The sequence below is a fragment of the Anastrepha ludens genome, chromosome 3 (assembly GCF_028408465.1).
Source record: "Anastrepha ludens isolate Willacy chromosome 3, idAnaLude1.1, whole genome shotgun sequence".
In the NCBI taxonomy this organism is placed as follows: Eukaryota; Metazoa; Arthropoda; class Insecta; order Diptera; family Tephritidae; genus Anastrepha; species Anastrepha ludens.
In genome coordinates, this window is record NC_071499.1 from 105,628,290 (window position 1) to 105,737,616 (window position 109,327).

At 36.9% G+C, this 109,327-nt stretch overlaps 1 protein-coding gene, 1 long non-coding RNA gene and 2 other non-coding genes across 5 annotated transcripts; 3 read left to right on the forward strand and 1 right to left on the reverse strand.

Moving 5' to 3' along the window:
* Window positions 1-10,651: 10,651 nt before the first annotated feature.
* On the reverse strand, window positions 10,652-55,827 carry LOC128858687 (scoloptoxin SSD14). Its single transcript, XM_054095154.1, has 7 exons — window positions 55,593-55,827; window positions 26,471-26,623; window positions 26,174-26,388; window positions 18,910-19,303; window positions 18,387-18,824; window positions 16,123-16,363; window positions 10,652-13,617 (listed from the first exon to the last, which is right to left on the reverse strand). Exons 1-7 carry the CDS (start codon window positions 55,595-55,597, stop codon window positions 13,327-13,329), a joined length of 1,737 nt encoding a protein of 578 aa, XP_053951129.1. The 5' UTR covers window positions 55,598-55,827; the 3' UTR covers window positions 10,652-13,326.
* Window positions 55,828-65,940: 10,113 nt separating this feature from the next.
* On the forward strand, window positions 65,941-103,752 carry LOC128858688 (uncharacterized). 2 transcript variants are annotated; one of them, XR_008454049.1, is made up of 4 exons: window positions 65,941-67,073; window positions 70,795-71,810; window positions 102,107-102,383; window positions 102,615-103,752. It is a non-coding gene; the product is annotated as an uncharacterized LOC128858688 (long non-coding RNA). The 2 variants fall into 2 exon arrangements; XR_008454048.1 differs by having other exon boundaries at window positions 65,941-66,809.
* Window positions 79,889-79,962, forward strand: Trnai-aau (transfer RNA isoleucine (anticodon AAU)). Its single transcript has one exon. It is a non-coding gene; the product is annotated as a tRNA-Ile (tRNA).
* Trnai-aau (transfer RNA isoleucine (anticodon AAU)) lies at window positions 101,712-101,785 on the forward strand. The gene has a single exon. It is a non-coding gene; the product is annotated as a tRNA-Ile (tRNA).
* Window positions 103,753-109,327: the final 5,575 nt, after the last annotated feature.

A 109,327-nucleotide genomic window follows, 5' to 3' on the forward strand; every position in this document is an offset into this window, starting at 1 on the left:
GTAGTCGCGTATGCAGATGACGTCGTGATCCTACCAACAGTTTTTTTTACTTCTACTACATATTAGCGAAATACTAGAAAAAGCTTTGGCGAAACTAAGTAGATGGGGAAACTAACTGCGGGTTATCAGTTTGCTTGGTCTCTCCGGCGGTGTGTGGTGGGGCACCATCTTGATGAAAACAATTCTGTCTACCAAGGGAAGGATGATCTCCCATTATGGGCACAAAATAGTCGTTCTCCATGCACCGATAAAGGGAAATCACTTGTGCCAATAGTAAACTAACGCCAGTTTCAAAACAATATTTGCCAAATTGAAAACAACAATCAATCGCAGCTTTTTGCTTGGAACTCATTTTCTAGCCTCAGTGCAAAACCTACTAACAAAAATGACCACAATAACTGAAGCTATTTACACCCAAATGTTATACTTATTTCACAGTACAGCAATACTCGCCTTAGTAGTGGGTATATCAAAAATATGATGATGGCAAAATAAGTTTATTTTCATACGAGGTGTGTTCAAAAAGTATCGCGAATTTCGTGTTTTTTCAAAAATTATTTATTTATTCATTCCCCACCTTCAAAGTAATCCCACTTTTGCCAACGTTTTTTCCACTCTTCGAAGCACTTCAAAAAATCATTTTTTTTTATCTTGTTCAGCTTCTCCTTCGATGCCGTCTTTATCTCGTCAATCGTAGCGTAGTGTCGTCCTTTCATGGGCCTCTTCAGTTTCGGGAACAAGAAAAAGTCGCAGGGGGCCATATTTGGGGAATACGGAGGCTGTAGCATCATTAGAGTATTGTTTTTGGCAAAAATGTCGCGCACAAGCAACGATATGTGAGCAGGGGCATTATCGTGATGCAAGAGCCCATTTTTGTTCTTCCACAAATCCGGGCGATTCTGGCGGATTGCTTCGCGCAAATTACGCATACCAGTAACTTGTAGGTAATATTCCTTATTGACCGTTTTACCCTGTAGCAAGAACTCTTGATGCACAACGCTCCTGCAATCGAAGAAAACGGTAAGCAAAACTTTTACATTCGACCGAACTTGGCGCGCTTTTTCGATCTTGGTTTGTGCGGCAGCTTCCATTGAGATGATTGAGCTTTTGTTTCTACGTCATAACCATAAACCCACGATTTGTCACCAGTTACGACCCTCTGGAGCAAATTTATGTCGTCCCGGATAGAGTCCAACATCTCATTAGCAATGTTCATGCGATACTGCTTTTGGTCGAAATTGAGCAGTCTTGGTACGAATTTTGCGGCGACCCGTCTCATGCCCAAATCATTGAAAAAATTCGAATGGCACAAGCCAATCGATATGTCTAGGTTCTCAGCAACTTCTCTAACGGTCATTCCAGGATTTGCCAATACCATTTTCTTCACTTCATCAATTTTTTCGTCTGTTGTTGAAGTGCTCGGGCATCCGGCACGCTCTTCGTCGTTCACATCTTCTCGGCCTTCTGAGAACATTTTGTACCACCGATAAACGTTGCTTTGGTCCAAAGTAGCTTCTTCGTATGACACAGTCAACATTCGGCATGCATCCGCGCACTTAATTTCGTTTTTCATACAAAATTTGATACAGGTTCTCTGATCCATCTTTTTGAATAGGTAAAAATCGAAGGCGAGCCGAAACCCGTGCAAGCAAAGCAGCTGTCAACAATTAACTGAACATTCAAAATGGCCGAACTCGTCGGCATGAGTGAGAGACATGAGTACCAACATATCGCCACAAAAAAATCGAAATTCGAATATACGTAACCTGCGAAAATTCGCGTTACTTTTTGAACACATCTCGTATATGTATGTATGTATGTATAAGAAGTTCCTTTCTTTGGAATAGAGGGTGTATGTACGTTACATATACTAAGTATATAGTGTGCATGTGTGTGTATATATGTAAGTAGATTTGTTTCACTGAAATACATACTTTCATTCAGAACCCAACCGTTCAACCCTTAAATAACGTATATTGTGGGTTTTGTTGTTTTTGTTATTGTTGCTGTTATTCTTGGTGATTAAACCATGAGAGACGGGTTAAGCACAATTGCGATAACCTTATGATCACAGCTGGTTGTCATTGAGCATAAATAATAATGTTCTCACTTTCCATTTAAGAGTGTCCGTTGTTAAGCATTATGGGAATTGAGTTTTAGCTTTTACCGTTTGTGTGTATATACATACACATGGTAGAAAAAGTCTGCGTTCACCCACTGTTATAAAGTATTAAAATAATTTAACGTGTTTATCTTAAAACTCTCAGTTATTTCCTTTCACTTATTTCAAAGAAAATTATTCGTAGAGGGTATGAACAAAATTTTTTGGAGTTTGAGCTGCGTCGTGTTCAGATAACGGGATTGTAGTACAGTTTCTTAAATAGGCTGAGCAGAAAAAGTGTGCGTTCATTTCGAATAGTGACGATTATTTGCATGGCAATTACGTTAAATTTAATTTTAAATCATTCATGTAGTTGACGCGGTTAAGAACAAATCTAAAGAGGGAAAAATTGATATTAGAAATACATTTTTTGCTACTGTGGACCAAAGGCGAAAAGAAATAGATATTGGTGAAAGGAAAATCATTGTAAGTTTGTGGCAAAATAGTAAGAGCTATCGGGAAATCACGAAAATTGTTGGGAGGCAATACTCCTCGGTCCAAAGAGTGATAAACAACTTCAAGCAAACGAATTGTTTGGAGTCTAAGCCTCGTTCTGGGCGTCCAAAAAAACTGACGGAAAGAGAAGAACGCAACATAACTATTCTTGTGAAGTCTAATCCACGACTAACAGCAAGCCAAATTTCAAAAGACATAGAAGTAAAATACCAAAAGAAAGTACATCCAGATACAGTAAGAAAAATTCTAAAAAGAATCGGATTTCACGGCAGAGTGGCCCGAAAAAAACCCTTCATATCGCGAGTAAATCGACTTAAGCGGATGGCTTTCGCCAAGGAATACGTAAACAAGCCACCAGAGTGTTGGAATAGTGTGATTTTTTCAGATGAGAGCAAGTTTTGCATTTTTGGGATAAAAGGTCGTAAAATTATTTGGAGGAAAAACGGAACGGCACTTGGAAAGCAAAATCTGGTACCTACGGTAAAGCATGGGGAGGAGGTGCCATGATATGGGGGTGTATGGCTAGTTCGGGCGTTGGAAATATACAGTTTATTGAGTCGATAATGAACAGATATGATTATCTCGATATTTTAAAAACGAATTTGAAAGAAAGTGCAATCAAACTGGGACTCGGTGAAAGATTTGTTTTCCAACAGGACAACGACCCGAAACACACAGCAGAGATTGTTGGGTTGTGGTTGTTGTATAATGTTCCAAAACAACTTCGCACACCCCCACAATCACCTGACCTTAACCCCATTGAGCACTTATGGGACGTTCTAGAAAAAAAAAACGAGAGCGTATAATAACTAGCAAGGAAATGCTTAAGAACGCGCTTAAAGAGGAATGGGAAGCCATAAGTCCAGAAATAACAGCCAAACTAGTTGGATCAATGAAAAGACGCCTTCTAGAAGTCATAAAAAGGCGTGAATATCCAACTAGCTATTAATTTTAAAACATTCCTATGATCTTAAGCCTTTTATTTTATTATTATTGAAGTGAACGCAAACTTTTTCCGTTTAGTTTGAATGGCCTTTTTAATTTTATGTGATCTCATTTTAAATTTGATTTTGTTATTGGTAGCGAAATATGTGTGATAGTTACGTTTAAGTGAACTAAATAAAACTCATTAAAAAAAATGTCTGAAATATTTATTGTTTTGAACTTTTTCTAATGCAAAGAATATTTGCATAGGTGAACGCAGACGTTTTCTACTAATATATGTGTACATATAAGTATACATACTTATGTACAGTCCTCCGTGTAACGAGAGAACGAAACTTTTTTATATGAAAGAGAAATTATAAAAAATTAACGGGAGTGTTTACCAGCTTCAAACTTGCACTTTACAAGTATTGCACTAAAATTGTATAAGCGGTTGGACTGTTTACTAGGAAATGCTTCCTTGAAGTTTTAATTAAAATAATACAATAATAGTAGATTCAACAAAGAGAAATTTTAAAATTGGATTTATGTATGTGGTGTGAGCTATAATTTTATAAAAACAAAACCAATGAACATTCAAAGAAGAAAAAGGTTGTATGTACGAAGTTGTTCAATTGCCTACATGTTTTTTTTTCGTTATGTTGTTACACTCTTCATATGATCGCACGTGAAGTTTCATTTCAATCTGTCAATTCATTCTTTGCTTGCAACCCCTTTATGCATCATAGTATCGCTGTGTCACAGTATTTTCTACACGCACTATGGTCTGAAATAAATTTTTTGGCATAAATTAGAAGGAGTGGTACTAGGCCATTGAAATTTCGCATACAGGTTATATGTATATGACTTAGTTAAGAAAAATTCCAAGAATGGATGAAATCGGTCATTCCCCAGGGGTACCTCCCTTGGACCTATAGTAAACATTTTTGAATTTCAGCTCCAAAAATTGCGGTATCTTAACGAAAATTGGTAAATAAGTTGTTCTCGTAATACGCATCGACGATACCAAAAATAGTTGTCCCTAGGAGTACCTGCCTTGGACCTATAGTAAAAATTTGGTTTCATAAAATGAAAAATTTGCATATGATAGGCAAAAGTGGTCAAATAATTTTATTATCCAAATATTTATACATATGTTTTTACTGAAACAATTATTTTTATAATAACATTAACTGTACATCTGAAATGAGAGAGAAGTTACAGAATTATTAAATTCACTTGAATATAATATAAAAAGTTATATGTACAAAACAAATCATTCGAAATCACAGTCTTTCGTATCTAAATCTAAAGCGTTCTCCACAACGTCCGCTTCCGATATATCGGAATCAGAATTTTCCGAATCGTATTCAGATCCCCCTGGCAAGTGGTTGAAAATTTGAAGCTCACTTGAAGGTGCAAGCAATTGTATTACTTCATCTGGTAGCTTCTCTCTTTTCCGATATTTTTCTCTACCGGATAAAGACAAGCTGGAAAGAAGGGGTCTGAAGAATCCATTGCTCTATTGAAAACATCAGTCATATTATTTTTTCTTGTATTTTTTCTTGCATGTGCGATGCGATTTCTCTTCTATAATTTATTTCGAGCTTCTGACGCATTTTCACCAAAACAACCAAAAGGAATTACGCAATTTTTTATAATCTGTGAGCCGTGAACTAATATTTTATGAACTGTTGCTGACATTGGAAACCATAAATATTTTTCCATGTGGGTAAGGCTTTCTCAAGTGGGCATCAAAATTACCAAAGTGAATATTTTGCGATGAAATTCAGCCAGGACTGAGTTCTACCATCCAGAAGCACACTCAGAAAATTTTGTTGTAAAATTTTAAATAGTTTTGCTTTTATTAACTATCGAAGTTTTTTGCAGCGCTTGAATAATTATCACATTTCTCGTAAAGTAAGTATCCGATTACAACGATTTTTCAACTGCAGACTGATAAAGGATGATATTTTCCAAAAACGTTATTTTTGTTCCGAAACTTGATGTTTTGTTTTTGTAAATAATTTTTTTTAATAAACAATTAAAAATTTAACTAATTTCTGCGCCTCTGGGATGAAAATTTTTTAAGGATATTAACGTAATAAACATCTGTGCATTTATGTATGGAAAAAAATGCGTGCAATTCGAAAAGGATTAATTACAATACATTTTTTTGTGCCAGAATGCGCGCTTCGACTTACGCGGACGCGCACGAACACAGAAACGGCGACTCGCGGGCGGCTTGCGAAAAACCGTGTTTCGGACACGTCTCAACGCGATATGCTTCCGTAAGATCAGTTTTGCCGACATTGTCATTAGTTGTGTCTAGTCTCCTTCCGACTGCTGTGGTGATGTGTTTCGGTGATAATAAAAACTGTGATATTATATAAATCGCGTACGTTAATGTGTACAAAACTAAGTATAGACTAATATAATGCCACATGCAAATCGTTGTTGTAATCCTTTCGGAAAACAAAACCATAATCGTGTTTACACAAATCTAATCCGAATAAGTGACCAAAATGCGAAATTTAGTGTCGTGTTCAAAATTCTGTGCAATCAGAATACTGGAACACAACGCAGGCAACAATACATCCTTACGTTGTGCATTACAAAGAAAACTGCGTAGAACAGCATAAGAATTTTGTGATAATTTCTGAAGTATTGGAACATGACAGTTCCGCAATCAATTTGTTCAATTCTAAATTGATTCAATATTTGATTAAACAGTTTGGTAAACGAAATGTGAAAAAAATCTAATATTTTTCCGACGGGGCGGCCTCACAGTACAAAAACAAGTACAATTTTATAAATTTACTATTTCACAAAAAGGATTTTGGCATCGATGCCGAGTGGCACTTTTTTGCCTCTGCACGTGGGAAAAGTAATATACCTGCGATGGTATTGGTGGTGCTATAAAGAGAGATGCTTACCATGAAAGCTTGCGAGATAAAATCCCGGTGAAAATTACGGGACCGAAACAGTTGTATGATTGGGCAAAAGTCAATTCTCAGAAAATAAATTTTGATTACTGTAATAAACAAGAACATGAAAATCACTCTAGTAAGTTGAAAAAGCGCTATTCCAAAGCGCAAACTTTGAAAAATACGAGGCAGTTCCATTCTTTTATTCCAAAAGATAAAAATTCCATCGAATGCAAAATATTTTCAGCCCACGATCAATCTAAAAGTATACCCATTATGTAAAAACAAACTACATGAAAAGTGTAAAAAGCGTGAATGATTTTCATTTTTTCTCGAAATAACAAATGAATATGCGATATCTGTATAACTTTCTATATATCTGTTTCACTTTTTGTGTCCGTCCGTGAATTGTTGTTGTTTTTCAGCGAGACATTTTAAGGGCATTTGCTGACTGAACTTACAATGTATAGATCTGATATGTAAACATAAACGTTAGTAATAAAGAAGTATATATGAAACCTTGCATGACAGCTTATACATTCCTTTGAATAAATTTGATTTAATTATCATTAAGCATTTCCGCGACAGTCAAAGCAGAAATTCTGTTATACGTAAATTATTTATATGGCCAATCTTTAAAAACAAGTAAACACCAGTAATGGAAAAGTCGGCAAAACTGATCTTACGGAAGCATATCGCGTTGAGACGTGTCCGAAACACGGTTTTTCGCAAGCCGCCCGCGAGTCGCCGTTTCTGTGTTCGTGCGCGTCCGCGTAAGTCGAAGCGCGCATTCTGGCACAAAAAAATTTATTGTAATTAATCCTTTTCGAATTGCACGCATTTTTTTCCATACATAAATGCACAGATGTTTATTACGTTAATATCCTTAAAAAATTTTCCTCCCCGAGGCGCAGAAATTAGTTAAATTTTTAATTGTTTATTAAAAAAAATTATTTACAAAAACAAAACATCAAGTTTCGGAACAAAAATAACGTTTTTGGAAAATATCATCCTTTATCAGTCTGCAGTTGAAAAATCGTTGTAATCGGATACTTACTTTACGAGAAATGTGATAATTATTCAAGCGCTGCAAAAAACTTCGATAGTTAATAAAAGCAAAACTATTTAGAATTTTACAACAAAATTTTCTGAGTGTGCTTCTGGATGATAGAACTCAGTCCTGGCTGAATTTCATCGCAAAATATTCACTTTGGTAATTTTGATGCCCACTTGGGAAAGCCTTACCCATGTACAAGAAGGCAGTTATTTTGCAAAAATCTTCTAACTTTGTGGTATCTATAGGATACTCGCAGGAAATAGCTACTAACATAACTCTAAAGTTATTCAAAATTTCTATATCAATATTTGTAATTAAAGAAAAGAGTTCCAAATTTTTAAATGCTTTCCTGGCAGTATTGCCGTCATTTGATGTTCCACTACCATTTGTTTTAGACTTATCTGCATGAAGGCCCATTTCTTCCCAAAACCTCTTTTGTACTTCTTGTTTTCGAAGTTGGAATGCTTTTTTAACTGAAGCTTCCCTTATTTGCCACTCTTTTAATTCGATTCTATAAGCAATGTGTACAACGAATTTAAATACTCGAATCCATGTATGTAGTGGGCTAATACCATATCTAAGGGATGTAAGTTTGGGTTTAAAAACATCCGAATTAAAATTTTTTAGTTGTTACGAATTGTTTTGGTGTAGCACCACATATTGGGTATTTTTGATTAGAATTGGTGTTTGTTATAACATTTAGTACTTTTCCATCAATCAAAGTCATATGCAAATCATAATTGACAATAATTTTTTCTCCGTTATCAAGGTAATATTCAAATGGATTTAAATAAGATATTTGCATATCTAGCTGACTATTTTCTGATAGAATTAGAGCTGTAGATTCTTTTGCTAATTGCATTTTTAATGGCCTGCAAAACCGCACTGATTGCGTAGAGCGAAAAGGTCTACCAAAGCGATGCCAGGGCGGATGCCTCTGCACATCCGGAGGTGCTGGAGGAAGAAGCGCCCACAGTTGAGGAAGCTCCTTGGTGGTCTCGTTCAAAGCTTATTTAAATCAATTAAATTATATTTCTGACCTAACAATGGAAAAATTAGCGATAATGGTTGACAACTGTTTTATTATTTTTCAACATATTCTTCATGAAGATCATTACACTTTTGCATTCATTTGAACCAATTTTCGAAGCACTGATTCGCGCTTCGAAGGTGGTTATAATTTGAGTAGGAACGCGAACTCTCACTTTTATACCGCAATGTGATCATACGAAATCTTTTTGATGGTCGTCATGCATGACAATCTTTCACAATCGATATCTAAGGTCGGTTATCCTATAATCGTCCAAATGGAAATCTATGGCCAAGAAATCTGTGTCAGAGAATGCCTTCGAGGAAGCACAAATTTGAAGGATGTATGCATTTTGGCAGACAGCGTTATGTGCACTGCAGTCTCAGAAATGCTTAACTGTCCTTAATACTCAGTTAACAAAGAGCTTTTTTTTGTTGGGCTGGGTACCAGTAGATATCAGCACATTATGATGATAACAAATGGGCTGCGCTACTTGAAAACTCCTTCTACAAAACCTTATGCGAGCTCACCAATCAAAGACTGGGAATGGCAGATTCGGATGTGAAACAAAAGGTCTGCAGAGGTACTCAAATTCATCAGAAGCCTCCATTTATGAGCTTACTGTCAACTATAATGTTAGACCACTGTTTCTGTTACTCAGTTGGAGCGTAGGAGAAACATTCAATATGCAGATCAATAATTGCTTTTTTAAAAATGCGTCCTTGCCCCTTATAAACTGTCACTGCAAACCGCAAACTAATTAGAAATTGAAGTCATTTGAGTTTCAAAAGGTTACTTATTAGGGCAATTATAATTTGGGGAATTAAAACAGATTCTCCTTTGGTGAAACCAGTCAAAATCTGTAGTTGCCTCTACATGAAATATTCTTTTATAATTTTTTAGCTCGTAAACCTATGGGAGCTCCAGTTTTTAAAATGATTTGGTGTGCTGATAGTCCTGAAGCGTTCAGGCGATTTAAAAATTTCGACTGGAAGAACAGTTTATCCGCTCTATTCAACATCTCTTTAAGTATACGTCACTTCATCTACCTTTATTGATTTATTTTTATTTTTGGAATCATAAATTATTATAAAGGGTCCGCCATATAACTTTACGGAATTAAAAATGCTATAAAAAAGCAACTACTCAATATTTTTCCAAACTCTTTTTTTTTTATTTTGAAGTACAATCCTTCCGGTTAATGATGGAACACAACTTCATTCATATGGCTGCCTCGGCTAGCCATGCACCATCCCATGCACGATCGGTCCAATTTTTCAACACATTTTCGATTGTATGCGTCGTCTCAATGATGTCTCCGAAATGTCCAATTGTTGAGAACGACGGTGAACTGATGTTCCTGGGGATTCACGAACACTCTCGGCCACAGCAGCAATATTTTCGGATGTACGCACGGTTTTTGGTCGGTCACGCGTTGGTTTGTCAATAAGCAACCCAGTTTCTCTTACTTTTTTCGCAAAGTAATGCACATATGTACGTTTCATTCGGTGCTTTTCTTCTTCCCATTGCCGTACGTAATTTTCGTACACATTCTGCAACATTACCATAATTTTCAAAGTAATGTCGCAATATTTCCCAGCGTTCTTTGAGCGTATACACAACCATTTTCGTTCAGCGGAAGAATAAAACTAATTTTCTGTCAAATCAGATGACAGCTAAGTGTTACCATTCTTCAAATAATACCTAGTTCAAATCCGTAACGATAGATGGCGGGCCCTGTAGTAGTGAGTTAATTTTTCTATGTATCTTTGTTGGTCGCACGCAAAGACCTGAGCTCCTTTCTCTAAAAAGGTTTTCTTCTAATGATGCTTCAAGAAAGTAGGCTTCAAATGTGTATACTTCTTATTATTATACAATTCCAATATGCTGTGAATTAAAAATTAATTGGCAACGCCATTCAATAAACTCTTTTTAATAACACGTTCTCACAATTTGCGTACTCTCAATAATTTAAATACATTTTTTTATTGAATTAAAACTTTTCTTTAAAGTTAGATGGCAACACCATTTAAAATTATTATTGGATTAAAATCATATCTTTATTTACATTGATATAAGTATACATATATTCTTACAATTAATGTATTTTTGTAATAAGTTGCTCAATTTCCAAAACAAAAAACAAGGGGCAACACCAACCAAAAATAATTTCTTTATAAAGCTTATTTAAAAACTTTTTATTCCCATATATACATATTGAAGTAAAATGTATGCTAAGTGGATAGATTTCTAATAAAATACTAATGCAAACAATTTTTTTTAAAAGATTTTTTTTTTAATATTTGCCATTTGCAAAAAAATAGTGGCAACACTATACTTTTTTTCACCCTGTGTTCTCAAAAATGCTAACCTCGATACCCATGTTTTAATATTTATGCCATATCTATGTACATATTGAAGTTAAGTTTATGCTAAATGGATATTTTTCTAAAAAATTCAGGTAACATCAGTATCAAAAAAAAATTTGTTGGAAGAATTTTGTTTTTACTATTTGACATTTTAAACATGTATTTTAATTTTCAAGTGAAATTTATAATAATTAACTTTTTACAAGAAAAAATTAGGTGGCAACGCTATAAAAAATTTGTTTTCAATAAATTTTTTTAAAAATGCTTACCCTGATGTCCATGTTTTAGTATTTATGCCTATTTCTTAATATAAAACATTTTTAATGCAAACAGATGGCAACATCTTGCTAAAATGAATTGTATCATACACACAAGCCATCTACAATCCATAGGCTTTCCAACGGTGTTAAAAATCGTTTTTAGTTGTTTTTGAATGATAGTCATCCAAAAATATTTTTATGTTCATATTCATATAATTGCACTAGGGTGCCTAGCCAAAAACGCTAGCGGAAATATTTTAGCAGAAGTCTTGAAATTTGATCAATTTTATAATAATTCCGATAGAAAAGCAATACCAATTTTTTGAAGTGAAACTTCTTTAGGCGCGTCGGGGGCCCCAAGGCAGATTGAAAATAGGCGAGTGAAACGGTAAGTTCGGAGCGTTACCGAAATCCGTCAAATGGGCGGGGCCAAGGAGCAGCTGCTCCTTCCCACTCTCGCCTATTCGCTCTCTCTGTCGCTCTCTCGCATCGCAAGCGCTGAACGGTGCCTATGATTCCATTGTAATTATAACTATATTTTATCAATGTATAATAAAAAACAGAGTACACAGGGTCAAACTGAGCGTACATTAATTTGTATATGCATGTTATGTTCCGCAATTATCTCTTTTATATACAAGTAAATAGCGTGTGGAGACTATAATAGAGGATTTTCGCTTTAAAAATTAGTTTGACACTGGTATTTGAACAAATTTCTATCGAAGAATACTTAGTTACACAACGAAATACTTCGTCTGGCCTTCTTCTTCTTCTAGAAGATAAACCAGTGCAAAAATGCAAACGTCTCTAGCACACCCTGTAGCGAATAATTTCGAAATAATATGAACTGAAATGTATATAGCACACAAGTAAGCATTGAAGTAGACTGGCGACATGCAGGCAACCGACAATCGACAACCGACAACGGGTATTATAGATAGCCATAGCCCGTGCAAATGAGTGCTGTGTGTGAGTATCAGATAAAGCGCCGATTGAATGTGTGTAAGCGGGAAAGCAATAAGAAACTGCTGTGAAGTAAATAGATGGTAGGTATGGAGGAGACGAAGCGATACAATGAGTGCGTTTGCCAAACGAGTGACGATAGTTGAAGTAGAAGGTTGTAAAATGACATTTAAACCGTTTCGGTGATCAAAGCAAATTGATTAACGCGCCAAAAGTAAGCAAAAACTACCATTGGAAGTGCAAAGAAATGTTAGCGTCAAGTGAAACACTGCACCCAAGTATCAAATTTGAAGCTAATAAGGACAAAAATAAATAGCACAAATTTATGTTGAGTGATATAGAAAAAAAAATATGAAAACTTGAATTTAACACGAGAGAGGGGATAGAGATCTAAACCGGGGCTCCCATGCATGGAACAACCAACTTAGAAGTTTCACTTCTACCGTGCGTGAGTCTGACAGACCCTAGTTTTTTTTTTTTTGTGGAGAGTTAGACACCCTAATCTACATAAATACATATATGTACAGATTAAGCGATAAAAATTTCTTGAACAAATAAATAGAAGGGGCCATATATTTTTTCTTTCAATGTGCGCATTGTGCAAATTTTTATAATAAAATTTGGTAAATAAATTCGGTTTTACTCGTAGTTAAAATCAAGCTCAACGAAAGTTGCAAGCCTGAAATGATTTATCGAAAATACTTAAATATTGGGTATTTCATTTTCTTTTTTTTCATTTCGAGTTTTATTAAAAACAATGTCTTAAACCTATTAAACCTATAAAAACAATATGTACAGTAATTAGCGAAATCACCAAAATCTAGAAAAAATCAATAATTACCGCAAAAAATGCAGGGGAGATACGACCTAGGCACCTGCCAAGGATGTAAATATATGTCAAACTAGTTTTTCTTACTTTTAAAAACCTACTGGCATAATTCAATTATTAAAGGTTTGCTCACTTGTGACATTTCCTTGAGTTCTAGCTTACATGCGTTTCAAATAATCGTTATTCTGCATCGCCAAATCTATTATCACAAATAAATACTTAAGTTACGATAGCAACCTTAATGAGTTTGGAAGAATTCTTACAGAATAATAGCAAAGTCTCGTGACTCTTCTCTATGCTCTATACTCTAAAATTTAATGTATATATGTAAGTATAAGTAGGTCATTAAATTAATGAATCATTTTATTTCGAAGAGTTAATGTAGAAACACTTCCTACACGTCGTCGATCAAAAAATGGCTCTGGAACACCGTCGCGCATACCGATTGCAGTGACAGCGGCAAATCCAGTACCTTCCTCTAACTCATTTAGTATATGACCCACTTTACTGAGATACTCTCGTATTGATGTTGAGACTGCGGATTCAAAGTCTACTTGCATTGGAGCCAACTGATGGTGTAGCCTTCCACCGTTAATAGATTCACTTAGAGACTCATTGAGAACAAGGTATTTGATGATCGCCTGGAAATTAAAAAAATAGTCATTGTTATTTATTTCAATCACTGAGTTATAATATCTAATATTCTATGTCTAAGCATTTCTCTTCTCTTTTTATTCAATTTTTCTTCTCTACAACCGACTGACGGCTTGGATATGGTCGCATGCCGAATAATATGTATTGAATTCTTCAGATGACCCCACTATTTTTCATGATATTTGGCATAAGAAACTTTCACTCGTAATAACAAAATAGGTCGCTCTAAAACTATCAGTTATGGGCCTACAAATATCCAAGACTTGATTCAAAATTATCAAATTTAAAGAATGCGAAGTGCGAAGCTTTTAAAAATATTAAATCAAAAAAGTTGGAAAATGATCACTGATATTTGCTCAAGTTAAGAAAACAATTCACTCTTCCCCCTTTTATCAAAGTCGTACTTGTTTTCTGCTGAAACAAGCCTTAAATCGAATCACTAAAGATTTAGTCATTATGGAAAGCTACTGGTTTTCCAATCAGCTTAGAATATGAGGGAAATATTTCTGAAATACCTGGGCAGGCAAGCTTCTCATAAAAAGCCATCTGCCGCTCAATGGCAAAGGCCATTTGGGAAAAACATCAAAGCGCACACACAAATAAGAATAGGATCTCGGTCAAATACCCAAATTTCTGAAACCATTGAAAACTCACGCGAGTTGTTGGTAAGTTTTTTTTCAAAAGCTGTATAAAGAATACTATACTAAATCATTTCTTAATCTCTCACTTTTTCTTCCTTATTGATGCAGTAACCATCTAAGCGGCCAAGTTTCATTCACAAGCTAATCGAAGCCAATTAAAAATTCCGAGTGAAGCCAGTGCAGTGGAGGAGTTTCTTTTCCTCTGCTACCAGCTTCAAACATCGTTAAATCTGGCGCGTTTGTATCCATTCGGACGACAGGGCCATGTCCATGTACAGCTCATCCTTCACTACTGCCAGTAAAAACCATAACTTCCATCCACATTTGTGTAAAAAATGAGATGCAAGCAATGTCGAAACTAAAGATCAATTCCAAAACAGAATAATGGGGGATTTTCTTCACAATTTACTTAAAATCTGTGTTGAAATCATTGTTCACACTTTATCTTCGCTGTTCAAGAAATATTTAGATCCCATTGTTTTTAACGATTCATGGAAACCGTGCATGATTGAACATCTGTTTAAATAAGGGGAACGCAACGATGCCTGTAACTATCTATTTATGTACCTACATATATATATTCCTATAATTCCGTTAAAGAGCAAAGAGCCGTCCGATAACTAAAAACCTATAATTTTTTCATCAGATCAATCAGATTTTCAAATTAGTATTTTGTAGTAGTTGCGGACATTCGTTCCCTGAAAATCGATCTGCTCTAACGTCATCTTAGTCACCAACCAAATAATTAATGCCTTCAATAATTACGCTCAACTGGATGTAATTTACGCAGATTTATCGAAAGCCTTTCGATAAAGTCGATTTTTTAATACTTTAGCTTCAGTCGTTGCATTATGGGATAGATGGAAAAACTCTCGTTGTTCTTTGCTAGTTTCCTGGTAAAATTACAGCTATTTGTAAAAATAGCAATCACTGAGCTCCATTGCTTTTCACTATTTTCGTTACTGATTTACCGATCCATTTTAGGTTTGCCAATTGTCCGAGGTCGAAACCTACATACAGCCTATTCTGCATGCATTTGAGCAATGCTGGTCTATGAACCATCTATGTAAATAACGTGAAAATAAGTTCTTTTATGACTTTTACTAGAAAGCCAAATTTCTTTCTCTAAGGATTTTAATGACTCTCAGATTTTGAAGTCTCCCTATCTGATCGCGGTCTTACTATAATGGTTATATACCTATAATTAGGGCGCACACCCTTTGTTGTAATTTTGGCCGAGACCCTCATCTTATTTGCGGTGTGCGTCTTGATGTTTTTCAACAAATGGAGTGACGTTTACAGTTTTGCACCGCCACCGAACGGCAGATGGTTTTTTATGAGGAGCTTCTTTTCATGGCAGAAATACACTTGGAGGTTTGCCATTGCCTGCCAGCAAACAACTGTTTCTATCATTTGGCGTCTCTTGTCTTGAAACTCAGCGTGCGAAAAAAAAATTGGCCGGCGCAAATTACTTGGACTGTAATCCCTGTCCGATAGTAGAATTCATTCCTCAATAATCTTTGTACTCACTCAATATTCTTTGTATCACTGGAAATAACAACTGTAATGAGCTATCTGGCCTGTTTCAGAATCATTTTTCTCCCCATAATCTAGGAAGTCACCGCTTGGTTGCTTAATCGAACCTTACAAAAAATATTGTACATCTAATGCATCTCTGGTGCGATTGCTCAATTATGCAATAACTACTAAACTTTTCTCGATTCTAGTGTTAATATTGTATTAATTCGTGAATTAGTCTGTACATCGGTAAGAAACCACCCTTAAACTGAAGAAATTAATATATACATAAATAAATAAAATGATTAATAAATAAATAAATTGAATACATACCACTGCAACCGCTGTGGTGATCTTGCTACCGCCAGCAGCGCCCACAAGCATTTTCACGTTGCCATCATGATCGATTACGATGGTGGGGCACATGGACGACATGGGTCTTTTTCCGGGTTGTATGTAATTAGCCGGTGAGGCGGGTATGCCGAAGCCATTCACAATACCTGGAGTCGAAAAGTCGTCCATTTCGTCGTTGAGAATAATACCAGTGCGCCGTGATCGAACTTTAGAACCAAAACTGTGAAAAAAAAAAATTATAATAATTTACAACACTCAAACATCATTTCACAGATATTGATGGGAACGGAGCACTTTTAAAAGTATCGGGTGCTTTATTTTAAATGAGCTGATCTTCAACCATTTTATTTAAATCGGTTCACTTGCTGACTTACGTGGACGACATAGGCATTATTACTTTCTCGTTACCTATTTTGAAAGAAGCTTTTCAAAGTATAGAATAGAAAGAGCAGTAAAAAATATGGGCATAGAAATAAATGAAGCCATAACTAAAGCGCACTTCATCGAACTCTGTCAGACCCAATGTGGGTAAAATACTCAAAAACGGTGAGTAGTGGAAAAACTAGGAGTGGCCATTAATGATGACAACAAACTTTCTGCAGCACTCAACTGGTCACATAACCCTTATGGCGAACCACTGCTATTTCTCATTGTGCAATCACCTAAAGAGCCGCCTTCTAGACAAGAGAACGAAGATTTCGCTGCATCTCTCAATTATTATATATATATAATATAATATAGGCCGGGTCGATTTGTGGGGAGGCAAAAAAATCGCCCATTGCTCTGTGAAAATCATATTCTAGGGATCAAAATAAAAAAGTTTGCCAAAGGAACCATTCCTCTAAAACGAATTCTGATGTCCCCCAATTTGCGTCGAACTTTTTAGTTTCTTTTCTCATGTAAAGGCCAAAAATGGTGATATTTTGAAATGATTGTATGGGGAACCCCCCAGGGGAGTTCCAGGGGGTGTGCCACTGGCATGGGTGGATCGGCCGTCCAAAGTTAGTGGGTGTCGGTCATACATTTGGACTCGATTGGAGCACTCTAAATGGGTCAAAGTGGGATTTTTCGTTCGACCCAAATTGGAGGACATCAGAATTCGTTTTAGAGGTATGGTTCCTTCGGCAAAGTTTCTTATTTTGATCCCTAGAATTCGATTTTCACAGAGCAATGAGCGATTTTTAAATCGACAAGCCCTAATATATATATATATTTAATTTGCGCGTACACCCTCTTTGGGTGTTTGGCCGAGCTCCTCCTCCTATTTGTGGTGTGCGTCTTGATGTTGTTCCACAAATAGTCCTTCCATTCACATCCACAGTTTCAAGCCGACTCCGAATGGCAGATATTTTTTATGAGAAGCTTTTTCATGGCAGAAATACACTCGGAGGTTTGCCATTGCCTGCCGAGGGGCGACCGCTATTAGAAAATACTTTTTCTTAATTTTTTTATATTTCACCGAGATTCTCAATTATTATACCCACATTTAATATGCGGTAGTGAAATTTGATCACTTAGATATGCGGATAAACAGAAGCTGCTGATCTTTTGGGAGCTCTGCGAAAAATCTATGGTGCTTTATGTGATAAAGGCGAATGGCGGAAGCGCTACAATCATGAACTCGAAAAAGTGTACGTGCACCAGTCAGTAATAAACAACATAATAATCAAGAGACTGAGATGGGCAGGTCACATATTACCTAATCTCGATTACCCACCTCATCAATTACTTTGTGGAAAATGTCCCAGGCAGAGAAGAAGGAGCCGCCCACCGTGCAGTTGTATTGACGGTGTAGATTAATACGCGGATTTTTTGGGATTTCGGGAATGGAAGATAATGGGAGGCATATGTTGCAGCGGGCGAACACCCGACTAGAGCTAGCCAGCCAACATTGATGATGAGCATCTTGAGGCCCTCAGTTTGCAAAGAAAACAGCTCGAAGAGCAATCAATTGAATATTACTGAGTACCAGAGTAAATATTCTCATCTCGCTTTAATATTCATGTACTTATAGTACTGACTTCTTTCTTCTGAGCACTGTAATTCAACACTGAGGACAAGTATATATAATGCTTATACAGAGCGTGACAGTGAATTCATACTGAGTACAATTTCAAATTTCAAATTGAAGTCTAGTACTGCGTACATTTGAGTACTTGTTAGTACCCAATATCGATACATCGGCAAGCTGCCGAAATTTTATGAAAATTAAGCACAACTTGCCTACATTTGATTAAACTTACTAATTGTTTATTGTACTGGTAACAGTCACAGCATCACCATTCGCTGCCAATACCGCCATGTTGGCTGTTCCGTGATCCTCAACAGTTGTGAAGTTGGCTCCATAGTAATCATAATTACTAAAAGTCCTATTGTCATAGATTAATGTGCGCACGCGATCAGCAAATTCTTGGCTTATTAAGTTGTTTAAAGTTGCTGCTATAGACTCTTTGAGATCAGGCTCCATTTCCATATCGCCGAGGTTAGTGCGTTGCCCATAGGCGTGCTTGAATGTTTCAATTACCCGTTGCCAGTATGTCTCCGTGCTGTTGGTATATAGATCGGTCAAAACGTTAAACATAAAGGCCAGTACAGCTCCACTGGATGGTAGAGGAGTTGTGTAGAGCGTGTAGCCACCAGTTATATTCGCTGCAATGTGACTATTGTTCTCCCAGCGAACCCTGCGTAGAAAAAAGGATATACATTTTTTTTAAGCGTTAATTTTTTCATTATTTTGTAACAGCATATTTTAATGTATTTACGTACGTGTAATTTTTCAAATCTTCTTCAGTAATAATCCCACCCAAGTCTTTAATATCTTCTACAAACATTTTGCCGATTTCTCCGCCATCATACAACTCTCCAGCGCCATTTTCCGCAATTTTTTCTAGTGTAATCGCCAATTGGGGACGTTTCAGGTAGTCACCTTCAACATAGATTGTACCATCTTCTTTCACAAATATCTCTGCCATTGTTGGCTCGCTACGGACTGCTTCCTCTTTGGATTTGAGCGCCGCAGCAAGATATTTAGAAACCCAATGGCCTTCTTTGCATAATTTTATGGTTGGCTGAAAGAGATATTTCCAAGGAAGGCGTCCATATTTTTGATGCATTTCCCAATAACCAAGTATTTCTCCAGGTACAGCTCCGGATCGGGCGCCTTTGAACAGAAAAATAAATGAGTTTCGTTTGATAGAACAATAAGCTTCAATAAAAGTCATATATGTTAAGCTAAAATTCAAGCCTGCAATATTTCTTCTCTTGTGGTACTTTTTTATATACTTAGTCATGCCATAAACCCTGTGACAAATTTTACAATGCATACGGCGGAAACAAGGTAGGTAGGTAGGTAGGTTTGGCAGCCGCATCGCACATAGAGACAACGATGCCACTTAGACCACGGAATGGGTCCGTTGTGAGCCGCGGGGGCTGCGCTACATTTCCCTCTCCATATTGAACCATCCTGAGCTTGATACCTAAAGTGTATAGATTATCTATATTCGTTAAGAGGTAGGATTTTAAAAACCGTCCGTGTAGATCTTAACGGGTGTGTTGGGTGTTGGATCTTTTTCAAGGCATTCCAGTCTAGAAGGGATTTTCATTAGGAAATTCCTTTCGAAGCAAAGAATGGGAGGGTTATAATCACAGTCACTGGGTATATCCGTGTAGGAGTGTAAAATGGTTGAATGTCCATGTGTGACAGTTCTCCATTGTGAGCTCGCTTTGAGCCTTAAAGCGGAGCAGGCCGCTGAGTATTTGCAGAAGACGGAAACAAATTCGCAGAAAAAAGTTTCGCTATTTTTGCTTTTGTTCGTTTGGATTGTCTACTTATAAATTATACTCAGTTTCGTGCAAATTTCGCTTGTTAACAATGAAGTGCGGAGCTAAGGAAAATCGCATTGCTGTGATTGGATTACAAAAGTGTGGCAAAAGTGCAAGTGAGATTTACAAAATGCTGAAAAAATTTAATATTTCGAGAGTGTTTTCTTATCGCACGATCAATCGTTTTCCCCAAACGTCTGAAGTTACACAGGGAAAAGAGTGGCAACGCGCTTGAAAAATATTGGATAGTCGAAAAAGTCTTTTCGTATTTTGTCAATAGATGTCGTTGGAGTCATCTCTCTTCAGTGGTACCAATCACATTGTGTCGTATCATATGGTGTTAGAAAGGTGACATTTTAAGCTTCATTTAAGCAAAAAAAAATTAAATTCGCTATATTTTGAAAATTTTGTATAAAAGAGAAGAATGCCACGCAGACCACCAATGAAATTTGTGAAGTTTACGGAGACAATGCTGCATCAGTTCGTGTAGCACAACAATGGTTCGCTCGCTTCTGTTCTAGAAATTTCGATGTGAAAGATGCACCTCGCTCCGGTCGACCTATCGTTGAAAAAGTAGATGAAATTATGGAAAAGATTAACCAGGATCGTCACATAAGCTGCCTTGACATCGCCAAGGCACTAAACATTCACCATCAAACGGCTGGTTACAAAAGAAGTTCGATGTTTGGGTACCATATGAATTGTATGTGAAAAATTTAATGGACCTAATTAACATCTGCGATTCTGCGTTTCAGCAACGAAATGAAATCGAACCATTTCTGAAGCGAATGGTAACAGAAAACGAAAAGTGGATCAAATACGACAATAATGCGCGAAAATGATCATGGTGCAAGGGTGGTGAAGCTCAACAAATGGTCGCAAAGCCAGGATTGACGTCTCGAAAGGTTATGCTGTGTGTTTGGTGGGATTGGAAAGGAATCATCCACTATGAGCTGCCCCAGCCTGCTCGAACGATTGATTCTACATTTTACTGTCAACAACTGATGAGATTGAAGCAAGAAATCGAAAAAAAACGGTCAGAACTGATCAGCAGAAAGGGCGTCGCCTTCCATCAGGACAACGCTAGGCCACACACATCTTTGATGACTCGGCGAAAACTGGGAGAGCTTGGCTGGGAAGCTTTGACGCATCCACCATATAGCCCTGACCTTGCACCATCGGACTACTATTTGTTTCGGTCAATGCAGAACTCCCTTAATGGAGTAAAGTTGGCTTCAAGAGAAGCCTGTGAAAATTACTTGTCGCAGTTTTTCGTCGAGAAACCACAAAAGTTTTACACTGATGGAATAATGTCTCTAGAAGAAAATGGCAAAAGGTGGTCGACCAAAATGGTACATATTTGGTTTAATAAAGTTCATTATAAATATAAAAAACAATGAGTTGAAGTTTGATTAGAAATACGAAAAGACTTTTTCGACTACCCAATGTTAAGCTCGATAGATGCAAGCAGCCATGAAAATATTATGTTCACTGTTGTAGAAGTTTTTGATAAGCAAAATGACGAAAACTCCTCACAGAAACTTGGAGAGTCTCAAACAATCTTTGGTTCGAGCAGCCACGTCAATCTCCATGGAAACCGTGAGTGTTGCAACAGCTGAATGACCTAATCATTTGAGGGTTTGGTGGCCATTTCGAATGAAAATATATTTTTTTTTAATATTTACATGATTAAATAAAACTAATTTCATTCAAAAAATTATTATAATTTCATATCTATAGCAGATTTAACTTTTAACAGAACTTATAGCAGGACAAAGTAGTATTAATTTTATTCCGAAGGAGAGGAAAATAATTGCAAACGAATACCAAAGAAAAGTTGTTTAAGCTAAAATTTGTTTGTATCCTTCGTGTAAACTGGGGGTCTTCAAACTAAGCATACATTACGGTTTTATAAGGCGGTTATACGACCAATTTTGTCGTATGGTTCGGTAGTTTAGGGGAAAGCTCTAGGGAGAGATTATTATACCAAATTACTCGGCAGAATACAATGATCCGCCTGTGCAATAACGGTCGGTGCAATCATGCCCTAGTGAGGCTTTCGAATGCACTGACACACCTTATTCCAATAGACCTACACATTAAGACGACAACCATGAGTGCATTTAGGTTAAATGAAGGAGGTCGCTGGAAAGAAAAAAACTTATGAGCATGCCAGTCTATTACGAGTATTGTGACAAACTCAGTTAATCTCGGTGAGGGCAACTACATCGTCCCGTCGGTAACATTCAATAGGAATTTTACCACTCTCTTTCCATCTAAGGAGGAATGGAATACGGGGCTCTCACTAAACAACTTCGACACTACAGTCTATACAGATGGCAGTAAAATGGATTGTGGTGTTGCAGCTGGTATATATTCTCATAGACTTAAAATTTAAAAATATGTGCGTCTCCCCAATGCCTTCAGTGTATTCCAGGCGGAAGTACTGGCGAAGCTTGTAGGCTACTAATCGCAGATTTCTCTTTTAAAGGCAAAGTGGTGGAACAAAGTAGGAATAACCTTTCCACCTTGAGTGCGAACCATAATGGTACCTTAAAACTCACAACTGAATAGAACACACAGAAACAGCGAGAAAAAATTGTTTTAGTGTGATATGTCACCTTGACAATGAGCATAAACTTTAAATTATCTGGTCGATACTTTAAGAGATATCGATCTCTACAGTTATCTATCAAGAAAATAATGTATTTCTTTTTCCCCGAACTAAAATTATCTACAACTAACAAAATTGTTGCAAAAATTGTAACCAAAAAGATAAAATCAGCTAAAAATTCCAATTTAAATTAAGTGTAAACTACAGGGTGAACGATATGAAGTGTTACCTATTCAAAACACCATAACTTTTTTGAGTGAAATTAGTTTTTATTGATTCAAAGACAACACTGCAGCTCGATATGACCACCTTTTGCCTTGACTATAGCCCTCAAACGGTAAAAAAATTAGTTGCATGCTGCACAAATGTGATCTTGAGGTATTTTGGCCCATTCTTGTATAATCGCTTTTTTCAGCGCACCCATACTGGCATATTTTTTAGTCCTCACCTTGCTCTACAAAATGGACCAGATGAAATAGTCCATCGGATTTGCGTCTGACGAATTCGAAAGTCATTGTGTAGACGAAATGAAGTGTGGAACATGATTTTTTAACCATTCTTGGTTCACACGAGCTTTATGAGACAGTGCCTAGTCCTGTTGGAACGTCCATGGTCTACGACCGATATGTTTGCATGTTCACGGCTCTAAAGCAGCTTCTAAAACATTTTCCCGATAATAAGTCGCATTCACTTTGACACCAGGCTCGATAAAAACGATTGGAGAGCGTCCATCAGCGGTCACTGCGGCCCAAACCATTACTTGCGATCGGAAATTGTTTCGAGTGGCCATACGTAGGCTCAAATTCTCGTATGAGCGTTCGGTCAAGTAATAACGATCGGTTTGAGTGTTTATGAACTGCTCAATTGGAAAATTTTTTTCATCAGAAATCACAATGTTAGGAAATTCGCCACGTTCGTGCAAGCGCAACAACTCCATTGTTCTTTCGCTCCGAACTTTTTTTTGCTGGGGTGAAAGATCGTGTGCTTTTTGGAACTTGTAAGCCTTGACCTTGAGCTCATTTTTCAATATCCGTCGAATGCTGTCTTGCGATATTTTCAGTTTTTTGGTCATTTTTCTTCCACTTCGACGTGGATTTCGTTAAAGTCGAGCCTTCACTTTCCGAATCATTTCTGGCGTTGTTGCGGTTTTTTTTGGTCCATAGCGTTTTGCAAAGCTACCAGTATCATTGTAACGTTTTATAGTGCGATACACAAATATTTTATTCACTTTGAGGTGACTGAGCTCACGAACAATGACTGGTTGTGATTTTCCGGCCAAATACAGGTGGCGCAAAAGTAACCTTCGATGTTTTTTGGCTGTAATTAAAAAAAAAAAGAAAAACTTTGATTCTTCCAGTGGATTATTTTTATTTGGTCTTTTAATTTTTTTTACATCAAGTCGAGAATATGATGTCATGTAAATGACCGCCGCCACAGTTGATTGCCATTTGAGCCCTTTTTATGGCATTTTCCATCACTTTGGCCAAAACTTCCGGCGATAGGTCCTCACATTCTTGACGGATATTGTCTTTAAGAGCTGCAACAGTCTGAGGCTTGTTGACATAAACCCGCGACTTCAAAAAGCCCCACAAAAAGAAGTCTGGAGCGGTCAAATCAGGCGATCTTACTGGCCAGTGCAAATCGCCAAAACGGGAGATTAGGCGCCCGGGGAATGCATCCTTCAGCATATCGGTTGTGGCACGTGCAGTGTGTGCCGTTGCACCGTCCTATTGGAACCACATGTTTTCCAATCCCAATTCATTAAGTTGCGGCAAAAAGAACTCGTTGATCATTGCTCTGTAGCGCTCACCATTCACAGTAACCGTTTGGCCAGCGACGTCTTCGAAGAAAAAAGGTCCGATGACTCCTCCAGCGAAAACAGCACACCATACAGTGACTTTGAGCGGGTGTAATGTCTCTTCGTGGGTTACACGCGGATTTTCAGTGCACTAGAAGCGTAAATTTTGCTTCTTTACGTACCCGCTAAGATGGAAATGGGCCTCATCACTCATGATTATTTTTGATGAAAAATCATCTTCCTCTTGGTGGTGATTAAGGATGGCTTGAGCGTATGTTAGACGCGATTGGCGATCAGCAGCTAACAGCTGACGTCGTCTGGTCGATGTCGACGGCGCTTCCATGACATCCTCGGCTACAGCAGCAATATTCTCTGCTAAACGGCTACTCCGGGGTCTGCCACGCCTAGCAGCATCTCGTGTTGTGCCAGTCTCTTCGAGGCGAGCGGCTAAACGTCGCAGTGTTTCACCAGTAGGCGTTGGACGGCGAGGAAATCGGCGACGAAATTCACGTTGTGAGTAGTCAGCAATATTCCTCGTTCTGGAGCAGTGTAGCGTAACATTGTTTATTAATGTGTATTTCGCATGTGTTTACTACAAAAATGTCAAAACAGAACTGACATTAGGGGCCAATCGCAAAATTTGAAGCATTTTCTGATAGGAGGATTACTTTACCGCCACCTGTTATAACGCAATCACTCTATTACCTTTGAATTCCATCACAGAAAAAAAAAAATTCAACAAAACTGAGACGCAAATGCTTTTGATGGCTTATAAACAATGTATTGAACTGTCATTAGAACAATTTTGACGTTGATGTCATGAGCTGTTTTACAGATACAAGCAGTGTGAAGTTGGTAACACTTCATATTGTTCACCCTGTACTTTTTCAATAATTCTAACAACAACTGTCGTCTGAAATTTATTATTTTCTTCTACTTTTGTATTTACTAATTAAAAATATTTATTTACAAAAAATGCACAGCTCTTTTAGTCCAGTAAACTTTACATTCAAAGCTGGTTTAAATTAGGTTTAAGTTCACTGTGACTTGTTTTATTAAAAACAAATAAAATTGCACCTGATAGGAAATGCAAAGTTCGCTGCTCTTCCAACTTTCAGGCCTATGAACATTGTAAATAAGCCGATGTTTATATTTGGAGTTAAAATAGGTGTAGAATCAAATTTTTCTTAAATAAAAAAATGTTATTCCAATAGTTATAACGCACAAGTGTTCGACATTCATACCCAGTACACCTGTGTTCACAAATAACAGCAGCGCGGCATATTGCAAATTTGTTACTATGTTTGCTGATCTTTCCGCTTTCTTCTTTTATTGATTCTCAAGAACTTAAAAAGTCATTATACCATTTAATTAGTTGTGGAAGTCATTAAGACCAGATCAACTCATGAATGGACTTTTCCATAAATACTTTGGCGGCTTATCGATTTATGGCTATAATAACGATAATAATCATTAAAATATACACAGATAAGCGAACAGTACTGGCAGCTATAAACCAAAGTAAAATATGTGTATTAAGAGCGATTTAGATAAGGAAATAATTTAGGTATTTAATCATTTGCGAAATTTTCGTCAAAACGTGAAACGCAATTCATCCACTAGAGATATCTCGTACGTGTGTCCATATGCGTATAAAAGTTAATGAGTGTGCATAAAGAGCCGGCAAATGTTTTATCTTTTGCAAGTCTATAAATATTTCCAATGTAGCTTTTTCAACGTCGAACACCGCACGCAATCCACAGCAATAAAATAGAAAAAAGTGTTGTTGTACTAACCTGAAACATTTGATTCACCCACAAACATGTTCTTGTGCGCTGCGGCCGGTGCCGTTTCACGTGCTACCAAAGTCTCAACTTTACGCGTAGATTTGGTATAAATGGTTGCAAAAAAGCCTCCGCCAAGTCCCATACTTTGTGGTAGAAGGACACCTTCACAAAGCAGTGTGGCAATGGCAGCATCCACCGCTGAGCCGCCGTCATCCAACATTTGACTGCAATGAATTTATTGCAATATTATTAAATCCCAGGGGTTCATTGTAAGAATAATAGCAATGTAAACGCAGTGTAACATACCTGCCTATATCGGCACAACCGATTCCATTGGATACCACGGCGGCAGTGATGCGTGACTCGCTCTTCAAGCCAAATACTAATCCAAGGGTGATGGCTATTACCACCAATGCAGCTATCACAGCCCATATTAATACTTTTTTGTTTAAAACTATTCTGCAATGTTGGAAGAAACAAATTTTTTATTTGTAATGTGTATTTATAGAGATTATAACACGGTTTCAATGTTCAATTCAATACAATTTATACAGTCTATGACATTAGAATCTTACAGAGTAAAAGAATTTTTGCGTAGAAAGTGTGCGAAGATAAGCACTTAACAAACAAATATGTACGATTGAAAGGGAAGAGATAAAATATTGGGTAGTCGAAAAAGTCTTTTCGTATTTTGTCAATTGATGTCGTTGGAGTCATCTATCTCTAGTGCTACCAATCACATTGTGTCATATCACATGGTGTTAGAAAGGTGACATTTTAAGCTTCATTTAACCAAAAAAAATTAAATTCGGAGAAATTGAAAAAAAGTTATAGCTGTTCAAAAATGTGTGAAAATAATGAAGAAATTCGCTATATTTTGAAATTTTTGTATAAAAAAGGGTAGAATGCCACGCAAGCCTCCAATGAAACTTGTGAAGTTTCCGGAGACGATGCTCTATCAGTTCGTGTAGCACAACAATGGTTCGCTCGCTTCCGTTCTGGAAATTTCGATGTGAAAGATGCACCTCGCTCCGGTCGACCTATCCTTGAAAATGTCGATGAAATTATGGAAAAGATTGACCAGAACCGTCACATAAGCTGCCATGACATCGCCAAGGCACTAAACATTCATCATCAAACGTTTTCGAACCATTTAAAAAAGGCTGGTTACAAAAAGAAGCTCGATGTTTGGGTACCACATGAATTGTCTGTGAAAATTTTAATGGACCGAATTAACATCTGCGATTTTTTGCTGAAACGAAATGAAATCGAACCATTTCTAAAGCGAATGGTAACAGGAGACGAAAAGTGGATCAAATACGACAATAATGCGCGAAAATGATCATGGTGCAAGGGTGGTGAAGCTCAACAAATGGTCGCAAAGCCAGGATTGACGTCTCGAAAGGTTATCCTGCGTGTTTGGTGGGATTGGAAAGGAATCATCCACTATGAGCTGCTCCAGCCTGCTTGAACGATTGATTCTACACTTCACTGTCAACAACTGATGAGATTGACGCAAGCAATCGAAATAAAACGGTCAGAACTGATCAGCAGAAAGGGTGTCGTCTTCCATCAGGACAACGCTAGGCCACACACATCTTTGATGACTCGGCAAAAACTGGGAGAGCTTGGCTGGGAAGTTTTGATGCATCCACCATATAGCCCTGACCTTGCACCATCGGACGACCATTTGGTTCGGTCAATGCAGAACTCCCTTAATGTAGTAAAGTTGTCGCAGTTTTTCGTCGAAAAACCACAAAAGTTTCACACTGATGGAATAATGTCTCTAGAAGAAAAATGGCAAAAGGTGGTCGACCAAAATGGTACATATTTGGTTTAATAAAGTTCATTATAAATAAAAAAAAAATGAGTTGAAGTTTGATTAGAAATACGAAAAGACTTTTTCGACTACCCAATACTATGAAAAGTAACGTTCCAGTAACGTCCGTCTATGTCTAATCCCATTAAAATGGTATTAAGGGGGGAGCCTGGTTTATAAGGTCAAAACAATCAATTTTTTTTTTTTTTTTTTTCGTTTTAAGCGATTCCTAATATATTTCAGAATATTCACACAAAGTTACAAAGCCTAATTCTCAATATTTCCGTAGATACAAAGCCAAAGGTAGGCGAGCGTTAGGTAGTTACGCTGTGACTGGACAGCTATAGTACAAACTTTATCTTCTTTTCTCGACTTTTCATTTATATGATTTCTTTGAACTGGCGTACAAGAATGAAAAAAAACTAATGAACCTCTTGAAATGAATCATAGCTTGTTCCCTTCAGTACTAAATTCTCTTCTATTTGAACTAACAAAATAGATAAAAAAAAATTTTTCAAGATTTTTATACCAAGTTGAAGTGAATTTTTTTTTATAGAAAGGCATTTTTTTTTTTAAAACCTCCAAAAAGTTGAAATTTTGGAAATTCTCTCAGTTTTCTTAGTTCATTTAGAATAAAAAATCATGATAATTAGAAATCCATTTGAATTTTTTGCTTTAGATAATAATTACGAGCTGTATCTTGTACGCCAGTTGGAAATTCCAGCGTTGCAGCGCTATACTAATTTCTATGTTAAACATTTTTTTCAACTTATTTTAACCAGTACAAAAATTTTGTATGCTTTTTAAATGTTCATTAAAAGATAGAAAAAACTTTGCAGTGCTAAATTAATTTTTTCCTTAAAAAAAAAAAAATCGCAAAGAGATGCAATTTTTAGACCTCATAAACCAGGCTCCCCCCTTAAATTCAACTAATGCGCGAGAAACTCGAACATTTTCCAAAAGCATCAAAATATTACGCACGTCCTATAGCGTCTCCGATACTGTTCTTCAGAAGATTGATGAAATTAAAGGCCTAGGTATTATATTTGATTCATATTTTTCGCTATATAATAATCACATCAACCTTTTCGAATCTCAAGCGTACGCGACTATAGGTTTTCTGCGCCGAAATAGTTTCCAAAACTACTTATCAGATCCTTATATCGGGTGTTTTTTAGCTGCACGAGAACTGCCAATATCAATAACTGTAGTTTGACAGCTGATAATGGTTAACTGTGCTGACATTTCCAATCAGTAAGGTTTGGCAAGTCATCATGAATCATTTAATGCCAGCACAACGCTTCCAAATTGTGGAAATTTACTTTGAAAAAAGTAAATCTGTTCGTGAGGTTAATAGAGCGAAGTATTAAAGAAGACGCCGCAATGTCAGTTCGTGGTCATTCTTAACTTGTTTGCCTTTGTGCCTCGACTACATGGCCAATTTTACGTAGGGATCTTGGCTTACGAGCCTATAAAATACAATTCGTGCAAGAATTAAGCCAAATGACCATCGTTTGTGACGCATTTTTGCTCATTGAGCTCATTTAGATTTATTGGAAAAAGTAGTCAACAATTGAAATGCCCGTGTAACTCGTAGCCACAGCGGGCAAATACCGCATATCATATTCAAAAAATAAATGCCAAGAATCATCTATCAGATTATAATGAAACAAAACTCATTACAATATTTGTATACTCAAGCTCTTTAAAAATCACCCGATATGTACTTTGAAGCCACCGCAGACAACTGCTAACCTCATCACAAATTTGCCATTAATAGAATCGAGAGCATTCGAATCGGAACCTAAAGTTCCGTGAAAACAGAAGGTCTATCCTCTTGCTGTCTTTTATATTTGGCGTATTAAATGGTGATACAATTGCCCCTCACTGCTGCGGTCTATTCAGTTCCTTATTCCAACCAGAACTCTTCGTTCGTATTATTCCTTTTATACCAAGAGCTGTACAAGCTTTTTAGTACGAATTGTGCAATGTTTACCCAGTAGCGCGCTCACTTCGAGAACTAAGAGAGATTTCGAATTCTATTGCGCTTGCTTTTTCTTTGTCGTGTTTTTCAATAGAGCCCCTCACACTCGACGCTTCGTTATCTGGCAGTTTTCCATTTTTTTACCTTTTTTTGCAAATCTAACGAAAGCGCCGCGGTGGCAAACTTGACAATTTGCTCGGTATTTGGCGAAATAGCTGTCTACTGTTTGACAATTGGCATTTGTCGGTCAATTTAAGTTTAAAATATCAAAAAGTGAAGGAATGAAAGGTTCCATCAATGCATGAAATGGAGATAATTCAGTTCCAAATAGCCGAAATAAGTGAAAGAGGTCAATCACAACAACAGAAAACACATCTGCCGAATTCCTAATTAACAAACCGCTAAAATACCGAAATTGTTGTGAGCACTCCTAATATTATTTTAGTATTTCCGTCTAAATGATTTATTCCACATAACTTTTTAGTCCATAAGAACTTTTGTAATTTATTTACGTTTCCAATAAAAATAAAAAAGCAAACAAAAAATCTGGTAAGAGGCACCTAAAAGGTTAATATACCATAAACCCTAAGCTTAAGAATGTTTGGACAATCAACCCAGAGACAAAGTGATGAACGGACATAAGCAATTGGACAGATCTTCAATTTTGAAGAGATTGTAGGCTTATAAGTTTACACGGAGAATAGTAGGATAGGTATCGAATCAGAAAAATTAAGTGATTTAAGAGCGAAACGATATGCTTTTGCACTCTCCCAAATCTATCAGCATGATTATTTCTCTACTATATTCTAAATAACAGAGCTCTGCTCTAAATTTAAGTGCTTTTAAGGCTTTTGAAATCTTTCGCAAATCGACATAAGATGTCTAAGTACTATACGCCATTGGAAGCACATAATCGACAGGTCAGCAAAGTACTTTAAAAGCAGCTGGTTACCCGACTAGAGTTACAGTGAGGCATGCCGAAGAATCAGTTAGGCTCGCATTAGGCAGGCCTTACTGAGGCACGCCTCACTATTACTTTACCAGGCCCACGTTAGTCAAGGCAAAGATTGGCATGCCAGAACAAAACCAAATTTGGTTGTGGTCACGAAAATTTGTGGCAGTGTCTCACTTAGGCATAAATTGGAATCCCTAACTGATTTGTAGAAGGACATCCGGAGTATTACCGAAGTTCCGTTTTTCGAACCTGCGCCTAATGAGGCAGATGTGTGGCGATACCTTTCGGGACTTGGGCCTAGTTTGGCGGCCTTATGAGGCGCAAATTTGGAATACGGTCTGCCTTTTTACCGCCTTACCAAAATTTCTAGTCGGGTATTTAAAATATTAGAACTCGATACAAAGGCGTTTTCAGATTTCTGACTGGGCTGGTTCTCCGATAAAAATATGAAAGAGCGAATCTTACAACGAAATGAAAAAATCAATTAACTGTTAATTTTCCAAATAGCGTAATTAGATATCAAGTTTTTTTATCTGAACATAGAATTGTGTATAAAAAAACAATCGCTTATTTTGTGCCTCCGATAAGTAAATGCTTTAGTTTCCTGTTTACAACTCGTAACTCATTTCGAGTATGAAATGAAAGTAAGCAACCCAAAATTAATAGTTTCGACTGCCATTTCTTAAGGGGTGGGACATTTTGACTAGTGGCACTCCAAAATGGGAAAATCAGTTTTAATTTAATATCTGTCAAAAATGTAAACTGCCATACTAAAGGGTGGGTTCAACATTTCTAGGACAACATAAATATTTCTCCTCCAAAAGTAAAGAGAGAAAAGTATTGATTAAATATTTATTTTTTATGTGCTTATTTTTATATTATGTACTACAGTAAGCATTAACGCAAAGTTTGAAGCTTTTTAGAAAATTAAAAAAAATTTCCAAATTTTGAGTAAAAAAATTTAGAATAACTCTGAGTTCACAGTTTTGTGGCTCATACAATTTTGGAATAATATTATGGAGTTTAAAGTTGATTGGTTTGATTTTTCATAGTTCTTTTCATAGGCGGTGTTATACATTTTTATCCATGGGTGGCTGTAAAGGGTGGCCAAATTGGAGGTACTTTTTCCAAAAAGGTTTTTCTGACAGATCGCGGGTGACTGCTGTCCAATTAAATAAAGGGTTTTTCAATTGGCGCGGGTCGATTTTGGCGCCCTGTGGCAGCCATTTTGTTTTGGTGAAATCTGTCAAATCTTCTGTTTATTATTCAGTTGTTTATGCCAAATCATCATGGCAAGTTACACAATTGAACAGCACGTTCAAATGATAAAACTTTATTATCAAAATGAGTGTTCATTAACGCAAACGTTGCGCGCATTGCGCCCATTTTTCGGTAGACGTAGTGGTCCTTCAAAGTCGACTCTTCAACATTTGGTGGCCAAATTTGAGACGACCGGGTCAGTAAACAATCAGCCAACACCCGTACGTTCAAGGAACGCAAGATCAGCCGAGAACATTGCCGCGGTCCGTGAAAGTGTACAGCAGAACCCGAGGAAGTTTATTCCTCGCCGTGCACAACAACTTGGCCTTTCGCAGACTTCAACTTGGCGAATTTTGCATCGGGACTTGGGCCTACACCCGTACAAGATCCAACTGACCCAGACAACGCCGTTTGTTCGCTGGGTGGGCTTTGGGCGAAAAATCATCTTTAGTGACGAGGCGCATTTTTGGATGAATGGCTGTGTTAACAAACAAAATTGCCGTATATGGGACGACACCAATCCACACGAGGTTCACCAGGGGATAATGCATCCTCAAAAAGTTACCGTTTGGTGTGGATTTTGGGCCGGCGGCGTCATTGGTCCGTACTTTTTTGAAAACGACGTTGGTGAGGCGGTCACCGTCAACAGCGAGCGCTACACAACGATGATAGCCAATTTCTTATGGCCCATATTGAACCATATGGACCTAGACGACATGTGGTTCCAGCAGGACGGCGCTACGTGCCACACAGCAAACGCCACGATTGACATTCTGCACATCTACCTGCCCTTATTGAAAAACCCTTTACATCATTTTTTCAGTATTCATTGACATTTCCTCAACAACGTTTACAAATCGTACAATAGTTTTGCGAAAATCGACGCTCTGTGAAAAGTGTTCAGGATTGGCCAGCAAGATCGTGTGATAGCTTTGGACTTTTATTAGTGGGGGTATGTAAAGGCATTGGAAGCCAATTTTACTAAAGTTATTCACGAGCTACCGCCCGAAGTTCTCCAGCGAGTCATTCAAACTTGTTGTTTACGGATGGCCGAATTATGGTGCGGTTACGGCTGCGGCCAACATTTGAAAGGGATTATCTTTAAAAAATAAACGTCAAAAATCGTTCTACACAAAAATAATGAAGATTGCTCAATCAGTTTGAATTTGCTTTGTTTTATTTTAATTTAAAATCCAATATCTCTAAATTGAACATCCTTTACAGCGAATGCTCAAAATTTTTCAACAGGCGCTAGCTTTTCTTTATATGTACAACTGGCAACCTGTGGACGTAAAATATTACCAATTACTTATTTCCTTCTCTAATCGCATCTGGCTTTTTGATTTGCAAGCTGCGCAATTGAACCTTCACTTTGTAGTAAATCTGATTCATTGCATTCGAATTCTGCCCGAGTAACAGCCACGACATTGGTGAGACAATGACACTGCCACCAAACCATCAGCTATAGCTTCGTTCTTGTCAGTTTTTAACAGAATTTCCCTAGTAAGAATTCCAGTACTCGTTTCTTTGCCAAATTAGAGGACAATTTTGAGAGTAGCTGAGATTCTCTCTTTGTCAGATGTTTCAAGACTTTGCCGAAACAATTTTTGCTGCAAAACATGATAAAGTGTCACACCAGCAGCTATTCTGTGCTGTCGAAGCCAATTGAAAGCTTAATAAGCAAAAACAAAACGGCAAGTGCATTTTCATATTGATAAAAAAGTAATTATGGAAGCAAAATGTATGATAATTAAGATACTCATATAACAGGTTTCGTAAGTACTTCGGTTTATTTGCGTTTGCATATATTTGTTTATACATTTTTTCATTTATTTCAAGTCTCGTAATTACTGTTTTCACAGACCACTTAGAGCTAATATAAGCTTAAATTACTACAGATAATTATTAAATAATAAAAAAAAAGTTTAGATATCTATAAAATTCATTCTTTGAAACCGAAAAGTCAAGCAGAATAGAACTCGAGATCTCATTGAATTCACTTAGAGCGCGGGCAATGGGATCATTACGCGCATAATTCGTGTTAAGGGGGGAGCCTGGTTTATAAGGTCAAAAAAATCAATTTTTTTTTTCGTTTTAAGCGATTCCTAATATATTTCAGAATATTCACACAAAGTTACAGAGCCTATTTCTCAATATTTCCGTAGATACAAAGCCAAAGGTAGGCGAGCGTTAGGTAGTTTGCTGTGACCGGACAGCTATGGTACAAACTTTATCTTCTTTTCTCGACTTTTCATTTTTATGATTTCTTTGAATTGGCGCACATGAATGAAAAAAAACTAATGAACCTTTTGAAATGAATCATAGCTTGTTCCCTTCAGTGTTAAATTCTCTTCTATTTGAACTAACAAAATAGATAAAACAAAATTTTTCAAGATTTTTATACCAAGTTGAAGTGCATTTTTTTTTTTATAGAAAGGCATTTTTTTCTTTAAAACCTCCAAAAAGTTGAAATTTTTGAGTTTCTCTCAGTTTTCTTAGTTCATTTAGAATAAAAAATCATGATAATAGAAATCCATTTGAATTTTCGGCTTTAGATAAGAATTACGAGCTGTATCTTGTACGCCAGTTGGAAACTCCAGCGTTGCAGCGCTCTGCTAATTTCTATGTTAAACATTTTTTTTAACTTATTTTAACCAGTACAAAATTTTTTTATACTTTTTAAATGTTCATTAAGAGATAGAAAAAACTTTGCAGTGCTAAATTAATTTTTTCCTTAAAAAAAAATCGCAAAGAGATGCAATTTTTAGACCTCATAAACCAGGCTCCCCCCTTAAGAAATTTAATAAAAGGTGGATGAGTATTGCGAAGAGGTCTAGTAGGGATATGAAAATGGATACTATGTAATAGGGATGAACAATCAACCAACAATTTCTCCTTTAATTAAACTGAAAACAACAGGAAGTGAGAGTATAGATTCTTCTACTTTCCAAAGACTTTAAGTTAATTAAAATCAAACGGGAATTATAGGAAGGCAGAGGACTTGAGCATTATCACGACCTGAGAGCATATTTATGGTATACCTTCTGTACACGTTCAATTCTGTCATTTGCAAATTGCTGGTAGAGCCTCCAGAAAAAAGTTGCTTATTCTAATTTAGAGCGAACAACCGAAGTAAAAAGTAATTTGCGAGTGTAGGGGTCCGAGAACATCGTGCTAATACGCCGTATAAAACCTAATATTCAGTAAGAAGTGGATACAATAAAGTAAATGTGACCGTTGAATGAAAACTGGAAGTTAAAAATGACACCTGGATTTTTAAATTCATGAACAAATTGAAGTTATGTATAGCAAAACTATGTTCCGACTAGAAAAGACACCAAATTGTAACGTTAAACACAAATTGTAACTTAAACACTTTTTCTAATTGTAGAAAATATTTTCAAATCAACAGCATACAAAAGAAAGTTGGCAAATGAAAAGCAAGTACTAATATCTCTAATAAATAGAACGAAGAGAGGAGGTCCTAAAATACTCCCTTGTGGCACCCCTGCAGATGCAATGAAAGATTCCGTAAATTCACCCTCAATCGTTACCACACATCGCCTATCGCATAAATAAGGCGTCTGCCATTGAAAGAAAACATAATGGAAACCTCATTAACGTAATAGAATACGTAACTGAATTGAGAAACTCTATCAAATGCTTTACAAAGGTCCGTGTAAACACAAACGACTTAAAAGCCTTCAGCAAAAGTTGAAAAGCAATATTCACGAAAAGCAGTCTGCTTAGAAATTGAAGACCTACCCAAGATAAATCCATGTTGATTTGGCGAGATTAAGCTCTTAGTCGCAAAGTACAGCTTTTCTTTTACGATTCCTCCAAAAAGTTTAGATATAGTAGAAAGCTTCGTAATCGACCTATGCCATATCATTCTTTTTCCCACTTTTGAAAATATGGGTGATAGCTGTGATTATCAAATCATTGCTAAAAACTCCAGAAGATGGATATTTATTAAAAATCAGTTTGAATAACAAAAGTCGGGTAGTATTTGATAAAAATTACGGACATCCCATCCTTATCAGTCTGCGAAGAAGTTTTTAAACCCAAAATCCCATTCTCAATACCCAAATAAACAAGATTTAAATAGCCAAAATTCAAAGAAGAAAACGATTGTGCATCATCACTAGTGAAATTAGATTTGGAAAAATCGGCAAACAAATTGGCTACGTCCGCAGAAGTACGAGGGGTGCCTTTTATATTTCGGGATTTGGCAACCCTGGTGTTGCAATCTGGCAACTGACAGCTGTATCGCAAAGTTTGACATTTTTTGGCTTTTACGTACTCAGAACGTTTTGAAATACCAGCGCTATTTGTGTTGTTTACAGTAGCTTAAAAGATCCATCTCGGTCCAAAAATGGAATTAAATCGTGAACATTTTCGTGCGATTATTTTTTACAACTTTCGACGTGCATTAACTCAGCAACATTGCACGAATGGACTTAATTCATTTTTTGGCGATGAAGCTCCATCAAGGACCAGTGTTTATCGATGGTATGGTGAATTCAATCATGGTCGTAGTTCACTCCAAGACGAATTTCGTGAAGGTCGTCCAAAATCAGTTGTTTTTCCGAAAACCATTGATGCTGTGCGCGAACTGATATTGCAAGATCGTCATGTAACCTATAGTGAGATTGAGACAATCTTAGGCATTAGTGGGACCAGCATACATTCAATATTGCATAAACATTTGATTGTCAAAAAAATTTGTTCGCGTTGGATCCCAAACAATTTGTCAATCGCTCAAAAAAAGGCTCGTGTCGATTGGTCGAAGGAAATGCTCAAAAAATACGATCGCGGGGCTTCGAAACACGTCTATGACATCGTAACAGGTGATGAATCATGGATTTACGCGTATGAGCCCGAAAGTAAACAGCAGTCGACTGTATGGGTGTTTCAAGATGAGCCAAATCCAACAAAAGTTGTTCGCGCACGAAGCAATTCCAAGCAAATGGTCGCCTGTTCTTTCGGAAAAACTGGACATGTAGGAAACGTACCACTGGAACAACGCAGAACAGTGAATTCTGAGTGGTACACAAACATTTTTTTGCCAGTTGTCTTCCAAGAAATTAGGAAAACCAATCGCCAAAGACGGATCACTCTTCACCATTACAATGCGAGCTCTCACACATCGGCTCAAACAACCTTCGTTTTGAGCACCCAAAACATACAATTAATGGGTCATCCGCCGTATAGTCCTGACTTGGCACCGAATGACTTCTTTTTATTCCCGTACGTAAAAAACAAACTGAGAGGTCAACGTTTCTCTTCAGGTGTCGAGAGAAGCGGTTGCGGCATTCAGAATGCATGTTTTGGAGGTACCTCATTCAGAGTGGCAAAAGTGCTTCGACAATTGGTTCAAACGCATGCAAAAGTGTATAGATCTTCATGGAGAATATTTTGAAAAACAATTAAGTGATTTTCGATGACTAAAATTTGTTTTTGTTTTCTAATCCCAACATATAAAAGGCACCCCTCGTAGTAGCAGATTTGTGATTAAAACGAACCGCAGAAGGGGCTTCAGCGCTTGACTTTTTAGATTGAACTAATCGCCTAAAAGGCCTAAAGATGTGACTTAATTTTCTCTTCAATCCAAAAATGTACTAAAATTTTATAATCAATTGAATTTTTTCAAGCATTGCTGGTAATTTATAAATGTAGATACCTTCTTAGATTCTAAAAATTATTTGTGAAGCTCATTCCGCGTATTTGTAAGTTATTTTAAGTTAATAAGTGTGCCATGGAAGCTTAAGAGAGACTTAAGCAGCTCCACCAGCATTTTCAAATTTTCCATTTTTTTGCTTTAAAAATTCATTTACAATCTAAAGAATATCTTTTCAATGTTTCAAGCTTAATAGAAAGTCTAAAAAGTCCCTATAAAGTCAGTGTTTCAGATGAGTTTTTGTTTCCTTGTTCACTCACTTTGGGAGCCTAGGTCTCGACAAGACTCAGTCTTGCGTTGGTTTCTGTAGTCTGTTTTTTTTTTTTGTGTTTTTTCAGATGAGTAAAAGTCTCGAAATCACGTACACCGTCCGGGTTCGATTTTTCGAGGGGGTCATCTTCAGCGGCATTTTGATAATAAGAAATATTGTTTTTAAAATAAATAAATAAAAAAAATTGTATGCTCAATAGATATAGTAATAAACACGAAAAGTTGAAATATCGTTTTTTTTTTAATTTTTAATGCCAAAAAAATCGTGAAAATAGGTGAAATTTTCGTGCTCTATTTCGTAAAACTTTCGAGCAACTGAGCTTTAAAGGTAGAATAACACATTCACATGTAGTCTAACGTAAGTGCAGTAGCCTGCCATCCCATCGAATCCCACGTAAAGCACGGACCTGCACTTTTCCAAATTTACCTGCCTCTGAAAACAAAGAAAAAAATATAACTCATTCCTCAAACCCAAAACTTTATCCTTCCTATCCTTACTCCCGCACCAATAGTCAAGTCAACGCATTATTTGCATTGAGCCTGCTAAAATAAGCAAAAACAAACAGTTACACATTGCATCAGTGACGCCAGCAAGAGGAAGCAGGCGACCGCGGTAATAGCGCAGACACACCAAATTTAGCGAAGTGCTCAACCATCTGTGCGATCCTTCTGCCAGAAAAAGGTGAAACACATATGGCGCTCCAAGCAGTAAGAAGGTGTTGTTCCTAAGCAACGACAGGTGGGCATTTCTACCACTTAGGACTGGTAGTGGCAGGCTAATCACCTACGCTGTCAGAAATCAAATAGATTAACGAAACCAATGCAAGACAAGTATTGTTCCGAGAGGAGTAAACAAGGAAAAAAACACATTTACATTTACTTATATATAGTATATTTTAATTTTTTTTTTTAATAAAAATATAAAGTAACGTATTCTAATTGGTTTTATCTGATTGTCATTTGCTTGTTCCGGTTAAGCTTTCGACAATTCGACCAGCTTTTGCAGGAAACTTTCTGCATAAAGTTTACGCCATTATCAATTTTCTATAATCTTGAGCAGACAGCATGGAATCTTGAGTTCTGTTGCAATAAATAAATAAATTATATGGTATTCACATGACCCCTTTTCCCATGTATCCGCTAGTTTACAGCAGCTGTCAACTGAGCTATTGACTATCTTTCTTTCGCTGAGCCATTTCTGATTGCATGAGGCTTCATATCAGCTTTTACCTTGAAGTGGAAAGCTAATAAAAAGTAATAATGTGGTTACATTTCAAGTAGACTCCTAATCACTGTAGGAATGTAACTACTGTCTTCCACCCTAGTCCGAATTCCCGCTGAATCATTAATAACTGCAATACGAACAATGCTATAGATAATGATAACTTGTACTTAGAATATGTATGTAGGTATGTATGTATTAATAGTATACGCATGTTATACATTCATAACGGTTATTTATCGTATCTGATTAGCAAAGGTCCAATCAACTAATCGCGATCAAATGCACGTTTTTATATAAGCCACATGAAATACGAGTACCTGCCTTCACTTGTACGAGTACTATAAGTGGCGATGAATTAAATTTGTCGTGTGAAACCTCTGTAAGGTGTTAATAGCAGTTCGCAATCTTTATAATCTTTAATATACAATTAAAAAAAATTTAAACTCATTGCTGACGCAAACAATTTTTTATCACGCTTTCAATATAAAAATCATAAAACTCTCGTTCGCTGTTGGTCTACAGTCTGTAGACGTTGTTATAGGAGTATCTTAATTGTTACCGGTTTTTTGTACATCAACAGTTAATTACATACATACGTACATTGTAAATATTTAGTTAGCAATTTATCAGACACTCGAACAAAAGTGGGTGTAAGTAATAATGACGATTACTTAACATCGTTCTGTTTATAGATATCTGCCTTTTTATTATCAGCGTATTTTGAGATACGTGAATTGCAAATTTGGACTTCCGTGAACGAACAAAAATGGCTGATTTGCATGGAGTGAAATTAACCGCCAAATGGCACTTCCTCGAATCATTCCAGAAAAGCATTTTGTGTTTAATTATTAAGGAAGAAGCCAGTGAAGGGAGGGGCAGGGGGTAATTATATTCCTGAGTTAGAGCGCACTTTATTTTTAGGTGTATCAGAAATGGAAATTTCATTTAATTTGACAGTTCTCGTAGCGGCTTTGTGACAGCTTTTCCACACTCTAACTTTGGTTAACTCTAAGCGAAAAATCCGACTCCAACTCGACTATGACTAAGATAAAACACACTTTTAACTAACCCTGCGTTGAGCACCCGAGTCTGGCTACACCTTCTTCGACTTCGAACGTGAATTTAACATATTTCTATTATAGTTACCAATTGAACTTCCTAAAACTTAATTTTCTAACAATTTTTGGAAATAACCTCTTAAAAAGGATCCTCGAACCGGACGCAATAAAATATTAGGTTGTGAAATAAGTTCGTGGCGTTTTTACCCAAGACTTTTATTTAGACAAATACAATAATTATATCAATAAGTTAATGAATTATATATTCGCCGTTGCTGTTTACAACCTCTTTCCACATCTGAACCAATTTTTTGATGCTATTCTACTCAAGATCGCTTGGTCTCGTGTCTAAGATGTTGTTGAGCGAGTTTTTGTTATCGAAGACAACGCCCTTCACATGGCTTGACAGGGAGCTTACAAGATGGCAATCGGTCGGTACAAGGAGCGAAGAATACGGCGGATGCTGAAGGAGCTCCCATTCGAACTCTGTGAATGCCGATTACACGACTTGTGCAACGTGGGGCCGGGCGTTGTCGTGAAGGAATATAGTTTGACCATGTTGACCAGGTCTTTTCAGTCGAATAGCCACATTCGCGCGATGTTTAGCTTGGAGTGTAGAACTCCTTGTTAACTGTGGCATTCTTTTCCAGCATTTCCTAGTGCACCAGGCGCTCCCAGTCCAACACAATTCATAATCTTCTTTGGATGAAAATCCGGACTGGGAGGACAGTCCCACCGAACACATATCATGAACTTCTTTGGATGAAGATCCGTCAGAACAGTCAGAATTTCAAGAATAGTTTTTAATACGCAGTTTTAAAGCCTATTCAATTTTTTGTATAAAAAAGTGCAACTTGCAAGTGGCTACAAAATATCGTAAAATATCGACAATCTCATGCATTTTCTTCCATACAAGGTTGTTATTATTGGTGTTGTTGAGTATTTCTACAGAATTAGCGACTAGCGCCGTTTTGCTACCACTGTTCTTGTGTGATGTGTTGTTTTTATTTTGAGTCGAATCCATTTCGGGAGATCCAACTACTATAACAGCAAATTTTGTATCTCTATGACTGAGATTTCATGAATTTGCTGTAAGAATGGCTTACCGAAAAAACGAAATCTTGCTCTAGCTAGTCCTGGACATTCGCAGAAATAGTGGAAAAGACTTTCTTTCACCCCATCTGCCTGGCAGCTTCTGCAGATGGGAGTGAAAGGGAGGTTAAGGCTGGCTGCATGATGCCCTACTCTCGAGGGACCTGTAAGGGTTGCAGTGTTACGTGAGATGCTTGGGCGAGAGCATCCTAACAGGTAATTCGTCCTCTGGATATTATACGACGATTATGTTTTTCTTGTTGTAGTGCATGTAGTTAATTGTTTCCATCTTCTCTCGGCTAAAGAATGGATGTTTTTATTGTGTTGAATGGGGTAGCATCTACCAGCGCCTCTATTTTTCATTACCCTCTATATTGCTATGACCGGAAACCCATATCAGAGTAATTTCAAGCCAATCACCAAGCAATTCTGGTTCCTCTCGACACTGTAAAACTAGTTTCAGTGAAATGGAATTGTAATCTAAGGCTTCGATAGCTGCTTGTCTGGAATTGGCGCTACTCTTGCAGCAATTTCTTTATAGTTTTTTAGTGATTTGCATGCTTCTCTGATTGCTAATAGTTCGCCCTGGAGCATGCTGGCATAGCCAACAAGTCTAATTGATTTTGATAAGAATTGATCACAGTTCACCGTCAATGTCGAATCTACCTATCACCTTGCATTTCCTACATTCGGCTCTCGGTGGAAAACGTACCGTGAAGTCTTTCTTGTTGTTAAGGTCGCGAATTGTAAAATCTTATTTGTTTTTAAGCAGTCAGGGTCACTGTAGGAGGATTTTGCTGTGACCTTATTATCCAGCTTCCTATGTCTATGAGTCTCAGCGCGCTGCATTTTTCTATACAAGGTACGCAGGGCAATTTTTGTATATGGAAAAAAATGGCTAGCACCGGGTTCGAAATCCTGCGCATGAAACACCAAATGATAGAAAAAGTTCTTGCTAATAGCGGTCGCCTCTGGGCAAGCAAAGCAAAGCAAAATTCCGAGTGTAATTCTGCCATGAAAAAAATCTCCTCATAAAAAAACCTCCACCGTTCGGTACACCACAAATGAGAAGAGGAGCTCAGCCAAACACCTAACAGAAGTACAGTATACAGTATACGTGCCAATTATTTATTTTTATATACAGTGCACTCGCGGTAACTCGAATAGCCGCTAAGTCGAACGACGTGCTAACTCGAACACATTTTTTTCCCTATTGACTACTTTGTAACTCGAACAATATTAAAAAGCGCTATAACTCGAACAAAAAAACAAATTTATTTGTACACACATTCTTTTCAAACATGTAATATACATTTTGTACATACATACATATGTAATAGTATGTGTATATAAATTATATGTATACTAGTGTATTGTCCATATGAATATTTCGGCGTTAATATCCCGTTAGTTTTCTGGGAACAACATCTTGCATTGACAAAATTGCTTTAAATTTGTCATTTGTAGTGTATCAGTGCACGTGAGTAATGGATCGTAAAAGGTTGAAGTGTTTAACATTAAAAGAGAGGGCTGAAATCCTTAACAAAATTAAACGTGGACGTAGTGTTACTTCTCTAGCGAAGGAATATGGGGTAGCCAAGTCCACCATAAGTCTTATAAAAAAGAAAGATAAGGCAATTTTAAAAGCAGTAAACAACACGTTTTTGGGTCCTGGGAAGAGGAGAACTTTAAAAGCTTCTGAGTTTCCTAAAATGGAAGCCGCTTTATACAAATGGTTTCTGTCCCAAAGAAAAAAGAATTACCCAATAAGTGGACTCATCTTGAAAGAAAAAGCGAAAGCTTTTCATACCCAGTTGTGTGGGGAAAATTCTACATTTTTTGCCAGTGACGGGTGGCTTCAAAACTTTAAGAAACGTTATGGAGTACGTTTGTTAAAAATTTCTGGAGAAAAACTGTCATCACAGCCAGAGCTGGTAGACCCTTTCAAAATGGCTATACAAGAAAAAATAAAGGAAATGGAGATATGTTCCGACCAAATATATAACGCCGACGAGTCCGAATTGTACTGGAAACTTCTTCCTGAGAAAACTTATGTTTCGTTGTCGGAAAAACAAGCACCGGGAAGAAAGTCTGAAAAGCAGCGTTTTACATTTATGGCATGCACTAACGCTACCGGCAACCATAAGCTTAAACTTCTCGTTATTGGCAAAGCAAGAAATCCTCGTGTTTTCAAAAAATTTAACTGTCCGGTGGAGTACAAAAATTCCAAATCAGCCTTGATGACTTCGGCGATTTTCAAAGACTGGTTTCATAATTCGTTCGTGCCGCAGGTAAAATCCAGAGTCATTAAAACAATTTTTTTAACCAAGTTAAATGACTTTAATATTTAGGTAAGAAAATATTTGAAAGATGGGGGACTACCTGGGAAGGCTCTTCATCTAATTGATAATGCCCCATCACATCCCAACGAAATCGAATTAAAGTCCGAGGATGGTTTAATTTTAACTATGTTTATGCCGCCGAATGTGACACCATTGATCCAGCCAATGGACCAAAATGTAATTCGTATAACGAAACTATACTACAGAAATTTTCTACTGGCTTCCATTTTCAACAATAATTGCGATATAACCGAATCTATGAAAAAAATTAATTTAAGAGACTCAGTAACTTTCTTAGATGCAGCTTGGAGTCGGTTAGAAAAGGAAACTGTATCCAAATGTTGGAAAAACATTTTGAGTTTTGCCAACTTAGGCCACTCTGATGAAGATAATATTCCATTGAGCGTTTAAAAAAAACAAGACTCTCTTCTTAATAAGTTTAACAATTTAGCCCCACAGGTATTCTGACTGGAATATATGTTTTAAAACTTTGACTTCTTTATGAAAAACATAATTTACAGGTCGAATTTACGCTTCATGATGTTAACAAATGGAATGATGGTGCCGAATTTACCGACACAGAAGTAATAATTGAAACTAGTGATTCTGAGTCTGAGTTTAACAACACAACTGAGACATGTGAGCGGATATCATCTGAGGAGGCAGTTAGCTCTATCAATAAGGTAATTCAGTGGGCCACAACTGAACAAGTAAGCCCCACAAAGGTTAACACTCTTCAATTGCTGCGTGAAAAAGCCATATTCAACATTGCTGCAGGCAAGAAATGACAAACACCCATTACAACTTTCTTTTCGGCCTAACTTTTCTGTTAAAGCTAACTTTTTTGTGTAACTGACACAAAGACTGCCAAATATTTGATGAAAAATATTGAAACAAATTAATTATTTTAAACATATTCATGTTCATATCCATATGAAAATAAATAAATAAATTTAATTGAAAAAAATCGATATCGATGACTGTTTTTTTAACATAGCACACTCAATTGATAAGTCGAACAAATTCGATAAATCGAACAGCGCCTGTTTTAATTAGTTCGAGTTATCGCGAGTGCACTGTATAAGCAAGCGTAAATAGTCAAAACAGGTCAAATCACGACGCACCTGTTTTATTGTGCATGAGTGCATTTATCGAACACACACCATTCGTAATTGCTATTTATTTAATTATTCAATCTAAGTCACAATTCGAAATTGAAATGAAAAAATTCAAATTACGAGCTGTAGGCGGTTAGTCCTTGACATTTCAGTCGCAGCTCGAAAGAGAGAAATTTCGAAATCACTTCTAACTTATTGAATGAAAAAGAATTCAAGAAGAAGAAGAAATTGCACAAACAGCGCACGAATAAATTCCATAAATGTGACGTTGAACACGTAGCGATGCTGCCAAATTCGCGCCACCTTATTATGTTCTTCATGGTGCCTTGGCCTTATTTCCTAAATATCTGAAATTGTGTTTCCCCTACTTGGTTTTAAAATAAAAATATACTGACATCAAAAATAAGGGGCACCCCATTAACTTCCCTTTAACGTCAGCGGTAACCATTGCGGGCGGGAAGCATTTAATTTTAGCAAAAGGGCGGTTGGGCAATGGCAATGGAGTGCATTTCTGTTATGAAAAAGCTTTTCATTAAGGCCATCTGCCGTTCGGAGGCCGCACTAAACCGTAATCATTTGTTGTCGGACGGTTTATATAAAGACTCTCTGCATAAATTGGAGCAGAAGCTCCACCAAGCGTCTAATAAAGAATGCACGCGCCATTTACGTTTTCATCCACTTACTTTTGCGACTAACGATTTTAATTATAAAAATTTTACGATTTCGTTTTTAGTTGCTCTTATTTTCGCAACTTTTTATTATCGATGTGCACCCATTTTTTCGTATTTTGTTTCTGACAAAGTAAACCAACAACAAAGCTGCTTCGGAGAGAGTTGTTTGTGTTTTCAATGGTTCCATTTCAAAAATACTCATGCACATTTTAATTACTTGCACACATACAAACATACATACATATATGGTATGTATGCATGTTTGAGCTATAAACTTATGGGATTGTAAAAAATTAACCACACTTAAATTATAAAGAATTTCAAGACACATTTTTCGCTAATTTCGCTAGCAAGGAAACATTTACATTGCATATCGGCTATCAAAAATAACTAAGTGAAGCACTTTTTGGGACCAACCAAATCGCAAAATGCAAGTTGCCTACAGTAAAACTTGAGGTATGGCCAATAAATATATATTTAGAATATGAATAAAAAAAAGATCTGGATTTTATAATTTGCTTGTTTAATATTAATATTGTGATTTATGGTACTTTACAATCCACTGACTCAAACGCAGCCGGTTTGAAACTGCAAATGAAGTACAGTGCGCGCTCGCTTATATGAACTCATTCTAAGAGGGAAATGTTCATATGTATATACGATACAAATAAAAACATTATTATTTTTTATTTAATCAATTTGTTTGCAGGCTATCTCTGACATGATAACTTGAAAAAATTGTGTTTTAAATAGGAAAAAATAATTTTTTATCGAAAACTGCATCGTAAAAGTATACAACCAAAAAGTCTTTGCTTGACAGTTGTAAATTTAAAAATTGTACAATTTTTAGTGAACGTTAAAGAATTGTGTTAATTGAGGGATATTTCAAACAACGCGCCAAAATGTTGTTTTAAAATACGATGGGTGCCTTTTATATTTCAGGATTTGGCAACCCTGGGTTTGCAATCTGGCAACTGACAGCTGTATCGCAAAGTTCGACATTTTTTGGCTTTTACGTACTCAGAGCGTTGTGAAATACCAGCGATATTTGTGTTGTTTACAGTAACTGAAAAGATTCATCTCGGTCCAAAAATGGAATTAAATCGTGAACATTTTCGTGCGATTATTTTTTACAACTTTCGACGTGGATTAACTCAGCAACATTGCATGGATGAACTTAATTCATTTTTTGGCGATGAAGCTCCATCAAGGACCAGTATTTATCGATGGTATGGTGAATTCAATCGTGGTGGTAGTTCACTCCAAGACGAATTTCGTGAAGGTCGTCCAAAATCAGTTGTTGTTCCGAAAAACATTGATGCTGTGCGCGAACTGATATTGCAAGATCGTCATGTGACCTATCGTGAGATTGAGACAATCTTCGGCATTAGTGGGACCAGCATGCATTCAATATTGCATAAACATTTGATTGTCAAAAAAATTTGTTCGCGTTGGATCCCACACAATTTGGCAATCGCTCAAAAAAAGGCTCGTGTCGATTGGTCGAAGGAAATGCTCAAAAAATACGATCGCGGGGCTTCGAAACACGTCTATGACATCATGACAGGTGAAGAATCATGGATTTACGCGTATGAGGCCGAAAGTAAACAGCAGTCGACTGTATGGGTGTTTCAAGATGAGCCAAATCCAACAAAAGTTGTTCGCGCACGAAGCACTTCCAAGCAAATGGTCGCCTGTTTTTTCGGAAAAACTGGATATGTCGCAACCGAACCACTAGCACAACGCAGAACAGTAAATTCTGAGTGGTACACAAACATTTGTTTGCCAGTTGTTTTCCAAGAAATTAGGAAAACCAATCGCCAAAGACGGTTCACTCTTCACCAGGACAATGCGAGCTCTCACACATCGGCTCAAACAACTGCATTTTGAGCACCCAAAACATCGAATTAATGGGTCATCCGCCGTATAGTCCTGACTTGGCACCGAATGACTTCTTTTTATTCCCGTACGTAAAAAACAAACTGAGAGGTCAACGTTTCTCTTCAGGTGTCGAGAGAAGCGGTTGCGGCATTCAGAATGCATGTTTTGGAAGTACCTCATTCAGAGTGGGAAAAGTGCTTCGACAATTGGTTCAAACGCATGCAAAAGTGTATAGATCTTCATGGAGAATATTTTGAAAAACAATAGTAAAATATGTTAAAAATTAGATTCTTTGCGGTTTCGCTATTGTCAACTACAGTTGGCAGTCCTAGCAAGAAATGACGCCCGAGCGAGGTAGAGAACGCGAGCTAAGGGAAAGAACAATCGGTTGTTCATTGCCATCGGTAGCGCCAATGCGAGCAAGTCGCGTGTCTAGAATTCGGAGTTTAATACTGTTTCTCTTTAATATTGGGTTGGCGAACAAGTTCATAGCGTTTTTATATTTTCTGTTCCTTTACAACGTTACCACGTTTGGCAAAAGGTAAGTATACATTCGATAGAACTCTTTCTACTCTACAAAACTATGTCACTTATATTTTTGAGTTATTAATTTTTTCAAAGTTTTGAGGCTTAGAAACGAAATACCCAAGAGGCAAAAATCAATACTTTCGACACCTGCTCTTCTTTGCTGTTCATCAAGGTCAAAAATCTGCCGAAGCAGTCCAAGACATTTGCGACGTGCATGGGGAAGGTGTCAAGGGAGAGTCTACAACACTGAAATTGTGAAATATTGTGCAAAGTTCAAAAATGGAGACTTTTGCGTCGATGACACGTCCCGCAGCGGAAGGCCTTCTGAATTCGATGAAGAACGTCTCAAATCACTTTTGAAGGAGACTGGTCCCAAACCAGTCGTGAATTGGCAGAAAAAATGAACTGCGATCATAAAGCGATTCTCAATCACCTTCATTGAATGGGATTTACGGAAAAACTGGAAGCCCGGGTGCCTCACGAGCTCAACGAAAAACAACAAAGAAAGTCGACTCAACATCTCGCCCGCCATCGAGAAACACGCGGTCACAAACAAGGCTTTTTGTAAAGAATCGTCACGGAAGTTGAGAAATGGTGCCTATGCATCAATGTGAAGCAAAGACAGGAGTGGGGGGCTCCAAGAGATATGCCAAAACCGAGAGTCAAGCCAGATTTTCATCCAAAGAAGATCATGAATTGTGTTTGGTGGGACTGGGAGCGCATGGTGCACTGGGAAATGCTCGAAAAGAATGGCACGCTCAACTATGAGCTCTACATTGCCCAGCTACACCGCGTGCATGAGGCTATTCGACTGAAAAGACCTGATCGACATGATCAAACCATACTCCTTCATGACAACGATAGGCCCCATGTTGCACAAGTCATGTAATCGGCATTCACAGAGTTCGAATGGGAGGTCTTTCAGCATCTGCCGTATTCTCCGGACCATGCACCGACCGATTACATCTTTTCCGCTCTCTGTCAAACCATATGAAAGGTGTTACCTTCGATAACAAAGAGGTCCTTAAAAACTGGCTCAACAACTGCTCTGATACCAGACCAGACGATTTTTGGCGGAACGACATCCGCAAATTGGTCGAGAGGTAGGAAGAGGTTGTAAACAGAAACGGCGAATATATAATTGATTAGCTTATTGATATAATTATTGTTTTTTGTTTAAATAGAAGTCTTCGGTAAAAACACTACGAACTTATTCCCCAACCTTGTACAATTTTCCACAACGCATACGATAATTTTATGAAATGAACCAATAATAATAGTTTCCACCAATAATTTGCTCTTCAAGAAATACGCAACTCAAAATTTGTCATTTTAAGATGTTTATTGAGAGAAAAAACAAATCTTTAAAAATATTTTTTATTGTTTTTAAAACTTGCATATGAATCGCATAGAAGCATTCGAGATACTAAGAAGACCACTTAAAATTCCATGGACCGACCGTATCGCCCATTCTTAAGTACTTCGAAAAGAAAATAGCGATAGAGAGCTTCTGTGGTGTATTAAACGCAGAAAAGCAACCTTCCGGGGTCATCTATGCCGAAGTTATAAGAATAATCTCGTGGAAGTTATACTGCCATAAAAGATTGAAGGAAAACGAAGCATCAGAAGAAAAAAATTATCCTGGTTGCGAAATATACGTCAGTGGAACGGAGTCCAAAATATCGGGCATCTCTTGGAGCTGGCCCTAAACAGAGACATTTTTTAAGTATTTTAAATAATTTTATAATTTATGAATGTGTATTTATGCGTTTTTTGTAAGCAAATTTTTTATTATTACTGTATACTTTTATTTTTATGCACTGAATTTTATTCATTATATTTCATGCATGAACGCTTACATTCGGTAATTGATTTTTTGAATTTTGATGAGTTGACTCGGTTTGACTGTGTTTATGACCTGTTGTACAATGGAAATTCAAGTTGAAGGTATGTAAAACATGTTGAACGTTTTCTTATCTTTTTTAATTATTATTTGATGGGTTTTCAGACCGTACGAAATACGTACTTTAAAATTTCCCCTTTTTTTTTTTATAAGAAGTTTGTAAAGTTTTAACTAAGTTCGCACGAATTCGCACAAATGAAACATACATTAAAATATTCTTACATATGTCCTCTTTAAGGAAAAATAGTTTCCAGCTGCGATGACCTGCGACTGCGCTTGATATAGGGTCTAATCTGTACCTATGTGACTCATCTACGAGTAAATGTTATATTTGTGGTGCGACACCTAAAGAAATGAATGACGTAGAAAAGTGTAGAAACAAACAAGTAAACTCCAGTAGATTTGAATTTGGTTTATCACCCCTGCATTCTTGGATTAGATTTTTTGAATACTTTATTCATGTTTCTTATAGAATCGAATTTAAAAGGTGGCAAGCACGTTCATCTGAGGAAAAAGCACTTTTAGCTAAGAGAAAGGAATTCGTTCAGAGGGAGTTTAGAGAACAATTAGGCTTGATAGTTGACAAACCGCGAAGTGGAGGAAGTGGCACCTCTAATGATGGAAATACAGCACGAAAATGTTTCCTTCATTCAACCATATCATCCGAAATCACAGGAATAGACAAACACGTTATAGACAGATGTAGTTATCTCCTACAATGTCTTTCATCTGGTTTTAAAATTAATTCGAATAAATTCAAAATATACGCACTAGACACTGCTAAAATTCTAGTTAGTAAATATTCATGGTATAATTTACCTGCATCAGTTCATAAAGTGCTCATTCATGGGTCGGAGGTAATCGATCATTGTTTATTATCAATTGGAGAATTATCAGAGGAGGCAGCTGAATCATGTAATAAATTAGTGAAACAATTCAGACGTGACAATACCAGAAAGCACTCAAGAACTGTAACTAACACGGATCTTTTACACAGGCTTCTTCTTAATTCCGATCCATTTATATCTAGTCTACGAAAATTACCATGTAAAAAGAAATCTATGATGTCAAGAGAAGTGTTAGATTTACTGAGTTAAAAGTTTTGTATTTCTAAGTGCATTAACTTTTTGGAAAGTGAATATTTTATTATTTTCATAAATAAGAATAAGTTAACTCATCCTTTCGGAATTTAATGTTTTTTTCTATTACTGTTTATAATTTAAGATTTATGCAAAACCTTAAACGGAACAAAAAAATTTTATGTAAAAAATGTGTGTACCTAATTTTCCTTTGACTTTTTATATTAATTATATATTACTTTATTATATATTATTATTATTATATCTTATATATATTCTTATTATATATATATTACTTTTTATATGTCTTAATGTTTTTTTAACAAATAAAAACATTTATCAACTTAAAAACGTACTAAAAAGTCATTTATCACGCCAAAAGTTCCTATGACCGCTCTTCCTACGCAGCGGGACCACTGTGCAGTGGATTGAATTGAATTGAATTTAGTCATTGTAGTAAATATTTCCGCAAATTTTGTACTCCATTCTGTAAGATTGTAATACCATAGGCTGAAAATGCTGAATAAATTGGAAATTAAGAGTTGAAAGTGTTTTAACTTCAGCTCATATCGCTGCATTTTTCGCATATCCTCGGATGTGCTCGAAAAGACAACACGTAAAATACCAAATTGTACCTTTAGTAAGTGCTTACACACACGGACAAAATTATTCATACAACCATTAGTTTTTTTTTTCATACAACCATTAAATCGGTCAAACGCTGAATCGAAGTCGTTTTACTATCTATAGCATAATAAAGCGTTTTAAAGGGGAAACAAATCTTAAGAGCACACCTCATAACGGAAGACCTCCCAAATTGACCCCAAGTGATGAACGCCATATATTAAGAAAAATAAAAAAGAATCCAAAAATTACATCAACGCAAGTAGTAGCAGAAGTGCGAGAAGAGATCAATAAAGAAGTCCATCCGAAAGCAGTTCGCAAGGCCTTGAAACGTGCCGGGCTGTGGGCAAGAAGTAAGTTGAATTTATGTGTCAAACTTCGCGGGATTAAAATTTCGCTCTAGTTATTTTTTCATGAGTTGGCAGCACTGTTAATAACATCTGGGCAAACTTTCATGTGAATGTCATTATCAGTAATATATTTACGCTTGTGTTTACCAAACGACCAAGAGTGCATTTTTCGATTTTTACAATGTCTGATTTGATTGAGCAGAGAAGTGCCATCAAATTTTGTTTGCGGAATGAAATTTCGGCTGCGGAAACGTTTAGCATGTTGCAGAAGGCATTTGGTGATTCGACCATGTCGCAGGAAAATGTTTATAAGTGCTACAAAGACTGCAAAGAGGGTCGAGAACGTGTTGTTGACTTGGAGCGCTCCGGACGACCATCGACGTCAATAGATGACCAACACGTCAATAAAGTGAAGGAGTTAGTGCTCAAAAATCGTCGGTTGACTGTTAAAGACCTTACTGATATGATCGGAATATCAGAAGGATCTGTGAAAACCATTTTGAAAGGCCATTTGGGCCTACGAAATGTCAAATCTCGTTTGGTACCGAAAACTCTCAATTTCTTGGAAAAAAGTCGTCGCGTTGATGTGTGTGAAACAATGCTTTCAGACTATCAGGACAAGCTCAAATGCATTATTACGGGAGATGAAACTTGGATTTATGCTTACGACCCTGAAACAACCGACCAATCAAGCGAATATCGTGCTAAAGGCGAGGCCAGACCGAAAAGAGCACGTCAAAGTCGTTCAAAAATAAAGGTCATGATGACAGTTTTTTTCGATTTTCGTGGTGTGGTGCACTATGTCTTCCTTCCACCTGGCCAAACTGTTAATAAGGAATATTATTTGAGCGTTATGCGTCATTTACGTGAAGCAATTCGTCTAAAAAGACCAGAATTATGGGCCAACAACTCTTGGTTTTTGCATCACGATAATGCACAGTCTCACATTGCACTCGTTCTTCGTGACCATTTCGCCAAAAATTCCACGCATATCGTTCCGCAACCACCGTATTCGCCTGATTTGGCTCCGTGTGACTTCTGGCTATTCCCAAAACTCAAGAGACCACTCCGGGGAACGCGTTTCGAGTCGATTGAGGAGATAAAAGCTGAATCGAAGAAGGTGCTGATGGCTATACCGGAAATGAATTATTTGGCATGTTTCGGGGATTGGAAAAATCGTTGGCATAAGTGTATTTGATCGAGAGGGGATTATTTTGAAGGGGATGAAATTGATTTATAAGAATAAATAAAGATTTTTCGTTTTACAATCAAATTCACCTTACTTTTTGCCCACAGTATAGTTCGCGAATGGCTCGAAATAAACCACTCATCAACAAAGTTAATAAAAAATAAGATGATAACGTTCGCAAAGAAGTATAAGAATACGTCACTTGACAGTTAGAGCAACGCTTTTTTAGCGACGAGAGTTCAACATTGGTCAATCAGCTGGAAGGATTCGAGTCTGGAGAAACCCCAATACCGAATTCTATAGAAGCACTGTCGCACCTCCTGACACCATTACACCTCCGCGATTACTTTTCGATTCTTATTTGTGCCATGATAATGCCATGAATCCTATGCAAATTTGATTTCAAATGACTTTTGTTTTCAAGCTAGCGCAAATTTGAAGAAAATATACCGAAACTAATTATTTTGCTTGATTTAGAGCAAAGACTGCGGGTAGAGGAAAGGTAAGGTAACGATTTTTAGTAAATTTAATCCAATTTTAAAAATGATTGATTATTTGTAGGAGTTTATTGATAGTGCTGAGAAACTCATTTCGCGATGGACAAAATCTACCAACGATGCGGTTTCTTTGGTGGACTTTTAGGGGCCTCAAGTTCATATTAGTTACCCCACAAATATTTCAAGTCGTGATATTGTGAAAGAAAAGTGAAAAATACAACTTTTGCATTTAGTGGAAGCTGTTTTTACCAATGAAATTCAATAACAAAACTTTTTCATATGCATTATAACATATTTCATTTTTTTTTCATTCCTTTTTAACAAAAACGTTAGGTCACAAGCTAGATTTTTTTTTTAACTTTTGTTTAAAGGTAATTCCAATGTATCAAAATGTTTAAGCTGGAAATAAAAATACTGCAAATAAGCATCTTTTTTTGGTAAGAAATATTAATCATTAATATTAATTATACATTGATGCATACGAGTACAGTGGATCCCAGACAAGGTGTTCCTGTGTTCGCTTTTTCAATATTTACTAATATACATTTTTCATTTACTATTGTTTTTCGTTAATTGACACGCCCTTAAAAAGCTACCAACAACATGCGCATACACTCACAAACAACTTTGCTCACGTTAAAGCTGCAATATAACCCGAAAAACTGTACAGAAAAAACTTGTAACTATAAAAATAAGAAAAATTGTTTTTGGAAATATCCTAAAAGCTGTGACAGTTTTTTAAATAAAGTCAGAAAAATAATTTTAACTCAATATGCGTAATGCACAAAAAGTTAGAATAAAATGTGAATTAAATTAGAAAATTGAAAATTGAAAAAAGTGAGTTAAATTTAACAACTTCAAAATCAAGTCGCAAACACAAGAAGATCAAGGATTCGACTTGACATTGACTTTTATAAAAGTAGAGTTCAGCAATAACCATATAAATCCAAATTCAAAACTTTGTGCAAATTAAAATTCATCAAATTCTTCAATTTTTTAAACAAAATTTTTAGAAACTTTTCGGGTATATAGAGTTTTGAGGCCACGCAATTGTACGCGCACTTGCACGCTTGCCACGAACCTTCTCCAATTTTTCACACACAAATTGTCAGTAGAAAGAAAATTTTCATATGCAAGTATTTTGATGGAACGAAAGTGTAATTAAAGCGGAAAAAGAACTTTTAATTTTACGTTTACACAGAACGTGAATCGAACCACTACACGCTTTTCTACTATTTTCGATACAAATTACTTAAAAACAAATGCTAAGAGACTTGAAAATAAAAGCAAAAAAAATTACCAAGCCAATTATTCTTCATTCCCACGACAGTCGGTTTTACGTAACCGGAACGACCCAAATTTTTATCCGCCCAAGGACTGTCACTTCAGCATTGCCCGTATATGCATGGGAAATGTTTATGCTGCTATAATAACAACAACAACAAATGTTAAAACCTCGCGTACAAGAAATATTCGACTTTTTTATTCACTCCATTGAATGTCCATAAAATCGAGCGTCTATGTAAAAGAGCGGGTACTGTATTTCACTACTGCGTTTACCTTGAATTCCATTTGTTTTTGTTTGACTGGTTTGTTACTCTTATTACAAATGCATCATACATAAAAAGCATACAATACATACATACATCCATGCATACTATGTACATTCCCCTCTGCATATTTTTACATTCCCCTCTCAATGTTTTCTATTGTGGAAACAATAACAATAATAGTGTGTGCAGAGATGTATGAATGTATGTGCATAAGTATGTAATTATAATTTTAACAGCTGTTCGTCTTGATATTGGCCCACAAGCAGAGATTTTTTTTACGCTATTCCACATAAATTCGTTTAGCGCGGCCGCGGTTTGTGGTTACAAAAGCCGAAGTTCTATTGACTCACCTCATTGTAATCGGTTGCTGTTTATTAAAGCACTGTAAATACTTTTTGTTAACTTTGTCAAGTGTTAAATTGACAATATATTTTTCGAAATTACTTTGACTAATTGTTTTTTTTTTATTTATTTTTATTTACTGAGAGCCATTTAACCGCTTGCCTGTCACGTTAACAAACAGCTGCGCATTTATATGGCTTGAGAGCTCCTACGCGATCGAAACTCTACTGAATACTGAATAAGTTTAACGAATGTCGGCAGAAGTTAATTGAAAGTATTCGTGATCATAAAACTACACCTGATGTGATAGCATTTACACATTTTAACTGAGTAATATATATTAGCTACCAAAGCAAATGCATACAAAGTGATAGCAGCGGAACTGCTGAGTTGTATTTTTTTGTTTTGTTTTCTTTGATTTATAATAATTTTGCGCACATATCGGTTGTATGTGACAGCATAAATGTATTGAGATAGATAAGACATATGTACATATAGATGTATCAAAAACACCTTACAATATTGAGAGGAGTCGATCTAGACGTGTCTCTCCGTCCACGCGTCCGTGCGCAGGCACGATGCCCCGATCAAAAATTTACGTTGTTCATTGAAATTTTATTACCCTTTATCGAAGTTAAGTTTTTGTTTAAAATGCAAAATCGGTCAATGACCACCTTCCATATAACGGTAATTATGAAGATAGAAAAAGTTAAGTGAACTCGAAAACTCCGACGTAACTAACATTTTGTATAATAAACGGGGGAGGGGCACCTTTTGGGATTTTTGATATGTGTGCCTCGACAACTCGCCCCAACTTGGCATACAGATTGCTACCCACCCACTTAAGTACTATAGAGATGGGTTAAAAACCACGCCCACTTTATATATTAAGACTAAATTTTCATTCTTTCCGCTGATATAAGTATGTACATACATATATCGGGTGTTTTTAAGAGCTTGAGAACTGAAAATAATAATAAAAAAAGAAGTATTGCTGGAATGGATTTTTTTTTGTAATCTGGTATTTAATTTCATCAACTGTAGAATATTCCGGTCGAATATCATCAGCAACAATGCGCTGTGGAGATTAACGAATGAGGAGCCTATGGCAAATCAAACGCAGAAAGTGGCGATGGATAGGTCACCGCTTGAAACACAGATGCAGGCATTCCAAGAGCAAAGTGCAGGTTTGCCCCGCTGGATTCCACGTAGACCCCAGAGCCGGAGCCATGCTCGGTCCTGGAGCCATCCGTAAAAATGCGAAAACAGTGTTTGCCGGGCTCATTTTCTGAGTCTTCCCACAACTGAGTCTCTGGTAGCACTACACTGTAGTCACATGCTTAGAAAACCACGAGATAGCATCACGACAATGGCACTAGACTGGAACGCGCAAGGGAGCAGAGCTCACGGTCGGCCGAAGACCACTTAGCGAAGGTCGAAGTTGCGCGAACTAGCAGATGCCGACATATGTAACATGGGACGGGGCAAAAGCAACAGCCCAGAATTGTGTACCATGGAAGAGTCTTGGTGAGGCCCTATGCTCCCGAGCGGAGTGAACAAAAAAAAAATAAATAATTGGCGCGTACACTTCTGTTAGGTGTTTGGCCGAGCTCCTCCTCCTATTTGTGGTGTGCGTCTTTATGTTGTTCCACAAATGGAGGGGCCTACAGTTTCAAGCCGTCTACGAAGGGCAGATATTTTCATGAGGAGCGTTTTCATGGCAGAAATACACTCGGAGGTTTGCCATTGCCTGCCGAGGGGCGACCGCTATTAGAAAAATGTTTTTAAAAATTTTGCTTTCACCGAGATTCGAGCCAACGACCTCTCTGTGAATTCCGAATGGTAATCACGCACCAACCCATTCGGCTACGGCGGCCGCGGAGTGAACAAGGATATACAAAAATATATAACTTCATGGCACTAAATTTTTTGAATATGATAACCGGCATATGTCTGTCACGGCTACGAGTTAGATAGTTCTTTCGATCAATCCAGTTTTTGAATACTTTTTCCAATAAATTTGGTCGTCTTGCGTCAATAGTGGCTTGCAATAAATCGCTCTTTAAGCGCGCTGTATGGCAAGTTGCACCGTCTTGTGGGAACCAAAAGTCGCCGATTCATTTTCAAAACCAAAAATTCAGTCAGCATGGCTCCATAGCGCTCGCAATTTACCGTAACGGCAGCTCATTTATCATTCCGAAACAAATAAGAACCGATGATGCCGTCAGTGCTCTATAAACTTCGCGAACAGGTTTTTTTTTTCAAAGTAAATTTCCACAAATTGGGGGAGTTTTTCTGACGTTAATCGATTCATGATGACTTACCAAACTTTACTGAACAGAAATACACAGAAATTCACCGTTATCGATGTCGATAGTTTTCAAGCAGCTAAAATACAACCGATGTAACGGGATAACTCTCATTTATTTGATTCCAAAAATTTGCTTTGTAAAGTTCATTCCATATCAAATATGGCATTTTCTTATTTGTTTTATTGTTGTTTGTTTACATTCTGTAAAGTAAATATAAGTTTTGTTTTTGTACTACTGCTATCCCCTTGTACTACTGCTATAAATTCGCCTTGACATCTATTGAATTCAACTCTCTGTGAGGTTATACGAGCACTGCATGTTAAATTGTCAAAGAAAAACAAAGAGAGTGATACGGAGACAGAGCGCAGCGTTAGTTTACATTTACTGCCTAACCGTAAATGGATCTAAAAAAATAGTTAGGAATTCCCCTCTGTGAGACATTTTTGTGCCATATGCACATTTCAAGCTGAATTAGTTCCTTTTCTTCTAGTATATCTGTTAGTGCAAAGCAAACACATACACATGCATCCACGTACATCCAAATTATAAAATTACTGACTTTAACCCTTAAATGCATTTCTTTTTAATTTTTTTATTAAGTTTTCATTGCCATTAGTTACTGGAGTTTGTACAAAACAAATTAATATTGCGTTACTCTACTTAAATATTATGAAAATAAATAAACGAGTTTGTTTTTTAATTGACCAGGTCTTGTGGCTTTTTGCGCTTGAGCCTTCTCCATTTATTTGTGTCAACAAGAATGGATGCCTCTGTGTTTATGTTTTTATTCAGTGTATATTTATGAGAATTGGCTATCTTCTTTATTGCATAATTTTATTTTATATTTAAATAAAAAATAGTTTAAAAAAACTAAAAAACACTCTTTTATTGCTAAACGAATAAAATAAATTTTAATGACAAAGGGACCTATAATGAAGTAATAGCAAATCGAACGATCAGTCATAGTCAACTACCTCAGAACAGAATTATAACAAAAACTGACATACAAATAGAATAATTCAAATTAGAGTTAAAAGCGTGGGATGCTTGATATAGTAAATATTAAATCATTCTATTGGCAACTACCTATGTATAGAGGGTTATGAAAGTGAAGCAAAATGCAATTTTTAATTTCAGAAAATGAAGACAAAACTAAAAAGATCTCTTTTTTTAGATTTACTTCGAAATGAAATTTTTCAAAGCTGTTGCTTGTCTTATTTATTAAAGTGTAGCGATACTGGACACATTTTACTCCAGCATACATCCAGGCATTTTGCAACTTCCGTGGGAGCCAATATCCAGCACTATCTGTTCGCATTTCCTTTGGCGGAATATACTGTGTTGGTCTTCGGCGCTTCTTTTCTTGAAGCTCGCTCCCTCTCAATGCTATTTTCAATACTAAGTAGGACTTCCACGAATACTGAACATTTCAAAGGCTTAGCCGACATAGTCAAGAACTTCTAGTCCATATAAAATGAACTTAAGTTACTTATACCATGCACCACTAGGTCGTTTGTCGGAAAAAAAAAACAAAATCTTACATTTTACATATGTTACTATGGTACCATGTATTGAATTCGTTTAAAATTAATTTTATATATTCTATAGCACCAGTGATGAACTTAAGGGGGGGTAACGTTAATTCATGGAAAAAAGGCACATTTTTATGATTTTTTTTTTGATGACACAGTTAAAATTTAGTCGTCAAATCTTTTACTACATAAAATTATAGCATTTGAAGTATATTTTGTGAAATTTTCATCCAAAAATATTTAAAAATACGGCAAAGGCAGAAATTATTCGGATGCATCTCAAAAAAAAGTAGTTTTGCGGTGCCCCTCATAACTCGGTGTTAAATCATCTGAAATCAAAAAACCAAAGTTATTTCGTTAGATAATCGTTTTCTCCGGGCAACGCCGAGGATTTTTTGAAATTAAAAATTTTTTTGATTTTTGGGAACACGTTAAAGTCAAAAACACGATTTTCGCGTAAAAAATCGGTGAATTAGTTACCGTAAAAACAAAAGTATCAACAAATTCGAAAAACATCTACAGTGCATCGGTGCAGTAGTTTCAAAGTTATGAGGGGCACCGACTTTGAAAACGTAAGTTGTGGGAAAAACGCTTTAAAGTTTTAAATACAAAAAAAATCAGAGTAGGTAGCAACACTTACATGGCTGTATCTTTGTAAGTTTTGCTCCGATTCATCTAAAATTTTCACAGAATATTCTTGAAGGGTTCTTCATTTAAAAAATCAAATAAAAAAAATGCAAAAAAAAAATTTTAAAACGTAAGAAATGTGCACCAAGTTGCATTTATGCTATTTTTCGCTAGAACATTTCAATTTTCTTTATGTTGCTTGAAACTGAGTTTTAATGTTAGCTTTACACCCAAGTAATTATATTCTTTCGTTATTGGTATAACTTCGCCGTGAAAAAACCACTTTTCTTTTTCTGCTATTCTACCGCCTCTCCGAAAAATCATTATAGCTGACTTGGATAAGTTAACTTGCATATTCCACTTTTCGCAGTATTTTTCTAAGTTGCTTATCATTTTTTGAAGAGCACTAACCTCATCTGCCAATATGACGATATCGTCAGCATATAATAGCAAACGGATATTTACGGCTCATCTATAAAGAGTCCCCCCTCCAAGCAGCCATTCAAGTAAAGAGCAAAGAGCAAAGGTGAAAGCAGGCACGCTTGCTTTACTCCTGACGATATTTTCAATTTTTCACTCATTTCATCTCCTACTTTTACTATCGAACATGTAACAAATTTCAATAAAGTTTGCCATTTTGGTAGATATTCCTATTTCACGAAGCTTGCATAGCAATAGTTGTCTAGGGACAGTATCAAAAGCGGCTTTAAAGTCCACAAAAAACGCGTACACTTTTTTCTTCTCCCTAAACTTAATAAGGGCAATTCCTGCTAGGTTATATATGTTATCTACGATTGAATGTCGCTTTCTGAAACCTGCTTGAAATTCTGTTACAATATTTTTATTTTCTACTCAGCTTGTGAGTCGCTCATTTAAAATACCCATCATTATCTTTGCAACACAATTCATGAATGAGATACCTCTATAATTGGAGGGAGATTTCCCATCGCCTTTTTTAAAGAGCGGATATATCAGACAAGTCACTAGCCACTAGCCATTTTCTGCTTCTCATACTAAGGCGATATCTACCAATGAAACTGTCCACAATAGCCACTCTACCCAATATGTAATGTGTTGTAACGCACGATAATTTCAAATGTTTGGCCGATCTCATCCTCCTGTTTGTGCTGCGCGGCTTGATGTTTTTTCCACAAATAAAGGGGCCAAGGGACCTGTTGTTTTACTATATGCCACCTGCGAATGGCAGATAATTTTTTAATTCTAATGCGAAACTTTTTCAATGCAAAAATAGGTACACTTGGATATTTGCCATTGCCTGCCGTGGGGCGGCCAATATTAGAAACAACTTTTCCCTATCATTTGGTTTCGAACCCGCGTACTACCGAATGGTAATCACACACCATCCCATTCGCCTACAGCAGCATGTAATGTCATTTATTTATTTCATAATTTATTAGCACAATAATAAAAATATCAAAATGTAATATAACATACATGAAAACCCATAAAACTAGAAGATATTACTACATACTAGACTAGGATAACAAATCTTATAGTGCAATATCTCGTAAGAGTGAACGCAAGTAAGAACACAGAACATTGTTGAAGTTGCTCTCACCTAAGTTGCGGATCGCACTGGCGAAAATCAGTTTTGCAGATAGTTAGATAGTTGTACAAGTATTTAGGCACAGTCGAGATCATTCAAGCGAACCAATTTTGTCAATTTTTTTTCATAAAGATAGTTGGGCGTATCCAATATATAAGAAAATTAGTCAGAATAGAAAAATACAGTTCCTCGCTTTGATGTATTCAAATATTTCACGTGCAGGTAACCACGATTTATCAGCTGGAGATCTGCTCGTATTTCGCTAGCCATACACTTAGCTAGTAATCCTTTTGAGTACTACTTATTGTGGGCATATTGAGCATCCAATCGACTGTAGAATAGTTCGAAATAACAGATTATTTGCCAGTGACTGAATAGCTGCCGTCAAAGTAGCAAAAGTCATAAAATTACTGCTTAACTGCACAGCAGCCATTCTCTTAAGTCGAATACGAACTTCTGCTTCTGACAAGAATGATAGGTTTGCCAGCTTTGCTCTTTAATTGTAGTGAAAAAGAAAATTGTAAGGGGAACTTCGGCTGCCACGTCATTGGGGAGATTCAGCCAAATTATGCACGATCATTTCACATGCATTCACACACTCGTCCAATCAGCCATTGTTCAATAGTAACGAAGCAATATGAGTGGAGATTGTGTTGATTTTTTCTGTATATCACTAACACAATTCCACAATCATTTCACACATATTCACACACTTGTCCAATCAGTCGATGTGCAGACAGCAACGAAGTGTCATCGGTTGATTTTTTTCGTATATCAACAACACAATTTAATTTTTTTTTTTTGTAAACACATCCCAAGTGGCGTCAACCCACGAATTGATTCTGCCAAATTCGTTTAGAATCGAATAACGGTCTGCTAAAGAGCACACATATTTCACCATGTGCTTGTGAGAATTTGTCAGTTGCAGTCGCAGAAAAAGCAAACAACGAGTGCTGAAAGAATGGGAATTACTTCGGCAGTCTCAACCTTCGACAGTTTTTATCAGCTTTTAGAAACGTCCACTATTTTTTTCTGCTTTTCTACTGCAAGTAGGCAAAACAAAAGCACAGAAAATATAAATGCCGAATAGAAAGTAAAAGAAGTTACCACAAAACCATCAACAACAGCTGCACTGATATAAATATATATAAATATATATAAATATTTTTTTGCTCGCAGCTTTAAAAGCTGTGCTAATTTTTAAAACTAAGCTTGTTGCCATATGGCAACAAATTTCTCGTAAGGTGTTAACTTGCATTAGATTGTAGAAGTTTATTTGCGATTGAAACCAATACAAAACATTTGTTGCCATATGGCAACTTTAAAAAAAAGCACTTAACATAAAAAATAAAAAAAAAAAATTATTTTTATTGTTATTGATCCTAAAATAAATACTCAGACAAAAATTTGGTATTTTTGGGATGGCGCATTAAAAAGATGTAGCGAAAGGGTTAAACGGAAAACTATTAAAGCGGCTGACTGCCGAAGTACTTTGCAGTCTTTCAGCGATGGTTTTTGCCTGGTTTTGCTAAATGATGGTAAGGTTCCGCAATCTCTTCATCATCGCAATCTTCCACGAGACTTTAATTATGATCTTCTTTCTGAAAAACAAAGTGTCAATCACCCAAAGAATCGGTTTTTTAGTCTTTGAAATAAAAAAAACAAAAAAACTACTGATTCTTGTGAATGTAAGATGAACTTTATTAAAAGAATTATGGTTTCGTGTGAATACTTTAACCTTTTTTTTATGTGAAATTTATTAAGTGTTTAGCCCTTTACATTTTTAATGAGCATATTTCTGTATTCGGTGCCATTTTTAATAAATTCCTTGAGTTTTGCTTCGTAAATGAACCTTTCCATTATAAAATGCATATTTGGGCTAAAATGTTGATATCTTTTGTCTTATGTTTCGACCTTCGCAAAAAAAGAACAAAAACGCAAGCCCGCTTGGTTTCAATTAGTTGACATTATCGGGCATTCACTGTAAGTCAATTAGCAAATGCCAATGCATCAAAAAAGTGCTGCCAAATTATAAAATGCATCATGCAACTTGTGATTTACTTGCAACTTCAGGCATTGACACAATTTTCTTATTGTCACATTAATTTTAAGGTTATGCTGCACTTTTGCAACAGAGAGAATTTAACTCGAATCCCATGTCGATGGGCGTTCGTGTCCGACCCGTTTTCATGACACCACTGCACGGTGCATGTTTCATACCATTTTTTTATAATAAAATATTATTAAAATAAAAAAAATGTAAAAAATCTCTTCGGATATAATTAGTTAAACCATAGAAGAACCTTATGCATTTTTTCTAATTTTCGGTTGGCGTTATATGGTAGAAATAAGCGCCGACCCATCGACATGGGATTAGGGTTAAGGGTTAGCAAATATAATATAATTTTTTAATATTGCGCCTAATGGTATGCAAAATGTTTACCTAACTCTATGCAAAAAGGTTAAAGCAGCACAGACATAGAGTCACATGCCATTTGCCATTACGGATCTGTAACGGGCTTGAATATGAAAACAAATCAGCTGTTTGCTAAATCGTCTAAATTTCATTCTCATTAAATCATTCATAAACAAAATGGTGCGGAAGCGCTAGAGATTCTGGATGAATCACCACTCTAACCAAAGCATTCATAAGTGCCATCTGTTTGCCTTATTACACAAATTTAAAACCTTATCATGGTCAGGTGAATTAAAACTATGTCAAAATTTCTTAATGTATAAAAAAGTTCTGAGCACGATAAACGCGACGGCCCACTTACCGCGACAGTTCCATTTTAAGCATTGCGGGTTCCGTAAGCGAGAAGACTTCAGTGACAGTCAGGCTGCATTGAAGGTCCTGGAGAACGTGAAGCAAACCTCAAAGATTGTTCAAGAATGTAAGAAGAAGCTCAATTCTGTCGCAAGACAAAACACGCTTGTACTTATATGGGTTCCGGGACACTCCGGTGTTCAAGGAAACGAAATTGCCGACGAATTGGCCAACCGTGGATAAGCGATGCCCCACAGGGGCCAGAGCCAATAATCGGAATCAGTTCCGCAGGAATCAAGAATTGGATCAGCGATTATGTAGGCAATCTACATAAAGAGCGATGGTCCGGTCTAGAACGCTGCAGAACTGCAAAGTGTTTTGTGACAAGTCCGAACAGAAAACTGTCAAACTTTCTACTAAAACTTAGAAGGAAAGACATTCGGTTGATGGTCGGCATTATTACACGACACAACCCATGGGGTCAGCATATGACCACCATTGGAATCATCGAGGACCCGGTATGCCTGTCATGCTTGGAGGAGGCGGATAGCACTGAGCACTTTCTCTGTGAGTGTCCTGCCTTTGCTAAACACGGCTACGAGTTTTGGGTTCCGATGTCATGAGAATGAGTAATATTCGTTTTCTAAAACTCGAGGATATTTACAGATTTGCCAAAGAATCTGGAAAATTCTCACAGGACCACCTATCTCTATCTCTGTCTCTATTCTTTCCTATCTCTTTCTCTGATACTTTTCTCCTTCCCTCCTTGACTATCTTCCCACTTTCCAGGGCTTTAAATACAATGGGCTCTTTAGCCTGAGTGTTTTAGGATCCACCAAATCTCCTGGTGCTCCTTGGCTCGACCTTTTCAAATTTCAATTTCAAGCGAGAAGAAATCGTGTTATCGCGACTCCTTAATTTTCCCCATTTAACGATACTGAATCAGTAGTCGGTCCAGATTACAACTTCACTGACCTAGAAATCACAAATTAGATTCAAGACGATGCCATGCCTACCATTACAGGAAACCATGACGAACCTATTGAATTATCTGCAACAAAACCACTTTTGGTGAATGAATGGTCATTTGAAAAATTAAATTAACAAAAATAAATTAAAGTAATATAATTAAAGTACGTAAATGCTGCAAACACATCACATAACTTAACATTTGTATCCAATGGGCCTTGCAAATGGCAATCATACAGCAGCAAGTTAAAATTTCAAATTATTTTCCATTTAATTCAATTAAAAAGTTTCTGGTTTGCAAATAATTATTACTCTATTATTGTTCACTACACTTTGATTCAATTTTGTACTCCATTACCGCGAAAATTTTCACCAGCTTGTGTTTTTAATTAATCGCGAAAATTAAGCTTATTTGCCACGAATAGTTCTAATGCTGCATTAACACCAACGACTTTTGATTTGTTTAAAATATGGCCTACTTTTAGGCTCACTATATAAAATACTAGACAACATTTGTTAAAGCAGCTGTTTTATTGTAAAAATTAAAACAACAAATATTTGATTAGTATGAAATTATGTCCATATGTAGGTATGCATGCATGTATGTAGACATGTATGTGTGTATGCATACAATAATAATAATAACCATCAGCTGTTTTCTCTTATTCAACTAACAGCAGCGATTATTTATTGGTTGAAGTGGTAGACAACGAATACGACGCTACTAAAGTATTTTGAAAACGAACTTTCGAAGCTTACGGTTGTCAAGGCAGTTTGTATGTCGGCATCTACTCATCTAGCGTCATTTGGCATACTGATTAAAGAACTACATATGTATGTATGTACATATGTATTTTTTTATGTTTCTCTTTCAACTTTTTTCAAGTTTTGTTTAACTAATATAAATAATTCATAAGCCAATAATAGAAAATACAGTTATTCCGTTTAAAAATAACACAGAAGTTAAAAGCAAAAATAATATATACATATGTATATGTACATATGTCAAGGCGAATTAAGTACTATAGGTTACAAAACAGTTACTGTATTTTTCGCGATTTTGACAAGTCTGACGATAGGTCCCTTACCAATTCAGAACAAACAAGAGGAAGAGCAATTAAATGTTTCTGAAAATTCATGGAATGGCTTCTTAATATTGTGATTTATGAGATTCAAACTAAACAAGCTAATGAAACTGAAGTGCCGAGTGTTAAAAGTGTTGTAAAAGCTCAAAGTGAATATAAAGCCTCCAAATACAGTTTTATGCGAATGATGACGTGGCAAGAAAGTGTGTGTGTGTCGGTATAATTGCTTGTGAGTTTGGTTGCGTCCGTTGCTTTCGCCTACTCTTCCTCTTCACAAACAAGTAATTCTCCTTCCTTTCCGAAGGCTCAAACTGGTATTTTATTATCCTTGTTTGTATGTACACTTCAAACACAGCTGTCAAGAAGGTCTTTTTACATTTGCAGTTAATAGCTTTAAGTTATAAAAGTTTTAAAAAATTAAACGTGGATCAGTACTTCTGCTAGGTATCTGAATATAATTCGGAAATTCATCGAAATTCCACAATGAAACTTTCAGATATTACTGGGCGTGGTAGGGGAGATCGGGGATGGTTGACTAACTTTTGACTTAAGCTCATGTATCTCTGATGTTTAATTTAATATATTTACATAACAAAAACAACAATTGCTACCGATAAAAGAACTATTCAGGTACCTAAAATACTATAATATGACCTATATATTCACTATTATAATACTTATTTTGCTGATGTTATAAACCCCTGACGCTTGGTCAACCTACCCCATGTCCAGAGCAGGTTGACTATATGCATGGGGTAGGTTGACTTAGGCAGTAATTACTATAAATTAAGAGGATTTGTATAAAATAAAACACAAAAATTGAGTAAATGATAGAAACTTTTTAATTAAAATGGCAAACTTAAATTCAAGAACCTTTTTCAGGTCACAAAGAACTTTGATAAATCTAACAAACAATCTTTAATTCTCTCACTTTAAATCTTAAAAAAGAACTTAAAAATAACCATAAGTAAGATTAATTCTTTCTACTTTCTTTTCAACTTTAATTGTAATTTTAATTATTGTAATAAATCGCTAATCAAAAATCACATTGCCCTTATATTAATATTATTCAACAAACCTAATCTAACCTTAAAAAATATTAACATTCTTGTAATATAGACTATCATAAACAATTTTAATCTTTTATCAAAACAGAAAAAATATTTTCTAAATCAAAACTTATCTTTGAGTAAACAAGTCTCATAATATCTGCTCATAGTAAAAACCTATTTAAGTTCAGTCCCTCATATCAGTCTTCTAAATCAGAATCACAGTTCTTAAATTGGTAAAATATCAAATGACCTTTTGCACATTAAGAATGAACCCATAACTTGCACGTAATGCACTGAATCCACTGTTCACCAGGTATACTGGCTGAATAGGATTCGGTGCATTCCAAACAAAGTGCATCATAGTCGTCGCTTAAATCTGAATAATCATCGTCTTTCGTAGTTTTCTTGCATTTCCCTTTTCCTTTACCTTTGCCCTTGCCTATTGCCTTATTTTTTCCTTTTGGTTTTAGAGTAATTTTTTCTTTTTTCATATTTTTTGAAGTATTCTTTCGTAATTTCTTCATTTTGTTTTCTAAAAGATTTTCTTTCTCAGGACTGTCTGTGTATAGGTATAGTGCTTTTACGTTTTCGTATGTTAATTCTACTTACTAATCGTGGTGCTGCTTTCGGAAAAGGCCTTATCTCTTCAGGTGAAAAAAAATATTGGTTGGATCCAGATGAAGGTGGTGTTACACTTGGATATGGTTCACTTTGTTGAGATATGTCTTGATTTAATCCAGGTAGACGTGGAATTTCAAATGAATGTGCAACAATACCTGACTGATACATGTTTTCTATTTCTGGTTCTCCTTGTACGTGTTCTTTATCAAGGATAGAAGGTAAAGTAACCGATGAATTTGTTTTGGAGGTTGATGGAATAGCAATCGTACTATCAATGTTTTCATTATTTTGCGAATTTGATGGACCTGTGACCGCACTAACAATGGTTGAGGATCTAGCATCATCTTGCGCCTCTGGTAATGGCCTATCAGTCACAAAGGCTCCACTAAATTCAGACTCAGAAAATATGTTTACATTAAGCGGCGAAATTCCGGTGACCCTGAATCCAGACTGTATATTATCGATTGTGGCCGCCATTGGAAGAGAAGTTTTTAACAATTCCGAAATATCATATATTGTGATCGTTTTTCCGGGGTGACTGGCCAGCCAGTTGTCGTTGGCTTTATTGAAATATTTCTTGAGAGGGCCGTAAACGCTTCTGTCAAGTGGTTGTAGCTTATGGCTACAGTGAGGGGGAATGACAAAACAGTAACCCCATTGTCTTTAAAAAAATCAAATACTGGGCGTGGTACAGGCTTTAGTAGGCGTAGAGAGTAGATGGTGGCGTTTTTTCAAAAATAACCGAAAAATAAATATGTTTAAAAAATAATATGGTTGTTTTGTTTGTTTCCCAAAATTAAAAAAAAACAAAAAATTTTTACGACAAAATCTTCTTAAAAAGAATATTTTTGTCCTAAAAAATTAATTTTTATTAAGACAAAATATTACAAAATTAAAATTCTGGGTATTCGAATTCTGCATGTAAATTTATTTTGGACCACAGTTCTGTATTTTTTGAAGTAATGTAAATACAAAAATACAAGAATGATAGAGAGAAGATTGCGCCCATCAGAGAGTACATGACGTCACGTTTTTCCAAGTTGTGCAGTATTGCCAACTATTTGCTCTTCGCAATAAATTTAGTACTTTTTTGTACCGAAAATGCGAAAATTTCGAAGTTTCGTGTTTGTTTCGTTTTTTATTCTCAGATTTTCCTATGATCAGCAAAGGTAGTCTATGTGTGCCCGTATTGTTTCCACATACTATGGCTGCGGGGGATTTGCTTGCTTTGAATCCAGGCGCTGCCGTTTCTTTTTTAGAGACAAGGGATTTGGTCGGCACTATCTTCCAGTATAACCCAGTTGTATTTGCATTATAGACGCTACTGTCCTTATAACACTGCTACAAGCAAACCCTTAAAACTTTCTTTGAAGTTTTCAGCAGCTTCAATGTCAACTGACAGCTTTTCCCCTTGAATATCTAGCTCTCTAATTCCGTCCCTAGACTTGAATCTTTTGAGCCAACCAGTAGATGCTTTAAAATCATTGTTACTCCCATCCTTTCTGTGCATTTCTAATGCCTTTTCGCAAATCAAAGGACCATTTATTGGTTGACCTTGAGCACGTATCTGCATGAACTATGAGTAAACTGCAGTGTATAGGTTTTGATTTTCTGCCATTTTCTTTGTTTTTCTATGCAAGCTTCCATCTTCACTGTCCAGCACGCAAGCAAACTTTGTGATAGATTCACTGTTTTTTTTTTATGAATTCCCAACACCAAACTCTCGAGCTAAACTTGATCCACTTGCATCTTTTTTTAATCGTTCCAAAATTTTAAGTTTGTCAGAAAGACTAAGCACAACTCGTTTACGTTTCGGCATTGCTAGAAGTCACACAGCACAAAAAAAAAAACAGCCCGGACCGTTAAAGCAACTCTAAAGTCAGTCAACGTCAATAGAGAAACAAACTGAATAGACGGATCCGTACTTCTGCCGGCCGCTCGTGTTTTAATGAGAGATTGCCCAAACAAAACTGTCGGCGTCGGATGCGCGTTCGATGCGCGTTCGTTTAGCGGCACAATAACACCACCGACGCTGTTATATTTAGGAACTGCGATACTAACTTAAATTCATAAAGCGCGTGACAGAAAGTAGGTATGTACATATGCACAACGCTGTCAATACCTATGAATGCTCTAAATATAACATGCTATCGATGAAGACACGGAAAATGCCAAAATCCTGATGTTCCCTTGCGCCGCTCTCTGAGTTATTTCTATTAAACGTTTCTATTTCATTTTTATATTCGGGCGCCATGTTTCCTTTCGGTTAACCGACGTTTCGGATGACCGGCTTTCGGATAATCGACGCTCTACTGTAGTTGGTTTATTATGGCCAATATATTCATAAAACCAAAGCAATAACAAAAATGTGTTACACTTCGTTTTTTGCCAGTTTTCTGCTCTGCTGCCTCATTGTGATCTTTCGCTCTGGGGAAAAAAAGTTAACCAAGCACTTAGTTTTCCAGTTTTCCTACCAATTCAAACTTTCTCCATTTCCATGTTCTACAAAATTAGCTCTTTCATAACTATTTTATTATTAGCTCTTTTATAAATAACATTAAAAGTAATATTATCGCACTTGTGTACACACATATACATACATACGTACATAATCAAGTCAAATATTTACTTCATTCAGTCTACAAAATATACGCGATCCTATTTTTATACTCAAACAGACTCTTTGGCGTGCAATCAATTGAATTGAATTGAACAGCTTAAATTGTCGGTATTTTTGACTTTGACAACTTTGCCGGCGTAATTGGCATATCAACATATCGGCGGGCGGGCATCTTTATGAAATTGCCATGACGTGCTCGGTGGCGGCCGTGGCGGCATTTAACAAATTTGTGCAGAGCTAATTAATCAAACTCAATCACAATCACTGCGCGTCCCAACACACGCACAACACACACACACACACCGAAAAAGATGCCACTTAAACAACAGCTACCATGAGAACAACAACACCAAACACAATTTCAAACTATGACGGATAGGTTTCAAAGCAGACGAACGAAAACACACACTTAGGGAGCAGCAGAAATGAAGTTAGCACACCATAAGCGATTGTATTAGGTCACAAATCATGCAACATAATCATTTGACATTACAACTGCCGCAACAGCCAACACATAGGTACACACACTTGCATACAGCCAGACATAATCAGTCACTCACCTACTGGCGGACGCAATATGAAGCGCTGGCTACCTTAATATGCAACGAATGCATTCCAACTCATAATGTGACGTCCATCATCCACATTGAAGCATTCAACAGCCGACAAAACGGGAACGCTTTCAATCTGTGCGACCGTCTGCTGGCCTGCTTGTTTGTATGTCCCTGTGTACGTGTGTCTCACTGTTCATCCAACTGTATGATTATATGCTGCGCCATGCATGCATGTCCGTCCCTTTGCAGTGCGCTTGCGTTCGCGCTCTTGCTTGATGCGCCAATGTTTATTCAGTTGAAATTAACTTGACTCACCTCATCACCAGCGTACTCAGCAGCTACACAATTACACATATATGCACATATACACAAACTAGCATAAAAACACACGCCGTCATTTTAGCGTCCCAAATGAGCCGTTTTTCAACGGTCTTTGGTGGCCAAGCACGTCTGCTCGCCCATCCATCCGCCCGCCACCGGATCAACTATTTAACTCTACCAGTCTCCATCCCACACTCAGGTAAGTACTGTCATGCAGTAGGTCTGCGTTTTTTGTTGTTGTTTTTTTGGTTTTGTTTTTCAAACTAACAAATAGGTGCACTGCATATTCCAGCGTAGACGTACATGAGCGTGTGTATGTGTGCTCTTCCCTATCCAATCCATCTATCCATCCATTCGTCCGTTCTGAGTGTTGGCTGTGTGCGGTGTGGCTGTCTGTCGTTATACACAAACGTTTATCAATGTGAGCGACGAGCTTCAAACATTTGTTCGCTACATTGATTCGCCTCCCTGCTGCATGTTCAATGTTGCAAGCGCACATATCGCTGATGGCACGTATACGTGTATGCCCTTATTGTAAGGCTCACCGCTTTGGCTGACAACATTCTACTGTTCTACTCGTACGGTAAGTCCCCAAGAACAGTAGACGATGAAAAAAAATGTTGGACTTCCTTTTGTTCTCCTCTTCATCGCTTTGCAGCCATTTGGCCAGAAAGTATGTACTGGAGTATAATGAAGTGTTCGAAGAGATGCACACATACATGTATAATTATTCATTTGAACGGTGTGCATTTATTCAGCACCTCAGCAAGCAATATTTTGCTCCCTTTTTTACGAACTCTTTTTCTCTTAATTAATTAACTTTTTCGGTTTATTGAAAAAATGGTGACAAGCGAAATAATTGAAATATTGAATTGCAAAAAGTGTTAAAGGCCATGATTATACGATTATTTACAGGGTGGTGATTTGTTATGTACATACAGGGTACCCGATCTGGATCAATATAAATTTGTGATGTGTCAGAAAATTAGTTTACGATTAGACATTTACAAACAAAAGTCGCTTTTACTGCCATCCGATGCATTTACGCTTCGCCCGATGGACTAACGAATGCTTTGTTGAAGATGAGCATCTTTAGCGAGAAATAATTTTTTGAGCTGAAGCGCATTTTCACCTCGGCGGCTGTGTTAAGAATCAAATTTTTCACATGTGGGTGTCGGAAAGTCCACACATCGCCTTGAGCGAGGCGAGCCATCCACAAGGAATGTCTATTGCTGTGAACTTAAGTCTGACTTTAGCAATACACATTTTTAACGAAAATGTACAGTCAGCCGTTATAGTCATTAGCGAAAACACTATTATTTCGGATTCGAAGGCCTTTTGGCAATTCATCAAATCAAAAAAGTCTTGCTCAATGGTGCCAAACAATGTTTTTTATAATGGTAAATATGCAAATTCTGCCATAGAATCTGCCAATTTATTTGCTGACTTTTTCTGTTCTAATATTGAACCCGACTCCGATTCTAGTTTAACCTCTAATAGTTTTTCACCTCTCAATTTTGGGACTTTGTGCCTATCTGTTACTGATGTCGTCAAGGGTATTATGAAGCTTAAGTCTACAACGAAAACTTACTCGGATGGCCTTTCGGCCATTTTGCTGAAGAATAGCTTGTGTCTCGCTGAGCCTCTCACAATTATATTCAATAAATCGTTGTCCTCTGGTATCTTTGTTGACGACTGGAAATTTACTTCCGTTACGCCTATATTTAAGAGTGGAAATAAAAACGATGTTAGCAACTACAGACCGATTTCGAAGCTTTCGTCTGTCTCAAAACTTTTTGAGATAACAGTGAATGAAAAGTTATATTTTGCTGTCAAAGGCCTAATATCTACCAACCAGCACGGTTTCGTTGCAAGTCGCTCCACTGTCACTAACTTGTCTATTTTCAATGATTACTGTATTTCAGCCTTCCGGAACAGATCTCAAGTTGATGCAATTTATACAGACTTCTCTAAAGCGTTTGACAAAGTATCGCTCTCTTGTCGAAGCTTGCATCATTCGGTATACACTCCACGTTTTTGTCGTGGATCAAATCATATTTGTCCAACAGGCACTGCGTTGTAGCCGTTGATAATACGACATCCCGTGCATTTATTGCATCCTCTGGTGTCCCACAGGGAAGTATTCTTTATACTTTTTATTAACAATATTGGCTCTTGCTTTTCGTTTGCAGACCACTTGTTGTATGCTGATGATCTTAAAATATTTGCTGTGATTAACAGTGTTAGGGACTCTGAATAGTTGCAAACCGACTTGCACAACGTCCGGAACTGGTGCTATTTAAACCATTTGTCACTAAATATAATATTAGCAAATGCTTTCACGTAAAATATGCTAAATCAAACAATACTTTGCATACTTCGTATAGTATTACTGGCTTACCTTTGCAATCCGTTGAGGAAATTAAAGACTTAGGCGTTATTTTTGACTCTAAGCTGAATTTCACCAGCCATGTTAACCACGTCATAAGACGATCATATGCGATGCTAGCATTCGTACGCCGAAATTGTTCTGCATTTACCAACCCACACACTCTCAAAACATTGTATTGTGCTTTTGTTAGATGAAGATTAGAGTATGCCGCTGTTATTTGGAGACCGTACCAAATAGGTCTGTCTAATCGGATTGAGAGAGTTCAGAAAGCCTTTCTTCGTTTTGCGCTCCGATCTTTAAACTTTTCTGAACCTGTACCATCGTACCGCTCTCGATGTTTATTAATTGACTTAAAACCACTTGATAGCAGACGATCTATTCTATCGTGCTCATTTATTATTCGTATCATTTCTGGATCTATTGATTGTCCTTCCCTTTTAAGTAAAATTTAATTTAATATACCCAATATGAGGATCCGACAGTATGAAACCTTTAAAATTGGCTTCTCGAGAACCAACTATGGGGTGAATGCTCCGATTCCTAGGGCTTGTGCAGATTTAAATATGTTTTTCAATTCTTCTGGTGCTGATTTTACATGGCCGTATGGCATCTTAGTCAATCATCTTAAATCGTTCTTTTCTTAGTAACTACTAAACTATTGTACAATACATTAGCTTAATATAGTCTGTAAGAATGTATCCATTCAAAGACAATAAATAAATAAATCAAAAATAAAATAAATATGATATGTTAAACGGGTTTTCATTTAATCAAATTGAAGAGGAAAAAAATTAAGGAAAATATTTTCATAGTTACATATGAATATATGTATATTGGGTGTTTTTTAACTGCATGAGAACTATCGATATCGATAACTACGGTTTGACAGCTGTTTAGCAAATTTTGGCATGTCATCATGAATCGTTTAACGCCAGAACAACGCTTCCAACTTGTGAAAATTACTTTGGAAAAATAAATCTGTTCGCGAAGTTCATACAGCATTTCATCCATTTATGAGCGTTCTGCACGCTGGCGCGATTATCGGTCCTTCTTTATTTCGAAATGAGGCAGGAGCTGCCGTTACGGTGAATGGCGAACGCTATCGGGCCATCCTGACTGATTTTGTGTTTGCAAAAATCAATTACAGGGTGAACGATATGAAGTGTTACCTATTCAAAACACCATAACTTTTTTGTGTGAAATTAGTTTTTATGGGTTTCAAAGACAAAATTGTTCAAAAATGATTACAATTCTAACAAATGTATATTCACTTTAGCTCGATATGACCACCTTTTGTCTTGACTATAGCCTAAAAACGGTCAAAAAATGAGTTGCATGCTGCACGAATGTGATCTTGACGTATTTTGGCCCATTCTCGTATAATCGCTTTTTTCAGCGCATCCATACTGGCATATTTTTTAGTCCTCACTTTGCTCTCCAAAATGGACCAGATGGAATAGTCCATCGGATTTGCGTCTGGCGAATTCGAAAGCCATTGTGTGGACGAAATGAAGTGTGGAACATGATTTTTTAACCATTCTTGGTTACACGAGCTTTATGAGACGGTGCCGAGTCCTGTTGGAATGTCCATGGTCTCCGACCGAAATGTTTGCGTGCACACGGCTCTAAAGCAGCTTCTAAAACAATTTCCCGATAATAAGTCGCCTTCACTGTGCTACCAGGCTCGATAAAAACAATTGGAGAGCGTCCATCAGCGGTCACTGCGGCCCAAACCATTACTTGCGATGGGAAATTGCCTCGAGTAGCCATACGTAGGCTCAAATTCTCGTATGAGCGTTGAGTCAAGTAAACACGATCGTTTTTAGTGTTTATGAACTGCTCAATTGGGAAATTTTTTTCATCAGAAAACACAATGTTAGGAAATTCGCCACGTTCGCCCAAGCGCAACAACTCCTTTGCTCTTTCGCACCAACATTTTTTTTTGCTGGGGTGAAAGATCGTGTGCTTTTTGGAACTTGTAAGCCTTGACCTTGAGCTCATTTTTCAATATGCGTCGAAGACTTTCTTGCGATATTTCCAGTTCTTTGCCCATTTTTCTTCCACTTCGACGTGGATTTCGTTCAAGTCGAGCCTTCACTTTCCGAACCATTTCTTTTTTTGGTCCACCTCCATAGCGTTTTGCAATGCTACCAGTATCATTGTAACGCTTTATAGTCTGACACACAACCATTTTATTCACTTTGAGGTGACTGAGCTCACGAACAATGGCTGGTTGTGATTTTCCAGCCAAATATAACGTAATCACACTATTACGTTTGAAATCCATTACAGAAAAAAAAAATCAACAAAACTGAGACGCAAATGCTTTTGATGGCTTATAAACAATATACTGAACTGTCATTAGAACAATTTTGACGTTGATGTCATGAGCTGTTTTACAGATACGAGCAGTGTGAAGTTGGTAACAGCTTATATCGTTCACCCTGTAGATAAATAACAACGGCATTTGGTTCCAACAACACGGCGCAACTTGCCATAGCAATCGATATATTACAAAATCAATGCGGCGGCCACTTTCTTTCCAGAAGTGATCCCATTCACTGGTCACCTTTTTGCGAAGTCTTCACAGACTTTACTTTTCATGGGGTATTGTTAAGTCATTGGTTTATGTCGAGAAACCAGCAACCCTTGAATTATTGGAAACCTAGATTGCGGTCGAGTTTATTGGAAAAAGTAGTAAAAAATTGGGCTGATCGAATAGACCATCTAACTCGTAGCCACGGTAGACATATGCTGACCTGATTATATGAAACAAAAGTTCACTCCAACAATGTTTCTGTTTCGTATTATCATTTTAAGCACCCTTACTTACTTACTTAGGTGGCCATAATAACCAGTTACCGAGTTACGGCCGACCTCACTAGCTCTCTCCAGGCGCCTCTGCTCCGCGCGCGCATTGTCCAATTCTGTACACCAAGCGAGCATAGGGTTTCCTCCACCTGGTCTTTCCACCGGAGCAATAGTCTTCCTCTGCGTCGGCTCCTTTGGACTTCGCCCTCGAGCACCTTCTTTGCTGGAGCTTCTTCATCCATACGGAGGACATGCCCTAGCCAACGCACAGCTCGTGGTTCATTCTTGAACGGTAGTCTTCGCCCACGCGCACAGGGCCGAAGATCTTACAAAGAACTTTTCTCTCGAACATGTATGGGATTTAGCAATACAAGGCAACGGCCTTGACTGGGTTTAACATGGCAAACTCCAGGGCTCTATCCTTGTCACTTGCTTTATCCAAGTTGACACACAGCCCCCTGGATTTGATCCTGTCTTTTCCTTGGCCATCCTGGATAGCTGCTGAGCACCCGCCGGGCAGTGAACGAATGTCCCCCAGGACACTAAATTTGGGTTGTGCGCTGGGTTTGGGACCCGCCACGGAAAACAAAAAACAACCAGTGAAGACCGCAATAGCCTCGGATTTTAAGCACCCAAGCTCTCAAAAAACACCCGATATAATTGGTGGGTATCTCCTTTCTTAAGTGTTTGACCGAGCTCTACCTTCAGCTTCTCGTGTACGTCTTGATGTTGCTCCACAAATGGATAGACCTGCAGTTTTGCGCTGTCTCAGAGCGGAAGATGGCTTTTTATGAGGAGCTTCTTCAGATGACCACTGACAACCGCACTTACTGTCGAACGAACGCTGTGAATTCTGGTGAGCTCTTAACTTAGGTTTACGTACTCATTTTATATATTCTAGACTAGTTTCCGCTTGCAAAATTTCTTGCACATGACGGATAGTGACTTACAAATTGAGAATGTGTTTAATTTCTGCAGGGCTATTTGATTTACGGTGCCCACACTCACAGACGTTACGTGTACCTGTCTGTTGCCCGTGAGATACACAAAATTTAGCAAGATTTGTGTCCGTAAAGAACAGCTGCTTTCGTTTGGTTACATATTTACACAATACATGTGGGGGTTTGTGTTTGGTTGTATCAACACAATGTTGCCATTCATATTTTTGCATAAATACTTTTACACTCATCCACGTTATCAGTTACAGTTTTTCATTGTATAATAAACCATAGATAATAAGAGAGAGAGCGCGCCCATGAGGACGTTTCAAAACTTGGCAGCATTCACATATTATGGGATTTTGAACAGCTGAAAGGCGAAATATCGGGCTGCCAGCGAAAACGCGCCAAAAATAACTAACGAAAGCAGTTCGTTTTTGCTTAATAGAGAAATTACGCGATTGAAACGTTTATAATTATTTCTCTTAAATTTAATTCAGTTGAAACGTAATAATTTAAATTGAAGTGAGTTTTAGAATTTTTCAAAGCCTCTTATATCCTTTTCAACTTCTACTTTAATTAGTCTTATGTACATATCCATATGAATACATTTTACTCGTACATACATGTACTTTTATTGAAATCTGTATGTTGGTTTATGTCTGTAAATTTGTACCTATATACGTAAATATTCTATGATTGAAAAGCGTAGGTAAGGGAATTTTATTTGAGTTTGAGATATTTTACAAAGATTAAAAGTAATCTGCTTTAACTTATTCTGTTCTTTGTTTAAGCATTTTTTGTTTTTTTTTTTGGTGCCCACTTGTTTTGTTATATTAAAAAATCGCAATATGTTATGCATTTATCTATAACTTACGTTTTTCGTGTTCATTACTTTGTTATTATTAAATTTTTTTTCTATTTCAGTTTTAAATAATCTGATTTATATATCGATTTCTTAATTGTTGGCTTATTTATGCACATATTTCATACGGATTGTGCTTATTTGTAGTATATGTAGGTGTATATGAGTGATGTAAGGCTATTGGGCAACTGCACACTAAATACTAACCTCAATGGTGGTGTGGAAACTAAACATTCCCAACTTTTGTTTAAAAAATACCCAATTCATGTTTCTACCGGTGTGGCAATATTGGTAAATGTTATAAAAAAATGCACATTTTCAGCGCTCTCACGAGAAAAAAGAGTTTCCCATCTAGTCATCTATGATAATAAACCAAAGCCAAAAAGCAACTAATGCAAATAGATCATTTATCATGGCGCTCTCATACGTTTGATCGTGTCAGCTGGCACGGAACGTACGCTTGCGTCGGTGAGCGTGGGCACCATTATTTATAGCTAAACGTTTGATTTCCCGAACATTTCTAGCGCATGAGCTGTTCTCTCGCATTGTCTCTCTCTCTCCATGCTAAAATTTGTCTCTGCTCCAATTCTTTTTTTTTTCTAGTATGGTTTTGATAGATATCTTCATATTTATCTTGGTCTTATAATTTTTTCATGCGGTGTTTGTATAAATGTATTTGATCGGGTGCATACAAATTTGCATCCAGTATACGGAACGGAATGAAATAAATCACTTGCCGGTCGCCATACAAAAAAAAATTTGTAAAAGTCCACACCTGTACTGAAAGCTTACAAGTAATTGCGAGGATTTCGGCACCACCACCTTTTTTTAACCTTTGCTTTTTTATATTTTTTTTCCTAGTTATTTGGTATCCAATTTTCAAAAACAATATGTCATAGTTTTAGTCTAAAGGAGCTCTATACAAATATTTATTTCCTACTACTACAATACAACTATCAACCGTTAATTTTTCAATTGGTCACTAGTCACTGGTCGCTGGTTTCTAGTCACTCTTGAACTAATATGACTTGTTTCCACAACAACAGTTTTCTTGACCGCAGTTTTGCTGACCAAATGGCTTTTCACTGCAGCGTACATAACTTTCTACATTCTACGCTTTATGTGTATGTATGTATGTATGAGGTATGCATACTGATTAGTTGTTTCTTATCTCACTCAGTAAGCGCTGAAACACAACTTTTATTCTCCTAATTTTTTTTCTTGTTTTTAGCTGCCCATTGGATTGGCTTTTCGACCAATTGGCGACACACGGCCCATTAGCTCAGTTGGTTAGAGCGTCGTGCTAATAACGCGAAGGTCGCGGGTTCGATCCCCTCATGGGCCAACAAATTTTTAAATTTTATTTATTTTTATTTTTGTGGAACAACATCAAAACGCACACCACAAATATTAGGAGGAGCTCGACCAAACACCCAAAAAGGGTCTATACACATATATATATATATATATATATATATTTATTTTTATTTTTACTCAAACAACGATTTTTTAAATTTAAGCAAAGCACATTGAACAGGTAGTAGCAGTGGATATTAACAGGAGAAGCTGATTTAGATTCCAGTGATCAAAAGCAAAACAAAATACACTGCTTTTGTTGTTTTTGCTCTACGGCTACTACTTGTTCAATGCGCATTGAGTTTATAAAATAAAATAAAAAACAGTATATTTGTTAGAAAAATTTCTCACAATTTATAAACAAAGTATGTATGCTCTTTTTACACAGTAGAAATTTCAAAAATTCTGGCAAAAGTTGATGAACAATGTTTGTTTTGCCATTTATGACATTTTGCGCAGCAATCTAGGTTAATGGATGAGTATCAAGAATGATAGAAAGAAGATTGCGCCCATCAGAGATTACGTGACGTCACGTTTTTCCAAGCTGTGCAGTATTGCCAACTATTTGCTCTTCGCAATAAATTTAGTGCTTTTTTATACCGAAAATGCAAAAATTTTGAAGTTTCGTGTTTGTTTCTTTTTTTTAATTTAAAGCTACCGAAACTTTAAGTTAAAAAACAAAGTATATTATTAAACAAAAAAAGGTTAAAAAAGGTCACTCTGAGAAGATTTTAGTGCTAATGAAAATTAGTTGGTTCTTATAAAATTTGATATTTTGAAAGTGTGAATTTCATTTTTTGCTCCTTTTAAGGTTATGCAAGAATATTAAATGTCCCTTTCTCAACTCTTCTTAAGATTGAAGACCTTTTTACACATTTTAAAAGGCGTTTGATTTTACTGAATGCGAATTAAAACCATAGAGATGTAATCGTTTCTTCCGGCCATCAATCCTTAGTGGGACATAGGGCATCAATAGATGTATTCATTGTAAAAATAAGCCACAAAATACCAGAAAATACTAAAGAAACCATACTGACATTTTTACAAAAAGAGTACATAACCTCAAATATAGCAAATAAGTCATTCCGCTTAACGAAAAAAACTCATAAATTAAATTGTACATAAGCATAACACATTTATTTAAAAAAAAATACGCACATTCTAAAGACAATTTGTCACGCATACAAAGTTCTTTAAGTGATTCAGTAAAAATGTGTTGGGTTATTTTCTTTGAATGGGCATTTTAGTGCGTTTTTATATCCAAAGCTAGGCAACACTGCAGTAGCGAGAGAGGGATTTGACTGCCGAAAGCAGAAGAACACCAACAACACCTGCAATCGCGGGTAATGCCACCAGATGTTAAAAAAAAATAAAGCTAAATAAAACTGAGTGAATTATTTAAATAATTATTAAAAAATGTATATTTTACAAAATTATAAAAATTACATTTTAATTAGAACAGACTAGAAAAATGTAATCAAGAAAGAACTAAAACTCCAACACTAAATAACAAAAAAATAACTAAATCAAGTTACGAAAATGGTATTCTGGCCATACTGGAGCTAAAATCATGTAACTCATTGTCCAATTCGCTGAGAGCAAAGTAACGGGACCACGATAGGCGCCATCTTATTATTCTTTCCATCATGGACGAGTATCATATCCTTCCAAATATAGGCTAAAAATGTATGCAGGGTGCCCATGGTATTTGAGAACAAGTTAAGAGTAAAACTAGTTTACTTTTATTTTGAACAAAATTTAATGAAACTTCATGAACTTTTTACGCAGCATTAACTTATTATAAATCTATAAAATCATTTCTCGTTGCAGTCGTTTCTTGGTCAACATTTTTCGTCAGACATAACATCTCAGGCGATTCAGGGTGTTTCATTTTGTTTAGAAGGATTTATGTGGCAGATCTTCATTGACAAGTCGACAGTTAAGACCCTCAAGAGCATTAATCTCCCTCGCAAGGGCACTCGGCAATGATCGTTTGCACCTGTTGGACAGTGTCAGAACATTCCTCGTGTTTTTTGCGTTTTGCAACAGATTCTGCATCATCGCCTGATGCTTCCAATTCACTGCGAACCTTATGAATGAATGAACGGGCGCACTTAAGAAAATTAGAGATTTCTAAATCGGTGCGATTTTCACATATAGTATAGCGACGACAACTGCATATCTCTTCATTTCTTGGAGAAGTTGTAGTCTTCCATGTCTTATCTGGAAAAGAACAAAAACCAAATTTAATCGTTTCGAAAAGTTAAAGCCACATATACGCATGTCCTCAACTACCAGGCCTGTAGCAAGATTTGCTACATCATGAATATTTGTGTTGTATATTCTTGCATCCACAAGCACCTTTAATTCTTGCGTACAATGTACAACCCAATTAGTATTGTCAAGTTATCTACGTACATATGAACCTCAACCTCCACACACTTTAGAATGCGACTTAAAATTGGATTACCAGCAGTCTCCAGGCTGTCATAACAAATTATTCACTGATTCGTTCTTTTAAAGAGAGAAAATAGAAGGCGTGGCCAACATCACACCGTTAATCGGCTCTCAGGGAATAGGAAGAAATCAGCTGATTTGCTGACGTAACAGGAGAAGAGGCGGGCAAATACTGTGATTGTGTTGGTCATATACGGAAAAATGAACGCAACCAATGGCATGTTACTTCGTCATAGATGACTAGATGCGAAACTCTCTCATTTTATGCTTGATATAGTAAATATTACAATCATTCTATTGGCAACTACCTATGTATAGAGGGTTATGAAAGTGAAGCAAAAAGCATTACACGCCTTTAACTCTAATTTGAATTATTCTATTTGTATCTTAATTTTTGTTATAATTCTGTTCTGAGGTAGTTGACTATGACTGATCGTTCGATTTGCTATTACTTCATTACAGGTCTCTTTGTCATAAAAATTTATTTTCTACTTTTTAGTTCGATTAGCAATAAAAGTGTGTGTTTTTAACGGTTTTTTATTTTCTACTTTTTAGTTCGATTAGCAATAAAAGCGTGTTTTTTAGTTTCTGTTAAACTATTTTTTTTAACTTCCTAACACTTTACTTAATGTAGAAATTTTAAGTTTAGTTATGTTAAGTCATTGATTTTTTATGCGTTTACGTGAAAAAATCTGTATATGCCGGGTTCCGATTGCTATTTTGTAATCCTAAAATTCTTTTTTATCGATTGAAAATCCAAAGCTATGCAGTTATCGACCTTCATACAGAAGTAATTGGAAGAGAGAACTTCGTTCTCGGAGAAGGAACCTGGTTACCCCATCCAAGGAAGGCAACGGTCGAGGAAATTACCCACTCCCGAAATATAGAGATAACAACAGAATATACTGACATAATTAACATTCAACCGACTTTTTTCCATTAAATAGTTAATTGAAGGTCGAGATTCGTTTTTATGAATGAAAATTATTGTTATCATTGCAGTCAGTGAATTAATGATTCGATATATTCGTGTTATATTTAATTCCTTTCTTATCGACTTTGAGTCTAAAGCTATGGAGTTATCGGCCGTGATAAAGAAGTAATCGGGATGAAGAACTTATTTCGTGGAGGGAGCTTGAGAAACGGCTACCCCACTCCTGAAACGGAGAGGTAACAACAAAATATACTGACATAATCAATATGTTACATACTTTTTCCCACATAGATCATTGATTGAAGGTCGAGCCTTGTTTTTCTGAATGAAAATTATTGTTTTCATTTAGTCAGTGATTTATAGTCCGATTTAATTGTGTTATATTTAATTCCTTCTTTACCGACTATATGTCCAACAACAACAACAACAACAGCACAGAAAAAGGAGACCGTGGATTATATTGACACAATTAAAACGAGATATAAAGTTCCAGTTTGGTTTTTTTAGTTCATTTTTGTTGTGAATTGTACTTTAATCGATAAAATTGTATAAATGAATTTATGGTCATGATAAATTCCTTCTTTACTTGTCAAAATTTTATTCCGTAAAATAATTTCAAAATTTATGTTTTGATTATTTTATTGTAATTAACAAAATTACATCTTATAAGAAAATTATTTCATCTTATATGAAAATTGAATAGAGGAAATTTGCGTGTATGAGACTTGTATTATCTACGCATGTGTAATGACTATACAAAGTGAGAATGCAACTACCATGAAAACATTTTAGCCTTATATTCGTACTGCAGTGTCGCGTGCCCGAGCAAGTTCGAATTCGAAAGAGTAAGTCGTAGACTCCCGAAATCAGTAAAAGTAACTCGGAGAGTGCAGGCATGCGCAGACCGCGCGTTAGCTCTGTCTTTCTTACTCTTCTACAGAAGATCTAAAAAAGAAAATATTAGTCCTGGCAATCCTAATAAGGATAATGGAAAACTTTTATCAAATTATTGCATTGTCATCGGTCCTTGATAGGTGTGCAAAATTCCAAGTCGATCAGATTTTTAGAAGCCAGTGAAAATTAAGCTCAAAGACTCCGTTACATTCATTCATACATACATACATACATACATACATGCAACCCGAGCTAATAAAAGCGTGTTAAAAATTAAAACTTGTTTTTGTTAATTTTACAAATTAGTTTTTGTTACCCGCTTTTAATGTCATATCCAAAAATTGCAATTTTTTTATTTAATATTTCTTTATAACTATGTTTATCGCCTTCACCATTGCCTCTCTAATTTATTGAAGTTTTGCTCATTTATGTATTTTGTACTGATTGTGCTTAGTTTTATTGTATAAGTATATACTTATATATTATATTATATCTATGTGGGGTGGGACCTATTATTTATATCTATGCAAAATTCCGAATTTTTATTTAAAAAATCCGCAACTAATGTTTCTTCCGGTGTGGCATCACTAACCCAAGTTATACAAAATTCACATTTTCACAGTGCCCTCACTTAAAAAGAGTTTCGCGTCCAGTCATCTATGGTCTGAACAGCGACTGATTGGACGAGCCTAAGCGCACGTGTGAAATGAGGGAGCATAAATCTGCTGCCGAATCTCCAAGGCGAACTCATTAAAGGTTGTGACAATTCAAGGATAATAGAATACAAAGTTGCGCCTTCCGAATTCGCTGTGTCGTCAGAGCCCATGAATAAACGAACAAAAGGAAGAGGAATTTCTGGTTTGTGAAGAGGAAGAGTAGGCGAAAGCAACGGACAAAACAAAAAATTTTTTTGTTGAAAATGTTCAAAATCTCAGATCAGCCAGGCAGGCGCTAAAAAGTCATTAAAACTAGCAAGCAAGAAAGTTTCAAAAAAGGATGGTATTATCCAAATTGAAAAGTGTACGCACACCCCAAATTACTTACCCAGTAAGGTTGCGCAAAATTGTTACTACTCTCTTCCCTCAAAGATCTAAAAGCATTTCCTCATCCTGCATACAGGTGACATCACCGAACCAGAACTCCAAGCGGCGTGTAATAAAATAAAATCCAAGAAAGCTCCAGATCCAGAAGGTATACCAAATAACGCACTGAAATTAACGATTTCCAAACACCAGACATATTTCAAGCAGTATTCCAAACCTGCCTTAACTAAGGCACTATCCCAAAGAGGTCGAAGAAGCAAACACTTGTGACCAAGGGCAAGAAAAAGCCTGGCGAACCCGAGTCTTACCGACCAATATATTTACTAGACACAATGGCGAAAATTCTGGAGAGAATTATTTGCCACAGGTTGTCTTGTCTTTCGCTGAAGATACCACATGCCAGTTTGGTTTCAGGCAATCCCGCTCAACAGTGGATGCTTTCAAATAGATGCTAGAAATGATTTTAACACAGCTAGTTGACAACGTATACTAGAAACCCTCGCGAAAATAAATTTGCCTAGTTATAGGCATAGAATAATTGAGAGCTATTTCACGGACCGTAAACTGAGATTTAGAAGTGAGAAAGGCTTGGGGAGTATATCGTGTCAGCTGGGGTTCCTCAAGGATTAGTTTTAGGTCCACTGCCATGAAACTTAATGTATGGCGGGGTTCTAAGACTGGATAGCCCCCTAAAACTAAAGTTATTAGATTCGCGGATGACATAGCGGTGGTAATGGTAGCAAAACATATGGCAAGACCGGTGGAACAGATCACCGAAAAGTAGATGGACGCATGGGATAATACCCATTCTTACCACGTAGTTAGAAAGGAACCATGGGGAAACAACTTCCACCTAACCCAATTCCTTTTAAGACACGGAGTATTTCGAAAATATCTCCAAACTGCCCAATCTGCACGGAGAGGGAAGAAAACGCTGATCACGTCTTGTTCCAATGCCCACGCTATGCTCCCGAAACCTCTGGTATATTAAATGGAGAAAATATTATAGATTTTATGCTAAAATCGGGTGATAATTGAATACGATTCTGCGTGCATTTAAAATAAATCAACAATGATTTACGATGCGCGGAGGTTCGGAGACGAAATAATTAGCAGCCCCGTGGGGTAATTCATTTTTTGACAGTTCCGCGGTGAGAGTGGTAGATAGTGGCGAGGCGTTTAGGCTACAAGTCGTGCATCCTGCTATACCGGTATAGCTGTACTCATGAGAGTTTCCTCTTCACGGACGTCATCCCGGAAAAAAGCACAAGCAATTGTACACATACACACACACACTTTCTTGCGACGGAGTCATCCGTATAAAAACGCACAAACCCGCATTTGGAGGTTGTATATTCATTTGTGCTTTCACAATTTAACACCCAGCATTTCGTTTCCATTGGTTTGTTTAGTCTAAATGTTACAAAATCTCCATATTAACAAGCCATTCCTTCAGACTTGTCAAAATCGCAAACAATAAAGGAACTGTTTTGAGAAGACGCCACCTTCAGTACTCAATTCGCCTTGATGGCAATTAGACCGGCAGCAATGTTTTGTACAGTTGAATGTCAGGACAAAGGAAATCAAGTAAAAAAGATCATTTAAATTTGTTCCGTCATCCTAATATAGATATACAGCTAATGAAAAAAAAAAACAAATCAGCTAATCCTCTGATATCTCCTTTAATAGAATCGCCTTTTGAATCCCCTATGATGTGGCAGCCCAAATTACTCTCATAGTTTTGCTTCTGATGGCCAATCCTTGCAATCTATAATCCTTGGTTGTCTAGGATAACGAGTAGGTAGGACCTCGTTGTTCAACCAACAGCAGGCCGACCTGGTGAAGACCTTTTTTTGCAAAAAAAACGATATAAAGAACCCCGCCTGCTGACTGCATATCTTGTTCGTAGTGCAGTATTGTCTCTGTCTCTGTTTCAGCATGCCTATCAGAGTGAAAAATCCTGCGAGTCGGCACTGCAAAAGCTTGTTGATAGGGTAGAGCTGGCCATCGACAGGAGGGACTACGCTATGGGCATCTCTTAGACATAGAGGGGGCGTTTGATAATGCCACTTTGACAGTATGTGTAACTCAGAGGAAGATCTGTTGGTGTCATCTGGGGTTAATAGAGGCTGCCCCCAAGGCGGTGTGCTATCTCCATTGCTCTGGTGCAAGGTAATCGATCCTCTACTCACTACCTTAAACGATTCGGGAGTCTACGCACAAGCATATGCGGACGATGTTGCTTGTTTGGTAACAGACGCTTCGCTTATGAACGTCTGCAAGAAAGTGCAGAAAACTCTGGATCGGATTGACACTTGGTGCTGTGCGAATGGGCTATCGGCAAATCCCGCCAAGACTGGTGTTGTCCTCTTTACCAGAAGGAGGAAGCTTGATGGACTCGTTCTGCCAAAGCTAAAAGGAGTCACAATCCAGCTATCCAAGGAAATTAAATATCTTGGAGTAATCGTCGATAGTAAGCTCCTATGGAAATCACACGTTGAAACAAAGGCATCCAAAGCACTGACAGCTTTCTGGCAGTGCAAAGGTGTCTTTGGGAAAACGTGGGGTCTCTCTCCTAGCAAGGTCCTATGGATCTACACGGCTATAATAAGACCCATTATCACCTATGCATCAGTGGTCTGGATGAGTAGACTCTCCCTAGTGGGAGTCAGGAGGACCTTATCGAGACTACAATGCACTGTGGCCATCTGTTGCACCGGAGCTTTTCCGACTACTTCAGACACGGCATTAGATGCTCTGATTGGTTTACCACCACTTGATGCTTTCATCCAAGGAGAGGCCTTGAAGGCCATCTGCAGACTGAAACACAATGGGAACTGGTACGGCCCTTGTCCGGCATTGGAACACAGAGAAGGCATGGACGTCGATCCAACAATTCTCTCCATGCCCCTTGACTCCATGCCATCAAGAGTCGTACTTGAAAAGAGATACAGTGTAGTGCTACCAGAAGCTCAACTGTGGGAAGACTCAGAAAATGAGCCCGGCAAATACTGTTTTCGCATTTTTACGGATGGCTCCAGAACCGAGCATGGCTCCAGGTCTACGTGGAATCCAGCGGGGCAAAACTGCACTTTGCTCTTGGAATGCATACATCTGTATTTTAAGCGGAGGTGTATGCAGTTCAAGAAGCGATGAACTTTATTGTGGAGAAACGATGGTGAGGCAGATCTATATGTGTCTGCAGCGACAGCCAAGCTGCGCTTATGGCCTTGGATAGCCCTCCAACCACATCAGGGATAGTCAAGTCCTGTATATCCGGGGTGAACTATGTCGGTAGACATAATAGCCTGATGCTAACTTGGGTCCCGGGACACGTGGGTATCGCGGGCAACGAGACCTCTGACTCCTTAGCTAAGATTGGCCCAGGGCCCGTTTTGCCACTCCCTTCTGCGGCCATCACAGCCACGGTTAGCAAATGGGTAACTACCACCCACAAGCGAGCCTGGCAGGCTGAGAGAGGCTGCAGATGAACTAAACTGATGTTACCTGTCATGTCCGATCGACTGTCGCAAACCCTTCTGTCATTAAGCAGAAGGGAGTGCAGACGGCTGGTTGGACTGATGACGGGCCACTTTCTGTGGGCAAAGCACATGGAAAGGTTGGGCATCTCAGACAGTGTACTCTGCCCAGCTTGTGAAGAGGAGGATGAGACGGCGGACCACCTCCTGTGTGTCTGCCCCGCCTTCGCTCAAATCAGGTTTGAGGTCTTTGGCACTGATGTGTTAAGAAGCGACCATCTTGGCACCTTGGCACCACAAGATCTACTCAGATTTCTTCGGAGATCGGGTAGATTTAAAGAAAATTAAAAGGGAATCCAAGTGTAGTACAATGGACTTAATTAATGTCTGAGTGCTGCATTTGCTAGTTGTCCCGACAAAAAAAAAAATTCAAGTAACTTCAAGACGTTTGCTCTGAAGACACTGAAGGCTTTATAAAATCGAATTAAAAATAATTTCTTAACTATTTCTTCTTTACTATGTGAATCAAGATCTATTCTGGAACAAACAAAGATGTGATGTGAAATGACCCCTTTAGATTTGTTTAGGTAGTTTTCCCATTTATTTGAGTTTCACACTCTTTATTGCTTCAGGAATGCTTTTAAATTAAATTTGATGGCAAAGGAATTATTAGCAGCCAGATACAATGGCTCAAATGACCTCTACTCATCTTTCCAGAGTTAAATGAGAGCAGTAATGAATGAAACCGTAAAAACGTTTTCCCATAAATAAAAGTACACTTGCATTTTAAAAGTTAAATACTGAGACAAAATCCATTTATTATTGTCACATTACAAAGCATTAAAAAAATTAAACAAACGCACACTTAGAAATGCAACATCTTCCTTGGCCTGCTATCGAACTGCCAGCCCAATGTAATTGCCAACCTTTTTCTAGGCAGTGTCTCCGAAAAGTCCAACCGCTCATACTTTATTTGCCTGTAAATGACTCACGTTTGCATCATTAAATTACTCAATTGTGACCTTTTCTTGATAGTACCTAATTTTTTATATCACGAATATACACGAATCTATGTTAGTAGCAGTATGTATGTAATTTTGATTTTACCCTTATATACACATACATACAAGCTGACAGTTTCTATTTACACTTGCCAATGAATGTTTCGATTAGACAATAAAATAAATGCCCAACTTCAACACTTTACTCTATAAATTGACCCATAAATGCATTGGATATGGGTTCCCTTGATGAGCATACATATATACATACATACATACATATGTAATCTCTTTTATTGGTTTCATCATTTTCTATTGCACAGTTGAGGGGAAATACATATTCGAGTACACTTGTAAATGCGACTGATGTCATAAAGTGGCTCTCATGCTTGCTGCTACCCTGCAGGGAAAAGTACTAGAACACTACTGCTTAACCAGTTCGTGCTCTTTCTTTTTTCCATGTTAGCAAGTCGTATTTTTAATACGACGCTGTGCTACGAAATGTTAATTGTACGGTAATGCATCAGCGAAATACCACTTCATATTAGCCAAATAAATTCTATAGGGTGGGCCATGTAAAATTTGCTTTTTGAATTGGCTATAAAAAAAAACTAATCAATATTTTTCCAAACCTTTCTTTTGACGTGATAACGTCTTATAATTCGATTTAACAGGCTGCACGCACGAAAAAATGTGTCGTTACCTTGCTCATTTATCGTTACCTTGCTCATTTGTCGTTACCTTGCTCATTGCCGTAACCTTGAAGGAACTGCAAGCGAAGGCGCGGAACGAACGACAAAGCAAACAAAGCAAACGAAAGGCAACGTTCGACATCTTGCTCTCCCCTATTTAAGTGAGCGTATATATGTATGTATATGCGCATATGTACATATATAAATTCACGTATTTGTATCTGCATATGCATTCTTATTGATTATTATTAATTTGATTCACTTGAAGAATTTAAAATAAAACCAAGTTTGTTAATAATACCTGTTGTTTTAATGTTATTATTATTAATTTTTTTATTATATATGAAGGAAAAAATTTATGGTAATATTTACCATATACCTTATAAGATATGTTGTATACTAATATATGTATATAAACATGTACATATACAATTTCGCGCAATTTTCAAAACGAACAAATCTATATGTAAAGATGCATACAAATCATATGGACATATCAAATATACGAATCTATTCCGTACGCAAGCAAATGTAAGCTAATGTGCTTGAACTGCAAGCGAGAGCGCGGAACGAACGACAAAGAGCACAATCGGTCCCCGCGTTCGGCAACGTTCGACATCTGGCTCTGTCCTACTTGAGTGAGCATATATATGTATGTGTATGTATGTATATGCGCATTTGTATATAAATTCACATACTTGTATTTGCATATGCCTTCTTCCTGTGTGCATGGTAATGAAACATTTCTCTGTTGAGAATAAACGATGATAGGAAAAATAGGAAATGAAAGGGAGTGTTTCAAGTGTAATGTGTCTTGAGAAAGTCAAATCGATGATGTTGCCTCTTAGTGTTGTTGACTTATTAACGTCTGATGCACAATCGAAATTGAAGATATCTTTCATGAATTTGATAAATGTTTCGTCATTTTTCCCGTTTGTGTAAATGTAACTTGACCTATTCCATTGCAATTCCAATTACCTCCTCCTCTATATTCATACAAAATATCTATCAAACAAATAAAATTAAAATTTTGTTTTGAAAATTGCAACCATTCCATCAATATTTTCTTATGACGTTGTCACGTTAAACTATCGTCAGTAAACCGACTTTACAGACAACCTCTTTTTATTTTGAAGATTGAACATTGTCATTTATGAATGAAAAATAATATCGTTCGTTCAAATGACTGCCACGACTGACTTTAAAGTAGGCCATTCGATCAACCCAATTTTTAAGCACATTTTCGATTGTTTGGGCTCCAATTTCATGAATGGCAACTTCGATTTCGTGTTCTAAACCATCAATCGTCTCTGGATGGTTTGCATAGCATTTGTCCTTAACGGCTCCCCACAAAAAACAGTCCAACGGGCTTAAATCACAGCTCCGAGGCGGTCAATTGATATCGGAATTCAGAAACGGTAGCCAAAAGTTCGAGTGTAACTTTGGTAGTATGACAAGTTGCACCGTCCTGTTGAAACCAAATGTCGTCCATGTCATCCTCTTCAATTTTTGGAAACAAAAACTCGTTGAGCATGTCACGGTAACGCTTGCCATTTACTGTAACCGCGGCTCCTCGCTCATTTTCGAAAAAAAAATGGCCCGATGATGTCGCCAGACCAAAAACCGCACCAAACAGTGACTCGTTGTGGATGCATTTGCTTCTCTAGAGTAACGTGTGGATTTTCTGAGCCCCAAATCAGACAATTTTGCTTATTGACGTAGCCACCGATGTGAAAATCAGAAAAGAAGAAAAAGACTCACCACTTTGGAAATAGGTTTTCAATATTTCCCAATTTTGTTCAAGCGTATAGCGTCCCATTTCGTAAATGTCCAACCCTTAAGTAAATTATGAACACATTTGACATGTCATTTGTGTTACCATTCTCAAAAAAAAGTAGGTGGTTCAAGAAGCAAACGCTATATGGCCCACCCTGTAGTCCAATATGTTTCTAAAATAACCAGTTTTAGATCAGTTGAAATATAAAGGCTAAACATCCATTCATTGCAACGTTTTAAAATATTATACTTCAAATTAAAAGCGTGTACAGAAATGTTTTTTTTTCCTTGAAATAAAATGGAACTTTTTTCAGGCACAATAATCGGTTAAATATTCAAAAACTCAAAGACTTAAACTTACGCTAAAGTCAATCCTAAAAATATTAAAACAAATTCTTTAAGAAACTAGTAAAGAAATAAAAGTTTAGATATTCACTTAGGAATATAAATAAAATGAATGCTAGTTCAATTTCGGATTTGTGATTTTATGTGTCCGGTTCCTGCGAGTATATTTCTGTGAGAGCCGACTTTGAAAAAACGGCTGAAAAAACTGCTTTTGAAGTCTTCATCGTCATCACTTCTTCAAAAGAATCCTTAACAAGGTGACTAAAGACTTAACAAGGTGACTAAAGACTTAAAATCAAAACTGCGAGAATTTAAAGATCAAAAGACCGCAGATTACCTGAGGAATTTAGATCCATATGCAAATAACTCTGAGCACAACCTGTGGAAGGCAACCAAATATCTAAAGAGGCTCACCAGAAGAACCACTGTCATAGAAAATAGTAACGGCCACCGGTGCCGAGAAAATAAAGAAAAAGCTGAAGCATTCGCTCAACATTTGCAATCAGTTTTTCAACCGAACTTGATTCCCAATAACGAAAATACTACTCAGGTGCATAACTTTTTGGATTCGCCTTGTCAGCTAAGCTTGCCCATTCGCAAAACTTCTATTAAGGAAGTAGCGAATGAAATTAAGCAAATAAAGCTTAAAAAATCTCCAGGTTTTGACAAAATTGATGGACTTACTATAAAGAACCTGCCTCCAAAATGTATTAGACTTCTTACCTATATATATAATGCGATGCTTAGACTCAACCACTACCCAAGTCAATGGAAATGCGCCGAGGTAATCATGATACCGAAACCTAACAAACCAGAGCACTGCCCGTCTTCATATCATCCAATTAGCTTGCTGGTGACCTTCTCTAAGGTATTTGAAAAGATACTTTTAAGAAGAATGTTACCTGTTTTAGAGGATTGCGATATAATACCTGAACATCAGTTTGGGTTTAGGAGGGGGCATGGGACTCCTGAGCAATGCCACCGAATTGTTCAAATTATCAAGAATGCTTTTGAATGTAAACAGTATTGCACTGCGGTATTTTTAGATATCAAGCAAGCATTCGATAAAGTTTGGCACCCAGGGTTACGCTATAAAATAAAAAATTGGCTTCCAGCTCCTTACTATTTAATTATAAAGTCATATCTTACTGGTCGTACGTTCTATGTCGATGAAAAAGATGAATCTTCAGAGTTGTACCCAATTAATGCTGGAGTTCCTCAAGGGAGCGTATTAGGCCCCGTTCTATACACAATATTTACCGCTGACCTACCGATTAACAGTAACATAGATGCTGCAACATATGCTGATGTTACAGCTTTTATTGCTACAAACTGCAATCGTAATGACGCATCACTTCACCTACAACAATGGTTGAAAAATGGCTAATGAATTGGAAGATGGAAGTTAACACTCAGAAGTCTGTTCAGATAACGTTTACTTTGAGAACCGGGAATTGTCCTCCCGTATTTTTGAATGGCTCTACCATACCTGAAAGTGAAACTGTCAAATACCTCGGAGTACATTTGGACCGAAGAATGACCTGGAAAACCCACATTAAAGAGAAACAGAAACAACTCAAGTTTAAAATGAAAAAAATGTACTGGCTCTTAGGCTCGCGATCACAACTTAGTCTCGAAAATAAAGTACTGCTCTACAAAGCTATCTTAAAGCCAGTATGGACATATGCAATACAGCTTTGGGGAACAGCGAGTAACTCAAACATTGCAGTCCTGCAAAGATACCAAGCTATGACTTTACGAAGCATTGTTGGTGCTCCTTGGTATATAACTAACTTCGAAATTCACAAAGACTTAAATGTACCTTATGTTAGAATTGAAATCACCAAAGCCTCTCGAAGATACCTAGACAGACTGTCGTACCATGAAAACTTACTGGCAAGAAATCTTCTACACCTATTGTGTAGGATGGATGTCAAACGCCTTAAAAAAATTCATATTTTGGATCTCCCAAACAGATTTGAGGAAACATAATTGATTTGTAGCGAATACAACTGTTTTACAATATATTGATTGGTCTCAATGGAGCGCAATCAATCCTGTCATAATTCTTATATTTAAAAAAATTTGCTGATTGTCATCTGATAGATTGCAAATAAAATTTATTCATAATCAAAAAAAAAAAATCACTTCTTTTGATGCAAAACTTTCGCTTGGCGCAAAACTCTGCTGGAATAACATAAAAAAAAAACATACTGAATCAAACCTTATAATGTAAAAAATAAATTGGCTTTTACGAAGAAGTTTCCACTCAAAACAAACTTTTAATTTATGACCGAGCAGTTAAGCCCGTGTGGGCTTATTGCATACAGCTGTGGGCCTGTACTAAGCAAACACATCCAGAAAAAATTCAACGATATTAAAATAAATGTATATAAAGCGCTGTAAACGCACCATGGTATATGAGGAACACTGGCTTACATCGTGACCTCAAGATTACGTCGGTGTATGAAGTTGTGCAACAACATGCTGCATCCGACACCAAATGACTCGAAAAACATACCAACCCTAAGGATCAGCGTCTTGCCAACGCAGAAAAGCAATCCCGGAGACTTAAACGAAAAAAATCTCATGATCTTGTTCCAAAAATTTGAACGGAAGGCCAGATTTAAGATAAAATGCTGAAGCAGAAATATGCCAAAGATAAACTTATTTATTTTACTTTATTTTTGGTAATCGATGTTATCCAAAAATCATAGTATGGTGGCGCCACGTTTTCGTACATCTGAACTAAACTTCTTCAGAGTTCAGAGGAAAAGTACATATATTTAATCGATCGATTCCATGAAATCTTACCGTACCAACATTGCCGAAGTATAATAATTATGTCTTTAGACATTTTAAAGTTTAAACTAATCTAGTGGAACAATATTACAAATCCGTTTCTTTCCATGGCTTTTTCCTGCAGGGTAGCTACACATATGGTGTGTGTATTTTAATACATACATTTGCACAGAGGAATACCCTTTTGCAGTTAATAACATTTTGTGGTTTATTTTGATGCATTGACAACACGTAAAAAAATAACACATTTACGGAAGCTTTATTGCGAGTAGAAGTGGAATAAGTTTTTGAATTTTGCAGCTTCATACGAATACGTACATACATGAAAATATTCTTAGCAAATATGGTAAGCATATAAATATCTATTTTGCGCTATTTCCTCCTCCATTCTCATTTCAGATTAGCTTCGATTGAAGAGAATGCTGGTGGATCAAACTTGCACACACATCTTCTTAATTTAGTTTCTTTGTAATGCCACAAGGATCAAGTACTATTCACCCCCTCCCATTCAAACCAATAGTTTCTTTAACTTTGAAGTATCACTAAGACCTTCTAAAACTTTTGAATTCATTAATTATCATTTAACTTTATCAATCCAAGGTAAAACCGCGGAAAGAGAACCCTTAAAATTGCAGATGTGAACAGGATAGAAAGGAAAGGAAGAGAGACGTAGGTATTATCCGAAAGAAGAAACAAGAGGCCGAAATACGTGAGTACGAGAAGCTTGAGATATTGGCCAATAGGAACAACGCCCGAAATTTCTACCAGAAAGTTCGGCGGCTTACAGAAGGTTTTAAGACCGGGGCGTTTTCCTGTAAGAACAAAGACGGCGATCTGGTGACTGACGTACAGAGCAATCAAAAATAATGGAGGGAACACTTCTCGAACCTGTTAAACAGTTACAGCTGCCGGCTGAGCTATTCAAACATGGCGGCGAGGAGCTGGTAAGGTGCATGCACCAGCTCCTTGACAAAATATGGTCGGATGAAAGCATGCCTGCCGATTGGAATTTAAGTGTGCTCTGCCCAATCCATAAGAAGGGCGATCCTGCAATCTGTGCCAATTACCGCGGGATTAGTCTTCTTAATATCGCCTATAGGGTTCTAGCGAGCGTAGTGTGTGAAAGGCTGAAGCCCACCGTCAACCAACTGATTGGACCTTATCAGTGTGGCTTTAGACCTGGAAAGTCTACCATCGACCAAATGTTCACAATACGCCAAATCTTGGAAAATACCCATGAAAGGAAAATCGACACACCATCTTTTCGTCGATTTCAAAGCTGCATTCGACAGTGCGGAAAGGAGTTACTTGTATGCCGCGATGTCTAAATTTGGTATCCCCACAAAACTAATACGGCTATGCAAGATGACGTTGCTCAACACCAGCAGCGCCGTCAGAATTGGTAAGGACCTCCCCGAGGCGTTTGATACCAAACGAGGTTTCGTGTGACTTCTTTAACCTGATGTTGGAGAGCATCGTACGAGCCGCAGAACTTAATCGCTCAGGTACAATATTTTATAAGAGCGTACAATTGCTGGCGAATGCCGATGATATTGACATCATCGCCCTTAACAACCGCGCTGTTAGTTCTGCCTTCTCCAGACTGGATAAGGAGGCAAAGCGAATGGGTCTGGTGGTGAACGAGGACAAAACGAAGTACCTCCTGTCATCAAACAAACGGTCGGCGCACTCGCGTATCGAGACCCATGGCACTCGTGACAGTTATAATTTTGAGGTTGTAAAAGACTTTGTTTATTTAGGAACCAGCATTAACACCGATAACAATGTCAGCCTTGAAATCCAACATAGAATCTCTCTTGCCAACAAGTGCTACTTTGGACTAAGTATGCAACTGAGCAATAAAGTGCTCTCTCGATGAACAAAACTAACACTCTACAAGGCTCTCATCATGCCCGTCCTAACGTATGGCGCAGAAGCTTGGACGATGACAACATCCCATGAAGCGACGCTTGGAGTGTTTGAGAGAAAGATTCTGCGCAAGATTTTTGGACCTTTGCACGTTGGCAGCGGCGAATATCGCAGGCGATGGAACGATGAGCTTTACGACGACATAGACATAGCGCAGCGAATAAAGATCCAGCGGCTACTTTGGCTGGGTCATGTTGTCCGAATGGAAACAAACGCTCCGGCTCTGAAAGTATTCCATGCGGCACCAGCTGGTGGTAGCAGAGGAAGAGGAAGGCCTCCTCTGCGTTGGAAAAATCAGGTGGAGAAGGACTTGGCTTCACTTGGTGTGTCCAATTGGCGCCGATTAGCACGAGAAAGAAAGGACTGGCGCGCTTTGTTAAACTCGGCCAAAATCGCGTAAGCGGTTATCGCGCCAATTAAGAAGAAGAAGAAGACGATATTATGTACAAAGAAGAAACTCCCTTTCTAACCAACGGCAGCACTGATAGGGAGCACTTTCGCCAGAAATTAGATGAGCATATTGAGTCTGAGGTAAATATATCCACCATCGACGACGTAGAAATCGAATCGCTTAAGTTTACTAAGACTATACAGAAATCTGCATGGGAGAGCACACCTCAGAGTAGGAGAAAATTATTCGGCGTGAATTACCCACGCGGGTTGCGAGATCTAATAGTCCAAAAACGTAGATTAAGGAAAATATGGCACCTTACCCGATCACCCGCTGACAAACGCAACTTCAATATTGCTAGCCAAACTTTAAAACGGTCTTTAAGAGCGTTTAAAGGTGATTCTATCAATTCGTATGTTACCAGCCTAAGAACGGAGCAGAGTTTCGGATATTCTTTGTGGAAATGCACAAAACGATTGAAAAGGCCAATCAAACATATCCCGCCGATTGAAAAATCAGATGGCAAGTGGGCTAGAAGTGACTTTCTCTACAGATGATGCACATGATCATGATGACGCAATAACGAATCAAGATTCCAATGTGCCTAGCAACGAAATATTGTCTCAAGTCAGAGTGCAAGATATAAAACACGTTATACAACGTGAACTTAAAAATAAAAAATCACCAGGCTTTGATATTATCACTGCAGAGGTTCTGAAAAAGCTGACTAACAAAGCTATAAGTAGATTAACAGACATAATTAATGCTTGTCTTGCACTGAAATATGTACCTACCCACCTGCTGGAAAGTGGCGCTAGTCAAAATGATACCTAAACCAGGCAAACCGCCGCACGAATCGACGACGTACAGGCCAATATCGTAACTACCGACGATTTCAAAAGTTTTTGAAAAAGTACTACTGGAACGCTTACAGCTCTCTATTGAAAGATCGAATCTTATCCCGCAACACCAAATTGACTTTCGCGCTCAACATTCCACCACTGAGCAAATTCATCGAATAACTAGTAAAATTGAAAAATCCTTTGAAAACCAACGAGTTTGTTCTGCTATATTTCTTGACGTACATATGTAGCTAAGGCTTTTGACAAAGTTTGACACGCAGGTCTAGTTAAAAAATTAAGAAGCATTCTTCCACCTGACTTCTGTGACATTATAGAGTCATACCTACAAGACAGATTTTTTCAAGCAAAATATGAAAATGAATTTTCTGAACTAAAGCCAATCAAAGCAGGGGTTCCACAAGGCAGCATACTTGGACCTGTTCTATACTTACTCTACACATACGACATGCCATCACCTAGAGATTCATTCATAGCCACATTTGCAGATGACACTGCAATCCTTACTGTTGACAACACAGAAACTTCAAAACGCTGTCGATGAAATAGCGGCTTGGACGACTTAATGGAAAATTGCGTTGAATAACTCAAAATCTACACATATTAACTTTACAACCAAAAAAATTACATGTCCCCCAATAAGCATATTCGGCAATCAAGTACCGTACTCAAATACAGCAAAATACCTCGGTATGACACTGGACGCGAAACTTAAATGGAAGGAACACATCAAGATGAAAAAAGATGAATTAGAAATGAAATTGCGAAACCACCAATGGCTCCTGAGCAGAAACTCGCAACTGTGTGTTCACTGCAAGCTGACCATATATATACAATCAAATACTAAAGCCGGTCTGGATGTATGGTGCTCAACTGTGGGTTTGTGCAAAGAAAAGCAATAGAGAAGTCATACAGCGCTTCCAAAATAAAATACTCCGAACTGTAGTAAATGCCCTATGGTACATAAGAAACAGTGACCTTCATCGTGACTTAAAAGTACCGACCAACACCGCAGAAATTAACAAATTGGCAGCGTCTCACCAGGAAAGACTTCGCCTACACCCACATCAAGAAGCTAGCAATTTGCTTAATACATACAAGAAGACGATTGAAGCGTACAAATCCTTTTGCACTGGTAGCTCTTGCTCAATAATATTCAATAGAATGTATTGGTTTTAAAATCTTATGTTACTCGATGTAAACAGAAGAAAGAAGAGTCATATGGCAAATGCATAAAGCAGGGAAAAAAGTGGCAGAAATGGCTAAAATTTTGAGCTGTTCACGAAAAAAAGTACACAATGCAATTAATCCGGTTGCTAGTAACCCCGAAATACTGACAAGAGGCAAAACTCGGAAGCCAAGACCACGAAAGACCGATGGGCGAACGGATGCTGCCATTATAAGGATGGTGAAAGTTGATCCTCTTATGTCATCGCGGCAGATAGCATCCGACATTAGTCAGTCATTGGACACAGAAATATCCTCTCGGCTTGTTAGAAGGCGGTTAAACGAGGCAAACTTGTTTGGACGCATTTCCAGGAAAAAGCCACTTCTGTCTAAGAAAAATATTTCGAAACGGCTGTCTTTCGCCAGAACCAATGAAGGGAAAAATCTAAATTTTTGGAAAAACGTGCTGTGGAGTGACGAAACCAAAATCAACAGGATAGGACCAGATGGGAGAGTGTTTGTACACCGACCGATACAATGCTAGGTTCACCCAGAAGACAGTCAAACACGGTGGCGGAAATATCATGGTGTGATGTGCATTTTCTTGGCACGGAATAGGTCCACTCGTTCGAATTGATGGTAAAATGGACAAGTTTCAGTACTTAAATATTTAAAAAAAACCACATGGCACCTTATGCCTTTGAAAATATGCCCATTAAATGGTGTTTTATGCAAGCCAATGACCCCAAACACTCCTCCAAACTAGTAAAGAGTTGGTTTAGTACGGAAAAAATTGATGTTTTGGACTGGCCTGCTCAAAGCCCTGACTTAAATCCAATCGAAAATCTGTGGAATGAAATTAAGATGGAAGTGGCAAGGAAAAACTATAAAAATTTGGATGATCTTTGGTCTGCCGTTCAGGAATCATGGTACTCCATACCCAACAACAAGTGCCAAGAACTCGTATAAAGTAATTAAAAACAAAGGCTACAGCACAAAATTTTAATAACTTGCAGGTTTGTGGAACAAAAACAAGAAAAAAATATTCTTTTAACTAGATTTTCTTTAATTTTTTAAGGTTCTGCCATTTATGTGTCCAACAAATTCTGTTACCTTTTCAGAATTTTTAATTTTTTTTTGGTGCTCAACTTGAATTCAATATTTGTTTTGTGTTATCGTTGAATATAAGAAATAAATCTTTATAAAGAAGCAAATACTGTTCGTTTTTTTTTTAAATTGACGTTAGTATAGCATATCAAAGTTGGCTTTAAAAAATGTGCCATTTACGTGTCCATAGCTGTATATGTATAGGGTTTTTCAGTAAGAGCGCTTCAACTTTTGAACTTTTTTGAATAAAACACAAACGGTTTGACATTTTTAACTAATTTTTTTTATTATCGAGTTGGAACATATACATTTAAGTATGAAATTCGATTTGTTTTGCATGACCCCCGCGTGCACCCCCCAAATGGACCGTAAAATGGCCGTAATGCTCTTAAAGTAGCAGCAACAGAACGATTATTTTCATAAAAAATTTGCACGATTTGCAATCGTTGCTCAAGTGTGTAGCGTTCCATGATGAAATGTATACTAATGAAGTTTACAAATGACAAGCGAAAAATAAAAAATATTGCGTCGTTCGCCCTCCCTATCGGAAAAAAGTTGAAGCGCACCTATTGAACAACCCACTATTTATATCTATAGTGTCTACATACTTCAAGTAGTACTCATAATTTTAATTAGCTGTGCTAAAATAATACCACCTTATGACAAATACGACAAATAGCAGGCCTTATGAATCCCCTAATTGTGTATTTATTTTTATCTCATTGTTTACTACAAACTATTAAATAATCTGTTAAATAATGAATAGGCATGCATATGTATGTTTGTGTGTGCGTTAGATCGGTTCTTAAGTATGACACATCACTATAGTAATCAACGATAATTGAGTAAGAAGTGGCATTCGGCCCATTAGCTCAGTTGGTTAGAGCGTCGTGCTAATAACGCGAAGGTCGCGGGTTCGATCCCCTCATGGGCCAAACCCATTTGTTTTGTTTCTACAATTTTTAGCAGTATATATGTATGTATAAAAGAGAAGACTCGATTTTTGTAGTTATTTAAATTTAAAGTGCATGTAGACACTTTGATTGAGACATGGATTATATAATTGGATTGCAATTAGTGGTGGAATTTTGAATGAAAGGATTCATCACTTTCACTAAAAGAAATCCATTGGGAAGCATGAATGGGCGAGAGTGAAAATAAGGGCGGATCTCTGACTTTGTCTTTTACCCCTTATTTAAATATGTACACACATGCATACAATGCACATACATATTTACCACTCACTTGTTTTTTAGATGGAACGCGTGCTGGCTTGCGGATGGGGGCAATGGTCGCACTGGGGGATTTGCTAGAGAGCCACTCGAGTGCACACAAAACGGGCCCCAAGTACGGATTTCAGCATAACCACAAGAGCAGCTGCAACAAGCATGCAAGTGTACATACATATGAACATACAGGCATAATGCATACATATAAATATAAATGTGTGTATGTATGAATATATTTAGAAAAAGTGACTTTGGTGTGCGCAACAGCGTCATCATGAAGATCCGTTCAGGAATAAAGTAACAAGTATGTACATATATATGTACATATGTATGCATGTATGTAAACGTGTATGCGCATCCAATTCCCAAATCATTTGCTGACGCTTTCATTCTACACTTACATAAATTTATCGTTTTTTTATTTTTCAACTCACTCCATTTTTTTACTATTCTCAATCTACTTTTTTACATGCATACATACATACATACATACATACGTGCACATACGCCTACTTACTTTTATTCTTTTTCTCAGTATCCTTTTTTCTTCAGCTTGTTCGCCAGATGGAGTGTGTTGCTCAACACTGGCGTATGTTAGCTTGCGGTGTACGTGACTTGTCGTTCGGTAGCTCCTCTCGAGCCAACATTGAATACCGAGCAAATGAAGCTGAAGAAGCCAGTGAAGCCAACAGAAACGCTGTCGCCGCAGATTACTATTGCCTTCTTTGCTGTTGTTGTTGTTGCGTAGTTGTTTTTTTTTTTCTTTCTTGCTGCCAATTCCAGGCGAACCCCTAATGCCGGCGGGAAATTGAAATAGCATTGAAATTGTATACAGTTTGTGCTTTTATGTATGACAGTTGACTATTTCGTTTCTATTTGTTTTTTTATTTTCGTTTTGTTATTCCGGGTGTTCGCCCCTCACCTCATTTTCCCTTTTATGGATGTAATGTGAGTATCTTAAACGAAGTGGCATGCAAAGCCGAGCCATATTCGCCAATGAGACGGCATAGGGCGCAAAGTAACGCGGCGCATACGAAAAGTCGAGCAACGAAGGGTCCACTGCAAGTCCTTCGCAGAGACAAATTAATGCGAATGTGTACACATATTACATACGCGTACATATGTATAGATGTTTGTAGGTAGTATTGTATATATGTAAGAACTGTTGAATTCTACCTACTTACAAAGGTATTTTATTTTATTTAACTTCCGAGTTTGCGAAATGACGCTTGATATTCTATGTAGCTGGTGGTGAAGTTATGCACAATTATTGCGAGAGCTATAAATAACCCTACCGACGTACACAAATACACACATACACATGCATGGGATATTATTTTCATAGTAGACTCAGTATAATGTAGGAGAAATTTTTTATTTGCGTAAGCAGGTTTATTTGTAGGTAATCAAGTAAATAAAAAGATTTCTAAAGGGGAAATCTTTTCGGGCAGGAAAAAACTGAGCTGAGTTGGAAAGTTATGAGTGGATTGTGAGTTTTTATAAAATAAAAGAAATTATAAAGTTTTTATATATAAAAGCATATCAGACGAAGAAGTAGAGTTTATTTTGGGCTCTAAATTGCGTAACGATTTTCAAAGGAGCCATATCATGACAAAATTTTGAGATATTTATTTCCTAAAAAAACAAATGCATATTTTTCAATTCATTTAATTCCATTTGGGAGAGGTACTAAATTCTGCTTTTCAAAATTCTTTTGCATGAAAATTCTGTAAAAATCAAAAAAAAAATTCTGTCCAGCCTAAATTCTTTTGGTTCAATATTCTGTATTTAAAATTCTGTATGATCAAAATGATGGAGAACTGAAATTCTGCATATTAAAATTCTGGAATCAAAATTATTTTCGATCAAAATGCTGTAACAATATAACCAAATAAGCAGATAACCTAATAAGCACGCTTACCTGAATAGCACATTTATTTTATGAATAATGGAATTCTGATTTTATAGAAACAAAAATTCAAAAATTCATTCAAAACAAAAGTTATTACATTATAATGGCGAAACAATTATTATATTATATTATTAAATTTTTAGCAATTCGCTTTATAAAAGAAACATGCCTTAATATAAGCCTTTTTTGTTATTCTTTTAATTCTGTTGTTTGCTTTTACAGCCTTCTTCGTTTGACTAATTTTGTGACCATTTTGAATTTTAGCTAGTTGCTTTCGCACAAACCAGCTCGCCTTTTAGATCATTAATTAGTTTGTACAACCCTGAGTTTCATTTCCCAACAATAACTTTTAGCCGTCGATGCCAAGCCTCAATACTGTTTTGCGTTCTGGGGAAAGCGATATTGGACTCATCGTGCACTGACCAAAATTTTGGTGGGTATTTTGGTATACAATGAAAGAATGGGAATTGATTAAAACAGTTAGGTATTTGAACGAAATATACAGAAAATATTGCAATTATTCTACAATATATTTTGTCTGAAGCTATAAATACATACAAACATATGTATATTTGCTTTATGTAAATCTGTTTTGATAATATAGGAAACCATATGGGTCAAGACAAGTCTTATATTGGCAGTATTTTGTTTTGCAAAACTCTATATTGAAAAATCGGAAGAGCATATGGAAAAATAAAAAAGTGCGCACTTTTTTTATTTATCCATATGATCTTCCGATTTTTCAATACAGAATTTTGCAATGCAGAATTTTGACAATACATAATTTTGATTTACAAAATTTAAAATTACAGTGTTCCGCAATACAGAATTTTAACATTACAGAATTTTGCATTACAGATTTTTGAATACAGAATATTGAATACAAAATTTTAAATACAGAATTTTGAACCAAAATCATATTGTACCCAACCCATTCCATTTATTAAGTATTTGGTTAGAAAACCTTACATACTAGAGCCACAAAAGGACTTAAAGTTAATAATATTATTTAAAAGTTATTTGATTCAAGCTTAGATAAAATAGAGTTGTAGAAATGGGGCGAAATCAAGCTGAAAAAATAAAAATTCTATTGATAGAACTAGTAATGGGTGCATAATTTAAATAATTTTATTTTAAACTTTCAACATTCAAAAGTAAGTGAAAACGCAAAACTCTTTGGGGAGTATTGAAGCTGTTTTTTATTCCTTAGTATATATACTTTTAGATGATAATTGAAAAAAAAAAAACTAACGAAGTACTATAAAAAATACATATCTATCTGCACATATTAGCGCTCACAGTCGGAGCATAGGCGGAACAAAGGCTCTCCAACGATTTGTGTCAGCCGCTATTTGTCTAGGTAATTACATTCCAGGTGGCGGTGGAAGAGCTCTCAGTTACGACTTAAGGGGGGAGCCTGGTTTATAAGGTCAAAAAAATTAATTTTTTTTTTCGTTTTAAGCGATTCCTAATATATTTCAGAATATTCACACAAAGTTACAGAGCCTATTTCTCAATATTTCCGTAGATACAAAGCCAAAGGTAGGCGAGCGTTAGATAGTTACGCTGTGACCGGACAGCTATAGTACAAACTTTATCTTCTTTTCTCGACTTTTAATTTTTATGATTTCTTTGCATTGGCGTACATGAATGAAAAAAACTAATGAACCTTTTGAAATGAGTCATAGCTTGTTCCCTTCAGTATTAAATTCTCTTCTATTTGAACTAACAAAATAGATAAAAAAAAAATTTTCAAGATTTTTATACCAAGTTGAAGTGAATTTTTTTTTATAGGAAGGCATTTTTTTCTTTAAAACCTCCAAAAAGTTGAAATTTTGGAATTTTTCTCAGCTTTCTTAGTTCATCTAGAATAAAAAATCATGATAATTAGAAATCCATTTGAATTTTTTGCCTTAGATAATAATTACGAGCTGTATCTTGTACGCCAGTTGGAAACTCCAGCGTTGCAGCGCTCTACTAATTTCTATGTTAAACATTTTTTTCAACTTATTTTAACCAGTACACAAATTTTGTATACTTTTTAAATGTTCATTAAAAGATAGAAAAAACTTTGCAGTGCTAAATTAATTTTTTCCTTAAAAAAAAATCACAAAGAGATGAAATTTTTAGACCTCATAAACCAGGCTCCTCCCTTAATGCATCCAAGTTTGTCATGTTTCTCTGCGCCGGCTTCCTTGTGGGTTTCATTGAAAAGCCATTTTGGCAACATTGTTGTATTCTTTATGGAGAGTATGTCCAATCCAGTTCCATTTTCATCTTTTGATTCCAACATTGATTGGGCAGCTATCAGTGAGCGAAAGAGTGTCAACATTGAGAACTGTTCTTGACCGAAAAATGCGGCATATAATTCTTAGATACTTGTTGATAAACGTTTGAAGGCGTCTGCTTATGTGCTCAGAGATGAGGCAGGTCTCAGATCTATATAGGAGGACCGATTTTGCGCTGGTATTAAACATTTTAAATTTTTTTCTTAGTGACTGGATGCGAGAGCGCCACAGTCGATTTAGCTTATGGAACGCAGTATGTGCATTATAAATGCGTGCTGCCACATCAAACAATGCGCTACCATCTTTTGTTATTTGGATACAGAGGTAACAGGTGGACGACGACATCTTCAATAATGAACTGAGTATGGATAAAGTTCATTCTCTTTCCGCATCTCTTAAGATTCATCAATGAAGCCAAAAGATTTACGAAAGAGTAGCCTCAAATCAATATTTCCGTCTTGCCATCCATACTGTATCTATCCTGTCTCTTTATTCCTTCCACTGTAATCTAATCACTAAAATAGTGCAATGGTCTTCCTGGTCCGATGCCCCACAAATCTAATCTAGTCTATCCATTCCTGTTAGGGACCAAAAAAGTTGACGTGTTCGACCGTTAAGCAGTGATATTTATGTCAGCCTACAGCTTGCAAAATTATACAGGTTAGACAAAAAGGAAGAGATGCTTACACAGAACGAAAAAATCATAGAAATGCGCTATAAACTAGAAGAAATTTTAAATGATTTCCCTATGGCACTTCGCCAAACTGCAGCCCTTCACACTTTAAGTGGGTATTTCTTTTAATAAAATTTGGGAAGATATATTAGAGCAAATAAAGAGAATCAAAGGAAGCAAAATTGTGAGAGTAACTTCGGCTGTCACGTTATCAGGGATTCGACAACAGAATTCTGCTCGCTCATTTCACACGTATTCACACAGTCGTCCTTATCAGTCGGCAACGTTAGCCAATCAGCTGATTCTTTCCCAGTCGCTGAGAGCCAGTTAACGGTCTGTTCTTGGCCCCACCTCTACACATATATTTGTATGAATCATACTGGGAGCATACTGGAAACCCTCTATTTGATTGGAACTCTGAGGTCATCTGGCAATGTGCGAGTTTGTACGCACATACATATACATATCTGTTTTCTTTTAAATATTTTGGTTTGCCTGGTTACTTTCAAAATTACTTTTAAAATAATTTTATTATAATTTACAATATTTTAATATACAGATATATGTATATTACATATTTCCCTGTAGTTCCTAGGTGAAAGAAAGGGCCTCAATAAACAAGTTAAAGTTATATTTACTTAAAGCTAAGAATTTGATTTGTGCGCCAAGTGCGACCTGCTTATAGCGCTTCTACTTTCACTAGTCGCCTCCAAGTGTTAGATGACCTACGACATCTCCGACTGCCTTGCGGGTACCAGTCTAGTGTTGCTTTTGAGATATCTCGATATGGTTTTCGCAGCGTGTGGCCGATCCATTTCCACTTTCGTCATCGGATCTTAAGGTGAACGAGTATCTGCTCCGTTAATGCTCAGAGGCCGGTGTTAGTGGTGGTATCAGAACAGAAAACGCGCACAATTTGTCCAAAGGCCAAACACATCGCGACCCTTCGACATTCGACTGCGAATGTCGGCTGCTAAACCGTCATTTTTGTTGACGGCGCTTCTGAGATAGCAGAACTCATCTATTACTTCGAGTTAAGTGCCGCTTATCTGAAAGAATATTTCAATATAAATTTTATAAATTAAAACCGGAATAGCGAGAAAAATGGGAGTGGACGCAAAAAAGGCTGCCATTTCACAGAGGAATGTTAGCTTCAGGATTCCACTGAGATGTGCCAAAGGCGGAAAACCGGAAACGGATGAAAATAAGCGCAAAAAATGCAATTGCGGTTGTTAGAAAGGCAACTATGCCAACAGGAAATGTTGATGAGATCTCTATTCAAGACAAAGGTGTGTTGGTCGGTGCAGGAAGATCTCTATTATTACGCGGCTCTACACGGTTTAATATTTTTATTTAAAAAAAAAAAAAACTGTGGCTTTATCGAATGTTCACCGTGAATAAAAAGCATCCTCATCTCAAATTGATTAAGTCTCTCTATGCGATTTAGATTAATACATCGTTCGTTATATCAAAATCTCTTTCAATAACTTGAAAATGAAATATTTCTAATCGTTTTGAATATTTAGGAGCACAGGCAATCACAAACTTTTTAATTTAATTCTCAACTTATTTCTTATTAAAATGTATTCTTTCTTCCCCTTCTGTTATAGCGTTTCAGTAATTTTCCGCTTAGTCAAATTTCAATCTACAAAAATAATATCCTACACTTGCCCAACGATGTTTGTGGTTGCTGCACTTTTTAAGCGTCGCCCAAAAGTTCAAAAGAATTTAACGAATTCCAAAAAAAATTCATTTTTTATTCAAAATTTTCAGAAAAACTGTGGATATTCAGTTGCAAGTGACTTTGCATTGCTGAAAAATTATTTTAAACGAAAAAGTAAAAATAAATAAAAATACTGAGATTAACGAGAATGTGGTTAAGTTGTACGTGCATAACTGCATATACATATGAGTATGTATGTATGTAGGCCATTAGATTACACATAAAACAAACAAATTCAGTAAAATCAAATATAATAAACCGCAATTGCCAATAAGGAGAAATATTCGCGAAACTAACAAAATCACCACCAGCAGCGTGGCAATCAAACTGACCATCGCTAAAAACACAAATAAACACCAACAACAGACCACAGACAAGTGAGCGAATTATGTATTCACAGTCACTCAGTCAGTCAAGCAGCCAACTTAGCATTAGTCAATTCATTTCAAATGCAAAAATTTCAAAAACCCCATAAAACAAACAGATACAAGATGCAAATGAAAGATACCAAGCATACATACGTCAACAATAACAACAAAGCAAACACAAAAAATACATACGAAGCTAAGAACAAAAACAAAATGTGAAAAAAGTGGATATCAACGTCAACGCCACAAGTGCCGGGGATTTTCGTGCATCTCAACCGCATTGT

What these genes read in the sequence shown, in the direction of transcription:
- LOC128858687 (XM_054095154.1), bottom strand. An exon ending in GGTTGTGCCGATATAGGCAG is followed by an intron (nt 26,389 to 26,470) that starts GTATGTTACACT and finishes AATTCATTGCAG; the next exon opens with TCAAATGTTGGATGACGGCG. An exon ending in TCACCACAGCGGTTGCAGTG is followed by an intron (nt 13,618 to 16,122) that starts GTATGTATTCAA and finishes TTTAATTTCCAG; the next exon opens with GCGATCATCAAATACCTTGT.